Below are 129058 nucleotides of genomic sequence, written 5' to 3' on the forward strand. Positions count from 1 at the left end.
AAAGTGTAATTATAAAGTGTAATTTTAAAGTGTAATTATAAAGTGTAATTCTAAAGTGAAATTATAAAGTGTAATTCTAAAGGGTAATTCTAAAGGGTAATTCTAAAGTGTAATTCTAAAGGGTAATTCTAAAGGGTAATTCTAAAGTGTAATTCTAAAGGGTAATTCTAAAGGGTAATTCTAAAGGGTAATTTTAAAGGGTAATTCTAAAGGGTAATTATAAACGGTAATTCTAAAGTGTAATTATAAAGTGTAATTCTAAAGTGTAATTATAAAGTGTAATTATAAAGTGCAATTCTAAAGGGTAATTCTAAAGGGTAATTCTAAAGGGTAATTCTAAAGTGTAATTATAAAGTGTAATTCAAAAGTGTAATTCTAAAGTGTAATTATAAAGTGTAATTCTAAAGTGTAATTCTAAAGTGTAATTCTAAAGGGTAATTCTAAAGGGTAATTCTAAAGGATAATTATAAAGTGTAATTAGAAAGGGTAATTCTAAAGGGTAATTATAAAGGGTAATTCTAAAGGGTAATTCTAAAGTGTAATTATAAAGTGTAATTCTAAAGTGTAATTCTAAAGGGTAATTCTAAAGGGTAATTCTAAAGGGTAATTATAAAGGGTAATTCTAAAGTGTAATTATAAAGTGTAATTATAAAGTGTAATTATAAAGTGTAATTCGAAAGGGTAATTCTAAAGGGTAATTCTAAAGGGTAATTATAAAGTGTAATTATAAAGTGTAATTCTAAAGGGTAATTCTAAAGGGTAATTCTAAAGGGTAATTCTAAAGTGTAATTATAAAGTGTAATTATAAAGTGTAATTATAAAGTGTAATTATAAAGGGTAATTATAAAGTGTAATTATAAAGTGTAATTCTAAAGGGTAATTCTAAAGGGTAATTCTAAAGGGTAATTCTAAAGTGTAATTATAAAGTGTAATTATAAAGTGTAATTATAAAGTGTAATTCTAAAGGGTAATTCTAAAGGGTAATTCTAAAGGGTAATTCTAAAGGGTAATTCTAAAGGGTAATTCTAAAGGGCAATTCTAAAGTGTAATTATAAAGTGTAATTCTAAAGTGTAATTCTAAAGGGTAATTATAAAGTGTAATTATAAAGTGTAATTATAAAGTGTAATTATAAAGTGTAATTCTAAAGGGTAATTCTAAAGGGTAATTCTAAAGGGTAATTCTAAAGGGTAATTCTAAAGGGTAATTCTAAAGTGTAATTATAAAGTGTAATTCTAAAGTGTAATTCTAAAGGGTAATTCTAAAGTGTAATTATAAAGTGTAATTATAAAGTGTAATTATAAAGTGTAATTCTAAAGGGTAATTCTAAAGGGTAATTCTAAAGGGTAATTCTAAAGGGTAATTCTAAAGTGTAATTATAAAGTGTAATTATAAAGTGTAATTCTAAAGGGTAATTCTAAAGGGTAATTCTAAAGTGTAATTATAAAGTGTAATTCTAAAGGGTAATTCTAAAGGGTAATTCTAAAGGGTAATTCTAAAGTGTAATTATAAAGTGTAATTCTAAAGTGTAATTCTAAAGGGTAATTCTAAAGGATAATTATAAAGTGTAATTAGAAAGTGTAATTCTAAAGGGTAATTCTTAAGGGTAATTCTAAAGTGTAATTATAAAGTGTAATTCTAAAGTGTAATTCTAAAGGGTAATTAGAAAGTGTAATTAGAAAGTGTAATTCTAAAGTGTAATTCTAAAGGGTAATTCTAAAGGGTAATTCTAAATTGTAATTATAAAGTGTAATTCTAAAGTGTAATTCTAAAGGGTAATTCTAAAGTGTAATTCTAAAGGGTAATTCTAAAGGATAATTATAAAGTGTAATTAGAAAGGGTAATTCTAAAGGGTAATTCTAAAGGATAATTATAAAGTGTAATTAGAAAGTGTAATTCTAAAGGGTAATTCTAAAGGGTAATTATAAAGTGTAATTCTAAAGTGTAATTCTAAAGGGTAATTAGAAAGTGTAATTAGAAAGTGTAATTCTAAAGTGTAATTCTAAAGGGTAATTCTAAAGGGTAATTCTAAATTGTAATTATAAAGTGTAATTCTAAAGTGTAATTCTAAAGGGTAATTCTAAAGTGTAATTCTAAAGGGTAATTCTAAAGGATAATTATAAAGTGTAATTAGAAAGGGTAATTCTAAAGTGTAATTCTAAAGTGTAATTAAAGGGTAATTCTAAAGTGTAATTATAAAGTGTAATTCTAAAGGGTAATTCTAAAGTGTAATTATAAAGTGTAATTCTAAAGTGTAATTCTAAAGGGTAATTCTAAAGGGTAATTCTAAAGGGTAATTCTAAAGTATAATTATAAAGTGTAATTAGAAAGGGTAATTCTAAAGGGTAATTCTAAAGGGTAATTCTAAAGGGTAATTCTAAAGGGTAATTCTAAAGGGTAATTCTAAAGGGTAATTCTAAAGGGAAATTCTAATGGGTAATTCTGAAGGGTAATTCTAAAGGGTAATTCTAAAGTGTAATTTTAAAGGGTAATTCAAAAGGGTAATTTTAAAGGGTAATTCTAAAGGGTAATTATAAACGGTAATTCTAAAGGGTAATTCTAAAGGGAAATTCTAATGGGTAATTCTAAAGGGTAATTCTAAAGTGTAATTTTAAAGGGTAATTCAAAAGGGTAATTCTAAAGGGTAATTCTAAAGGATAATTATAAAGTGTAATTATAAAGGGTAATTCTAAAGGGTAATTCTAAAGCGCAATTCTAAAGTGTAATTCTAAAGGGTAATTCTAAAGGATAATTATAAAGTGCAATTATAAAGGGTAATTCTAAAGGATAATTATAAAGGGTAATTCTAAAGGATAATTATAAAGTGTAATTCTAAAGGGTAATTCTAAAGGGTAATTCTAAAGCGCAATTCTAAAGTGTAATTCTAAAGGGTAATTCTAAAGGATAATTATAAAGTGCAATTATAAAGGGTAATTCTAAAGGGTAATTCTAAAGGGTAATTCTAAAGGGTAATTCTAAAGGATAATTATAAAGTGTAATTATAAAGGGTAATTCTAAAGGGTAATTCTAAAGTGTAATTCTAAAGGGTAATTCTAAAGGATAATTATAAAGTGTAATTCTAAAGTGTAATTCTAAAGGGTAATTCTAAAGGATAATTATAGTGTAATTATAAAGGGTAATTCTAAAGGGTATTTCTAAAGGGTAATTCTAAAGGGTAATTCTAAAGGATAATTATATAGTGTAATTATAAAGGGTAATTCTAAAGGGTAATTCTGAAGGGTAATTCTAAAGGATAATTATAAAGTGTAATTATAAAGGGTAATTCTAAAGGGTAATTCTGAAGGGTAATTCTAAAGTGTAATTTTAAAGGGTAATTCTAAAGGGTAATTCTAAAGGATAATTCTAAAGCATAATTCTAAAGTGTAATTCTAAAGGGTAATTCTAAAGGGTAATTCTAAAGGGTAATTCTAAAGTGTAATTATAAAGTGTAATTCTAAAGTGTAATTCTAAAGTGTAATTCTAAAGGGTAATTCTAAAGGGTAATTCTAAAGGATAATTATAAAGTGTAATTAGAAAGGGTAATTCTAAAGTGTAATTCTAAAGGGTAATTCTAAAGGATATTTCTAAAGGGTAATTCTAAAGGGTAATTCTAAAGGATAATTATAAAGTGTAATTATAAAGGGTAATTCTAAAGGGTAATTCTGAAGGGTAATTCTAAAGGATAATTATAAAGTGTAATTATAAAGGGTAATTCTAAAGGGTAATTCTGAAGGGTAATTCTAAAGTGTAATTTTAAAGGGTAATTCTAAAGGGTAATTCTAAAGGGTAATTCTAAAGGATAATTCGAAAGTGTAATTCTAAAGGGTAATTCTAAAGGGTAATTCTAAAGTGTAATTCTAAAGTGTAATTATAAAGTGTAATTCTAAAGTGTAATTCTAAAGGGTAATTCTAAAGGATAATTATAAAGTGTAATTAGAAAGGGTAATTCTAAAGTGTAATTCTAAAGGGTAATTCTAAAGGGTAATTCTAAAGTGTAATTATAAAGTGTAATTCTAAAGGGTAATTCTAAAGGATAATTATAAAGTGTAATTAGAAAGGGTAATTCTAAAGTGTAATTATAAAGTGTAATTCTAAAGGGTAATTCTAAAGGATAATTATAAAGTGTAATTATAAAGTGTAATTCTAAAGGGTAATTCTAAAGTGTAATTATAAAGTGTAATTCTAAAGGGTAATTCTAAAGGGGAATTCTAAAGGATAATTCTAAAGTGTAATTAGAAAGGGTAATTCTAAAGGGTAATTCTAAAGGGTAATTCTAAAGGGTAATTCTAAAGGGTAATTCTAAAGGGTAATTCTAAAGGGTAATTCTAAAGGGAAATTCTAATGGGTAATTCTGAAGGGTAATTCCAAAGGGTAATTCAAAAGGGTAATTTTAAAGGGTAATTCTAAAGGGTAATTTTAAAGGGTAATTCTAAAGGGTAATTTTAAAGGGTAATTCTAAAGGGTAATTATAAACGGTAATTCTAAAGGGTAATTCTAAAGGGAAATTCTAATGGGTAATTCTAAAGGGTAATTCTAAAGGGTAATTCTTAAGTGTAATTTTAAAGGGTAATTCAAAAGGGTAATTCTAAAGGGTAATTCTAAAGGATAATTATAAAGTGTAATTATAAAGGGTAATTCTAAAGTGTAATTCCAAAGGGTAATTCTAAAGGATAATTATAAAGGGTAATTCTAAAGGATAATTATAAAGTGTAATTCTAAAGGGTAATTCTAAAGGGTAATTCTAAAGCGCAATTCTAAAGGGTAATTCTAAAGTATAATTATAAAGTGCAATTATAAAGGGTAATTCTAAAGGGTAATTCTAAAGGGTAATTCTAAAGGGTAATTCTAAAGGGAAATTCTAAAGGATAATTATAAAGTGTAATTATAAAGGGTAATTCTAAAGGGTAATTCTAAAGTGTAATTCTAAAGGGTAATTCTAAAGGATAATTATAAAGTGTAATTCTAAAGTGTAATTCTAAAGGGTAATTCTAAAGGATAATTATAAAGTGTAATTATAAAGGGTAATTCTAAAGGGTATTTCTAAAGGGTAATTCTAAAGGGTAATTCTAAAGGATAATTATAAAGTGTAATTATAAAGGGTAATTCTAAAGGGTAATTCTGAAGGGTAATTCTAAAGGATAATTATAAAGTGTAATTATAAAGGGTAATTCTAAAGGGTAATTCTGAAGGGTAATTCTAAAGTGTAATTTTAAAGGGTAATTCTAAAGGGTAATTCGAAAAGGTAATTCTAGAGGGTTCCAGAGGGTAATTCTAGAGGGTTCTAAAGCACAATTATAAAGGGTAGTTCTAAAGGGTAATTCTAAGGGGTTCTAAAGGGTCATAACCCTTTAAAACCCTCAATAATTACCTTTTACAATAACACATTAGAATTACTCTTTATAATTATACTTTAGAACCCTCTAGACTTACCCTTTAGAATTACCCTTTAGAACCCTTTAGAATTACCATTGAGAATTACCCTTTAGAATTACCCTTTAGAACCCTTTAGAATTACCCTTTAGAATTACCCTTTAGAATTACCCTTTAGAACCCTTGAGAATTACCCTTTAGAATTAACCTTTAGAACTACCCTTTAGAACCCTTTACAATAACCCTTTAGAGTTACAGTAACCCTTTAAAACTCTCTAGAATTACACTTTGGAACTCTTTAGAATTAAACGCAGTGGTTTAAAAACATTCTCCTTAATTTTTCACAGCCGGATGGAAGGAAGGGCAAAGCCAAATACTAAAGCGGCTTCACTGCTTAACAAGACCGAACGTTTAACAGCGGTGTAGCAGGGCTTGTTTGATATTTTAGTTGAAGAGGATATGACCTGGGTGGAGATTATAGTTTTACATATACATAAAGATATAGCATATACATATTACATATTGCATATAAATATTACATATAGCATATAAATATTACATACAGCATATACATATTACATATGGCATATACATATTACATATACATTTTACATATACATTTTACATATAGCATATAAATATTACGTGTAGCATATTAATATTACATATGGCATATACATATTACATATACATTTTACATACAGCATATAAATATTACATATAGCATATACATATTACATATACATTTTACATATAGCATATAAATATTACATGTAGCATATTAATATTACATATGGCATATACATATTACATATACATTTTACATATAGCATATAAATATTACATATAGCATATACATATTACATATAGCATATACATATTACATATACATTTTACATATAGCATATACATATTACATATACATTTTACAAATAGCATATAAATATTACATGTAGCATATTAATATTACATATGGCATATACATATTACATATACATTTTACATATGGCATATAAATATTACATATAGCATATACATATTACATATAGCATATACATATTACATATACATTTTAGATATAGCATATACATATTACATATACATTTTACATCTAGCATATAAATATTACATATATCATATACATATTACATATAGCATATACATATTACATATAGCATATAAATATTACATATAGCAAATACATATTACATATAGCATACACATATTACATATACATTTTACAAAGAGCATATACATATTACATATACAATTTACATATAGCATATAAATATTACATGTAGCATATTAATATTACATATGGCATATACATATTACTTATATATTTTACATCTAGCATATAAATATTACATATATCATATACATATTACATATAGCATATACATATTACATATAGCATATAAATATTACATATAGCATATACATATTACATATAGCATATACATATTACATATAAATTTTACATCTAGCATATAAATATTACATATATCATATACATATTACATATAGCATATAAATATTGCATATTACATATAGCATATACATATTACATATACATTTTACATATAGCATATATATATTACATATACATTTTACATAGAGCATATAACTATTACATGTAGCATATTAATATTACATATGGCATATAAATATGACATATACATTTTACATCTTGCATATAAATATTACATATATCATATACATATTACATATAGCATATACATATTACATATAGCATATAAATATTACATATAGCATATAAATATTACATATAGCATATACATATTACATATAGCATATACATATTACATATACATTTTATACATAGCATATACATATTACATATACATTTTACATCTAGCATATAAATATTACATATATCATATACATATTACATATAGCATATAAATTTTACATATAGCATATACATATTACATCTAGCATATACATATTCCATATACATTTTACATACAGCATATACATATTAAATATACATTTTACATATAGCATATAAATATTACATGTAGCATATTAATATTACATATGGCATATACATATTACATATACATTTTACATCTAGCATATAAATATTACATATATCATATACATATTACATATAGCATATACATATTACATATAGCACATAAATATTACATATAGCATATACATATTACATATAGCATATACATATTACATATACATTTCACATATCGCATATACATATTACATATACATTTTACATATAGCATATAAATATTACATGTAGCATATTAATATTACATATGGCATAAACATATTACATATTTTTTTTTTTTTTTTTTTTTTTGTATACAAGGTCGAGGCTCGTGAAAGAGCGAACATTAATCACACAGAAAGACAAACCGACACAAAAAACATATAACATAGGGAGCGGTAGACAAGATGGGGAGAGAGGGGGAAGGACACAAACACAACATTTGAGAGCAGGGACCGAGAGACATGGAGACATCGAGAGATCTGAGAGAGGGCGAGGGCTTTGGGGGGGGGGGGCGTGGGAAGGGGGCGGTGGGAGAGGTATAAAACATATGGACACTGCCAGGACTTCCAGGAAAGAAGTTGGAATTTCAAACAAGGTGGATCTGGGGTGAATTAGCGGGGGTAGAAAAGATCAAGGTTTTGGATGGGGGAAGATAAGAGATGGTGGTGAACAGCTGTTTTAAAGACCTGGAGGGAGGAGTGGGATTGAAGGGAGTGAGGGAGTTTGTTCCAGAGGCGGGAGAAAAGAGGAATGAAAGAGTGAAGGTGAGCAGAGAGCCGAGATTTCGGCAGTTTAACCATCAGAGGGTTGCTGGCAGATCTTGTGCGACCTGTAGGAATATTTGGGGGACAGAGCACAGAGAGAGCTGGGGGTGCAAGGCCGGAGAGGAGTCGGTAGAAGACAGAAAGACCACCTACCTGCCTGCGGTGAGTGAGTGAAAGGCCCTCAGAGATAGCTTCATCGCGGGAGATTCCAATAATTCTGAAAGCTTTGGTTTCAACAGCGTGAAGCCGAGCTAGGTGTGAGGCAGGAGCACCGGCCCATAGGGGAGAACAGTATTCCATTGAGCTGCGGATGAAAGCCTTGTATGTGGTGAGGAGCTCAGGTGTGCCGAGGAAGGACTTCGCACGACGGAGGATGCCCAGTCGGCGACTGGCTTTAGAGGCCAGCTTGGAAATGTGGTTTTCCCAAGAAAGATCATGGCAGATAGTGAGACCCAAAATCTTGAGCGACAGAACTTCTTGGAGAGGATTGTTGAGAAAGTAGATGGGAGGGTTGTCCTGTCGATCTTTTCGGAGAGACATAGTAAGAGTGTGAGATTTGTCAGGATTGAAAGACATGTTCCACTTGTTTGACCAGTCTGTGATTTTGTCCAGGTCTTCAGAGAGTGAGGAGGCAGCAGACTGCCGATCTGAGGGAAGAGGAATGGAGCGGCAGAGAGTGGAGTCATCAGCAAAGAGATAGAGAGGATTTTCGAGAGAGTCAGAGAGATCATTGATGAAGACCAGAAAAAGCACGGGGCCCAGAACACTGCCTTGGGGAACTCCAGCCTGAACAGGAAGAGGAGATGAGAGAAACCCATTCAGGGCCACACGTTGACGACGACTAGAGAGGAAGTCCGCCAGCCATGCGTGGAGATTTCCATGGATACCAAAGGAGGAGAGTTTGGTGAGCAGAGCGGGGTGCCAGACCGTGTCGAAGGCACGTGATATGTCGAGGGAGACAGCTCTAATTTCCTGTTTGGCATTGAGGACCTCCATCCATTGTTGAGACAGCAGAAGCAGCATGTCCAGAGTAGAGTGACCTGGTCTGAAACCAAATTGATGATCAGAGATCAAGCCATTGGAGAAGAGGAAAGAATTATATGTGATACATAATCATACATTTTACATCTCGCATATAAATATTACATATACATTTTACATATTGCACATACATATTACATATACATTTTACATAAAGCATATACATATTGCATATAGCATATTCATATTACATAGAACAAATATGTATTACATGTGGCATATACATATTACATATAGCATTAAGCATATACATATTACATATATCATATTCATATTACATGTAGCACATACATATTACATATTACATATACAAATTACATATAGCATATTTATATTACATATAGCATATAAATATTACATGTAGCATATACATATTACATATAGCATAATCATATTACATATACATTTTACATATGGCATATAAATATTACATATACATTTTACATATAGCATATAAATATTACATGTAGCATATTAATATTACATATGGCATATACATATTTCATATACATTTTACATCTAGCATATAAATATTACATATATCATATACATATTACATATATCATATACATATTACATATAGCATATACATATTACATATAGCATATAAATATTACATATAGCATATACATATTACATATACATTTTACATATGGCATATACATATTACATGTAGCATATTAATATTACATATGGCATAAACATATTACATATACATTTTACATCTTGCATATAAATATTACATATATCATATACATATTACATATAGCAAATTCATATTACATATAGCAAATACATATTACATATAGCATATTAATATTACATATAGCACATACATATTACAAATAGCATATACATATTACATATAGCATGTACATATTACAAATAGCATGTACATTGTACATATTACATACAGCATATCAATATTACATATAGCATATACATATTACATATACATTTTGCATCTAGCATATAAATATTACATATATCATATACATATTACATATAGCATATAAATATTACATACAGCATATACATATTAGAAATAGCATATACATATTACCTATACAGGCGAGATACCCTTGCTATGCACGGGTGGGAGGCCAGAAGCAAACAGGCAATGCAGATACGGCGAATGCTAAAGCATGAAACCAATAAATTCCACATTCCTGTAGCACCTTCAGTCGCTCATCATGGACGGCAAGTCGCACATCATAGACATCAGACATGGACAGCAAGTTCGTCAATGACTTCCATGAAAAACGTACCCGTTCACAAACAAACGGGTACGTTCACGCATAGAAACATAGATCGTGGGTCCGTGGCGAATCTGCCTATGGCAATCCACGAAGTTCACGTTTAGAAAGTAGAAACCATCATGGCATGTCGTCATTCACTTAAACTCGATATCTTTTTTCATTCCCAACAACATATCTCCAATCACAAATTAATCACAAAATAAACTTTTAACAACATTGTTAATGTTTCCTTCATTGTAAAAAGTACCAAATCAACAGTTAAAAGGATTTTGAGCCGATAGCTGTTACGGCCTTGGCAAGATCGATGGAGACAGCGATCTGTTAGCGTATACACCGCCCAAATAGGTATGTGGAATTCTCTCATGTCGAGATTCAACCCGTGTCCTTATAAACTACATATGGATATCCATGTCCTTATAAACTACCCGTGTCCTATATAAACTGTCCTACGTTTGAACTTTCGCTGAGGTCATTATTTACTTTTAATGACGTTTATATACGAATCGAAAAGAAGATAATTGGTTTTGGGTCATCCTTTCCGCATATCGTGGGATTGTGAGTTGGAGAAACGGCCATGATGGCGGGGAGGGGGATGGAATTCTCTCAAGCAGGGATTCAACCCGTGTCCTTATAAAAGGTCTTTATCCAAGGTCACCGAGTCCGATTGAGTCCGTGCATCATCACAATGAGAACAATGAACATTATACGAACGCGAATGTTATGCAGGAGTCCAAACCTGAGAATGCTGGAGACTAAAGCTGAAATTGGGAAAACGAAATAGCCTATTTTACTCCTGGAGATCCCAAGATCTTACTTTTTCCACATGCGAAATTTGCTTTTATGTTTATTTAAATTATACAATGGACTACAAAATGTAAATGTTTCATGATATTTGTTATATTATATCACCTTTATCTATCAATATTGTTGAAATGAAGATCAAATATCTGTATGTTGATATATTTTGAAAAAGTCAAAACTTTACATGGGGTGTACTTACTTTTTCATGTGACTGTACAATAGTGTACATACATACATACATACATACATACATACATACATACATACATACATACATACATACAAACACTTGCTCCATTATATATAGATTACGAAAACGATACTACTGAAACGAAACTACTGTATTAAGAAACCTGGGCTTAATTTGTCCGAAATGGCCTGAAGGTGAGGCATGAAGGCATGAAGCCTAAGGCCTATACATACTGTATACGGTATGTACAAAAGGTAAATGGAAGCGTTAATTTAACCTCCTTGTGATTCCCAGAATTACTTGTTCTGTGTACAGCAGTGTGAGTAAGCAGCTCCAATATCACCGAGGGTACAATTCCCAGTATTCTGTTGCTAAGTAAATACTTTACCACTTTCCAACACCTGTTGTTCTCCCATCACCCCATTTCCCCAACCACCGACAGCACACGGTTGCAGTGCATCCACGAGTGCATAGGTGTGCGGACGTACTCACGTGGTGGCGTTTATCATTTGTTGTGAGACTTCGGTGAAACTCGAGGCACAATAAACATCAGACTCATCTCCAACGTAATGAGCAATATTTCTGATGGAAGACAGTGTCGACGTCATGCAATCAGTCACAAATGTTAAAAAAAAACTGAGTACATTTCACTGAATGGCTGAATGTAGGTGAAGGTCGTAGTGAAGACAGTATGGGTTTGATGTAAGTACGGGTTTGGTGAATATGTAGGGTTTGGCGGATTTGTTACGGGATTGGCTGATTTGTATGGGCTTGGCTGATTTGTAGTGTTTGGCGGATTTGTAGTGTTTGGCGGATTTGTATGGGATTGGCTGATTTGTAGTGTTTGGCGGATTTGTAGTGTTTGGCGGATTTGTAGTGTTTGGCGGATTTGTAAGGGATTGGCTGATTTGTAGTCTTTGGCGGATTTGTATGGGATTGGCTGATTTGTAGTGTTTGGCGGATTTGTAGGGCTTGGCGGATTTGTAGGGCTTGGCGGATTTGTAGTGTTTGGCGGATTTGTATGGGATTGGCGGATTTGTAGTGTTTGGCGGATTTGTAGGGCTTGGCTGATTTGTAGTGTTTGTCGGATTTGTAGGGCTTGGCGGATTTGTCGGAGTGGTGGATTTGTAGGGTTTGGCGGATTTGTATGGGTTTGGCAAATTTGTTCAGGTTTGGCAGATTTATATGGTTTTGGCAGATTTGTATGGGTTTGGCAGATTCATGCGGGTTTGGCGGATTTGTACGGGTTTGATGGATTTGTATTGGGTTGGCGGATTTGTACGGGTTTGATGGATTTGTAGAGTTTGGCGGATGTATGTGTTTGGTGGAAGGAAGGGTTTGGTGTATGTATGGGGTTGGTGGATGTAAACGTTTGGTGGATGTAAAGGTTTGGTGGATATAAAGGTTTGGTGGATATAAACGTTTGGTGGATGTAAAGTTTTGGTGGATGTAATTAAAGGTTCGGTGGATGCATGTGTTTGGTGACTTACTTCAGGAGTCTGCGATGGGACTGCACGTCCATTTTGGTAGAATCTGCAATAGAATGGTTTAATGTTATCAAAGGTAGAATCTGCAGTAGAATGGTTTAATGTTACAAATATATAATTTTTGATCATCATTGACAGCTTATCCATGGATCATGGCCAAATGGGAGGCCATTTGGCTCATCAATCCTGTGTGCATCTTCACCACTTTAGTTCAATCTTAATGTCGGCACGCTTTATTGAATGAAGAATGAATTTGCAATAGAAGGATGAATGATAAAAAAAATTTTTATGAGATTAAAAAGTGAGTTGGATTTATTTCTTTTTTAAAACATTTTTTTGCATTCCTTCAAATCTGATGTTTTGAATTTTTCTGTTACGGTTTCAATCACTAATTGTTCAACCATCTTGGTGAATATATGAAACGTTTTCGCATCATTGTGGTAGCATGTGGCTCTCTACTCTGGGTTCGATTCCCACCCCGACTATATAAATTAACATTGATCGACACTTTACCGGCATCATCTCTCGGATGGACGTTAAGTTGGGTATCCCATCTGTTAGCATTATCTGGTGGACGTAACTCTGAACAAACTAGAGTTCATAGAACACGTTACCCCACGCATTGTTGAATTATTTAAATTTAAATAAAATAATGATTTGAACATCGAAAAAAAACATTCCGGAAGTTTAGCGCTATAGAATGTCATATATTCATCACCATTATACACCTCCATAATTAACATGCCTAAGTTCTGCTAAACAGAAGGATTTTTGAAAAGGGCAAAGAAGGTGATTTGTGTCCTACGGTGTTCAAATAAATAATTTAATTGTATAATCAAAAGAAAATTAAGGATTGTAAAAGTCGTATAAATAAATAAATTCCTGAAGTGCACTGCCGTTGATGCAGTGGCTGTTACATCACCAAATGAAACACATTACGTGAGATATTTGTGCCTGTTGTTTATGTCCTTCACAACATCCTTAAAGTTTCCTGTTTGGAAAGTTAAAGTAAGTTTCCTGTTTGGAAAGTTAAGGTAGGTTTCCTGTTTGGAAAGTTAAAGTAGGTTTCCTGTTTGGAAAGTTAAAGTAAGTTTCCTGTTTGGAAAGTTAAAGTAAGTTTCCTGTTTGGAAAGTTAAAGTAAGTTTCCTGTTTGGAAAGTTAAAGTAAGTTTCCTGTTTGGAAAGTTAAAGTAAGTTTCCTGTTTGGAAAGTTAAAGTAAGTTTCCTGTTTGGAAAGATAAAGTAGATTTCCTGTTTGGAAAGTTTCCTGTTTGGAAAGTTAAAGTAGATTTCCTGTTTGGAAAGTTTCCTGTTTGGAAAGTTAAAGTAGATTTCCTGTTTGGAAAGTTAAAGTAAGTTTCCTGTTTGGAAAGGTAAAGTAAGTTTCTTGTTTGGAAAGTTAAAGTAGATTTCCTGTTTGGAAAGTTTCCTGTTTGGAAAGTTAAAGTAAGTTTCCTGTTTGGAAAGTTTCCTGTTTGGAAAGTTAAAGTAAGTTTCCTGTTTGGAAAGGTAAAGTAAGTTTCTTGTTTGGAAAGTTAAAGTAGGTTTCCTGTTTGGAAAGTTAAAGAAGGTTTCCTGTTTGGAAAGTTAAAGTAAGTTTCCTGTTTGGAAAGTTAAAGTAGGTTTCCTGTTTGGAAAGTTAAAGTAGGTTTCCTGTTTGGAAAGTTAAAGTAGGTTTCCTGTTTGGAAAGTTAAAGTAAGTTTCCTGTTTGGAAAGTTAAAGTACGTTTCCTGTTTGGAAAGTTAAAGTAAGTTTCCTGTTTGGAAAGTTAAAGTAGATTTCCTGTTTGGAAAGTTTCCTGTTTGGAAAGTTAAAGTAAGTTTCCTGTTTGGAAAGTTAAAGTAGGTTTCCTGTTTGGAAAGTTAAAGTAAGTTTCCTGTTTGGAAAGTTAAAGTACGTTTCCTGTTTGGAAAGTTTCCTGTTTGGAAAGTTTCCTGTTTGGAAAGTTAAAGTAGATTTCCTGTTTGGAAAGGTAAAGTAGATTTCCTGTTTGGAAAGTTTCCTGTTTGGAAAGTTAAAGTAAGTTTCCTGTTTGGAAAGTTAAAGTAGGTTTCCTGTTTGGAAAGTTAAAGTAAGTTTCCTGTTTGGAAAGTTAAAGTACGTTTCCTGTTTGGAAAGTTAAAGTAAGTTTCCTGTTTGGAAAGATAAAGTAGATTTCCTGTTTGGAAAGTTTCCTGTTTGGAAAGTTAAAGTAGATTTCCTGTTTGGAAAGGTAAAGTAGATTTCCTGTTTGGAAAGTTTCCTGTTTGGAAAGTTAAAGTAAGTTTCCTGTTTGGAAAGTTAAAGTAGCTTTCCTGTTTGGAAAGTTTCCTGTTTGGAAAGTTAAAGTAAGTTTCCTGTTTGGAAAGTCAAAGTAGCTTTCCTGTTTGGAAAGGTAAAGTAGATTTCCTGTTTGGAAAGTTTCCTGTTTGGAAAGTTTCCTGTTTGGAAAGTTAAAGTAAGTTTCCTGTTTGGAAAGGTAAAGTAAGTTTCTTGTTTGGAAAGTTAAAGTAGGTTTCCTGTTTGGAAAGTTAAAGTAGGTTTCCTGTTTGGAAAGGTAAAGTAAGTTTCCTGTTTGGAAAGTTAAAGTAGATTTCCTGTTTGGAAAGTTAAAGTCGATTTCCTGTTTGGAAAGTTAAAGTAGATTTCCTGTTTGGAAAGTTAAAGTAGGTTTCCTGTTTGGAAAGTTAAAGTAAGTTTCCTGTTTTTGGAAAGTTAAAGTAGGTTTCCTGTTTGGAAAGGTAAAGTAGGTTTCCTGTTTGGAAAGTTAAAGTAAGTTTCTTGTTTGGAAAGTTAAAGTAGATTTCAGGTTTGGAAAGTTAAAGTAAGTTTCCTGTTTGGAAAGTTAAAGTAAGTTTCCTGTTTGGAAAGTTAAAGTAAGTTTCCTGTTTGGAAAGTTAAAGTAGATTTCCTGTTTGGAAAGTTAAAGTAGATTTCCTGTTTGGAAAGTTAAAGTAGATTTCCTGTTTGGAAAGTTAAAGGAGGTTTCCTGTTTGGAAAGTTAAAGTAGGTTTCCTGTTTGGAAAGTTAAAGTAAGTTTCCTGTTTGGAAAGTTAAAGTAAGTTTCCTGTTTGGAAAGTTAAAGTAAGTTTCCTGTTTGGAAAATTAAAGTAGGTTTCCTGTTTGGAAAGTTAAGGTAGATTTCCTGTTTGGAAAGTTAAAGTAAGTTTCCTGTTTGGAAAGTTAAAGTAGATTTCCTGTTTGGAAAGTTAAAGTAGATTTCCTGTTTCGAAGGTTAAAGTAGGTTTCCTGTTTGGAAAGTTAAAGTAAGTTTCCTGTTTGGAAAGTTAAAGCAAGTTTCTTGTTTGGAAAGTTAAAGTAGATTTCAGGTTTGGAAAGTTAAAGTAAGTTTCCTGTTTGGAAAGTTAAAGTAAGTTTCCTGTTTGGAAAGTTAAAGTAAGTTTCTTGTTTGGAAAGTTAAAGTAGATTTCAGGTTTGGAAAGTTAAAGTAGATTTCCTGTTTGGAAAGTTAAAGTAGATTTCCTGTTTGGAAAGTTAAAGTAGGTTTCCTGTTTGGAAAGTTAAAGTAAGTTTCTTGTTTGGAAAGTTAAAGTAGATTTCAGGTTTGGAAAGTTAAAGTAGGTTTCCTGTTTGGAAAGTTAAAGTAAGTTTCCTGTTTGGAAAGTTAAAGTAAGTTTCCTGTTTGGAAAGTTAAAGTAGATTTCCTGTTTGGAAAGTTAAAGTACATTTCCTGTTTGGAAAGTTAAAGAAGATTTCCTGTTTGGAAAGTTAAAGTAGGTTTCCTGTTTGGAAAGTTAAAGTAAGTTTCCTGTTTGGAAAGTTAAAGTAAGTTTCCTGTTTGGAAAGTTAAAGTAAGTTTCCTGTTTGGAAAGTTAAAGTAGATTTCCTGTTTGGAAAGTTAAAGTAAGTTTCCTGTTTGGAAAGTTAAAGTAAGTTTACTGTTTGGAAAGTTAAAGTAGATTTCCTGTTTGGAAAGTTAAAGTAGCTTTCCTGTTTGGAAAGTTAAAGTAGGTTTCCTGTTTGGAAAGTTAAAGTAAGTTTCTTGTTTGGAAAGTTAAAGTAGATTTCAGGTTTGGAAAGTTAAAGTAGGTTTCTTGTTTGGAAAGTTAAAGTAGATTTCAGGTTTGGAAAGTTAAAGTAAGTTTCTTGTTTGGAAAGTTAAAGTAAGTTTCCTGTTTGGAAAGTTAAAGCAAGTTTCCTGTTTGGAAAGTTAAAGTAAGTTTCTTGTTTGGAAAGTTAAAGTAGATTTCAGGTTTGGAAAGTTAAAGTAGGTTTCCTGTTTGGAAAGTTAAAGTAAGTTTCTTGTTTGGAAAGTTAAAGTAGATTTCAGGTTTGGAAAGTTAAAATAGGTTTCCTGTTTGGAAAGTTAAAGTAAGTTTCCTGTTTGGAAAGTTAAAGTAGATTTCAGGTTTGGAAAGTTAAAGTAAGTTTATTGTTTGGATTGTTAAAGTAAATTTCAGGTTTGGAAAGTTAAAGTAAGTTTCTTGTTTGGAAAGTTAAAGTAGATTTCAGGTTTGGAAAGTTAAAGTAGGTTTCCTGTTTCGAAAGTTAAAGTAAGTTTCCTGTTTGGAAAGTTAAAGTAGATTTCCTGTTTGGAAAGTTAAAGTAGATTTCCTGTTTGGAAAGTTAAAGTAGATTTCCTGTTTGGAAAGTTAAAGTAGGTTTCCTGTTTGGAAAGTTAAAGTAAGTTTCCTGTTTGGAAAGTTAAAGTAAGTTTCCTGTTTGGAAAGTTAAAGTAAGTTTCCTGTTTGGAAAGTTAAAGTAGATTTCCTGTTTGGAAAGTTAAAGTAAGTTTCCTGTTTGGAAAGTTAAAGTAAGTTTCCTGTTTGGAAAGTTAAAGTAGATTTCCTGTTTGGAAAGTTAAAGTAGCTTTCCTGTTTGGAAAGTTAAAGTAGGTTTCCTGTTTGGAAAGTTAAAGTAGGTTTCCTGTTTGGAAAGTTAAAGTAAGTTTCTTGTTTGGAAAGTTAAAGTATATTTCAGGTTTGGAAAGTTAAAGTAGGTTTCTTGTTTGGAAAGTTAAAGTAGATTTCATGTTTGGAAAGTTAAAGTAAGTTTCTTGTTTGGAAAGTTAAAGTAAGTTTCCTGTTTGGAAAGTTAAAGCAAGTTTCCTGTTTGGAAAGTTAAAGGAAGGTTCTTGTTTGGAAAGTTAAAGTAGATTTCAGGTTTGGAAAGTTAAAGTAGGTTTCCTGTTTGGAAAGTTAAAGTAAGTTTCTTGTTTGGAAAGTTAAAGTAGATTTCAGGTTTGGAAAGTTAAAGTAAGTTTCTTGTTTGGAAAGTTAAAGTAGATTTCAGGTTTGGAAAGTTAAAGTAGGTTTCCTGTTTGGAAAGTTAAAGTAAGTTTCCTGTTTGGAAAGTTAAAGTAGATTTCAGGTTTGGAAAGTTAAAGTAAGTTTATTGTTTGGATTGTTAAAGTAAATTTCAGGTTTGGAAAGTTAAAGTAAGTTTCTTGTTTGGAAAGTTAAAGTAGATTTCAGGTTTGGAAAGTTAAAGTAAGTTTCTTGTTTGGAAAGTTAAAGTAGATTTCAGGTTTGGAAAGTTAAAGTAGATTTCCTGTTTGGAAAGTAAAAGTAGGTTTCCTGTTTGGAAAGTTAAAGTAAGTTTCCTGTTTGGAAAGTTAAAGTAGATTTCCTGTTTGGAAAGTTAAAGTAGGTTTCCTGTTTGGAAAGTTAAAGTAGGTTTCTTGTTTGGAAAGTTAAAGTAAGTTTCTTGTTTGGAAAGTTAAAGTAGGTTTCCTGATTGGAAAGTGAAAGTAAGTTTCCTCTTTGGAAAGTTAAAGTAAGTTTCTTGTTTGGAAAGTTAAAGTAGGTTTCCTGTTTGGAAAGTTAAAGTACGTTTCCTGTTTGGAAAGTTAAAGTAAGTTTCCTGTTTGGAAAGTTAAAGTAAGTTTCCTGTTTGGAAAGTTAAAGTAGGTTTCCTGTTTGGAAAGTTAAAGTAGGTTTCCTGTTTGGAAAGTTAAAGTAGATTTCCTGTTTGGAAAGTTAAAGTAGGTTTCCTGTTTGAAAAGTTAAAGTAAGTTTCCTGTTTGGAAAGTTAAAGTAAGTTTCCTGTTTGGAAAGTTAAAGTAGATTTCCTGTTTGGAAAGTTAAAGTAGGTTTCCTGTTTGGAAAGTTAAAGTCGGTTTCCTGTTTGGAAAGTTAAAGTACGTTTCCTGTTTGGAAAGTTAAAGTAAGTTTCCTGTTTGGAAAGTTAAAGTAGATTTCCTGTTTGGAAAGTTAAAGTAGATTTCCTGTTTGGAAAGTTAAAGTAAGTTTCCTGTTTGGAAAGATAAAGTAGATTTCCTGTTTGGAAAGTTAAAGTATATTTCCTGTTTGGAAAGTTAAAGTAAGTTTCCTGTTTGGAAAGTTAAAGTAGATTTCCTGTTTGGAAAGTTAAAGTAGATTTCCTGTTTGGAAAGTTAAAGTAGCTTTCCTGTTTGGAAAGTTAAAGTAGGTTTCCTGTTTGGAAAGTTAAAGTAGGTTTCCTGTTTGGAAAGTTAAAGTAGATTTCCTGTTTGGAAAGTTAAAGTAGGTTTCCTGTTTGCAAAGTTAAAGTAAGTTTCCTGTTTGGAAAGTTAAAGTAAGTTTCCTGTTTGGAAAGTTAAAGTAAGTTTCCTGTTTGGAAAGTTAAAGTAGATTTCCTGTTTGGAAAGTTAAAGTAGATTTCCTGTTTGGAAAGTTAAAGTAGCTTTCCTGTTTGGAAAGTTAAAGTAGGTTTCCTGTTTGGAAAGTTAAAGTAGGTTTCCTGTTTGGAAAGTTAAAGTAGATTTCCTGTTTGGAAAGTTAAAGTAGATTTCCTGTTTGGAAAGTTAAAGTAGATTTCCTGTTTGGAAAGTTAAAGTAAGTTTCCTGTTTGGAAAGTTAAAGTAGGTTTCCTGTTTGGAAAGTTAAAGTAGGTTTCCTGTTTGGAAAGTTAAAGTAGATTTCCTGTTTGGAAAGTTAAAGTAGGTTTCCTGTTTGGAAAGTTAAAGTAAGTTTCCTGTTTGGAAAGTTAAAGTAGATTTCCTGTTTGGAAAGTTAAAGTAGGTTTCCTGTTTGGAAAGTTAAAGTAGGTTTCCTGTTTGGCAAGTTAAAGTAGATTTCCTGTTTGGAAAGTTAAAGTAGATTTCCTGTTTGGAAAGTTAAAGTAGATTTCCTGTTTGGAAAGTTAAAGTAGGTTTCCTGTTTGGAAAGTTAAAGTAGATTTCCTGTTTGGAAAGTTAAAGTAGATTTCCTGTTTGGAAAGTTAAAGTAGATTTCCTGTTTGGAAAGTTAAAGTAGGTTTCCTGTTTGGAAAGTTAAATTAGATTTCAGGTTTGGAAAGTTAAAGTAGGTTTCCTGTTTGGAAAGTTAAAGTAAGTTTCCTGTTTGGAAAGTTAAAGTAAGTTTCCTGTTTGGAAAGTTCAAGTAGGTTTCCTGTTTGGAAAGTTAAAGTAAGTTTCTTGTTTGGAAAGTTAAAGTAGATTTCCTGTTTGGAAAGTTAAAGTAGATTTCCTGTTTGGAAAGTTAAAGTAGGTTTCCTGTTTGGAAAGTTAAAGTAGATTTCCTGTTTGGAAAGTTAAAGTAGATTTCCTGTTTGGAAAGTTAAAGTAGATTTCCTGTTTGGAAAGTTAAAGTAGGTTTCCTGTTTGGAAAGTTAAATTAGATTTCAGGTTTGGAAAGTTAAAGTAGGTTTCCTGTTTGGAAAGTTAAAGTAAGTTTCCTGTTTGGAAAGTTAAAGTAAGTTTCCTGTTTGGAAAGTTAAAGTAGATCTCCTGTTTGGAAAGGTAAAGTAGATTTCCTGTTTGGAAAGTTAAAGTAGGTTTCCTGTTTGGAAAGTTAAAGTAGATTTCCTGTTTCGAAGGTTAAAGTAGGTTTCCTGTTTGGAAAGTTAAAGTAAGTTTCCTGTTTGGAAAGTTAAAGCAAGTTTCTTGTTTGGAAAGTTAAAGTAGATTTCAGGTTTGGAAAGTTAAAGTAAGTTTCCTGTTTGGAAAGTTAAAGTAAGTTTCCTGTTTGGAAAGTTAAAGTAAGTTTCTTGTTTGGAAAGTTAAAGTAGATTTCAGGTTTGGAAAGTTAAAGTAGATTTCCTGTTTGGAAAGTTAAAGTAGATTTCCTGTTTGGAAAGTTAAAGTAGGTTTCCTGTTTGGAAAGTTAAAGTAAGTTTCTTGTTTGGAAAGTTAAAGTAGATTTCAGGTTTGGAAAGTTAAAGTAGGTTTCCTGTTTGGAAAGTTAAAGTAAGTTTCCTGTTTGGAAAGTTAAAGTAAGTTTCCTGTTTGGAAAGTTAAAGTAGATTTCCTGTTTGGAAAGTTAAAGTACATTTCCTGTTTGGAAAGTTAAAGTAGATTTCCTGTTTGGAAAGTTAAAGTAGGTTTCCTGTTTGGAAAGTTAAAGTAAGTTTCCTGTTTGGAAAGTTAAAGTAAGTTTCCTGTTTGGAAAGTTAAAGTAAGTTTCCTGTTTGGAAAGTTAAAGTAGATTTCCTGTTTGGAAAGTTAAAGTAAGTTTCCTGTTTGGAAAGTTAAAGTAAGTTTCCTGTTTGGAAAGTTAAAGTAGATTTCCTGTTTGGAAAGTTAAAGTAGCTTTCCTGTTTGGAAAGTTAAAGTAGGTTTCCTGTTTGGAAAGTTAAAGTAGGTTTCCTGTTTGGAAAGTTAAAGTAAGTTTCTTGTTTGGAAAGTTAAAGTAGATTTCAGGTTTGGAAAGTTAAAGTAGGTTTCTTGTTTGGAAAGTTAAAGTAGATTTCAGGTTTGGAAAGTTAAAGTAAGTTTCTTGTTTGGAAAGTTAAAGTAAGTTTCCTGTTTGGAAAGTTAAAGCAAGTTTCCTGTTTGGAAAGTTAAAGTAAGTTTCTTGTTTGGAAAGTTAAAGTAGATTTCAGGTTTGGAAAGTTAAAGTAGGTTTCCTGTTTGGAAAGTTAAAGTAAGTTTCTTGTTTGGAAAGTTAAAGTAGATTTCAGGTTTGGAAAGTTAAAATAGGTTTCCTGTTTGGAAAGTTAAAGTAAGTTTCCTGTTTGGAAAGTTAAAGTAGATTTCAGGTTTGGAAAGTTAAAGTAAGTTTATTGTTTGGATTGTTAAAGTAAATTTCAGGTTTGGAAAGTTAAAGTAAGTTTCTTGTTTGGAAAGTTAAAGTAGATTTCAGGTTTGGAAAGTTAAAGTAGGTTTCCTGTTTCGAAAGTTAAAGTAAGTTTCCTGTTTGGAAAGTTAAAGTAGATTTCCTGTTTGGAAAGTTAAAGTAGATTTCCTGTTTGGAAAGTTAAAGTAGATTTCCTGTTTGGAAAGTTAAAGTAGGTTTCCTGTTTGGAAAGTTAAAGTAAGTTTCCTGTTTGGAAAGTTAAAGTAAGTTTCCTGTTTGGAAAGTTAAAGTAAGTTTCCTGTTTGGAAAGTTAAAGTAGATTTCCTGTTTGGAAAGTTAAAGTAAGTTTCCTGTTTGGAAAGTTAAAGTAAGTTTCCTGTTTGGAAAGTTAAAGTAGATTTCCTGTTTGGAAAGTTAAAGTAGCTTTCCTGTTTGGAAAGTTAAAGTAGGTTTCCTGTTTGGAAAGTTAAAGTAGGTTTCCTGTTTGGAAAGTTAAAGTAAGTTTCTTGTTTGGAAAGTTAAAGTATATTTCAGGTTTGGAAAGTTAAAGTAGGTTTCTTGTTTGGAAGTTAAAGTAGATTTCATGTTTGGAAAGTTAAAGTAAGTTTCCTGTTTGGAAAGTTAAAGTAGATTTCTTGTTTGGAAAGTTAAAGTAAGTTTCCTGTTTGGAAAGTTAAAGCAAGTTTCCTGTTTGGAAAGTTAAAGTAAGTTTCTTGTTTGGAAAGTTAAAGTAGATTTCAGGTTTGGAAAGTTAAAGTAGGTTTCCTGTTTGGAAAGTTAAAGTAAGTTTCTTGTTTGGAAAGTTAAAGTAAGTTTCCTGTTTGGAAAGTTAAAGTAGATTTCCTGTTTGGAAAGTTAAAGTAGCTTTCCTGTTTGGAAAGTTAAAGTAGGTTTCCTGTTTGGAAAGTTAAAGTAGGTTTCCTGTTTGGAAAGTTAAAGTAAGTTTCTTGTTTGGAAAGTTAAAGTATATTTCAGGTTTGGAAAGTTAAAGTAGGTTTCTTGTTTGGAAAGTTAAAGTAGATTTCATGTTTGGAAAGTTAAAGTAAGTTTCCTGTTTGGAAAGTTAAAGTAGATTTCTTGTTTGGAAAGTTAAAGTAGATTTCAGGTTTGGAAAGTTAAAGTAGATTTCCTGTTTGGAAAGTAAAAGTAGGTTTCCTGTTTGGAAAGTTAAAGTAAGTTTCCTGTTTGGAAAGTTAAAGTAGATTTCCTGTTTGGAAAGTTAAAGTAGGTTTCCTGTTTGGAAAGTTAAAGTAGGTTTCTTGTTTGGAAAGTTAAAGTAAGTTTCTTGTTTGGAAAGTTAAAGTAGGTTTCCTGATTGGAAAGTGAAAGTAAGTTTCCTCTTTGGAAAGTTAAAGTAAGTTTCTTGTTTGGAAAGTTAAAGTAGGTTTCCTGTTTGGAAAGTTAAAGTAGGTTTCCTGATTGGAAAGTTAAAGTAAGTTTCCTGTTTGGAAAGTTAAAGTAAGTTTCCTGTTTGGAAAGTTAAAGTAGGTTTCCTGTTTGGAAAGTTAAAGTAGGTTTCCTGTTTGGAAAGTTAAAGTAGATTTCCTGTTTGGAAAGTTAAAGTAGGTTTCCTGTTTGAAAAGTTAAAGTAAGTTTCCTGTTTGGAAAGTTAAAGTAAGTTTCCTGTTTGGAAAGTTAAAGTAGATTTCCTGTTTGGAAAGTTAAAGTAGGTTTCCTGTTTGGAAAGTTAAAGTCGGTTTCCTGTTTGGAAAGTTAAAGTACGTTTCCTGTTTGGAAAGTTAAAGTAAGTTTCCTGTTTGGAAAGTTAAAGTAGATTTCCTGTTTGGAAAGTTAAAGTAGATTTCCTGTTTGGAAAGTTAAAGTAAGTTTCCTGTTTGGAAAGATAAAGTAGATTTCCTGTTTGGAAAGTTAAAGTATATTTCCTGTTTGGAAAGTTAAAGTAAGTTTCCTGTTTGGAAAGTTAAAGTAGATTTCCTGTTTGGAAAGTTAAAGTAGATTTCCTGTTTGGAAAGTTAAAGTAGGTTTCCTGTTTGGAAAGTTAAAGTAGATTTCCTGTTTGGAAAGTTAAAGTAGGTTTCCTGTTTGCAAAGTTAAAGTAAGTTTCCTGTTTGGAAAGTTAAAGTAAGTTTCCTGTTTGGAAAGTTAAAGTAAGTTTCCTGTTTGGAAAGTTAAAGTAGATTTCCTGTTTGGAAAGTTAAAGTAGATTTCCTGTTTGGAAAGTTAAAGTAGCTTTCCTGTTTGGAAAGTTAAAGTAGGTTTCCTGTTTGGAAAGTTAAAGTAGATTTCCTGTTTGGAAAGTTAAAGTAGATTTCCTGTTTGGAAAGTTAAAGTAGATTTCCTGTTTGGAAAGTTAAAGTAAGTTTCCTGTTTGGAAAGTTAAAGTAGGTTTCCTGTTTGGAAAGTTAAAGTAGGTTTCCTGTTTGGAAAGTTAAAGTAGATTTCCTGTTTGGAAAGTTAAAGTAGGTTTCCTGTTTGGAAAGTTAAAGTAAGTTTCCTGTTTGGAAAGTTAAAGTAGATTTCCTGTTTGGAAAGTTAAAGTAGGTTTCCTGTTTGGAAAGTTAAAGTAGGTTTCCTGTTTGGAAAGTTAAAGTAGATTTCCTGTTTGGAAAGTTAAAGTAGATTTCCTGTTTGGAAAGTTAAAGTAGATTTCCTGTTTGGAAAGTTAAAGTAGGTTTCCTGTTTGGAAAGTTAAAGTAGATTTCCTGTTTGGAAAGTTAAAGTAGATTTCCTGTTTGGAAAGTTAAAGTAGATTTCCTGTTTGGAAAGTTAAAGTAGGTTTCCTGTTTGGAAAGTTAAATTAGATTTCAGGTTTGGAAAGTTAAAGTAGGTTTCCTGTTTGGAAAGTTAAAGTAAGTTTCCTGTTTGGAAAGTTAAAGTAAGTTTCCTGTTTGGAAAGTTCAAGTAGGTTTCCTGTTTGGAAAGTTAAAGTAAGTTTCTTGTTTGGAAAGTTAAAGTAGATTTCCTGTTTGGAAAGTTAAAGTAGATTTCCTGTTTGGAAAGTTAAAGTAGGTTTCCTGTTTGGAAAGTTAAAGTAGATTTCCTGTTTGGAAAGTTAAAGTAGATTTCCTGTTTGGAAAGTTAAAGTAGATTTCCTGTTTGGAAAGTTAAAGTAGGTTTCCTGTTTGGAAAGTTAAATTAGATTTCAGGTTTGGAAAGTTAAAGTAGGTTTCCTGTTTGGAAAGTTAAAGTAAGTTTCCTGTTTGGAAAGTTAAAGTAAGTTTCCTGTTTGGAAAGTTAAAGTAGATCTCCTGTTTGGAAAGGTAAAGTAGATTTCCTGTTTGGAAAGTTAAAGTAGGTTTCCTGTTTGGAAACTTAAAGTAAGTTTCCCGTTTGGAAAGTTAAAGTAAGTTTCCTGTTTGGAAAGTTAAAGTAGATTTCCTGTTTGGAAAGTTAAAGTAGATTTCCTGTTTGGAAAGTTAAAGTAGATTTCCTGTTTGGAAAGTTAAAGTAGGTTTCCTGTTTGGAAAGTTAAAGTCGGTTTCCTGTTTGGAAAGTTAAAGTAGGTTTCCTGATTGGAAAGTTAAAGTAGGTTTCCTGTTTGGAAAGTTAAATTAGATTTCCTGTTTGGAAAGTTAAAGTAGGTTTCCTGTTTGGAAAGTTAAAGTAGATTTCCTGTTTGGAAAGTTAAAGTAGGTTTCCTGTTTGGAAAGTTAAAGTAAGTTTCCTGTTTGGAAAGTTAAAGTAAGTTTCCTGTTTGGAAAGTTAAAGTAGATTTCCTGTTTGGAAAGTTAAAGTAGATTTCCTGTTTTGGAAAGTAAAAGTTGGTTTCCTGTTTGGAAAGTTAAAGTAGGTTTCCTGTTTGGAAAGTTAAAGTAGATTTCCTGTTTGGAAAGTTAAAGTAGATTTCCTGTTTGGAAAGTTAAAGTAGATTTCCTGTTTGGAAAGTTAAAGTAGGTTTCCTGTTTGGAAAGTTAAAGTCGGTTTCCTGTTTGGAAAGTTAAAGTAGATTTCCTGTTTGGAAAGTTAAAGTAGATTTCCTGTTTGGAAAGTTAAAGTAGATTTCCTGTTTGGAAAGTGAAAGTAAGTTTCCTGTTTGGAAAGTTAAAGTAGGTTTCCTGTTTGGAAAGTTAAAGTAGGTTTCCTGTTTGGAAAGTTAAAGTAGATTTCCTGTTTGGAAAGTTAAAGTAGGTTTCCTGTTTGGAAAGTTAAAGTAAGTTTCCTGTTTGGAAAGTTAAAGTAAGTTTCCTGTTTGGAAAGTTAAAGTAGATTTCCTGTTTGGAAAGTTAAAGTAGATTTCCTGTTTGGAAAGTTAAAGTAGGTTTCCTGTTTGGAAAGTTAAATTAGATTTCAGGTTTGGAAAGTTAAAGTAGGTTTCCTGTTTGGAAAGTTAAAGTAAGTTTCCTGTTTGGAAAGTTAAAGTAGGTTTCCTGTTTGGAAAGTTAAAGTAAGTTTCCTGTTTGGAAAGTTAAAGTAGATTTCCTGTTTGGAAAGTTAAAGTAGATTTCCTGTTTTGGAAAGTAAAAGTTGGTTTCCTGTTTGGGATGTTTCCTGTTTGGAAAGTTAAAGTAGGTTTCTTGTTTGGAAAGTTAAAGTAGGTTTCCTGTTTGGAATGTTTCCTGTTTGGAAAGTTGAAGTAGGTTTCCTGTTTGGAAAGTTAAAGTAAGTTTCTTATTTGGAAAGTCAAAGTAGGTTTCCTGTTTGGAAAGTTAAAGTAAGTTTATTGTTTGGAAAGTTAAAGTAAGTTTCCTGATTGGAAAGTTAAAGTAAGTTTCCTGTTTGGAAAGTTCAAGTAGGTTTCCTGTTTGGAAAGTTAAAGTAAGTTTCTTGTTTGGAAAGTTAAAGTAAGTTTCTTGTTTGGAAAGTTAAAGTAAGTTTCTTGTTTGGAAAGTTAAAGTAAGTTTCTTGTTTGGAAAGTTAAAGCACGTTTCTTGTTTGGAAAGTTAAAGTACGTTTCCTGTTTGGAAAGTTAAAGTAAGTTTCCTGTTTGGAAAGTTAAAGTACGTTTCCTGTTTGGAAAGTTAAAGTAAGTTTCCTGTTTGGAAAGTTAAAGTACGTTTCTTGATTGGAAAGTTAAAGTAAGTTTCTTGTTTGGAAAGTTAAAGTACGTTTCTTGTTTGGAAAGTTAAAGTACGTTTCTTGATTGGAAAGTTAAAGTAAGTTTCTTGTTTGGAAAGTTAAAGTACGTTTCTTGTTTGGAAAGTTAAAGTACGTTTACTGTTTGGAAAGTTAAAGTAAGTTTCTTGTTTGGAAAGTTAAAGTACGTTTCTTGATTGTAAAGTTAAAGTAAGTTTCCTGTTTGGAAAGTTAAAGTAAGTTTCCTGATTGGAAAGTTAAAGTAAGTTTCTTGTTTGGAAAGTTAAAGTACGTTTCCTGTTTGGAAAGTTAAAGTAAGTTTCTTGTTTGGAAAGTTAAAGTAAGTTTCTTGTTTGGAAAGTTAAAGTAAGTTTCCTGATTGGAAAGTTAAAGTAAGTTTCTTGTTTGGAAAGTTAAAGTAAGTTTCTTGTTTGGAAAGTTCAAGTAGGTTTCCTGTTTGGAAAGTTAAAGTAAGTTTCTTGTTTGGAAAGTTAAAGTAGATTTCCTGTTTGGAAAGTAAAAGTAAGTTTCTAGTTTGGAAAGTTAAAGTAGATTTCCTGTTTGGAAAGTTAAAGTAGGTTTCCTGATTGGAAAGTTAAAGTAGGTTTCCTGATTGGAAAGTTAAAGTAAGTTTCTTGTTTGGAAAGTTAAAGTAAGTTTCTTGTTTGGAAAGTTAAAGTAAGTTTCTTGTTTGGAAAGTTAAAGTAAGTTTCTTGTTTGGAAAGTTAAAGTAAGTTTCTTGTTTGGAAAGTTAAAGTAAGTTTCTTGTTTGGAAAGTTAAAGTAAGTTTCTTGTTTGGAAAGTTAAAGTAAGTTTCTTGTTTGGAAAGTTAAAGTAAGTTTCTTGTTTGGAAAGTTAAAGTAAGTTTCTTGTTTGGAAAGTTAAAGTAAGTTTCCTGTTTGGAAAGTTAAAGTAAGTTTCTTGTTTGGAAAGTTAAAGTAGATTTCCTGATTGGAAAGTTAAAGTAAGTTTCCTGATTGGAAATTTAAAGTAAGTTTCCTGTTTGGAAAGTTAAAGCAAGTTTCTTGTTTGGAAAGTTAAAGTAAGTTTCTAGTTTGGAAAGTTAAAGTAGATTTCCTGTTTGGAAAGTTAAAGTAGGTTTCCTGATTGGAAAGTTAAAGTAGGTTTCCTGATTGGAAAGTTAAAGTAAGTTTCTTGTTTGGAAAGTTAAAGTAGGTTTCCTGATTGGAAAGTTAAAGTAAGTTTCTTGTTTGGAAAGTTAAAGTAAGTTTCTTGTTTGGAAAGTTAAAGTAAGTTTCTTGTTTGGAAAGTTAAAGTAAGTTTCTTGTTTGGAAAGTTAAAGTAAGTTTCTTGTTTGGAAAGTTAAAGTAAGTTTCTTGTTTGGAAAGTTAAAGTAAGTTTCTTGTTTGGAAAGTTAAAGTAAGTTTCTTGTTTGGAAAGTTAAAGTAAGTTTCCTGTTTGGAAAGTTAAAGTAAGTTTCTTGTTTGGAAAGTTAAAGTAGATTTCCTGATTGGAAAGTTAAAGTAAGTTTCCTGATTGGAAATTTAAAGTAAGTTTCCTGTTTGGAAAGTTAAAGCAAGTTTCTTGTTTGGAAAGTTAAAGTAAGTTTCTTGTTTGGAAAGTTAAAGTAAGTTTCCTGATTGGAAAGTTAAAGTAAGTTTCCTGTTTGGAAAGTGAAAGTAAGTTTCTTGTTTGGAAAGGTAAAGTACGTTTCTTGTTTGGAAAGTTAAAGTAGGTTTCCTGTTTGGAAAGTTAAAGTACGTTTCCTGTTTGGAATGTTTCCTGTTTGGAAAGTTAAAGTAAGTTTCTTGTTTGGAAAGTTAAAGTAAGTTTCTTGTTTGGAAAGTTAAAGTAAGTTTCCTGTTTGGAATGTTTCCTGTTTGGAAAGTTAAAGTACGTTTCTTGTTTGGAAAGTTAAAGTAGGTTTCCTGTTTGGAAAGTTAAAGTACGTTTCCTGTTTGGAATGTTTCCTGTTTGGAAAGTTAAAGTAAGTTTCTTGTTTGGAAAGTTAAAGTAAGTTTCTTGTTTGGAAAGTTAAAGTAAGTTTCCTGTTTGGAATGTTTCCTGTTTGGAAAGTTAAAGTAAGTTTCTTGTTTGGAAAGTTAAAGTAAGTTTCCTGTTTGGAATGTTTGCTGTTTGTAAAGTTAAAGTGAGTTTCTTGTTTGGAAAGTTAAAGTACGTTTCTTGTTTGGAAAGTTAAAGTAGGTTTCCTGTTTGGAAAGTTAAAGTATGTTTCCTGTTTGGAATGTTTCCTGTTTGGAAAGTTAAAGTAAGTTGTAAGTTTCTTGTTTGAAAGTTAAAATAAGTTTCCTGTTTGGAAAGTTCAAGTAAGTATCCTGTTTGAAATGATTTTCCATTTATTTTTATGGACTGCCAGGCAGATAGAGCTAGTAAAATAACTATTTCTCTCCACTGTGCGCATGTGTGATCGGGACGAATTCAGAGCCAAAATACAGTAAAACAGCAAACTTCCCACTCGTGTTCCGATTCGTGTTCAATATTGTTGCGGATATGGGACTTGGCCTCAATATCCGCTTGTAAATACTCCCCTATTTCCCCAATACTCCCCAACTATCCCCAATCCCCCATTCCCTAGTCCCATTGCCTGTAAATAACACTCTGTAGAACCGACCTTCCCTTTTTTCCCCCATTAAATGTCGTGCCCAGGTCCACCGCATCTCACGTAGACAACTTTCGGACATCTTGCTAGTTATTCTTAGTCTATGTCAGTTAAGGACTCGTTTCCATTAATTCTGACTCTTCGTTGCACCAGAATGTGATTATATGGCACCAGTAGTGAGTTTAGGACCTTCCCATACCTCCTCCCATCTTCTTCCCCAAACAACAACTACAACAACAACTACAACAACAACAACTACAACAACGGCGCGGCGCGGGGGGAGTGTGCGTCCTCACACCGGCTCGGTTAGCCGCCATTGACCATGCGCTCCGACGGGGTTACCACGAAGGGGCTCCCTGTCAGCCCCTCGTCAAGGGCGGAGCCGGTAACCCCCCCGCACGCACCCAATGAGAAGCAACGGGCCGATTCCATCTGGGGCGGAGCTAACGAGCCGAGGGCGTGTCACTCCCCGCCGGATATACGCAGCGACTTACCGGACGTGACATCAGATGCGCCCCCAGCTTGGAGAAAGAACGTGACCTTCCAGTGCTGAGTGAGACCTCCCGTATCTTTGGACTGGACCGGGTCGATTCTGTCCTTGAGCCAAGAGTGCACCTTGAGCCATCGACTACCCGCTTTCCTTGCCATCAATCCCCGTGTGAGTCAGTTTTTGTCCCGTTTATCTGTGGTCTGTCGGGAATAAGATAAGTGTGTCTAAGTGCCTGTCTTTCTATGCTGTCCCTCTTGTCGTTGTAATCTGACCTTCCGCCCTAATATAACCTCCTCCGGAGGTCTTGAGAACTGAACCCTTGGTGTCGTGTCATTTTAATCCCAGCCGTTGTGTCCTTTTCCTCAATTGATCTAGCGTAGCGCAATTAGTCAACGTTCGGGTGGAATCGGGTAAACTGTGCAGACGCTCTTTCGTTTCGCTCTTTTTTTTTCGCTCTTTCACGAGCCTCGATCTTGTATACAAAAAAAAAAGAAAAAAAAAAAAAAAAAAAAAAAAAAGACGTGGTCATACCAAACCGCTCGGTAAACCAACATCCACAACCGCGTCTGTAACATTTGGTGTCGAGGAGTGAGATTGGACCCGGAGCGCGTTTACGCGCTCGAAATTATAACGGCGAAATTTGAATTTGTTTTACGAAAATAAAAACCCGAATTTTGAAAGTCGCGCTATGGCAGACCAAGTCGGCTGGGGTCCGGTAGTGGAGAGTGAGGCAGGGTCGGTCCAGGACCAAATTGAGGGACGCGAGGAGAGCGAAGCAGCGAGGGTAGCAGACGCACAAATTAGCGTCGTTGCGCCCGACATGGCGGGCGCGCGAAATGGCGCCTCGCACATGGCCACAGCGCCCACGCCCGCGACCGTAGTAGCGCCGCTGGTAAATTTGGACCTTTTTTTCATACAAATGAAGGCCCTTATGGCCCAGAATAGCGAGCAAATGAGGGAGGAAATGAGAGCTGATAGAAAGCGATTGGGTGAGCGATTGAGTGAGCGATTGGAGGGCCAAATAGGGGTAATAAGGGACGAAGCGAGGGGTACCGGTGAGAAGTTAGACAATAATTTTGAGGGGTTAGACAACGGGATAAAAGAAGTGAGAAATGGGTTAATGGGGGTAGAAAACAGAATGGCCGCTCAAGAGAATCAAATGGAAGGGATGCAAAAGGGGTTAGAGGGGGTAGAAAATAGAATGGCTGCCCAGGAGAATCAGATAGAGGGAGTGAAAAATGGGTTAGAGGGGTTAGAAAACAGGATGGAAGGCAAATTGAGGGACATGAGGGACCAAGCGGAAAGGGAAGTTAACCAAATGGGGCAGCAGATAGAGGGGGTCAGAATGGGGGTAGAAACCAAACTGGATGCTCACAGGGAGGAAATGGAGCAGATGAGGGTGGCATCTGGGCAGGAGATGCAAGTGATGGGAGAGGAGATCAGAAGAGGTGTGAGTGAGGAGGTCGGAGGAGTGCGCGAGGAGGTGAGGCACTGTAAGGAGCGCATGGAGAAGGAGGTGAGAAAGGGGACTGTAAAATTGCAAGGGGGTATTGAGGAGTTGACGCTGGGAGTAGAACAACTGACAGTGGGACAAAAGGAGTTGGGGGAGCAGGTTCAAAGGAACACTGCGGTATTAGGAGGGTTGAAAGCGACACAGAAAGAACTAAAAGATGACTTGATAGCGACGAAGAGGGAATGTCAGATGGTACGTGAGGGACTGACAACGAGGCTGGACGAGGTGATAGAGGTAATGGAGACGAAGGACCGGCAGGTGAGGACGCACATGGAAACGGTCAAGGTAGCCTTGGAGGACGAGCTTGAGGAGACGTACCGGGGAATAAAAGAGGTGAAGCAGAAATTAGAAGAAGTGGAAGAAGGGGTGAGCGAAATTAAGAAGCGACGGAGAGGGGATAAGAAAGAGATAAAAGAGGAGATAAAAGAATTGGTCCAAAGTCTGTGTTTGGATCGTGATGATGTGCTCATTAACCGGATGAGGGATTCGCAGGTGATGGAGGAGAAGCGAAGAGGAAGAGGACCCGGTGTAAGTGGTGACCAATATGGTCGTGCGTATGATGCGCCAGGTGATTTAAGAAGCTTGGGGGTCGAGATGGACCCGGGTGTTCGTGAGAGGCCGTTGGTGAAGTGTGCGACGGGTCTGGTGTGCGAAAGAGGAGGTGTGCGAGAAAGTCCGACTCTGGGGTGTGTGAGGAAAAAGTGCGTGCCAAGGAGTGAGGGTGCTGGCGAGAGTGAGTCGGTCGTAGCGCGTGTGCGAGGGAGCACATGGAAGCGTGGTGTGGTGAGTATTACAGAGGGTGTGACGGGAGAGTGTGCGCAGGAGTGGGCGCGAGAAAGGTGTGTGACGGACAGGTGCATGGGGAAAGAGTGCGCTGTCAAAGGCAAGGAAGAATGCACACCTGTGGTGAGTGTTACAGAGGGTGTAACGGGAGAGTGTGCACGAGAAAGGTGTGTGACGGACAGGTGCATGAGGAAAGAGTGCGCTGTCAAGAGTAAGGGTGAGTGCGCTGTCAAGAATGGAGGTGAGAGTAGTGAGAGTGACAAGGAGAGTGAGTTGGTTGTGACAGGTGAGCGAGGATGTACACCTGGGATGGAAGGATGCACACCTGGAATGGTAGAGCGTGAGTGGGAATGCACGCTGGAGTTGGTGGTGAGGCACGTGGTTGGGTGTGCGAATGAGAGCACACCTGTGATTGTCACAGAGGAGGTGACCGAGGAGGGGGCGCGAAGAGGTGTGTTGGTGAGGTGTGCGACCAACGAATGTGTGCCAAAGTGTTCGGTGGTCAGGTGTGTGACCAAGGCTGTGAGTGGAATGAGGGTACCTGGGTGTGTAAGGAAAGGTACGAGGAGCATGGGAACGGCTGGATGTGTGAGCAAGGAACGGGCTGCAGGGTGTAAGCATGCAGGTGAAGCATCGACGTTAAACGGGGTAGAGTTTAGAACGACTTATAGCCGAATCGGGCCCTCGGTGCGTGCCGGGCTTCGCGTGCCGCGAGAACCAGCGGGGATCCGAGCCACGGCGGGTTCGAAAGGACCGCCGTGCGCGATCCACGCTGGGGCTCGCGTGGGACGGCCACGTCCGGGCTCCACTAGGCGGAGCGGGCGGCTGGATAGGAAGGGTCGTCATGGCGACCACTTTTTGTTGAGGCATTCCGGCAGGTCGAGATCGGGCCATGGGATGGCTCCGTGCCGAGATGGTGCGTGGGATCTCGGCCCGGGTAAACCTCCTTCCCTGCACCGAATGCCGGACGTATCCAGCCGCTGGCACCAAACAACCCGCATTCATGGCTTGGTTGTACGAAGCCGGGCTTTGGACAGGAATTGGCGCACCGAGAGGCATTAGTGAGTAGACTGGGTGATGAGGTTAGTGTTTTGGACCCAAAATTAGAGAAAAACAAAATTTGATGATTGGCAAGGGATTGTCAGTAGTGATCGGCAGATGATGAGTAGGATTGGCAAATTTTTAATTTGTTGAAATTTGATGTGCCAAATTGGTAGTGAGCGATGGGCCCGGTGGGTAAGGGGGGCATCCCTGCCGCCCTTCCCATGGGGGGCAAATGCGCAATAGATTATGGGGTGTATGGCAGTGAAAACTAGCCCGGGTGGGTTAGGTTATATTGATAGGGCCCTAGAAGATGACATTAGGTAACGTTAAGTTTAGTTAGTGACTGATACCTGTAGTGGGGACGCAGGTAGATTAGTATGGATGATAATGACGTGGGAGCGCAATAGTTTAAAGGGACGACTGGGAAGCGCAAGTTTCAGAAGGGAGTAGTTAGCTGAGATGATGCCGTGTGTGTGAGAATTGAACAGGTGTGATTGCACAGGTGTGCAACTGGACAGGTGTGTGGAGCAGTGTATGAGTAGTGAGTGTGTGGATCAGCGCGAATGCGCTTGGGGAGAGAAGGGTGCAGGTGGCACCAGGTGTGAGAGCACAGGTGTGCAAGTACAGGTGTGTGGAGAGAGTTGGAGTAAGTGGTACGGAGTGGTGTGCATGGTGCGAAGGTGTGGATGGGGGAAGAGTGGACCCCTTTCACGAGTACCCGGGGCGGGTAGTGTAAGTGTTAGGTAGAGGGTATAGGTAAATTGTGGTTGGATATTGGCATTTGTGGTGCGGTTGCAGAATGGTATTGTGGATGGGTGCATTAGTGTTGTGGAAATGGCTGGGCGTGTAGCCTGTTAGTGTCTGTAGTTGGTTGGGCACTCCACCACTGTGAGGATGTCGGCCAGGTGAGGCCGCAGGTGGGCTCTGGGAGCCGTTAGTTGTGGATGGGGCCCGAGGATCCGGAGGACGGACCCGGGTAGCCCAGTGCCAGAGAGGGCACCGAGCGGGGAGAGCGCCAGAGGGCCTTCCCCAGGTAGTTAGGTTAGGGTAAGGAGCAGGTAAGCTCGGAGGCAACTGCAGTGGTGGAGGTGTGCAGGTGGGTAGACCCGCTGGGAGAGGTACACGCCACAGCCCAGAAATTGTGCGAGGGCACCGGGAGATGAATCGGGGGAGTGAGACCCCAAATTGAAAAGCACCACAGTTTGGCCAATGGGAATTGGTTTTTAGAACCCATAGTGTAAGAGGGCCAATGGTTTGGCCGGAGAAAGACCCCGGGTAGTGTAAAGTTGTTAAAGTCATTTAGGAAATAGTTAGGATTGATGAACCTGTCGCACCATACGCAGCCACTTACCTGTGGTGATGATGATGACTCCACACCTGTGTTTTCTTGTTTTGGTGCAGGAAATGAGAATTGCTGTGAGGATTTGTGAGACGCATCACGACGTGGATGAGACATTGGGGTGATTCCATCTCTCCCTCCTTAGGAGGGACTGATGATGAATTGGTAATGGCAAATTTTGATGTTCAGTTGGAGATGGCAAATTTTGATGAGAGTTGAAAATGGCAAATTTGATTGGTTAGGAGGGAGAGAAGACGAATTTGGTTTATGGGAGGAACGGGGAAGACAGTAGGGATGTTTGTTGATTTGTAAAGTAGATGTTTATGGGTAGTGTTGTGTTTTGTGGATACAGTAAGGGGTAAGGGAGGGGCCATGTAGGTTACCTGGTGGGGGGGGGAGCGTACGGTAGGAACGTACCTGTCTCACCTGGTTCCCATGTGCCCCCAGTGTGCATTACCTTATATTGCGTGCACTTTTGCGCCCTTACCACCTTACTCACTTGTCTGCTTCTTTTGTCTCCCACCTCCGAGGATCTGGCATTGGAGTAGAGAGAGAGGAGAGAGAGGTGCTGGCTACGCAGTTGTGGGCCTGCACTTTCGCTGCTTGCTGCCTGGATCGATACACCATATGGACCGCAATGTTTGTGGCCACCCACAATGGACCGCAGTTCTTTTGCGGCCAAGCACCACCCATGGATGGACCTATGGGTCAACGTGGCACCTATGCCATACAGGTGAACCACTAATAGTTGGCCCCCTGACGGCCACAAATACAGAAATGGACGCGGTTGGCGCCTTTCTTTATTTCGAAAGAAGCAAGAAGGCCAAGTGCACCACACGAAGGCAAGACCAGCGGCAGAACATCGGCCGGCTGCGACACCACCGGTGACTATAAACACTTTATTGGTGCACCGGATGGTGCTGACTGTACATGATGGGGTGGTGCTTCTGGTGCTTGGAAGGGGTGCTCTGCACATTATTAAAGGCCGTAAGGCCACAGAGCACTCGTGGGTTGGTGTATCGATGCTGGCATGCGTGCTCTCTCTATGCATAACATCTGCATGTGTTCCTCCAAAAACAGGTCCTGGATCGTAGTGTAAATATCAGCGTAGTCTTGTGTAAATAATGCTCCCTACCGGCTGTATGTTTAGTTTGCGAATTCTTTCCGGATTCGGTTATCCTGTGGGTGTGTTTCTGTGAGGAGAAGGGTGCAACGTCGCAGGGGGACATATTTACTCATTTGTGAATATCTGTAAAACTGTCGCACTCAGGGTAGAGTTAATAGTAGAGGGAACTACATCTGAGTGCCACACTAAAATAGGTAAAAATTTATCGGGTCGGGACGCCCCGAGGGTAGAGAAGGGTGCAATGTTGCGGATATGGGACTTGGCCTCAATATCCGCTTGTAAATACTCCCCTATTTCCCCAATACTCCCCAACTATCCCCAATCCCCCATTCCCTAGTCCCATTGCCTGTAAATAACACTCTGTAGAACCGACCTTCCCTTTTTTCCCCCATTAAATGTCGTGCCCAGGTCCACCGCATCTCACGTAGACAACTTTCGGACATCTTGCTAGTTATTCTTAGTCTATGTCAGTTAAGGACTCGTTTCCATTAATTCTGACTCTTCGTTGCACCAGAATGTGATTATATGGCACCAGTAGTGAGTTTAGGACCTTCCCATACCTCCTCCCATCTTCTTCCCCAAACAACAACTACAACAACAACTACAACAACAACTACAACAACAACAACTACAACAACAACAACTACAACAACGGCGCGGCGCGGGGGGAGTGTGCGTCCTCACACCGGCTCGGTTAGCCGCCATTGACCATGCGCTCCGACGGGGTTACCACGAAGGGGCTCCCTGTCAGCCCCTCGTCAAGGGCGGAGCCGGTAACCCCCCCGCACGCACCCAATGAGAAGCAACGGGCCGATTCCATCTGGGGCGGAGCTAACGAGCCGAGGGCGTGTCACTCCCCGCCGGATATACGCAGCGACTTACCGGACGTGACATCAGATGCGCCCCCAGCTTGGAGAAAGAACGTGACCTTCCAGCGCTGAGTGAGACCTCCCGTATCTTTGGACTGGACCGGGTCGATTCTGTCCTTGAGCCAAGAGTGCACCTTGAGCCATCGACTACCCGCTTTCCTTGCCATCAATCCCCGTGTGAGTCAGTTTTTGTCCCGTTTATCTGTGGTCTGTCGGGAATAAGATAAGTGTGTCTAAGTGCCTGTCTTTCTATGCTGTCCCTCTTGTCGTTGTAATCTGACCTTCCGCCCTAATATAACCTCCTCCGGAGGTCTTGAGAACTGAACCCTTGGTGTCGTGTCATTTTAATCCCAGCCGTTGTGTCCTTTTCCTCAATTGATCTAGCGTAGCGCAATTAGTCAACGTTCGGGTGGAATCGGGTAAACTGTGCAGACGTGGTCATACCAAACCGCTCGGTAAACCAACATCCACAACCGCGTCTGTAACAAATTCAGAGCCAAAATTCCTATTTGGAAAGTTCAAGTAAGTATCCTGTTTGGAATGATTTTCCATTTATTTTTTTGGACTGCCAGGCAGATAGAGCTAGTAAAATAACTATTTCTCTCCACTGTGCGCATGTGTGATCGGGACGAATTCAGAGCCAAAATACAGTAAAACAGCAAACTTCCCACTCGTGTTCCGATTCGTGTTCAATATATAACATTTGATTTAAATAAGTTGTTCCTCGATCATGTAAACTGATCACAGTCAGACGAACGGACATGAAGCGATTGCTAAACCCCACTTTTAGCTTCGCGTTTGCAGGGTAACTATAGTATACTAATTAAATTAGTACAGTAGATAATTATTGTCAAATCACATAGTAAGGTGTAGCAGAAGAACGGTAAGTAGTAGTTTTTCAGTCATTGATCATGCACAAATGGTTTGGAATGACCATTGATAAACGCATTATATTGCCAATGCAACAGGTTTAAGTACATTTGTAAAGTTCCACCATTTGTCATTTTCATTTCGAAATCCTCTTTGTGTCTTTATCATCTCATGTGTCTGCAAATAAGCTTTCAATACTGTCAGACATCATAAGAGATGGCGGAGCGGGTTTTTTCTCAGAACGTACGAATACATAAGTGAAATACAAAATGAATTGTACATTTGTTGATTTGTCAGTGTCACGTGATTAATGATTGATTCCTCACCAGAGAGAGTGCCATCATCCAGCTCTGCTCCTTTGGTGTCAACCCCGTTGCATTCTGGGATGTCAGATGCCTCAGCATAATCTACCTTCGCCTGCTTCGCCTGCGGCTCCTCAGTTGAAATGGACCCAAAAGCCATCCAGGTCTTTTCACTGCAGGATTTGGATTTTCCTTGTTTCTTGCCCTTTTGTATAGGCAGCGGGGCTCCATGTTTTATGGTGGGTCCCTCTAAGGAATGCCAGCTAAGGCCTTGCTGCTGCAGGGTCTCCATCACACTAGTTGTTGTGTTCTGTTCCAGGTTGAATCCGTTCACTACAGGGTGTACAAATATGCAAAACACAGAATTACTTTTGAGGTACTCCATCAAAAAGACGCAAAACAGTCAAATATGCTTTTTACACATCAACAGGAAAACGAAAAATAACTTGTAGAGCGACACTTTTTTTTTTTTTTTTTTTTTTTTTGTATACAAGATCGAGGCTCGTGAAAGAGCGAACATTAATCACACAGAAAGACAAACCGACACATAAAACATATAACATCGGGAGCGGTAGACAAGATGGGGAGAGAGGGGGAAGGACACAAACACAACATTTGAGAGCAGGGACCGAGAGACATGGAGACATCGAGAGATCTGAGAGAGGGCGAGGGCTTTGGGGGGGGGGGGGGGGGGTGGCATGGGAAGGGGGCGGTGGGAGAGGTATAAAACATATGGACACTGCCAGGACTTCCAGGAAAGAAGTTGGAATTTCAAACAAGGTGGATCTGGGGTGAATTAGCGGGGGTAGAAAAGATCAAGGTTTTGGATGGGGGAAGATAAGAGATGGTGGTGAACAGCTGTTTTAAAGTCACAGAACTTGGCTTGGCAACACAGAACAAAGTAGAACCGCACTCCGTAGAGGGCATACCTTTGCCAGGTGGAACCGCACTCGGTGGAGGGCATACCTTTGCCAGGCGGAACAGTTTACATTTTGTATCCCACTTATAGGCCGGATTTGAACCAAAATCGAATTGGTTTGTTCTTGCCACCTTACCAACTCAAATCTACCTAGTTTTGTCATAACTCGTCCACAACTGTTTGAGAGAGAGATATATATATATATATATATATATATATATATATATATATATATATATATATATATATATATATATATCTATAATTCCATTAATCTCTGTGTGTATGTGTGTTTGTATGTGTGTATGTGTGTATGTGTGTATGTGTGTATGTTTGTCTGTGACCGCTGTTTCTCGACAACTACCGGTCCGATATACTTTAAACTTGCCAGGTATATTGCTGGGGACCCGAGGATGTGCCTTTTCAAGGTTTGAAATTAATCGGACAAGTACTTACCGAGCTATGGCGATTTCTTTACCAAACACTGCAAGCCGTTCGCTTTGGACCAAACCATTGCATGTAAATAGAGGGGGGGGGGGGGGTTCTGTGGTCGTTGCGAATGGACCAAACCATTCATGTAAATAGAGGGGGGGGGGTTCTTTGGTCGTTACTGCCACGTGGTTTCAAAGTTTTTTTTTGTTGTTGTTGTTTGCACGCATGTTTTTTTGCACCCACGTACGGGCACGCCCTAGGATGTTTACACACACACACCCCTACACAAATTTTTTTTTTTTTTTTTTTTTGGCAAGGAACGGGCACCCACGTACGGGCACGTCCTAGCTTATATATAGTACGGGCATGCCCTAGTATCTATAATTCCATTAATCTCTGTGTGTATGTGTGTATGTGTGTTTGTATGTGTGTTTGTATGTGTGTTTGTATGTGTGTATGTTTGTCTGTGACCGCTGTTTCTCGACAACTACCGGTCCGATATACTTGAAACTTGCCAGGTATATTGCTGGGGACCCGAGGATGTGCCTTTTCAAGGTTTCATATTAATCGGACAAGTAGTTACCGAGCTATGGCGATTTCTTTACCAAACACTGCAAGCCGTTCGCTTTGGACCAAACCATTGCATGTAAATAGAGGGGGGGGGTTCTGTGGTCGTTGCGAATGGACCAAACCATTCATGTAAATAGAGGGGGGGGGGGTTCTGTGGTCGTTACTGCCACGTGGTTTCAAAGTTTTTTTTTGTTGTTGTTGTTTGCACGCATGTTTTTTTGCACCCACGTACGGGCACGCCCTAGGATGTTTACACACACACACCCCTACACAAATTTTTTTTTTTTTTTTTTTTTGGCAAGGAACGGGCACCCACGTACGGGCACGTCCTAGCTTATATATAGTACGGGCATGCCCTAGTATATATAATGTTTGGCCCTATTTCTCAGTTTCAGAAACGAGGTCAATGTTGACCCTGCAAGAAGGACTTCAAAAGCTAGGACTTCAAAAAGTGGTTGACCTTTGGCCTATGTTGATCTTTTGACCTATGGTTGACCTATGGTATGGTTTTGACCTATGATTTTGATGTATGACTCAACAATAATTGGTGGTTGAATTCAGTGACCTGATAATCAAATCCTCTTCAAATTTCAACTCAATCAGATGAAAATTGAAGATTTTAGAAATTTGGCCTATAGTGATCCCAAAAATAAATAGGGATTGAATTCAGTGACCAAATATGTAAATCCTCTTCAAATTTCAAGTCAATCAGAAGTCAATCAGATGAAAATTGAAGATTTTAGAAATTTGAAAAGGTTGTTGACCTTTTGGCCTATGTTTACCTTATGGTCTATGTTGATCTCAATATTAGTTGGTGGTTGAATTCAGTTAGCTGATATGTAAATCATATTCAAATATTCAAAGAGCAGGTTTGTTGACCTTTGGCCTAAGTTGACCTTTTAACCTTTTGACGTCAAAATCAATAGGCTTCTTCCTTATGACCAACTCTACCCTTTGGTGATGTTTCGTAAAGATCAGTTTGAAATTGTGACCTGCAGGTCCTGCAGACAGACTGACAGACAGACAGACAGACATACAAACAGACTGACAGACAGACAGACAGACATACAGACAGACATACAAACAGACTGACAGACAGACAGACTACAAACAGACTGACAGACAGACATACAAACAGACTGACAGACATACAAACAGACTGACAGACAGACATACAAACAGACAGAAAGAAAAATCACTCACAGAGTGACACTTGGCAAAAGCGAACAAAGTATAATGGTACTCAGTAGAGCAACCTTTTGATCTCACAAATAATTGGTGGCTGAATTCAGTGACGTGATATGCAAATCGTCTTCAAATTTTAAGTTAATCGGATGAAAATTGACAATTTTAGAAATTTGAAAAGGTTGTTGACTTTTTGGCCTATGTTTACCTTTTTGTCTATGTTGATCTCAATATTAGTTGGTGGTTGAATTCAGTTAGCTGATATGTAAATCATATTCAAATTTCAAGTCAATCGGATGAAAATTGAGGATTTTACAAATGAGAAAAAAGTGGTTGACCTTTGGCCTATGTTGACCTTTTGACCTTTTGACCTCAAAAATATGTAGGATTTTGTCGGACCACGAACGCTACTGAAGTTTCATGAAGATCGGTTAAAAACTGTAACTTGTAGGCAAGTATAAGTGAGCATACAGATACACACAAACACACAAGCACACAAACACACAAACAGACACACACACACTCACACAAACAGACAAACACACACACACACACACAAACACACAAGCACACAAACAGACAAACACACACACACACAAACAGACAAACACACACACACACACACAAACACACACACACACACACAAACACACAAGAACACACACACACACACAAACACACACACACACACACAAACACACACACACCCACAAACCCACAAACACACACACACACACACACACACACAAACACACACACACACCGGAGTGATCAACATACTTGTCAAACAACAATATTGAAACCCAGGGTGTGAGCATCAGAAAGGTCACATCCCAGCAACATGAAGCAGGTGTTTCATAAACCAAGAAAGTTCCTTTCAAATCCCCGTACATACTACATTATGGATCTTGTTTCTGTGCAATACCTGTGCGAACTGGAAGAGAATTGTACGAGACCACAAGTACCTTGGCACCATGGCACCGGTTCCGCATACAAGGTAACTGTTAACGCACCATAGGTGTTCCTCACCATTCCAAAGGCTCACCTGTCGTCTGCTTGCGCCTCCGTTGGGGAAGTTTACGGGTATAAATGACCAGAGGACTTTCATACACGAACACACAGGTGGTTCTCAGGTGTATCTTATCTGGCCTTCTCTGTATCGAAGACGGCCACCAGATGACAAAGACAGGTAAAGTGAATCTCTGGAGGCATTTGTGCGGTGACTGAGCCAGATAAACCGGTTTGAAAAGGTTATTCATAGTCACAAAGAAAGCACAGAGTATTCCACGTATAAATAAATGAATAAACACATTCACATTCATCTTAGATTACTGTACAAATACGACCTGCTGCACAATGTAAACGTTTTCACATCATTTAAAACTTTTATAAACTGGAACCCAGACCCAGGTGGGAGAGTCTGATGAGGTAGACACATGTGATTTGTCAATAATTATCTGCCGTACAATATGAACGTTTGAACATCATTTAAAACTTTTATAAACTCAAACCCAGACAATTAAACAAACAAACAATTTACAAACAAACAATTAGACAGACAATAAAAAAGGAAAAATTGAAATAAGATAAAATCCGATCATTGGCTTTTAGGCCTCGATCGGATCTTGTGCAAATACCTGCGTGCATTTTTCCCCTGAAGTTATCGAGTAATAATTATGTTTTGTGAAGATCGTATGTTGAGCTTGTATATTGTGATTTGTTGTCAATGACACAATTTTAACTAGAAACCTGCAGAGCCAGTCTGTGTCCACTTTGTATTCAGGGTTCTTCTCCTTCGTCTTCTGTATGCTAAACGTGATGAAAACAGGTAAAACTAGATCAGCAGTAGGTAGAGCACATACCTCCACCAGATGAACAGTTTACATTTTGTATCTCGCTGATAGGCCGGATCTGGATCCGGACCTGAACCAAAATCTAATCGACTTGTTCTTATCTTACTATAATTCACCAAATGTCCGTCCGTCTGTCCGTTCAAAGGTACCGCAAAAACGGCTGAACCGATCGCAACGATATTTTGGGTCAGTAATCCTGGGACACCTTGGAGTAAAATAGGCTATATTGTTTTTCCAATTTTTTCCCAATTTTCCAATTTTCCAGTTTTTCCAAACAGGATGGAATAATATTTATCGATATGAACAGTGATGTGGCTTTTATTGAAATTCTACAAAAATACTGTTTAGATTTTGATGACAATTATGAACCTGCCGCGAATGCGGAAGTGGACAGATGATGGCAATGTGTGGGTTTGATAATGTCCAAATACAACCGTCATTCAATCGTAATGTTAAATCGTTAAACGTTAATCATGTTAATCGTTTTGTTAAAGTATCAATTGATGATTGGAATTGAGTGAATACAATTACGATTTTGAATTCGTAATTGTATTCACCCAACCGTACGGAACTTCACATCAGGATTTAAATATTTGTTTATGTCACGAATGTTGTTAAAAGTTTATTTTTTATATTAATGCTATTTAATTTGTGATTGGAGTTATGCTGTTTGGAATGAAAAAAGAGATATCGAGTTCAAGTGAATGACGACATGCCGTGATGGTTTCTACTTTCTAAACGTGAAATTCGCGGATCGCAATGTGCAGATTCACCACGGTCCCACGATCGATGTTTCCATACGTGAACGTACCCGTTTGTTTGCGAACGGGTACGTTTATCATTGAAGTCCTTCACGAACTTGCTGTCCATGTCTGACATGCGACTGAAGGTGCTACAGAAATGTGGAATTTATTGGTTTCATGCTTTAGCATTCGCCGTATCTGCATTGTCTGTTTGCTTCTGGCCTCCCACCCGGGCGTAGCACGGGTACCTCACTCGTATTTGATAAATAGATTTTGATAAAAATTATGTTGATTTTGGCCCCTGCACTCAATTGTGAAGATTCACTTTTTAAAAAATGCTCACAGACAAGTGGAGAATACATATCCTTGGCTCAAGGTTGCTTATGTAGGTAACTGGTTAAAGTCCTTCAATGTCTCAGATTATCCTGCAGCAACCAATGGAATTCCATGGGTCTTGTGACTTTTTTGAACGAATAAGCACCGAAAAGCAGAAATCACTGCCCACTTATATCTTGAAAATGGTAAACAAGTGGTTGGGGCAGAATGGGACAGCAGCGTTATCCGCCAGACCAGGAAGATTTCATCCATGGCTTCGGAGACACAGTCACGCAGGTGAGAGAGTCTTCACAGTAACGGGAGACACAGTAACCCACCCTCTTCCCCACGGGTGTAGTTTTGTGGTTGCCATTGGCTAATTTTAGCTCATCCGCCTATTGATGGCATTTGCTCCATCAAAGGTTCCACTACCCATCTTGGCCTCCGAGTTGTGCCACAAACCAGTCCAACCGGATGGGTGTTTCATCTTCGGAGAAACGACTCATTGCTCGACATGGTCGTTGGCTCCCAATTGGAGCTCATCCACCCTTTGTCGAGTGTTGTTTTAGTCCTGGCATCACCATCCCCATTGGCAAGCCAATGAGGGGAGTCGGTTTACTTGCCGACAACACCAACCCAACCCTCAGCAGGTAGTACTGGGTTACATATTGCCAGTGGCAGAATCCAGAGACTTTAATTGATCCAAACAGCCTCAACCCCTGGGAGGCCTTATTAAGAATCCTCGTTGAATGGGAAAATGGTGGACTTCATCCTTCATCTTTTGACTGTGACATGTCGCAGGTGCGAGTTCTTCAAAAACCTGTTTTGTTCAAAAACCTAAATAACAAAGGGAAGAGAATAGACAATTTAAGGATAAGGTGTCGTCATCGTGCACCATCAGTCCGTCCGTCTGTCCGTAAACTATCTAGACTTCTCCGGCCAAACCGCTGGGCCGATATGGCTGAAATTTGGCAACAAGGGACCGCTCCTGACTGGTAATGGGGATTGCAAAGCACGTTCCGATCACGTGAATTAAAGTATGTCAAAATGGCGGACTTAGTAAATTCCTTCAATAATCTTCTTCTCCAGACCAACCAGACCATCAGGACATGATCCTAATGTTAAATTGCGGAGGCCATGCCGATCCACGTGACAGGAGGTGTGTCAAAATGGCCAACTTCGTCACTTTTTGGGAAAATCACATAAATTACTTGAGAAATCCTCTTCTCCAGACCCACCAGTCAGAATGCTACTAAATATGTGCTACAACATTATACCAGCCCAGGGTAGGGATGTTAAATTGTGGAGGCCTTGCCAATCACGTGAGTGTGTCAAAATGGCCGACTTAGGGACACCATGTTTTAACTTCCTCCATCCAAAACCTTGATCTTTTCTACCACCGTTAATACACCCCAAATCTACCTCTTTCAATCTCTGACTTCATTCTTAGTACTGTCCATTTGTTTTATGGTACCGTGTACCCATTCCCCACCCCCCCCCCCCCCCACCTCGGCCCTCTCCCTTCCACAGATCTACCGATGTCCCTGTACTCCACTGTTGTTGTGCTTGTGTGCTTCCCTCTTTACGCTCCCCCCCCCCCCCCACCCCCCACATCTTGTCTCCCGCTCCCTTTATTATATGTTTTATGTGTCCGTTTATGTTTTTTGTGTTTCATGTGTGAGCTCTTACACGAGCCTCGACTTTCTACATAAATACTCTTTTTTTGTGCAAAATCGCATAAATTCCTTCAAAAATCTTCTTCTCCAGAACTACCAGTCAGAATACTACCAAGTTTAGGCTACAACATTGGGCCAGGGCCCAGATAAGCTGCAGGTCCAGTGGTCCTATTTTTCCGAGTACAGTGCCATATATTGGTTGGTCACGTGTGTTATTCTGTCTGTCTGTTTGCATGTCAATTGCCGACAGGTCACAATTTTCAACCGATATTCACAATAACTTCACCAAATGGTGCAGTTGGTCACAAGCAAGAAGCCTATTGTTGTTTGAGGATAAAATATCAACATAGGCCAAAGGTCAACTTCGGTCAAATTTCTAAAATCCTCAATTTTCATCCAATTGATTTGAAATTTGAAGTGGATTTGCATATCCCGTCACTGAAATCAACCACCAATTATTTTTGAGGTCAACATTAGCCAAAGCTCAACGACCTAGGTGAAATATTTAAATCCTCAATTTTCATCTCATTCACTTGAAATTTGAACTGGATTTGCATATCCCGTCACCGAATTCAACCACCAATGATTTTTAAGGTCAAATTTGTTTCAGGGATTTTGCAAATATCGTGCTCTGCATGATGTCTTTCTTGTTTGTTTCGCTGTGAAAATGTTATCTCAAAAGGTTATGGATCGATTCGGACGAAACTTGGTGGACAGGTCGGGTGTGTGACAAGGACGAATCGATTCGATTTTGGTGAAGATTCGGATTCGGATCCGGCTAGTAGAATTTTTTAAGTGACTCTTCACCATTGAGTGATATGGCCAACCAGGTGGAGGTATGCTCTCTACTGAGTGCCGTTCTAGTTTATCCCTGTGTCTGTTTCATGAGTCCGTATGGAGACGTCTCAATTTAGGAATTTTAGTTACCAGTCAGTTCTGTCATCCTGGCATGAATTTGATTAAACCCATTATTCATTGAATTTTAATTTATCGTCTGTCTTGTTAAATTGTCGTGGGTTCGAGGACACCAAGTGAAACCCGTGCAGGTAAGCCTTGTGACCCTCCACCCTCGCGCGTGTAAAAGGCGCCGCCATAGTTTGGATACGCCTCAGGGTTAAAGCTCAATAATTGGTCATCCGTCACCCAGGATTGTTAATCCCGGTGAACGCGACATCTGGTTTCAGGAGTTTGGGATTCGAACCCGGCGGACACTCGGTGTCCTAGGGTTGCGAGTCGACACCGGCTGGGTGCAAATTGCGCTCAGGATTTGGACTCTAAATTTAATAATCGCCGATCTCTCTCTCGGAGGGAGGTTTGATTGTAATACCGGGGTGTCAAATTTTTTTTAGTCGATTGGTGTCGGGAAGAGTGCAAGACACTGCATCACAAAATTTAAATTGGTTTTCTTTCCTGAGGTTAAGTACGCACAAGCGAGAACCGCTGGCCAGCACGTAAGTGGAGTGAATGACATGGCCGAGCAGAGGGAGGGTCCCGAAGAGCACAGAAGCGAGCCGGGGGTAGAGTTTGATGAGGTAGTATTGGAACTTCCACCATCCCAAGCATCAGTCCACCCCCTCTCCTGTGAGGGAGCCGGGGACAATGCAACCCTCTTCTGGTGAAACTGACAAAATCTAGGCTCTCTGCTCACCTTCACTCTTTCATTCCTCTTTTCTCCAACCTCTGGAACAAACTCCCCCACTCCCTTCAATCCCTCTCCTCCCTCCAGGTCTTTAAAACAGCTGTTCACCACCATCTCTTATCTTCCTCCATCCAAAATCTTGATCTTTTCTACCCCTGTTAATTCACTCCAGATCCATTTTTCTGAAATACCGACTTCTAACTTGGAAGTCGTAGCAGTGTCCATGTGTTTTTTTTTTCCTCTCCCCCGCCCACACCCCCCCATTCCCACACCTCCTCCCCCCAAGCCCTCTACCTCCCACAGATCTCCCGATGTCCCTGCTCTCAAATGTTGTACTTGTGTGCTTCCCCCTCTCTCCCCATCTTGTCTCCCGCTCCCTTTATTTCGTCTTATGTGTCCGTTTGTTTTATGTTTTTGTTTTTTTTGTTATTAATGTTAGCTCTTACACGAGCCTCGATCTTGTATCCAATTTTTCTTAAAATAAATAAATAAATAAACTTACTATATACTTTAAAGTTAAGACTCACTTCCTCCTCATCCCGGTGTGTACCCCGGTTTAGAATAGGTACACCGTTTCCCTGCGCATCGTAAGAGGCGACTAAGGGTTGGCGTCAGGAAGGGCATCCGGCCATAAAAAACATTGCTTCAAAAAGGGAACCATGATTGTCGTGGGGCCCGCAAGGCTAACCCCCGTTCTAGTGGGGAAAATGGCCTTAAAACGATCATTCATTCATTCATATTCACTCACTTCCTCCTCAGTGCACCTTTTACAATATGACTTAACTCTATAGTTTATGCAAATACTGTAGCTATTAAAATAGGAATCTACATGACGTGATCACACTCTCCATACTATTCTTAATACAATCTATCTATGGACCCCCAGACCCCTTTTACGTAACAATATTGTCTAATGTCTAATGAAAGTGAGCAAATTTACTGCAGGTGTTTGCTGTTTTCCTCTCCATCTCGTTCTAATGCATGCCATTGCATTTCACCTCTTGGCGTTAGATTAACCACATGATGTAGGGTCAAAGTGACACAGCAAGCAGTTAATCGTCACTGTCATTTTCACTGCAAGTATTAATTATTTTGACGATCAGTTACATTTGGGTTTAATGTAGTTAAACCACCAATCTAAACACTTTGGCTGACTTAGTGGACTGTTTGCGCCCCCTTGTGAACAAACACAAAGGAAGCAGGTTGTAAAATGATTAAAAGTTCCGAAGAGAGCGGGATAATTGATATTAATGAAGATATCACACCAGCATCTGATGTTGATTCTGCCTGGGTATATTTTTGCAAAAGGCTGATCTTGTGGGGAGATTATGGTTGCAGTCCAGTAGTTTGCTTTCTCAATACAGAAGGCTAACCCTAATCAGGGTAATTTTATGTCAAAACTCTCTGTGTTTTGTCCAGGTCTTCACTCTCTGCAGACCTGGATAAAATCACAAACAGGTCAAACAAGTGGAACGTGTCTTTCAATCCTGACAAATCTCACACTCTTACGATGTCTCTCCGAAAAGACCGACTGGACAACCCTCCCATCCACTTTCTGAATAATCCTCTCCAAGAAATTCTGTCACTCAAGCTTTTGGGTCTCACTATCTGCCATGATCTTTCCTGGGAAAACCACATTTGAAATCTGGCCTCCAAAGCCAGTCACCGACTGGGCATCCTCCGTCGTGCGAAGTTCTTCCTTGGCACACCTGAGCTCCTCACCATATACAAGGCTTTCATCCGCACCTCAATGGAATACTGCTCTCCCCTCTGGGCTGGTGCTCCTGCATCACACCTAGCTCGGCTTCACGCTGTTGGAACCAAGGCTTTTAGAATCATTGGTATCTCCTGCGATGAAGCTGATTATGAGGGCCTTTCACTCACTCATTGCAGGCAGGTAGGTGGTCTTTCTATCTTCTACCGACTCCTCTCTGGCCTTGTTCCCCATTCTCTGTCTGTGCTATGTCCCCCAAATAGTCCGTGGGCTGAGTAGGGTTTACATGCACCCCCCCCCACAACTTAACTTCCCGGGTATGTCCATGTACCCCCCACCCTAGGGGTTAGGAAAAACCATGTTAACAGAAAAAAAACTCATTCCCAAGGTACCTCCCGCGCATCTTTTGATGTTACCCCACCTGTGTCAGTGATTTCCGAAAATTAGGGGTAGGCGAAATTCAAATGGCCATAACTTTTTACCTAGTCATCCTATGGTTGCATATGACCCCTCAAAATGTTTGTCCTGGGACACTCTTTACAATGATATGTGTTATATGCAAATGAGGTCACTAATGAGGTGACCAGAGGTCAAACTAGGAGGGAATGAGCTTTTTTTCTGTTAACATGGTTTTTCCTAACCCCTAGGGTGGGGGGTACATGGACATACCCGGGAAGTTAAGTTGTGGGGGGGGGGGGGGTGCATGTAAACCCTTCTCAGCCCACGGACTAAAATATTCCTCCAAAACGCACAAGATCCACCAGCAACCTTCTTCTGGTGAAACTGCCAAAATCAAGACTCAGTGCTCACCTTCACTCTTTCTTTCCTCTTTTCTTCCGCCTCTGGAACAAATTCCCACAATCTCTTCAATCTCACTCCGCCCTCCAGATCTTCAAAACAGCTGTTCACCTCCATCTCTCATTCGGATCTTTTCCCATCCGAAACCTTGATCTTTTCTACCCCTATTAATACACCCCATATTCACCTCCTTCAAATTCCGTTGTATTTCCTGAAAATCATTGTAGTGTCCATCCTGTTTATTCCGTGTACTCCGCCCCAGCCTACTCCATTCCACAGATGTCCCTGTTCTCCACGGATGTTGTGCTTCCTTCCCTCTCTCTCCCCCTCTTGTCTCCCACTCCCATTAGGATATATTCTATGTGCTAGCTCTTACACAAGCCTTGCCTTAGTATTCAAAAATAAAAAAAACAGCAACAAATACAGCCCCAACAATTGCAAAAAAGAAAAATACAAGATGAAATATCAGTAGATATACGAGTAAAATGACAACTGGGAGAAAGACAAAAGAGCAGGAAAATAGAAAAGAGAGTTGCACACATTGGGGATAAACAAAGAAGAATCACAGGAATGGCTCGGAATAGGTCAGCTCACCTGGGAAGGAGAACAAATCATTATTAATGCCCAAGACCAAGGACAGCACACCAATGGCTTCAAAAAGATGACAGGACTGAGTGAATGGGACAAGTGTAGGTTATGCAAGGTAGAAACAGAAAGCGCGAGTCGCCTCCTATCAGGATGTGAAACAAACTCATGTCAGAACAGCTGTTCACGCAAAGGCACAACAAGGTATGTGGAGTAATTCACTGGCATATCTGCAAAAATTTAAATATCCCAGTAACAGAAGACTCATGGAAACACGAACCATGGGCAATCATCGAAAATGAGGACGTCAAGCTCATGCATGACCTGATGATCCCATCCAGTGTGAACATAGAAAACAAAGCACTGTGTCCGGACATAGTACTCAGGAACAAAAAGCAAAAGACAGCATTGATGATTGAGATATCAGTACCCAGCGATTTTGGCATAAATAATGCAGAAATCAAGAGAATGACCACATACCAAGACCTCAAGAATGAAGTTAAAAGATCCTGGAGGCTGAAGAGCGCCAAAATTGTACCAGTGACAATTGGGGCAACTTGAATGATAAAGAAGAACTTCACACAGATCTTTAAAAAAACTTTCATGGGAACATTACCCCAAACGAACTGCAGTTGGAGGCGGTCCGAACCTCAGTGATGATCCTGAAAAGAGCCCTTGGAACAAAACTCTGAGAACAACAAAACTTCATAACTTAGCCCATGAATCCCAATCATTTACCGAAAAGGAGGTGGATACTTCGACTCCTCACAGGACTTCGTACCACCTTCTGAACCCCCAGTTATGGAGATAACAACCAACGACACCCCCACACAAACATACAGTCACACACACACATAAACACACCAACCTCCCCAACCCCCTCCCCCCCCCCCCCCCCCCCCACACACACACATGATGTTTGGTACACACACATGTTATATGTGACATGTTGTATACACGCAACTTGTGCGTGAAATATTGCGCATCATTCTTTCATTCATAAAGATCATTATGATCATAATGATCCATTGATTGATTCATTCATAATGATCACGGTGTGTACCCCGGTTTAGAATAGGTACACCGTATCCCTGCGCATCGTAAGAGGCGACTAAGGGTTGGCGTCAGGAAGAGCATCCGGCCATAAAAACATTGCCTCAAACAGGGAACCATGATTGTCATGGGGCCCGCAAGGCTAACCCCCGCTCTAGCGGGGAAACATGGCCTTAAAAACGATCATTCTTTCTATATATATTCTCATTGTTCATCACCAGGCCATCAGCACTTGGCCTTATCATTCTTACTCTCATTGTTGATTATCAAGCCTTCAGCACTGGGCTTTATCATTCTAACACTTTGTTGATTACCAGGCCATCATAACAGGGCTTTATCATTCTAACACTCATTGTTGATTACCAGGCCATCATAACAGGGCTTTGTCATTCCAACACTCATTGTTGATTACCAGGCCATCAGCACTGGGCTTGATCATTCCAACACTCATTGTTGATTACCAGGCCATCTTAACAGGGCTTTATCATTCTAACACTCATTGTTGATTACCAGGCCATCATAACAGGGCTTTGTCATTCGAACACTCATTGTTGATTATCAGGCCATCAGAACAGGGTTTTTATCATTCCAAACCTCATTGTTGATTACCAGGCCACCATAACAGGGCTTTGTCATTCGAACACTCATTGTTGATTACCAGGCCATCATAACAGGGCTTTATCATTCTAACACTCATTGTTGATTACCAGGCCATCATAATAGGGCTTTATCATTCTAACTCTCATTGTTGATTACCAGGCCATCATAATAGGGCTTTATCATTCTAACACTCATTGTTGATTACCAGGCCATCATAACAGGGCTTTATCATTCTAACACTCATTGTTGATTACCAGGCCATCATAACAGGGTTTTTATCATTCCAAACCTCATTGTTGATTACCAGGCCATCATAACAGGGCTTTGTCATTCCAACTCTAATTGTTGATTACCAGGCCATCAGAACAGGGCTTTATCATTCTCATTGTTGATTACCAGGCCATCATAACAGGGCTTTATCATTCTAACACTCATTGTTGATTATCAGGCCATCATAACAGGGCTTTATAATTCTAACTCTCATTATTGATTATCAGGACATCAGAACAGGGCTTTATCATTCTAACTCTCATTATTGATAATAAGGCCATCAGAACAGGGCTTTATCATTCTAACTCTCATTGTTGATTACCAGGCCATCAGAACAGGGCTTTATAATTCTAACTCTCATTATTGATTATCAGGCCATCAGAACAGGGCTTTATAATTCTAACTCTCATTATTGATTATCAGGCCATCAGAACAGGGCTTTATAATTCTAACTCTCATTATTGATTATCAGGCCATCAGAACAGGGCTTTTTCATTCTAACTCTCATTATTGATTATCAGGCCATCAGAACAGGGCTTTATCATTCGAACTCTCATTATTGATTATCAGGACATCAGAACAGGGCTTTATCATTCTAACTCTCATTATTGATTATCAGGACATCAGAACAGGGCTTTATCATTCTAACTCTCATTATTGATTATCAGGCTATCAGAACAGGGCTTTATCATTCTAACTCTCATTGTTGATTATCAGGACATCAGAACAGGGCTTTATCATTCTAACTCTCATTATTGATTAATCAGGCTATCAGAACAGGGCTTTGTCATTCTCTCATTATTGATTAAAAGGCCATCAGAACAGGGCTTTATCATTCTAACTCTCATTATTGATAATTATCAGGCCATCAGAACAGGGCTTTATCATTATAACTCTCATTATTGATTATCAGGCCATCAGAACAGGGCTTTATCATTCTAACTCTCGTTATTGATAATTATCAGGCCATCAGAACAGGGCTTTATCATTCTAACTCTCATTATTGATTATCAGGCCACCAGAACAGGGCTTTATCATTCTAACTCTCATTATTGATTATAAGGCCATCAGAACAGGGCTTTATCATTATAACTCTCATTATTGATAATTATCAGGCCATCAGAACAGGGCTTTATCATTATAACTCTCATTATTGATTATAAGGCCATCAGAACAGGGCTATATCATTCTAACTCTTTGATCATCAGGCCATGGTAATGCAGCAATGGAATGACCAGGAAAAGACGAGGAAATAGGGGGGAGGAAGCAGTCAGTCATCTGCAAGAACAGGATTGGGTTAGGTGGAGTTAAAGGGGTAAAAAAAAAACAAGACCGAAAGTCCAACAGCGGCGAAGCCGGGCTTGTTTGATACTTTAGTTGAAGAGGATAGTATGACCTGGGTGGAGATACCAGTTAGCAAATAATGTAAGTATTAAATTATTTTGAAGTACTCCAAGTCTCTAAGCTGTCTGTCACCATGGAAGTGAAGAGATTGCATTGAGACACCATATGGTTTATTCTCTATGTTGGTCAGTTAGTCAACACTATCAAAGTGACCTCAGCGCCATCCCGACACACACCACTGTGTGTGTTACGGAATGAGATGTTTTACGGCAGGAGTGCAAATCCTGCCACCAACCTCCTTGAGAGAGGACCCAGCGAGTTGGTACTCATTTTGCCGACCTAGGAAGGATGACAGGCTGATTCAACCCCACATGGTGTTAATTCAACAGCTGACCGGGATTCCAGCTCAGGAATCCCAGAAACCAGAAAACATAGGATTAGCATATTTAATTAAGTTTCGAGGTTGACTCGAAGCCGAGATAGCGCAAAATATGTATTTAATGGCGGCCATTTTGAAAATCCAAAATGGCGGCCATGCAGGTGTCTGTGCAAATGCCAACATTGATTTTCGGATTCTCCATGCTCTGATGATTCCAAAAATGTACAGGTTTGCTAATCTCCCAAAATTTTGAACGAAATTATATTTGATAACATAGTGAACCTGACTATCAGGTGGTAAAACTGAATAGTTGTTTTATGATGTCCATTTCACATATATAATCTTTTCCAGGATGGGTTTTTGTGATTTCAGAACACTTACATATTCATGGCAACCTTCTTGCAGACAAAGAAGGCCATTTGGCCACCATGCCTATGCTTAATCCACACCTAACTGACTAAATCTATCAGTTTTCACTTCTATCGCACAAACCCCATTATTATCATACATCTAATCGTAGTATTGTCCGAGAAAATGTGCTTGAGTAGAATAAAGACAACACAAAGCATCGACCATTATTAATGTATTCAAAATTAAAAACAAAGCCATATTCACTGAGGTTTCAGGTCTTAAGAGAAGAAAACAAAATCGAGATTTCAAAAATACAGTGGATGAAATTTCTCGTGTGGAACCCACACTAAACACAGCCCATGTTATCAGCACCACTCACCCAAATGGTATCTACCGAGTGGTTCACATGGTCTTGACGTGAGTCGTTACCAGTGCGTCCGTAACTGGAGGCGGAAGATGGTCGGAGAGCCCGCCAGGCTCCTCACGCCCCGCACAGAGGCGATGCAGAGCACGATGGACGGCGAGATGCGGTGGCACGCACAAAGTGTTCCCATCAAGGATGGGTGCCGAGATGGACATAAACCGTACTGCACAAATTGAGGAACTGTTTGCTAACATTTTCTGGCCCATTGAGAACTTACAGGTTCCAAAAGTGACATCGTAATTGCTTACATCTTCAAGAGTCCTGGTGAAAAAGAAAAATAAAGAAAAAAAAAAGGCACACAATCCAGCAAACACTGCACATGCTATGTACGTAAGCACACAGAGATCGGTGAACCTGTTTTACATTACCAATGTATCAAAAAGGGATGCGACAACAAACCCAAAACAAGCAGGGGTTCACATCCAGCGACTCGTATAAAAAACAGTCAAACCTAGCAGCAATATACATTCCTGATTTTGTACAAACGTAGCCGAAATCAGACAGTGTTTGAATGCGCAAAGTAGTCTGTACATAAATAATTGTTCTGTCTGCTCGTAAGGTGAGGAAGCGGTTTCCAGTGCAAGCAGGATGTCGGGTTCACTGGAAAGTGCGATCTGTACGAGGAGAAAAACAAAAGTGCAGACTCAGCAAACGATGGAAGACACCTTATTAGGGCTCACCATGTGAGCAACATGAATGGGCCATTTCCATTACAATTCGACTGGCTGGGTTGCGTTTGCTGGGCAGATTTTGTATATTTAATTGTTTGTTTTTTTTAATCCAATCAAAGATCAAGAAAACTGGCAAACCACACACCAAGACGCATGAATGGAGGGAGCCATTCTTTCTACATAATCCTCAGTGTTGAGGAATCAGCCCAGAGTTTGCACAACCAATGGCAAACAAGAGAGTTTGCCGAACACGGGACGATTGCACTTTGTAATAACTTAATGTTTTGTCAAAAGTTATTTTACCATTTAACAAGGAAGCAAGATGAAGGTGCCAAAAACATGTAAACGAACAATGTCTTCATGTGGGTTTACATAGCTCTGCAAGTTTCTCTTCAGAAGGCTGCGCAGTTCAAGGTAAGTTGCAGTGGATCGCAGGAAATGACATACCGCCACGTTGCACAACAAACCCAGGAGCCAAAGAGGGCTTAACAGCACAAAGCTATCACAAGGACCTTCATATAAAAGATTAACAATCGGCTGTTACTGCCTGGTAAATACATGTGAAGTTAACGTGAGATATTCCCATTTTTCATCAAGTCTGTCAACATCTCCGAATTGACGACCACACGCACGACTGAAGGGAGAATGGAAGGTCATGCCACACACAAAACCCGGAGAGGTGGCATGGTTAGACGAGCGTTAACAAAGCAAAGGACCATACCTTGTGATTGTAAGGTTTTTCTTTGTCTTTGCTATTTAATTATTTTGGCAAGTCAAGATCTTTTCAATTTGAAAAGCACGCAAGGAAGCACCGTGCACAACACAGGACATTTTGCTGCTGCTGTTGATCTTGGTAGTGCCTTTTGCTCATTAACTTATGCCTCCTCACCCATCTTCGTTCGCCTCACTCTTAATTCGTAGAGGGCAGGGATAACCCCTCTGGACGTACAAGTTCACCATGGAATCACAGTTCCCATTTCAGAAGAGTTCGTTGGAAAGCTCTCGAATGATTAGTCTGGAGGGATTACAATTCCTTCTTCGTCGTCAAAGTCTCCAAGAATGTCGCGTTCAACGTACGGGTTCAGGGCAGTGGGTGGTGGTGGTTTCCAGGGAGTCTCGGTGAGACAAGAGGGGTACAGTTTTGCCACGGTGCACTTGAAATCGCGCCCAAGGTCCCAGAGAACCCGCTCGTGGATCTGCTGCAACAACTCCCAGCGGTCAGCGGTGGAGTCGTAGCGGTAAATTGCATAGCGTGGGCGCTCCGCCAGGTGGCTCTCTCGCAGAAACACGCATAACGAGCTGAGGAGCACGAACGCACGAACGCATGGGTCCGAGAAGCGGCGAGCAGGAATACTGGCTCGCTCCTCCCATATATCCGTGTCCAAGTTGTACGCCTCCACCATTATGGACGAACCGTCGAGCGTGCCCGATGGCATTCGAAGGGATCCGCAGTGGCCGCTGCTGATGTGGAGTCCACCGATGTAGTATATGTGTTGCAGAAGGGAGACGGCAGAAGCAAAGCAGCGGCTTGAACGCCGTGGAGCAACTTCAAGCCACGAGTCAGCAGCAGGGTCATATGAGAAGGTGCAATCATGGGCCATGGCATAGATGCGCCCACGGGCCTCCACGGTGGCACACCACTGCCAGCCGAAGGGAGCCGAGGCTACGGTCGTCCACTCATCTCGCCGCACGTCGTAACGCTCCACCGAGCGCCGATGGGACTCCAAGTCATTCATGTCACCTCCGATTGCATACAGCTGTGGGAAAGCAGGATTTAAATGAAGTCAATAAGCCTGATATAGATATTTGAAAGAGATGATAAAATTATGAACAAGAGTTGTTAAAGGAGCATACAATGAAATCAGAGAGGTAGATGGTAAACAAACCAGAGTCAATGCGTGAAGTAAGGGAAAGCCAAAACCAAAAACAAAAGGTGCACAACTGTTACTTAAAGAAAAGAAGGGGGAGATGGAAGAAAAAAAAAATAAGGAAGTTGGACAAGGACAGGATAAGCATTATTTGAGACCGAAAAAGTTAAAGGTTTTAAAAAAAAAGGTGGGGGAAGTGAGACCGAGTTGGATGCAGGTAGTTTGAGTAACAATGCAGAATCACAGTCAAAGTCGGAAGCATTTCAAGAGAAAGGAAGGAAACTGCGATGTGTTTGGATTAGGAAGCAGGTTTGCAGGAAGCACGGAGTGATGGATGACAGGGAAGGTAAACAACATCCGTTCGAAAACAAGATGGAATACTGGGGGTCGTTATTGAGTCAATAAAATAAGTACAGCATATACAGTGCATTCAGAAAGTATTCAGACCCCTTCACTTTTTTCACATTTTGTTATGTTGCAGCCTTATGCTGAAATCGATTAAATTCATTTTTTCCCTCATCAATCTACACTCAATACCCCATAATGACAAAGAGGAAACAGGATTTTAGAAAGTTTTGCAAATTTATTAGAAAGAAAAAACTGAAATATCACATTGACATAAGTATTCATACCCTTTGCTATGACACTTGAAATTTAGCTCAGGTGCCCGCTTGGAGTTTGCAAAAAAGCACATGTAGGACTCTCAGACTGTGAAAAACAAGATTCTGTGGGCTTTCATGTGTCTTTCACTGAGGAGAGGCTTCCGTTCTGCCACTCTGCCATGAAGCCCAGATCGGTGGAGTGTTTCAGTGATGGTTGTCCTTCTGGAAGTTTCTCACATCTCCACACAGGATCTCTGGAGCTCAGCCAGAGTGACCATCGGGTTCTTGGTCACCTCTATTACCAAGACCCTTCTTCCCCGATTGCTCAGTTTGGCCGGGCGGCTCCAGCTCGAGGAAGAGTCCTGGTTGTTCCAAACTTCTTCCATTTAAGAATTATGGAGGCCACTGTGCTCTTGGGAACCTTCAATGCAGCAGAGAATTTTTTTTGTAGGCTTCCCCAGATCTGTGCCTCGACACAATCCTGTCTCTGAGCTCTGCAGGCAGTTCCTTCGACCTCATGGCTTGGTTTTTGCTCTGATATGCATTGTCAGCTGTGAGACCTTATATAGACAGGTGTGTGCCTTTCCAAATCATGTCCAATCAATTGAATTTACCACAGGTGGACGTCAATCAAGGTGTAGAAACATGTCAAAGATGATCAAGAGAAATGGGAGGCACCTGAGCTAAATTTCAAGCGTCATAGCGAAGGGTCTGAATACTTATGTCAATGTGATATTTCCGTTTTTTCTTTCTAATAAATTTGCAAAACTTTCTAAAATCCTGTTTCCTCTTTGTCATTATGGGGTATTGAGTGTAGATTGATGAGGGGAAAAAATGAATTTAAACGATTTCAGCACAAGGCTGCAACATAACAAAATGTGAAAAAAGTGAAGGTCTGAATACTTTCTGAATGAACTGTAAATTGGAGCCACGTTTGCAAAGAGAAGTTGAAAAAAAATGCAACCGGTTAGGAAAGGTCATGGGGGTGAAAAACAAGAAACAAACTGCACCTGGGATCGACACGATGGGCAGTAGAAAGAAAATAATTCAGAGACAACTAATAATATTATTGTACAACCCAGTTACGATGAATGATCAATTCATTATGAATAACAGCTTGCTACATAACGAGCTAGGCATCGAGATGAAGTCACCTGTCCACAGCAATGCACGAGGGAAGGTTGGATGCGCGTCTGCACCATTCCTGCTCTGGCCACCCACGTATTCTGTTGTGCATCTAACCAGTACAGCGACGTTACGGCACTGCGCAGGCCGAGCGGAGACAGCGACACGCGGCCAGCAGGGTTGCGTGTAGGTGTGGTTCCACCTGCGACGTAGACATCATTATCCGGCGTCACCAGAACACCCAGTTTGCGCAGCCCGGCCGGCAGTCCACTAAGCTTGTAAACCTTGCCCGCTTGTGGACTGTAGCAGATGGACACCTGAGAAGCGAGTGCCACCGGCCCCGGTGTGTCCTCTCCCGACGGCACCTCCATGAATACCAGCATCTCCTCCTTGGTCATTCCAAGGCGGGGCTTGAAAAATCGTGGCATGGATTTGTACAATCCTTGTACCACGACCGATTTGTCATTGGGTGGTAAACCCTGGAACCACGCTCGCTGCGTGACCTGCAGAGGGGAAAGAGGGAGAGTTACACCAAGTGTACGCGAAGAAACTGGAAACATTTCAATACAAAAAAACAAAAAAAAAACACCTTTAGAGGCCATTTTTCCCCGCAAGCGGGGGTTGGCCTTTTTCAGGGACCGTGGTTGTTGTTGTTTTTTTGGTCCCCTTTTTGAAGCAATGTTTTACGGCCGGATGCCCTTCCTGCCGCCAACCCTTTTTGTCGCCTTTTTACGACAAACAGGGCATTACCAGTGAACTGGTACTCAATTTGCCGACCTCGGAAGGATGACAGGCTGAGTCAACCCCCCTGGCGTTAATTCAGCGATCGACCGGGATTCGAACCCAGGATCCTAGGATCCTAAGCTGGCACCCTAGCCGCTAGCCCAACACCAGGGTTAGGATGGTTCGAATTTGGTTTGGAGTTTCAAAAAAATGATCAACACTCAGAACGGTCCTTTTTATTATCAAACAAGTACAAAACGTTTTAATTAAAACAAAAGCCGCGTCGATGTTACACAATGCCTAGATGCAGCTGTGCCTATAACGTCGAGGCTATAGGCACAGGACATTCCTATTGATTCGATTACTTGATGTTATTTTTGTGCAAAGTGAAAATATATCTCGGCAATTTCCCGTGTGTGGTGACGAATTTTTAATATATCTCGGCATTTTCCCGTCTGTTATTTCAGGCGGTGTATGACTGACCATGCCGCGATTTAAAAAATATATATCTCGGCAATTTCCCATATGTGGCGACACGTGAACGAAGCTATGCTCCTCTCTCCACATTATTGTGACGACGTATAAATTAAATATTTCATCGTGACGATTGTCATCAAATGGACGAATTTTTAATATATCTCGGCATTTTCCCGTCTGTTATTTCAGGCGGTGTATGACTGACCATGCCGCGATTTAAAAAATATATATCTCGGCAATTTCCCATATGTGGCGACACGTGAACGAAGCTATGCTCCTCTCTCCACATTATTGTGACGACGTATAAATTAAATATATCATCGTGACGATTGTCATCAAATGGACGAATTTTTAATATATCTCGGCATTTTCCCGTCTGTTATTTCGGGCGGTGTATGACTGACCATGCCGCGATTTAAAAAAAAAAAATCTCAATGGACTTGAAGTTACAGGCCTTTGAGAATTCATTTCGTTCTATAAAGGGCAAATTTCATCGGATTTTCTTCCCGTTTTTTTTCAACCGAGTCTAAAACTATGTTAGCGACTGTGAAAAATGAAATGATATATCGAATTTGATTTGAAATAAAACTGTGTGAGAGAGGAAGACACCACGGGCCTACAAAACAGGCCTCAAAGCTATGGTGGATATTTGTTCAAAGCTATTATTCAAAGTTCAAAGCTATTTGTTCAAAGCAAAGGTGGATATCAAAGCTATGGTGGATATGCGAGTTAATAAAATGGTGGATATTTGTTTATATGAAGCCTCTCCCAGAATGGGTGGAGCTATGGTTCCCAGAATGGGTGGAGCTTTGAGGTTTTGTCTTCTCTGCAAGAACAAGAAGAAGAACAAGAAGAACAACAACAACAGCAGAGGGCACTCTATGACCAGCGTCTGCGACGCGGCTAAAAATAGCAGAGTAATGCATGGAGAACTTTTGAGGGAATTTTTCTCCATAGTGTTTGTAACCAACATCCATAATCATGGCTTTCCTGTTTGAACAAGTACATTAGAACGTAGTATTGGAATACTTTGAAGAGTACGTGTTTGAAAGTTCATGAGATGTGTTCTAATGATGGACAAATCAGACATTATGACAATAACATGTCATAAAAGATCCATTTTGCATACTCATTGGGACTCACAGATACTTATAGACATGCAATATGTTAGCGAAGTGCAACTTGCTGTCATTTGATTAAGCACGTCACCAAAGTGGCCGGTAGGCCATGCTAGTTTGATAGAATTGACATCTGTAGCGATTATTATTCTTTTACCAAAAAGTATTCTTAAAGTCAATATATAAATAAATAAATAACTACATGGTATTCATAGAATACTCACCCTGCGCAGCCAACTTACTGTGAGCCAACTCTTCTGTTGTTGAAGGGTTTTTTCCTTTGATCAAATATGGATGCCAGACCACGTGAGCGATTTCCTCATAAATTTATATTCTCTAATATAATTGTTGTGTAGATTACGCTCAATAAATTTCAAACTGATCAGACCAAGCGTTGTCCCTGTCGAACTATGATGTCATAATTAAGGTACCAATGAAGTAACCATTACAACACTAATTCCCCATGCAGAGTTCCTTACAATGGGCCACGTTTTAAAAAATTTCCATTTTCCATGGAGCTGTTTCGGAGATATAGAGGTGCGAAGTTTTTCCAAGAAGGCGCCCATAACCACGTGACCTATGACGTCATAATTATCACTAACATTGTACAGGCAAGAGGCTCCTATGGTGAAAATTTAAGGTCAAACGGACCAATAATTGCAGAGAATTTTTTTTTATACTGATCAAATCAAGCGTTATACTTGTCGAATTATAAGGTCATAATTAAGGTACCAATGACATCATTAACATATCTTGTTCCCCATGGGGAGTACTTGACAATGCACCATGCTTAATTTTTTCCCATGGAGCGGTTTCGGAGATACAGGTGTAACATTTTTCCAAGATGGTGTCTGTACCACGTGATCTATGACGTCATAATTATGAATAAAAAATTATACAGGTGGAGACGCACTTACGGTAAAACGTTGCGTCAATCGGACCAACAGTTGCGAAAGAATGAATTTTTAAAATGCAGACACGCACGCCATACGTACGCATGCCACACATACGTACAGTCACGTGAAAAAGTAAGTACACCAACCACATGTAAAGTTTTGACTTTTTCAACATATCTCAACATACAGCTATTTGATCTTCATTTCAACAATATTGATAGATAAAGGTGATATAATATAACAAATATCATGAAACATTTACATTTTGTAGTCCATTGTATAATTTAAATAAACATAAATGCAAATTTCGCATGTGGAAAAAGTAAGTACACCCCTACATTTATCACCACTTCAAATACCTAAAATTAGAATCAGGTGCACCAGCTCAGGTGCAAATGATTAGAACATCGTTAGAGAGGATCTTGGAGGAACCTGTCTTATTTAAACCTCAGACATTTAGTTTGGTTTGCTCTTTGTTGTTGAAGTGTGCGGCGTCACCATGCCTAGATCAAAAGAGCTCTCTGAGGCCTTCTGAAAGAAGGTTATAGATGCCTACGAGTCTGGGAAGGGATTTAAAAAGATCTGCAAACAATTGGAAATCAATCATTCGACTGTCCGGAAGATCATCTACAAGTGGAGAAGATTCCAAACAACTGCCAACTTGTTCAGGCCAGGCCGCCCCAGCAAGTTCAGCCGGAGAGCAGACCGCAAGATGCTGAAAGAAGTCTCGAAGAACCCCAGAATGTCATCACGGGACCTACAGGTAGCTCTTGCCACGGTTGATGTCAAAGTGCACGAGTCTACCATTAGAAAGAGGCTGCACAAATTTGATCTACATGGGAGGTGTGCCAGGAGGAAACCTTTGCTGTCCAGAAAGAACATCAGGACAAGACTAAAGTTTGCCAATGAACACCTAGGCAAAGACCAGCACTTCAGAAACAATGTGCTCTGGACAGATGAGTCAAAGGTAGAGCTATTTGGCCACAGTACCAGAAGACATGTTTGGCAAAAACCAAAGACAGCATTTGACCACAAGAACCTGATACCAACTGCAAAGCATGGTGGTGGAAATATTATGGTTTGGGGCAGCTTTGCTGCATCAGGGCCTGGACAGCTCACCATCTTAGAATCCACGATGAATTCTTCATTGTAGCAGAGGGTGCTTGAGAATAATGTGAGGCCATCTGTCGGAGAGTTGAAGCTCAACCGAAGGTGGACTCTGCAACATGACAATGACCCTAAACATACCAGTAAATCCACCAAGGAATGGCTGAAAAGAAAGAAATGGAGGGTTCTGGAATGGCCAAGTCAAAGCCCGGATCTAAATCCCATTGAGATGTTGTGGGGGGATTTGAAACGAGCTGTGCATGCAAGAAACCCCTCAAACATCGCACAGCTGAAATAATTCTGCATGGAGGAGTGGGCAATAATTTCTCCCAGTCGATGTCAGAGACTGGTAGACAGTTATAAGAAATGCCTACTTGAGGTTGTCTCTGCCAAAGGGGGCAATACCACCTATTAGAGCCAAGGGTGTACTTACTTTTTCCACATGCGAAATTTGCATTTATGTTTATTTAAATTATACAATGGACTACAAAATGTAAATGTTTCATGATATTTGTTATATTGTATCACCTTTATCTATCAATATTGTTGAAATGAAGATCAAATAGTTGTATGTTGAAATATGTTGAAAAAGTCAAAACATTACATGGGGTGTACTACTGTACTTACTTTTTCACGTGACTGTACACACCCGAATGCCTAACCCTGCTTTTCGATTCGTGAGCGCAGGGTAACTAGAGAATTGAGAGAATACCTTACCCTATGCATTCTTGAGAAAAGGATGTGGGAAGGGACTTCAACTCTTGCTTTGAATTTTCCAGCACAATCTGTATTTCCTGGGAGCTGACATTTTGTCTGAATCTCAATATTCCCCAACACTGAGAGCGCGACTGCACATTTTATTGGTAGAGATGGCATAATATTTTGTCAAAGTACTGCAAACTGAGGGTTTTTGGAAGTAATAACAAGGTGATTTGTATTTCAGTGTTCAAGTATATAATTCAACTGAAATAAAATAAAGGTTTTAAATTCTGTGGAAAAAACCCCGCTTTTTTTGGAAGTTTTCTGCCGTTGATGCAGCGTCTTTTACACCACCTCATTTAACAAGCTATATTAGTTTTTTATTAATGTCATTTTTGTCCTTTGCAAAGTCCTTAAAAACAGTACGTTTTCTGTTTGGAATAATTTTCAATTTCGTTTGCGTGCCAGACAGATATACAGCGTAAAATAATTATCTCACCCCTCTGTGCGCATGTATGATCACAACGAATTCAGAGCCACGGTACTGTTAAACTACAAGTTTGTTTACCGATTTAAGTTCCGATTCGTGTTCAAAATAAAACATTCAATTGAAATCAAGTTGTTCCTGAATCATAAACTGACAGACAGACAAGACACGACAGACACACAAAGTGAACCAATTTCCTAACCTCGCGTTTCACATTGTATGCATGGGATAATGAAGGGGAGAGGAATTTAACCCATTCAGGCTGTGGAAGTAGAAACTACCACTAGACCATGCTATTGTGGGAATAATTGAATGTCTCCAAATCCAAAATATGCAACAAAGTGTGAACATGGTGCGACAGGGAGATTAGGGAAACCATCCCGATTAATATTGCTGACGAAGAGTTGGATGTCTCAGGAATAAGTGCACTAACCTCTGAGAGCGCATCGATACGTATATGTCCCAGAACTGCTGACAGATATTGAGAGCGAGAGCTCGGACTGTACTCGAGCCAGAGCATGGCAGCCTCCCGCACAGTCTCCTCCTTTTCCACGTTGAGGTTGTCGCTGCCCAATACCTCCATTAGCAACTGTGGCTGGAGCTGCAGAAACTGCTCTTGGCGGCAGAGCGCCGGAAAGCGATGCTCCACCATACGTCGTGCAACCTGCTTCAGCTCCAAGCAGGAGTATGTGTCGGCAAATGCCAGAAGATGCAAACAGCTTTCGGCGCTCACTTTTTTCAGCAAATATGCACAGCACTGTTGTACCACCTCTTCAACCTGAAAGGTGAACGGTAAAGACTGTCAATATCCAGAACAAATGCCATCATTCACTTTTTTGTTCAAATGCATAAAGCTGACATATATGATATGCAAGGTCCTCCAGCATAATTTGCAAAGACAATCACGTTACATCATAAAAACCACGTTAAATCTTCAACAAAAAAGATTATACAGTCATTTTAGGTAATCTCATCTCGATTCTTGAAGAGATGTACTTATAAAATGGGTCGTGATGTCTGGATGTCTGTCCGTCCGTCCATTAACTTTTTGATATTTTTGCTACTCCCTTATCCCCTGGCTGATTGTTCTGAAACTTGACACATGAATACAAGACAGTAGCCCACAAAATTGCTCAAGCTTCGATTTTTCCATTTCAGATCATCAGGCTCTCAGCTCCCAGGAGGGGGTGGGGGTTACCCCCTGAAATTTTGGATCCGTCCTCGTCCCTTATTTACCAAGTGGCTGCTCTGAAACCTGATACAGCCATTCAACTCGATTGCCTGCAGGATCGCTTGGTCTTGATTTTTCAATTTTGTATTTTTCTAATTTTGATAACGGGAGCTCCTGGGGGTGGGGGGGGGGGCGAGGTGAAGGGGGTATAGCCCCTGAAACTTTGAATCCGTACTTATCCTTTATTTATCAACCGATTGCTCTGGAACCCGATTCAGCCCTTTTACTCGATGGTCCGCAGGATTGCCTGGTCTCAGATGTTTTGATTTCCTATCAGGAGGGCTCACAGGGGTTCCCCCCAAATCAGCAGTGGTCTGAGCGAGGCCTGGGCAATAATGGAAAAACCTATATCACGATAATGGACCTCATTATCACGATTATAGCGATATTATGATCATATAGAAAAGAAGAAACAGACATTAAATGTCATTGCTCCTGCTGTGGTTTTAGTAATTTTGCTGTACAGAGTTAAAGGCCATCATTCAGCCATCTTTGGCCGAATTACAAAACAAAATCTTCTGCATATGTATACTCGTGTATCGTATTTGTGCCAAGTTTGAAGAAAATCTGACCATGCATGTATAGGCCATGAGCAGGTCAGAGCTTTCATTCAGTTTAATTCCGTTAAAAGGGTGCAACTTATCTTCGCTTGAATAAATTTCAGAAACATATTTTTTCATCAATATAAAAAGTTTGCATCATGAATTTTGTCCAACACTAAGTATTTGCCATTAATAATTAGCACTATTTTCTTATAGCGTATCCGCTTGCGGGACAGTGAGTTGGTCGCGCTGTGTTGACGCGCGGCGCACGGTACTGACGCCCAGCCAATCAGCCAGTATTCTCACAAAAAACACTATATTTATCCAGCAATGGCGTCCTCCATGGAAAGGGTGAATTGCGACCATGTCTGTAGAAAAGGTGTCAAAAATCGGAACAACTGTGTGTCATGCACATATCATCTGTCAAGAAACGAGACATTTGTACCTTCACACAGATTCGATGGGGGAAAGTATCGTGAATATATAATATAATCGGATGGATGACGTGTGCGTGTGTGTGTGTGTGTGTGTGTGTGTGTGTGTGTGTACTACTCACAATAAGTTAGGGATATTGTGGGAGTGAGTTTATTTTTTTTATAGGGGTTAGGGTTATGGTATTGAAATCGAGAATGCTGTGTTTTTTCACACTCATTAATAACCATAGAATTAGGACCAACAACCTTTTTCAACATAATTAATACACAAAATCAACCATAATGAAGAACGTGCCAATATCCCGAACTTATTGTGAGTAGTGTATGTGTGTGTGTATATGTATGTGTGTGTGTATATATTGTTATGTTTGTAGGGGTTAGGCAGCGAATACCTTCATGCAGGTAGAATTGCATAGGTAGTGTGCTCCGACTGCAGTGAAGAAGAAGAAACCCCATGTAATAGGTAGGAAATTTGTGTAGACCGTATGTCGTAGAAGAGCGTGTCTTCGTTCCCATCACGAGGGGTGGGGCACGTTAGTTAGCAAGGGATTATGGGTAATTAATCCTCTGTATGTAATGGCCTCTGTTCCTCATGACACCAGCAGCACACACACCGAGACAGAAATCGCCCATTAACCACACTAAATAAAAACCAACCGGAAGCAGGACATTGAGCACCACCGCGGATAACATCGACCTGGTGAGCAGACAGGCACAGAAGGTCCGTGAGGCCACGCCTCAAAGAGCAGTTATTGGTCCGGGTTTTGATTGGCGCAAGGACTGGTAAGATGGAACTCGCTGATAGGAGTGGACACGGAGAAGTCGTGGGATGACATCAGAGCCCCGCATACAAAACAAATAAAATGGCGGACATTTTGTCTCTCGGGTTGTGGATCTGGTGGTGAACGGTCATGTCCTGACATAGCTCTTTTTCTTTCATTCTCGAGTCCTGGCTATTGACAACGAACGGTCGAGGCTCTGGACTTCCTTGCATCGTCTGGCTGTGGTGTTGGTGAACGAGGTCGTGTGGACAGGCACGGATGGAAGAGCGAGCTGTACATCAAGGCCGGCAATGAGCGCGTCTTCGCGCACAAGGACGTAAAGGCCTCAGATGATCTTTGACGATTCCTGACGAGATTCAAGAGCAGCTTAGAGCTAAGTGCCCACAAAATAACACATTTATTTTCCAGTTTTTTTTTTTTCCTTGTGTTGTAATCAAGTCTGTCTGGGGGCGCTCCAATTAGGAATTTAGTGTTGCCGTGTTTTATTTTGTTACCGGCATTTTCTGAAATGAAGCCGGTATTTTTGTACATTTAAATTCTGTGTCGGGTTTGAGTTAATTTATCCAGGTGCAAAGAGGTCGGGTGGAAGCCGTCCAGGTAAGTTTGTCATCCTCCTTTCCCTCACATGTTAAGAATAGTCATTTTTGAATTGAAAGCCTCTGAGTTAAAGCTCGTTTGGTCATCTGTGTCGCCCTGCGGTGTTCACCACAGGGTAGTCACACGACAATATGTGTATATATTATATATATATATATATATATATATATATATATATATATATATATATATATATATATATATATATATATATTGTTGTGGATTTGAGAAATTGTTGTGTAAATTGTTGTGTAAATATCACCCTCTGTAAAATGTAATGAATTGTTGTAAATACCTCCAAGTGTAAAAGATCAAAGGGCGTCCTCCTAGTTATTTCATATACCACACGTAGCCAATCATATATCCTTCTTTTACAGTTATCTCCTTATTCTATGGAGGTTAAGGCTCTGTTCCCACTAGTTGACATTCTCCATTGCACCACATGAAATAAGGTAGATCCCCTTTCATTCCCAAAGCCCCATTCCCAAAGCCTCGATTGCCAACTGCATTCGCCGCCATTGCCATGTGCTCCGGCTCGGAGAAGAAAGGCGTGTCTCCACCTCGTCATAGAAAGGAGGAGTGAGTCGGCCCCGCTCAACCAACCCAGCCAAAGGGGTTTGGCTTGAGCGGGCGGAGAAAGAACGATCGGGGAGGTTCAAAAAGGTTAGAGGGAGGGGCATATATAACCCGCACCACGAGGCCCCCACCTGAGACGAGCTTCAGAGAGAGACGGGAGACGCGTCCTGAGATGAGCCAGAGAAGCAGCAGATGAGCATCAGCCTTGAAATCCACCACCACCAGCTTGGAGCCACGCAGCTTTGACTCCACCAGGGTGCCCGTATCGCGGCAGCCCGCACGACCGCAGCTAGGGCATTGATGGCGGCTGCTGAACATGCCGATCGAGGAAGGGCGGCGGCTGCTGACGCCCGGGCCGTCCGTGTTCCGGTTCGAGCAGAGCGTTTCTCTCCTTCCAGTCCTTCCATTCCTGCCTGCAATTTCCCCATTCGTGTGAGTTTGCTCGTAGTCTGTTTTGTGTGTCTTGTCCTGGGGTATTAATTAAGATTGCAGAGGTAAGCTAAGGTGCACTGTGTCCGCTTCTTCTTCTTCTTCTTCTTCTTCTTCTTCTGTTTTTACTTTATTATCCTTCCTTCTCCTTGGTTCCTTTCATTGTGTAAATAATAGTATAAATATAGTAGCATTTCCAACCCTTTTGCCTTCGTCTTCATCTTCTTCACATCCTTGTCGTTTTGGTGATTTCCCAATTGAATATCGGTGGCACGATTTGGCCAACGTTTAAGGAATCGGGTCTAGTCTTGGTAAACGGCTCACGCCGCAGTTCGCTTCGCTCGGCGCAACATCCATTACGCTGCGGCCGTGAGCAGGGGGTGTTCCTTCGCGTACCGGGAAGCGCTGGTATTTAGGTCATAGGACTTGTGGGCCTAAAATCCTACCCAGCGCCGACCGGGTGTGGCGTCATACCCCCGGGACCACGTCGGTCAGTAACAGATGAGGGGCTTAATCCCCCCTCGATAACGGGAACCGAGGCTGACGTCGGGTTCCGTAACAATATATATGTATGTTTGTATGTATGTATGTGTATATATATATATATACAACAACAACAACATGCATTTTAAGGCAATTTTCCCTGCGAGAGCAGGGGTTAGCCTTGCGGTCCCCATGACAATCTTCTCCATTTTGCCCTATTTTCTGCATCTCTCCTTGTTAACCCCCTTGCCCGCATTTCTTCTTCCACCATCTTTAGCCAAGTCTTTCTCGGTCTTCCCCGTCCTTTACTTCCTTCTACATTAACTTCCATCACTCTTCTCAACCAGTCACTTTCATCCTTCCTCAATACATGACCAAACCATCTCAACCTGTTCCTCTTCACAGCATCAATCACAGGCAATATTCCCATCATCTTTCGCAATTCATCATTTGTCCTCCTCTCTCTCAACGATACTCCGCACATCCATCGAACCATTCGCATTTCCACCCTTTCCAGCCTTCGTTGCTGCTCTACGTTCATTACCCATGTCTCGCTCCCATAAATCATAACACTTCTCACACATGCAGCATACACCTTTCCCTTCAGCTTCAGCGACACTCTCCTCCTCATCAGCACGCCACTCATATATATATATATATATATATATATATATATATATATATATATATATATATATATATATATATATATATATATATGTATGTATGTATGTATGTATATATATATATATATATATATATATATATATATATATATATGTATGTATGTATGTATATATATATATATATATATATATATATATATATATATATATATATATATATATATATATGTGTGTGTGTGTGTAAATATATATTGTTATGGTCAGGGGTTCTGGTTTACTACGAGGGGGTTAACTTCCGTTCCCTCCCGAACTGACCGGACCTGCGGCTGCCGCGCACGAATAACTTCATACTTAGCAGGTTGCGAATCAGCAACTACAGACGCAAATTGGTCCGTCAGGCGATAGCTTACCTATACAACGTGACGGTCCCAATCGGGGAACGTACCATACGTACCCTCTGGCGGTTTCCTTTGTTTCTTGATGGAAATTTAGACGGCCGAGCAAAAACCGTTGGTCACCACCTGGGTAATGCTAAAGCTGTTACGGTCAATGCCAGACTGGATACGAAGAATGGGGGATCAATGAACAAGAGACATTCATGGACAGAGAGAAAGGAAAACGTTTAACAATTTGATTTATTACAGATATTTAAAATGTGATTATTTCAATACTAAAGAAAAATAGATTTTTATTTTTTTATTTTTTTTTGTATACTGGATCGAGGGCTCGTGAAAGAGCTAACATTTATTTCACAAACAAATCAACCAGACAAACAAAACACACAAAAAGAGGGAGCAGAAGACAAGATGGGGAGAGAAGGGGAAGCACACAACCACAACATTTGAGAGCATGGAGAAGTGTGGGAGGGAGAGGGCTTGGGGGCAGGAGGCGTGGGAGGGGGAGGGCGGGGGGGAGAGGTATAAAACACAAGGGGACCGAAATTAGCGGGGGTAGAAAAGATCAAGGTTTTGGATGGGGAAGGATAAGAGATTGTGGTGAACAGCTGTTTTAAAGACCTGGAGGGTGCAGTGGGATTGAAGAGAGTGAGGGAGTTTGTTCCAGAGGCGGGAGAAAAGAGGAATGAAGGAGTGAAGGTGAGCAGAAAGTCTTGATTTTGGCAGTTTAGCCATAAGAGGGTTGCAGGCAGATCTTGTGCGACCTGTAGGAATATTTGGGGGACAGAGCCCAGAGAGGGCTTGGGGGGGCAAGGCCAGAGAGGAGTCGGTAGAAGACGGAAAGACCACCAACCTGCCTGCGGTGAGTGAGTGAAAGGCCCTTGGAGTTAGCTTCATCGCGGGAGATTCCAATGATTCTGAACGCTTTGGTTTCAACAGCGTGAAGACGGGCTAGGTGTGAGGCAGGAGCACCAGACCAGAGGGGAGATCAGTATTCCATAGAGCTGCGGATGAAAGCCTTGTATGTGGTGAGGAGCTCAGGTGTGCCAAGGAAGGACTTCGCACGACGGAGGATGCCCAGTCGGCGACTGGCTTTGGAGGCCAGATTTGAAATGTGGTTTTCCCAGGAAAGAACATGGCAAATAGTGAGACCCAAAAGCTTGAGTGACAGAACTTCTTGGAGAGGATTATTCAGAAAGTGGATGGGAGGGTTTTCCAGTCGGTCTTTTCGGAGAGACATCGTAAGAGTGTGAGATTTATCAGGATTGAAATACATGTTCCATTTGTTTGCCCAGTCTGTGATTTTGTCCAGGTCTGCAGAGAGTGAGGAGGCTGCAGACTGCCGATCTGAGGGATGAGGAATGGAGCGACAGAGAGTAGAGTCGTCAGCAAAGAGATAGAGAGGATTTTCAAGAGAGTCAGAGAGATCATTGATGAAGACCAGAAAAAGCACAGGGCCCACAACACTACCTTGGGGAACTCCAGCCTGAACAGGAAGAGGAGATGAGAGAAACCCATTCAGGGCCACACGTTGACTACGACCAGAGAGGAAGTCCACCAGCCATGCGTGGAGATTTCCATGGATACCAAAGGAGGAGAGTTTGGTGAGCAGAGCAGGGTGCCAGACCGTATCGAAGGCACGTGAAATGTCAAGGGAGACAGCTCTAATTTCCTGTTTGGCGTTGAGGACCTCCATCCATTGTTGAGAAAGCAGAAGCAGCATGTCCAGAGTAGAGTGACCAGGTCTGAAACCAAATTGATGATCAGAGATCAAGCCATTGGAGAAGAGGAAAGATTTCATATCTGAAGCAATGATGGATTCCATGACTTTGCTGATAATTGGGAGAAGGCTGATTGGTCTGTAGTTGCTGGGATCTGTTTTTGCACCTTTTTTGTGCAAAGCGGTGATGTTGGCTGATTTCCAAGCAGATGGCAGATGACCTTGAGCAAAAGAGAGGGTGAAGAGAACAGAAAGAGGGAGTGAAAGAGCGGAAGAACATGATTTTAGGACCCGTGGGCTGATGCCGTCAGGACCAGTTGCAGAATCAGAGTCGAGGGTTGACAGAAACTTTTCCACCTTGTCAGGAGGAAAGGACACAGAGTCCAGGAGCAGCTGGGTACGACTGGGTACGGTGGGTACAGAGAGGGATGGGTTTGGGACACAAGATTTAGAGGCAAACACAGAGTTGAGGCATTCAGCTTTTTCACGTGCGGAGTCAGCCGTTAAGCCGTTTGAGGTGAGGGAGAGGATGGAGGGGGAACAAACACCAGAAACAGATTTGACCAGACGCCACCAGGATTTGGAAGAGGGAGACAGATAAGAGAGTTCGGTCTTGAGAACGGTGAGATATTGTTTCCTGGCTCTCCTGAGGGTGGACACACACTTGTTTCGGGCTTTGTGAAAGGAAATGAGATTTCCTTCCGTTGGATTTGCTTTCCAGGAGACGAAAGCAAGTTGTTTCAGGGGATGAGAAGCAGAAACTTAGCTTATTCTATGCCTTATTACGATTACTACGGATATACATCACATGGGCGCCCAGCACACTTTCATGGGGGAGGGGAGGGGAACGAACAATTAAGGAAACCTGCTAGCACAAAGGCTACGATGCTCCCAAATTCCTCTCCTCGCGACGCCAACCGTCCCATTGTCGTCACTGAGAAGCACGAGCAGGTAACGACGATCCCAACGCGGACTGGCAGAGTGATGTCGATCGTCAGCACGGCAGAGTGAGCCATGCCAAGAGAGGAGCACACGTGCCAGGCCAAAAATCCAGGCCCCAGGAGTGGAGCACACGTGCCCAGCGAATCCAGCAGAGTCAGACAGGCCCGGAGCCGACAAAGAGACAGGCTCAGAGTGTAGCAATGCAAGTGTAGAGGCCTGCGAGAGGGAGACCAACCAAGAGCACTAATGTCCACGTGCTCAGTGGGGCGAGAGAGACCAGGCAGAGAGAGAAGTGTCCATGCGCTGAGTCGGCCGAGAGAGAGAGAGAGAGAGTCAATGTAGGCACGTGTTAGGTCCACATTGTCAAAGAACCAAGAGCCAGCACAACTGCGACCACCTGTGACCAAGAGCCCGGACGGACCAAGGCAGATAATCAATCTCTTCAAAATCCTCCAAGGGGGAGGGGGTATCTTGGAGGTGTCCTGGCTCCCGATTGGTGGAGCCCGTTACTCCGCCCATAAGCTCACCTCAGTAACTTTCACCCTGATTCGTCGGTTTCTGAACCTGGACACCATGGTGTCCCTTGGAGCCTGGTGCAATACCTGGTAAATTATCCCTTATGAATGGATGATCAATCTTTCCTTTTCCCAAAGACATACTAACCCGAAATAAGGGGAAGGGGCTAAGATAATGGTCTGCTACGAAATAACTATTCTAAGGGACCTGTATGTTGGTTGCCATTACTTTTTGGTGGCTTCTCAAAACCGCAACAATATATATGGGCGATGGTGGAGATGGGCGCTACGATGGGGGAGAGGTGTGGTTTGTCAAAGAGGGCCAAGTGGTAAGAGGTGGAAATAGGAGGAGGTGGAAAGCAAGAGGGCTGTCAGATGCTTGTGATTGGCAGGTGGTGGCAGACCTAAAGCCACAATTGGTATTCCCAGAGGAGATCTGTGTGACAAGGTTGCGGCCTGACATTTTCATTTGGTCAGGTGCAACAAGACAGCTCATCTTAGGGGAATTGTCGGTACCTTGGGAAGAGAACATGGAGGAGGTGCACGAGAAGAAGAGAGGAAAGTACAGTGAGCTGGAGGCAGAGTGCCGGGAGAAGGGTTGGTGAGTTTCGTGTCAGCCATTTGAGGTGGGGTGTGGAGGGTATATTGGTAATTCCTTTTCTGCATTTCTTGCTCGGCTGGGAGTGTGTGGGACAGAAAGAAGGAGGATGTGTGACAAGGTGGCCCAGGTTGCCTTCAAAGGCTCATTTTGGATATGGAGGAAGTTTATTGAGGCACGTCGAACGGTGTAGGTTGGTTGTGTGGGTTTTTTTTGTTTTTTTTGTAACTATTATCATTTCTTATTTTGTGTATATGAGTGAGTCAGTGGGTGAGGGTGTGTGTTTTTGCATGAATGAATTTTTGCATGAGTGTGTTTTTGTATGTTGAGTGGTGTATGTTGTCAGGGTAGGTGGTTGGTTGGTGGGGTGTGTGTGTGTGTGTGTGTGTGTGTGTGTGTGTGTGTGTGTGTGTGTGTGTACCCCGCCCACTTTGCATATAACGGGATGTTGAGATGATTTTATCACTCTTGAGGAAGATTAACGGAGGCGTGTGGCTTTGTCGCATGTTGTTAATCGAAACGTTGTCATTGTTTGTTCAATTAAAGGTTGGAGATCTTACCATGGAGTCATATATATATATATACACAAACATATATTTTAAAATATATATATATATTTCAAATATATATGTACCATGAAATGGGGTGAATAGGGACAGCAAGGTGAATAGGGACACAAACTGAAAAAAAAGTTCCGAAACTTTTTTCGCTGAAAATTGATAACCATACTGATTTGTTGATATTTGGTTGAAAGTGCTCTCTTGTTTTTTTTAAAAAGCAACTTATAGTCCCTATTAACCCCATATATGGGTTAAATAGGAATAAATACGATTTTTATGGCTGTCCCTATTCACCCCGTTTTACGGGTGAATAGGGACAGTCACTAATATAAAAAAATTATAATCAAGAAACAATCCTGAGTTTCCAACTTATTGCTAAATTGATAGCTCAGATGGATGCACATAATATGCACCCATAATATAAACCACGGTGCCAATGAAAACATATATGGGATAAAAAGTTTCTCCAAACTGTCCCTATTTCTTGATTATTATTTTTAGTGACTGTCCCTATTCACCCATAAAACGGAGTGAATAGGGACAGCCATAAAAATCCTATTTATTCCTATTTAACCCATATATGGGGTTAATAGGGACTATAAGTTGCTTTTTTTTTAAAACAAGAGAACACTTTCAACCCAAATATCAACAAATCAGTATAGTTATCAATTTTCAGCGAAAAAAGTTTCAGAACTTTTTTTCAGTTTGTGTCCCTATTCACCTTGCTGTCCCTATTCACCCCATTTCATGGTGTGTGTATAGTGTGTGTGTGTGTGTGTGTATATATATATATATATATATGTGAATGTGTGTGTTTGTGTGTGTGTGTGTGCGTGTGCGTGTGCGTGTATCTGTGTGTATACAGTCACGTGAAAAGGTAAGGACACCCCATGTAAAGTTTTGACTTTTTCAACATATTTCAACATACAGCTATTTGATCTTCATTTCAACAATATTGATAGATAAAGGTGATATAATATAACAAATATCATGAAACATTTACATTTTGTAGTCCATTGTATAATTTAAATAAACATAAATGCAAATTTGGCATGTGGAACAAGTAAGTACACCCTTGGCTCTAATAGGTGGTATTGCCCCCTTTGGCAGAAACAACCTCAAGTAGGCGTTTCTTATAACTGTCTACCAGTCTCTGACATCGACTGGGATAAATTTTTGCGCACTCCTCCATGCAGAATTCTTTCAGCTGTGCGATGTTTGAGGGGTTTCTTGCATGCACAGCTCGTTTCAAATCCCCCCCACAACATCTCAATGGGATTTAGATATAGGCTTTGACTTAGCCATTCCAGAACCCTCCATTTCTTTCTTTTCAGCCATTCCTTGGTGGATTTACTGGTATTTTTAGGGTCATTGTCATGTTGCAAGGTCCACCTTCGGTTGACCTTCAACTTTCCGACAGATGGCCTCACATTATCCTAAAGCACCCTCTGGTACAATGAAGAATTCATAGTGGATTCTATGATGGTGAGCTGCCCAGGCCCTGATGCAGCAAAGCTGCCCCAAACCATAATATTTCCACCACCATGCTTTACAGTTGGTATCAGGTTCTCGTGGTCAAATGCTGTCTTTGGTTTTCGCCAAACATGTCTTCTGGTACTGTGGCCAAATAGCTCTACCTTTGACTCATCTGTCCAGAGCACATTGTTCCAGAAGTGCTGGTCTTTGCCTAGGTGTTCATTGGCAAACTTTAGTCTTTCCCTGATGTTCTTTCTGGACAGCAAAGGTTTCCTCCTGGCACATGTCCCATGTAGATCAAATTTGTGCAGCCTCTTTCTAATGGTAGACTCGTGCACTTTGACATCAACAGTGGCAAGAGCTACCTGTAGGTCCCATGATGACATTCTGAGGTTCTTGGAGACTTCTTTCAGCATCTTGTGGTCTGCTCTCGGGATGAACTTGCTGGGGCGGCCTGGCCTGAACAAGTTGGCAGTTGTTTGGAATCTTTGCCACTTGTAGATGATCTTCCGGACAGTCGAATGATTGATTTAAAATAGTTTGGAGATCTTTTTAAACCCCTTCCCAGACTCGTAAGCATCTATAACCTTCTTTCTGAAGGCCTCAGAAAGCTCTTTTGATCTTGGCATTGTGACGCCGCACACTTCAACAACAAAGAGCAAACCAAACTAAATGTCTGAGGTTTAAATAAGACAGATTCCTCCAAGATCCTCTCTAACGATGTTCTAATCATTTGCATCTGAGCGGGTGCACCTGATTCTAATTTTAGCTATTTGAAATAGTGATAAATGTAGGGGTGTACTTACTTTTTCCACATGCGAAATTTGCATTTATGTTTATTTAAGTTATACAATGGATTACAAAATGTAAATGTTTCATGATATTTGTTATATTATATCACCTTTATCTATCAATATTGTTGAAATGAAGATCAAATAGTTGTATGTTAAAATATGTTGAAAAAGTCAAAACTTTACATGGGGTGTACTTAGTTTTTCACGTGACTGTATGTCTCTGCAAACGTATACCAATCAGAGCTGAGAATCTGGTCACATGACCGGGTGGTGTGATTACGTCTGATGTCATTATTCTGATGTATTACAGCAGTGCTGCAGCTGACTTTACACGCACCGCCATTTTGATTTATATGCCGTTCATGCCGAACATATCGTCGAACCTGTCATATATCACAATCGCCATGCTCTACCTTTACGTTTTTCATTCAGTGTGAAACACAAACAAACCAATTGTTAAAATGACCATCAAATATCGAAAGCATCGGCGTTACGTCTCTTCCAACAATACGGCACGTATAGGCATGAGACGTTATGACTCACTGTCCGCTTCGGACAAATTCAACCCAGGTTTCTTAATACAGTGGTATCGTTTCAGTAGTATCGTTTTCGTAGTAATAATAATATTACTAGCCGAAACCCGTGGAACATCCACAGAAGGGAGGATGTGGTGTATGGATAGAGTGTACCATTATGGATGGCATAGGGATTTGCTTGTCCGAGTAAGAGTTACGAAGAAAGATGAGAATGAAGAGTGCGTATATGAACAACGATCGCCGACACCGGCACAAATGCATGCTCTGGATTGTCCACTCAGTGGACGGCTTGCTTTCGCCTTCGCCTGTCCAATCAGCGGACGGCTTGCTTCGCCTTCGCCCAGCAGACGCCAATACGATGGCGTCATAAGATGGCGTCGTATCGGCAGTTAATCGGATGCTTTTGGGCCCCAACGTCGGCTAATTCAGATTTTTCGAGTATGGCTGTACGTGATAAACAAAGAGTGCGGTTCGTAGATCGTAAATCCATTAGTGCCGTGGGCATCGGGTCACTGGGTGCGGCGTAAAAGGGATAACAAAGTCGAGTCCTTACGCTATTATTATATAGACTAGCCGAAACCCATGGAACATCCACGGAAGGGAGGATGTGGTGTATGGATAGTGTACCATTATGGATGGCATAGGGGATTTCCTTGTCCGAGTAAGAGTTAGGAAGAAAGATGAGAATGAAGAGTGCGTATATGAACAACGTATTTATTGCAATCTACTTAAATGACAACGCTACGATATACTTTTGAAAATATCACGTACCGTCTCGAAGTCAATGCCATCCTTTTATCTCTTCGTATACAACTCACTGATTTCTACCTTATCGTGAACAGGGTAAATCCTACTTTGATAATCATGAATGGTGGCAGATGCAGGAGTTGGTGAAACGAAAGAGGGGGGGGGGGGCTGATCATGACCTAACCTACACCACATGGCCTACGCCATTTGTTGAGATCATGGCCACAATGGAAACACAACAACTGGATAGGTAGGGCCTAGGCCTACGCCTACCTTTCGTCACTCGGCGAAGTACACTTTGTTTTAAGCTTTCAGAAGCTGAAGCCTTGTTATTTATTGCTTTATATGATACTGATGGGCTGCTGATCGGTTTCACTTCGTTGTAATCACAGTATATGGAAGAAATTATGGTAAACCCACCTGATGAGGTTAGCGTACACCGCGATCGATGACACCGGCACAAATGCATGCTCAGGATTGTCCACTCAGTGGACGGCTTGCTTTGCCTTCACCCAGCAGACGCCAATACGATGGCGTCAAAAGATGGCGTCGTATCGGCCGTTAATCGGATGCTTTTGGGCCCCAACGTCGGCTAATTCAGATTTTTCGAGTGTGGCTGTACGTGATAAACAAAGAGCGCGGTTCGTAGATCGTAAATCCATTAGTGCCGTGGGCATCGGGTCACTGGGTGCGGCGTAAAAGGGATAACAAAGTCGAGTCCTTACGCTATTATTATATAGATAGTAAATATAACCATAACACTTTAATTCCACTCTTTTGTCATTCTCCCAGTTGTTGGTGAATCTTTCTTGATTTTTTTTTTTTATACATTTATTTTGTCTTTTTCTGCAATTGTTGAGGCTGTATTTGTTGCTGTTTCAATGTGGTGAGTGAGTTAGGGATATTTTGCAAGGTGGGTTAGGGATACTTTTAACCCCTCAGCCCAAATTGGGCTTAGCGGTATTGTCGGCACGGGCAACGTCCGGGCGTCCGTCAAATTTTGGTTTCCGTCAATTTCAAGCAGAACGGCTTTTCCGATTAAATCCATTTTTGCAGTGTGTGTTGGGGTTGAGTAGAGGAAGGTTCCTTTCGAAAATGGGCGCGCTGCGATTTTCAATATGGCCACGACGGCAGCCATCTTGAAATTGGTTTCCGTCAATTTCGAGCAGAAAGGCTTGGCCGATTAAATTAATTTTTGCAGTGTTTGTTGGGGTTGGGTTGAGGAAGGATCCTTTCGAAAATGGGCACGCTACGATTTTCAATATGGCCGCCACGGTAGCCATCTTTAAATTGGTTTCCGTCAATTTCGAGCAGAATGGCTTGTCCGATTAAATCCATGTTTGCAGTGTGTGTTGGGGTTGAGTAGAGGAAGGTGCCTTTCGAAAATGGGCGCGCTGCGATTTTCAATATGGCCGCCACGGCAGCCATCTTGAAATTGGTTTCCGTCAATTTCGAGCAGAATGGCTTGTCCGATTAAATCCATTTTTGCAGTGTGTGTTGGGGTTGAGTAGAGGAAGGTTCATGGGTGCGCTGCGATTTTCAATATGGCCGCCACGGCAGCCATCTTGAAATTGGTTTCCGTCAATTTCAAGCAGAACGGCTTGTCCGATTAAATCCATTTTTGCAGTGTGTGTTGGGGTTGAGTAGAGGAAGGCTCCTTTCGAAAATGGGTGCGCTGCGATGTTCAATTTGGCTGCCACAGCAGCCATCTTGAAATTGGTTTCCACTATGCATGGGCGGAGGGTTTACGCCCGCTTTGCGGTGCTATTTATTGAGGTTTGTTGTGTTCATGTTTGCTTTCAAATTGCATCTGATAGTCTGTTGAGCATTTCACATACTCAGCTAATCCTACACTCGTCGCTCTGTGTAACTGGTTGAGTTCCATCAGGCCGCTCCCTCCCTCTCGTCTTGGCAGGTACATTCTCGGGATGCACTGGTTTTTATAATACATTTTGTGGATAGTGAGGAGTTTTCTTGTTTGGATGTCTAACTTGTTGATTTCTGATTGGGCCCAGTTTATTATTCTGCAGCTATATTGGAACACCGGTACTGCAAGCTGGTTTATGGCTTTGGTTTTGTTTCTTGGGGAGAGGTATGTTTTCAGGATCAGCTTCGTTCTATGTTGATATTCTTTAGCGATTGTTTAGCTCATTTGTTTGTGTCATCTTTGGTGTCGCTCTTCTACTCCGAGGGATTTGTATGATGCTTCGTTTTCCAACTATCGTATTGTTGTTGCAAGGTCAATTTTTATGTTGTCTGTTTTTGTTGGTTTACCTTGTACCAATGTGCACCTGGCGCACTTGTCTAGTCCAATTCCAAATGTCCTTGGAAAACCGTTTTACTAGTTTTAGTTGTTCTGTCGATTTTTTTGTCATTTGGTGAGAAGAAGCTTTAAATTATCCATGTAGAGTAGATGTGTCACCTTTCCTATTTCTTTGGATGTTCGTCTATTGGTTGTTAGGGTGTATCCATGTTCTTGTACATTGATGAGGTTACTTAGTGGGTCCAGAGGAAGACAAAACAGAAGGGGGGAAAGACCATCTCCCTGGAAGATTCTACACTTTATCTTCACATCTGGTATGTGTGTGTGAGGCATGCTTTTAACGTCTATTAATTAATTACACACTGCTGTAAAGTACCTTTTAGCCCTTTAAACTGCTGAGATCGCTTTGACTTTGGAAGACCCATTCAGCCTCCCAAGATCCTTAAGACCCAAAAAACCCTAAAGACCACGAAGATCCAAATGACCCAGGATGACCCAAAAGTTCCCAAAGTCACAAAAGATCCCCCCCCCCCCCCACCCCCAGTACACCAGGCAGGTATGGTACATGGTGAGGACCAATGAAAATGTGGTCCAACATAAAATGTGGCCAGCACATAAAAATGTGGCAGATAATGATACTTTGGATAAATCACAATACTCCAGGCATGATTATTCCCTCCATAATTGACAGTCAGCGTTGTTGCTTCCTCTTTGAAAACCCTGTTCTGATAACTCTCAGAAACTGCAGGTTAGACTGTTTGACTGTCTAGTCTTGAAGCAATGGGTGCATGGAAAAGGCCGAAAATACCAAATGCCACTCCTCAAATCCTTATTTAATGAAGTACCTGATTATGATAACTACAGCAGAACCATTATTGATTACAAGACCTTTAGTGCTCAACTTCAGCACAGACAAAGCGAACTCAAACGGATCAGCAATTTCGACATCGGCAGCGCTTTGATTAATTGGTTGTCTGTTTTCATGTTTAATGATATACCATTTAAATTACATCTTGGAGGATATACCTTCCATATTATATCACCTGCTTTATTTTATAGAGCTGCATTTAATACGGGTATATATTTTGAGAGCAACTAAACACACTAACCGTTCAAAGCAGTCAATACACCTTCAATATCCCGGTTCAAGGTGTGTTCCACCGAATGCGTATGCTCAGCACCTATCGTGATAATAAATATGGATTATCGTTATCGCGATAGTAAATGTAAAGCACGATTATCGCCCAATCGCGATTATCACCCAGCGCTAGTCTAAACAACAACCTCCTTAGATGACCATCAGCACACGCGTGGCTATTTCTTACAAATGCTATGAATACTAAATGGCAAACAACGAGGAAGTGCCATTCACACTGGCAAACAGTGTCAGGCTACTGACAAGGAATTGCAAAAAAATTCAATGGAGAATTTTAAATTTTATTATTATATCTAATTTAATTATCTAATTTCAATTATGATTATTATTATTATTCTCCAAGCGGAAGACTTCCTGAAGAGACAGAATGTGAAGTTGCAATTTTGCAAGCAGCTGTAACCCACAAACCTGCAGGAAGCTTGCCGTCTCAAACAGCTGTTCCACATTGTACTCATCGAGCTGCAGCTGCCCCGTGTACGCGTATTGCACGATGGGACGCAGTGTGGCCGCTTCGACACCTTGGAGGCTTACGTGAGACTGCTTGCTCTCACTCAGGCCACTGGTAAACATGGCCCTAAGATCAGGGATCACAGTGGGAGAGAATGAGTAACTCAAATAGCAATTACAATTGCAACAGAACAAAGCAGTGAAAACAATTGGTCAGGCTTCACAAAGAGATATGCCAACAATGAACTAAGCCACAAAAATATCTTAATCCCCACCCAAGATAAACTTAGGTAGCCTAAAAAGAGAAGATTTTACACGTCTTTAGCAATACAGTAAAATGACAAAGGGATATGATATTTTAGCAGGAAATGGAAGCTGCATTTTCAAATGAAAAGACAGGTAAGGCCTTTTCTGATCTATTCCGTGAATGAGATTTTTGGGTGGTGCTACCTTCTCATCGATACATTTGGTGCTCTGAAAGCATTCATCTAAGAGTCGGCTATGATGTTCAGACTGGCATCACACGTAGACCAGGTACATTACAACTACCACCTCTCTAAAGGACATCAATGAGCAAACTGAGTTTTTACTCACGATTCGAGACATGATCTTGGTTTCCAGAATCTTAAGAGTCCAAATCCTTAATACTGCTGCCTTCAACTGTAATTTTACCTGAAACCTCTGGAATGCCATTCCCAGCATCCACAGAAGAATACGGCATCACCGAACTTTCACCAATTGTGATCACAAGCTCCTCAAATGTGTTTTGTCATATAAATTTACACCAAGATATTCAGACATTATATTTAATTAGTTTATTAATTTAACATTATATTTAATTTATTTATATGCTGAGTGGGTTCATCAAAAATGTCGTGGTCTGAGAGGGTCATTAACCAGGGTGGCAGCTACATTCAGGTGTAAGGTGTGCACAGAGGGAGCTGCAGATGGAGGAAATGTTGAGTTGGATCTTGGAGACGGCTTGAAGTTGGAAGGTGTGAAAACATTTTGCTACCTCGGAGACATGCTGAATGGAGAAGGTGGATCAACTCAACAACGAGTGAGATGCTGATGTACAAACTCAGAAACGGTTGCTAGAGTGAGATGTGCATGGAAGAAGTTTCGGGAACTGAGTGGCATGCTGATGAGGAGGGGAGTGTCGTTGAAGCTGAAGGGAAAGGTGTATGCTGCATGTGTGAGAAGTGTTATGATTTATGGGAGCGAGACATGGGTAATGAACGTAGAGCAGCAACGAAGGTTGGAAAGGGTGGAAATGTGAATGGTTCGATGGATGTGCGGAGTATCGTTGATAGAGAGGAAGACAAATGATGAATTGCGAAAAATGATGGGAATAGAGCCTGTGATTGATGCTGTGAAGAGGAACAGGTTGAGATGGTTTGGTCATGTGTTGAGGAAGGATGAAAGTGACTGGTTGAGAAGAGTGATGGAAATGAATGCAGAAGGAAGTAGAGGACGGGGAAGACCGAGAAAGACTTGGCGAAAGATGGTGGAAGAAGAAATGCGGGCAAGGGGGTTAACAAGGAGAGATGCAGAAAATAGGGCAAGATGGAGAAGATTGTCATGGGGCCTGCAAGGCTAACCCCACTCTAGCAGGGAAAATGGCCTTAAAATGCCTGTTGTTGTTGTTTGTTTTATTACCTCCGCCACCAGAGGTGGATGGAGGTTACGTTTTCACGCGTCTGTCTGTCTGTCTGTTTGTTTGTGAACAAGATATCTCAAAAAGTTGTGGATGGATTCGGACGAAATTTGGCAGAGAGGTAGCGCATGTAACAAGGACAAAATGATTAGATTTCGGTGAAGATCTGGATTTGGATCCGGCTACTAGAATTTTTAAAAGTGATTCTTCACTGGTGTTAGCTGGTGTTCGCTGGCTGTGAGCCTGGTGTTAGCTTAGTGGTTAGGGTGCCGGCTTGGGATCCTAGGCTCCTGGGTTCGAATCCCGGTCGATCGCTGAATTAAAGCCAGGGGGGTTGACTCAGCCTGTCATCCTTCCGAGGTCGGCAAATTGAGTACCAGTTCACTGGTAATTCCCTGTGTGTCGCAAGGGGTGACTAACAGGGTTGGCGGCAGGAAGGGCATCTGGCTATAAAACATTGCTTCAAAAAGGGGCCATGGTGCCCAAAAAAGGCCAACCCCTGCTCTGCAGGGGAAAATGGCCACGAAAGGTGAAAGGTGAACCAGTCACTTCACCATTGGGACAACAACAACATGCATTTTAAGGCCATTTTCCCTGCTAGAGCGGGGGTTAGCCTTGCGGTCCCCATGACAATCTTCTCCATCTTGCCCTATTTTCGGCATCTCTCCTTGTTAACCCCCTTGCCCGCATTTCTTCTTCCACCATCTTTCGCCAAGTCTTTCTCGGTCTTCCCCGTCCTCTACTTCCTTCTACATTCATTTCCATCACTCTTCTCAACCAGTCACTTTCATCCTTCCTCAACACATGACCAAACCATCTCAACCTGTTCCTCTTCACAGCATCAATCACAGGCTCTATTCCCATCATTTTTCGCAATTCATCATTTGTCTTCCTCTCTCTCAACGATACTCCGCACATCCATCGAACCATTCACATTTCCACCCTTTCCAACCTTCGTTGCTGCTCTACGTTCATTACCCATGTCTCGCTCCCATAAATCATAACACTTCTCACACATGCAGCATACACCTTTCCCTTCAGCTTCAACGACACTCCCCTCCTCATCAGCACACCACTCAGTTCCCGAAACTTCTTCCATGCACATCTCACTCCAGCAACCGTTGCCGAGTCTGATCCACCTTCTCCATTCAGCATGTCTCCGAGGTAGCAAAATGTTTTCACACCTTCCAGCTTCACGCCGTCTCCAAGATCCAACTCAACATTTCCTCCATGTGCAGCTCCTTCTGTGCACACCTTACATTTGAATGTAGCTGCCACACTGGTTAATGACCCTCTCAGACCACTACATTTTTGATGAACCCACTCAGCGCACATTGTACATTGAATGGAGTTCACTCCGACACCATTCCTGCACACAGCACAGGGCCACTTCCCAGTTCTTTCCACCTCACCACATGCTTTACCACTTGCCATCACCTTCGTCTTTCCGATATTCACCTTCAGACCTTTTTTCTCCATACATTCCTTCCACTTGTTCATCTTTTCCTTCAGTCCATCCATACTTTCTGCAATCAACACCAGATCATCTGCATACAACAACTGCCATGGTAAACCCTCCTTTACGTTCTGAGCCAGCACCTCCATCACAGCTACAAATAGTAGTGGACTTAGGACCGACCCCTGATGCACTCCCACCTTCACCTCAAACTCACCACTGTTCCCGTTCTTCATCCTTACAGCTGTGCGCGCTCTTTTGTACATTGCCATCACTACTCTGATCAACCATTCCTCCACTCCTAACCTCCTCATTGCCCATGTCAATACTTTGCGTGGAACCCTATCGAATGCTTTCTCCAGATCAACAAACCCAAGAAACAACTTCTTCCTCTTCTCCATGTACTTCTCCTGCAATTGCCTGACAATAAAAAGCGCGTCTGTCGTTCCTCTTCCTGGCATAAATCCAAACTGCATTTCGTCGATCTTCACTTTCTTCCTTATCCTCCTCTCCAACACCCTTTCCAATACCTTCATTCCATGCTCCAATAACTTTATCGCTCGGTACGAGCCACACTCTAGAGGGTCACCTTTCCCCTTGTATAGAGGGACGAGGGTACTCAGTTCCCAATCCACTGGTATGCGGCCTTCTTTCACCGCCAGATTACAGATCTCTGTCATTCTCTTCACACCCCAACTTCCTGCTGCCTTCAACATCTCTCCCACAACTCCCGTCGGCCCTCCCGCTTTTCTACTCTTCATTGCTTTTATCGCTTCCTCAATTTCCTTCTCAGTTATCTGCTCTGCCGGTCCTAAAACTGGGTTACTCTCTATGTTGCCATCCCATTCATTTTCTGTATTCAACAGCATTTCCATATATCTTTTCCATCTTCCTTTAATTCTATCTGGGTCCACAACGATTTGTCCCACTTCATCCTTCAAGCAACTCACCCCCATCACATCACACCTCTCTTTCGCTATCTGCTTTGCAATCCTGAATACTGCTCTCTGACCCTCTTCCAAATCTTTCACCATTGGGAGATAGGGCAAAAACGATACATAACAGGAAATCTCAAAAAGGTTTGGACGTATTTGGCCTTAAAATGGGTGGGTGTGACAAGGACGATTCGATTCGCTTTTGGTGAAGATCTGAATATGGATTCGGATATGAGAGTTATTTAATTTTTAAGTGATTCTTCACCATTGAGTGATAGGGCTAAAACCAACCTGTAGCAGGATATCTCAAAAAATTGTGGACGGATGATTTTGATTAAATGTGATCCTGTATTGTGATTTTATGGTCTACCCTGGGATACAAAATGTAAACTGTTCACCTGGCAGAGGTAGAATTTTGCATGGCCTGCTCTACAAGGGGATGTGGATCTACAAGGGGATGTGCAACGCACCTCCTGAGAAAGGGCAAGATAGCTATAACAAACACCTATTTTCAGCTTTGACTACAGCTTCTCAGAATTATGTTCATGGCTGCCATTTCTGGAATAAAAGAAAGTGTATTATTGTTTCATCAACATTTAGCATTGCTTTGTATGTATAACACTGTGCAACACTCGTACAGTCAGTCATGCTAATTACCACCCGATAATCGTTCTCCGATTTGACGGCAATCTTACTGTAATTCACCAAATGTCTGTCCGTCCGTTCGAAGGTACTGCAAAAACGGCTGAACCGATCGCAACGATATTTTGGGTGGGTATTCCTGGGACCCCTGGGAGTAAAATAGGCTATATTGTTTTTCCAAGTTTTCCAATTTTCCAGTTTTTCCAAATATGATGGAATAATATTTACCGATATGAACAGTGATGTGGCTTTTGTTGAAATTCTACGTACCAGGCGAGAGTAGATCGACTCCTGATGAAATCTTCCTATAGAAACGTGCGGCTCCGAAGTAACACGGCAGCATGTGCAAAGTGACTGAGAAACAGGTGTAGCGGCCGCTTCCGTGTTCGATTCGGCACGCACTCTTCACACATAAATGTGCGACTCAGAAAGACGTGTAGCGACCGTTTCCGTGTTACAGATTCGGCGCGCACTCTTCACACATAAACGTACAACTGAGAAAGACGTATAGCGGCCGCTTCCGTTTTACAGAAATCAATCTTTTTTTTAAATGGGCGCCATGTACTGTTTAGATTTTGATGATTTGCGTGTGATATGATTCAACGGATGTTTATATGAATCGTTTTTTTTTTTAAAGCCTTCTGATATTTTGCCTTTTCATTTGGGCCTCCCAATTGAAGCCCCGCCCATAGGGCGGGTACCGTTGCTCGTGTAACAAACATAGTCATGGACTGTCTTTAGCTATAACCAATCTCAATAATTGCACATCAGAACATTTATGTTCATTCAAATCTTTTCTTCTCCCACTGAGACCCACAATGCCCTCCTCACTGCGATAAATTTGGAATTTAAATACTTCTCCCACTGGACGAAAGGTAAGCCTGGTGTTGGCCGAACGGTTAAGGTGGCTGGCTTGAGATCTTAGGGTCTCGAGTTCAAGCCCTTGTCGTGCCGTTGAAATACCACCAGGTGGGTTGACTCAGCCTGTCATCCTTCCGAGGTCGGCAAAATGAGCACCAGCTGAATGGAAGCAGAGGGCACTGCATCAGCAGCACAGCCACGCTTCCAGAAACAATGCAACTGCAGCCACAGGCTGCATACGAAACAACAACTGGATACAAGGTAAAAAAAAAAATTGGCATTTTATTTACAGAAAAAAAAAATTACATGTTGGTTAGCAATTCCAAAACTACCTTTAAAGTTTAAAGGGTATATTATGATCAATAATATAAATATAAACAAAGTTTCTTCTAACAAGTTCCTCGATCTGATAACTTAGGATAAATCATCATGGCTGATGGATAAACCATCTGACTTAGGATAGATCATCAAACCCATAATGACAACGTGTGCAAGATCGTTTCAAAAAAAAAACTTGAGCTCTTGTCATAAATTTGCTTTATACTTTTCTTCATCTGTGTTTATTATTCCACATCGATTTTGTCTTAGTTGAACTGTGGTACTCTTAAATGGGGCAGGAAGGTCATGAAAAAAACTAATGGCTAGAATGTTATTAATCCAAAAAACAGGCAATGAGAATTATTCACAACTGGAATACATTCGTATTCCGATATTCAATCTCAATAAAATATTGTAAGAATGACTCATTGATACCTGTTTCATTTAGGCCTATTGATGTTTGAGCTGATAGGAAATGAGTTGCCACATGTGCTGACTAGATGTTTACGAGGAATAATGAATATCACAATTACTCCACAAGACAGGACAATTTTTATCATCCAACATTTAGAAAACCCCTTCGCAAATAGAATGTTTATTTTTCACGGCTCTAAGTCCTGGAATTCTTTGGAATTACATGTTAAATAAATGAACAGCTCGAACAGATTTCAACGCAAATTGATCTCTTGAGTTCACACAATTTAATTAATCAATGAGTTACAATTGCAATTGAAATGGTAATAGTTCACTTTACACCTCATATTGCACATGATGCATATTTATAATACACGACAACTACATTGTGTCAATTCATATACCTCGTACATAATCTAATAGGTATGTAGACCTTTTTAACCCCTTCTCTTTATTTTCCTTTCCTTCTCATCAGTCTCATTTCTATCTGTGTGTCTTTAATGATGGAGTTAAGATTTGTACCGGTGACCTAAATTCTACAAGGTTGCTTTTTATTAGGTTCCTGCACGTCATAATGTATGAAATGATCTGTTAAAATTATCTGTCTTTGTGTACCATTTGTTTGCATTTATACTGTTCTTTCCTCTATCACAGAAGGTGGACGGAGGTTATGTTTTCACCCCCATCTGTTAGTTTGTCTGTCAGTCTATATGAGCAGGATATCTCAAAAGGTTATGGACGGATTCGAACGAAGTTTGGTTGAGTTTGTGACAAGGACGAATTGATTCGATTTTGGTGAAGATCCAGATCCGGATGCAAGAATTTTTAAATTTCACTTGAAGTGATTCTTCACCATTGGGACATAGGGCCAAACACAATATACTGTATATCATGGCGTCTCAAAAAGTTGTGGACGAGTTATGACAAATCTAGGTGGATGAGTTTGGTTAGGTAACAGGAACAAGCCGATTAGATTTTGGTTTAGAACCGGATGTAGATCCGACCTATCAGTGCGATACAAAACACAAACTGTTCAGCCTGGTGGAGGGATACCCACTACCAAGTGCCGTTCTGGTTATTTATTTATTTTTTTGTTTTGTATACTGAATCGAGGCTCGTGAAAGAGCTAACATTTATTTCACAAACAAATCAACCAGACAAACAAAATATATAAAAAGAGGGAGCGGAAGACAAGATGGGGGGGAGAAGGGGAAGCACACAAACATAACATTTGAGAGCGGGGAGATGAGTGGGAGGGAGAGAGCTTGGGGGGAGGAGGCGTGGGAAGGGGGGGGGGGGGGGGAGAAGTATAAAACAAAAGGACACCAAGGACTTCCAGGACAGAAGTTGGTATTTCTAAAAAGTGGCTTTGGGGTGAAATTAGCGGGGGTAGAAAAGATCAAGGTTTTGGATGGGGGAAGATAAGAGATGGTGGTGAACAGTTGTTTTAAAGACCTGGAGGGATTGAAGAGAGTGAGGGAGTTTGTTCCAGAGGCGGGAGAAAAGAGGAATGAAGGAGTGAAGGTGAGCAGAGAGTCTTGATTTTGGCAGTTTAACCATAAGAGGGTTGCAGGCAGATCTTGTGCGACCTGTAGGAATATTTGGGGGACAGAGCCCAGAGAGAGCTGGGGGGGGGGGCAAGGCCAGAGAGGAGTCGATAGAAGATGGAAAGATCACCAACCTGCCTGCGGTGAGTGAGTGAAAGGCCCTTGGAGTTAGCTTCATCGCGGGAGATTCCAATGATTCTGAACGCTTTGGTTTCAACAGCGTGAAGACGAGCTAGGTGTGAGGCAGGAGCACCAGCCCAGAGGGGAGAGCAGTATTCCATTGAGCTGCGGATGAAAGCCTTGTATATGGTGAGGAGCTCAGGTGTGCCGAGGAAGGACTTCGCACGACGGAGGATGCCCAGTCGGCGACTGGCTTTGGAGGCCAGATTTGAAATGTGGTTTTCCGAGGAAAGATCATGGCAGATAGTGAGACCCAAAAGCTTGAGTGACAGAACTTCTTGGAGAAGATTATTCAGAAAGTGGATGGGAGGGTTGTCCAGTCGGTCTTTTCGGAGAGACATCGTAAGAGTGTGAGATTTGTCAGGATTGAAAGACATGTTCCACTTGTTTGCCCAGTCTGTGATTTTGTCCAGGTCTGCAGAGAGTGAGGAGGCTGCAGACTGCCGATCTGAGGGATGAGGAATGGAGCGACAGAGAGTAGAGTCATCAGCAAAGAGATAGAGAGGATTTTCAAGAGAGTCAGAGAGATCATTGATGAAGACCAGAAAAAGCATAGGGCCCAGAATACTGCCTTGGGGAACTCCAGCCTGAACAGGAAGAGGAGATGAGAGAAACCCATTCAGGGCCACACGTTGACTACAACTAGAGAGGAAGTCCGCCAGCCATGCGTGGAGATTTCCATGGATACCAAAGGAGGAGAGTTTGGTGAGCAGAGCGGGGTGCCAGACCGTATCGAATGCACGTGATATGTCAAGGGAGACAGCTCTAATTTCCTGTTTGGCATTGAGGACCTCCATCCATTGTTGAGAAAGCAGAAGCAGCATGTCCAGAGTCGAGTGACCAGGTCTGAAACCAAATTGATGATCAGAGATCAAGCCATTGGAGAAGAGGAAAGATTTCATATCTAATTTCATTTCATTTCATTCCATTTCATTGCATTTCATATCATATCTATTGGTTTCAATTCTGCAATATGAAAACATAGTGTCGCGTCAAGTTCCAGCTAATGCAGATGCTTTTGGCAAGAGCTCTTTGATCTCCATGAATGACCCAACAATCTCCTAATTCAATGTGTTTGGAACTTACAATACGATTTACCGATTTACAATCCCACAAGGATCGCTCAAATACAAAAAACAAAATTTGAAGGTTGACTACGTATGCGAAAGTAGAAGGTGGAAACAATGTCTCTTGGAAATAAAATGGTTTATTTAAAATGTATACGTGCATAAGGATGGATGAGACACTATATATATATATTGTTACGGACTGCGGATAAGGTGTTGATTTGCCGAGCGGATGGCGGCCACGGCCCGAACGATTAACAATTACTAAGACCCGATTCCTTAAACGTGGGCCAAATCGTGCCACAGGTTTTCAATGGGGAAAAGACAAAGGCGACACGGATGTGAAGAAGAGGAAGACAGAAGTAGGAAATACGAATATAATTTATTACTATTTACAGGACCAAAATAACCAAGGAAGAAGGAAAGATAATAAAATAAAGACAGAAGGAATCAAGGAGACACAGTGCAATGCTAGCTTACCTACTGTCTTAATTAACCCAGGACAGAACAAACAAAAGACAGACTCACACGGGGAATTGCAGAGTGGATTGGCTGGAAGGAGGCATGGGAAGGCCCAGGCCACTACAGGCGTCGAGGTCCCGCTCCAGGAGTCCACCCGCGTTCTTGGCGGGAAAGCCTTGGTGTGCAGCGGCGCGTCTCGTTCACCGCGAGCGGATGGGCGCGTCGCGCTGGACTCCGGGCTCTTCAGCTCCACTTTAATGCCACTTAACGCCACACTCAACTCGTCCTCCTCCAACGCCACTCTCTTTCTGCATCAACCCTTCCTCCTTCAGCAGCAACGGTACTTTCAGCCACCAACCACCAACCCCTCTCTCAAAAAGCTTGCTGTCTCTTCTTTCAGCCACCAACAAAACCAACTACTAACTACCGTCCTGACGCATGCGCACGCACCTTTTATCGCCCCCCCCCCCGGCGATCAAGCCGCCGGCCGCTAGGACACGCCCATCGGTGAGCTCGCCTCGGCCCTGATTGGTCGCGAGGGCTCACCGACCCCACCCTTAGAGGGGGCGTTGGCTAGACCACGCCTTGTCCCCGGCGCTGGGCCGACTCCTCCCACCTTTGGCTCCGAGACGACCTCGTGGCTAATGGAGTCTTGCAGCGAAAACAACAACCCACAGCTGCAGCAGAATTCAGCGAACCGCTCAATGCAGTTGGCAATTGAGGAAAGGGGAATGTGCAGGGAATCTACCTTGTCTGAATTCGGTGCAATGGAGTATTAATTAATGGAAGACAAATCCTTAGCCTAATACACAGAATAGGGAAATAACTACCAACAAGGAGGAAATCTATGATTGGCTAAATGTGATTGTTTATGACCTAATTACGGGACGCACTTTGACCTTTATACACAACTGGAGGAAGGAGGGCGATATTTTTACAATGTACTATACAATAAAAACACAATAAAAAAAACACCATTCTCATATCCACAACAATATATAACGGACCAGGTTAGGTGGGTTGACAACACAAACTTGTAAGCAAAAATGAAACTAAACTCTGCTAAGGCTCCAACAATACCAGACTCAAATGAGGCAAAAAACAAAGGGAGCAGGTGAGAACTTCATGCAAGCACGAGCTGGTATCAGGTCCACCCCGACCCATGCATGCTGGTGTTGTTCAGGACGAAGGCGAAAGGAAGCCAATAGATGAAGAGAGGAGGCTTCACTGTTCTCATCCCAACTCAACTGTGATCTAAAATTCTCTTCTCATGTGCAGATGTGGCATCTAAGCCCCAAGGATCACCCTCTGATATGTGGCTGGTCCATTGTTGCCCGTCCCTGCCCGTGAGTGGCATTGCCTTTTGGGCAGTCCCACCCCGCAGGGCGGACCTTTATACACAACTAGGGTTAGGGAGCCCCCGTACGGAGCCCCCGTAAAATTGTTCGCTTCCATAAAGGGCTCCACAACTCACTGCACTAGCTAAGGATCTTCTGGATGGCCTAATCTCTGGTTTACTTCATCTTTGGACTCACTTTGTCACTGGCTCTCATCATTTCACTACTGGCTTTCAAAGCAGACTGCATCAAGTCCTGTTGCTACACAATGCATTGACAAAGGAAAGTCCCCACCTGAACTCTTATCTTGTTTGTAAAAGTGTGTTCTGTCGCACCTAGCGTGGTTTATGTTTCGCTCTTTATTTATCATGTTGGTTGTTATCTCCATATGCGGATTATAGTAGGCGGGAGGAAGTTCTCCCAGAACTCAAAATCTCTACCTCCTTTTTCAGTGAAGGATCATTATTCATGAACCAGATTGTGAAACTTCATTCTCAAGGCTTTGTTCCATGTGCTCTTTTGGAATCCTCAGTGAACCTCTGACAGCCTCCACTTGAAGCTCACTGGTAGTGATATTCGCCGGAAAGCTTTTTAATTTGTAGGGATATTCCCCAGAATGATTTTTAAGTGCTCAATTAGGGTTTTCTTGATCATCCATGTTGTTCCGACTATCACTGGCACTATTTCAGCTTTCTTCAATTTCAAAGACCTCTGGACCTCATTTTTCAGATCCTGGTACTTGAGCGTTTTCTTCGTTTCTGAAGCATTTAGTCTAAAGTCATTGGGAAACGAAACCTCAATCAACTATGCCGTCTTTTCCTTTTTTTTGTTTGAGCACTATGTCCAGTCTCAATGCTCCACCTGCAATGTCCACACTTGATGGGATCATCTTATCATGCGTGAGCACTGTGTGTTCATTTTCAAGGATCGAATTTGATTTGTGTTTCCATGATTGTTCTGGGACCGGAAAATGGAAATGTTTACAGATGTGCCAGTGAATTACTCTGCAGACGCTGTCATGTCTTTCTGTGTACAACTGTTCTGACATGAGTGTTTTACATCCCGAAAGGTGGTGACTGGTACTTTCTGTTTCTACCGCACAAAACCTACATTTGTCCGATTGGCTCAATCCCACCATTTTCTTAAAGCCATTAGTGTAGTGTCCCTGGTCTTGTGCATTCATGATGACTCATTCGCCATCCCAATTAATTTAACCTCTTCTTAACCATTCCAATGAGACTTTCTTGTTGATCCCTGTTCTGTCAAGCTCTTTTTTGAATCATCCTGCTCTTTTGTCATTTCCCCATTTGTCAGAGTATATCTGCTGACATTTATTTTTGTAGTTTTCCTTTTTCTTCTTTGTGATCATCGGGACTGTATTTGTTTCTGTTTCATTTTCCGGTGTAGTATCCTGTACTTGCACCTGTTTTTGGAAGTTTGTTGATAAATGGATTAAGGATTCCTTTTCTGATTTGTTGTTTTCTTGCTCGTGTACAAATCTCATTGGATACTTTGTTGAGCTTTTCACATACTCCCTTAGTCCTACACATAGTCTGTTGAGCTTTTCACATACTCCACTAGATCTACACATAATCTGTTGAGCTTTTCACATACTCCCCTAGTCCTACACACGCTGTTCTGTGCACCTGGTTCAGCTCCATCAGATCGCCTCCTCTTTCTCGTCACGGCAAATAAAACCTCAGAATGCAATGGTTTTTGTAGAACAGTTTTTGAATAGTTTGAAGTTTCCTTGTTTTGGTGTCTAAGTTGTTGATCTCCGATCGTGGCCTGTTTATAATTGCACAGATATACTGGAATACTGGTACAGCAAGTTCATTTATAGCTTTGATTTTGTTCATTGGAGAGAGGGATGTCTTCAGAATTAGTCTTATTCTGCATAGGTACTCTTTGCTGATTATTTTACACATATTTTGTGTTTATCATTCTTCTATTCCGAGGTATTTGCAGGATGCTTCGTTTTCTAGTTTCTGTATTGTTGAATTTTCATCGATTGAGATTGTATTTCTCATCATGAGATTTCTCATCATTGTTGACAAGTTTGCGTATCCTCATTTCCCTCGTGTCTTTTGATTCACTTGGTTTGTTCCAAACTGCTTGTCTCGTCCCCTTTTTCCCCCCATATATATATATATATATTTTTTGTAATATTCAAATTTCAAATAAATCGATATAAATAAAACACAGTGTGTGTGTGTGTGTGTGTGTGTGTGTGTGTGTGTGTGTGTGTGTGTGTGTGCATGTGTGTGTGTGTATATGTTACCGATAGACTCCTAAACGGAGAGCCTCACGTGCTTGATATTTGGCATAGACATGGCCATTGAGCCTGGGAAGGACATGGCCTACCTAAAAATATTTGACGAGATCCATATTTTTTATTCATATTTACCTCAGTGCATTTCAGCGAGGAACATTATGGACGGAATCTCAGCCTGTGCCAGAGCAGCTTGCTGATTCGCTCAGAGTGATCACATGATGTTCCTTCCTCGCCACCAGACCATTGAACTGAAAATATATAGAATGACCATTGCCATTCACACCACATAGGTGGAGATGCAGATACCGGGCGCCATCTTGGTTGGCACTCGATGCTGGGCGATGGTGATTTCCGTCATGCGTTTGCACGTAATTCAGAGCGAAAAGCGATTGCGTTTTTTCACCTTTTGTGCGATCGTGTTGTGTGTCGATTTTTGTCGATTTTGTGCGATATGAATTAAACGTCTTTGAAACAGCTGTGAAACGTCTTTCCACAACCCTTCCGTAACCGATTGGAGCAGTTTATTGCCGCACAAAATGGCATTTTAACAGTTGTCTGGCTTTTAAAATCTGGGACACGTTCAAAACAAACGAGATCCGCGAAGCGATTTGATCGAGTCGTGCTAACCAAGATGGCGACACGGCAGCTACACTTTTCACGGAGTATGAGCGTTCTATATATTTTTAATTCAGTGCGCCAGACTCGCTCACGTACTTGATTTGTGGCATAGACATGGCCATTGGGCCTTCAAGGTGTAATTTGTGCGAGGCTTTTGTCCAGTGTGAGCTTGAGTCGAGAGGGCGAATGTACGGGTTGGGAATGTATGGGTCTCCCTTCCCCCACCCGGCAACGCCGGTACTGGAGGGCGTCACAGGATCGGTGAGTCTCCAAAATCCGCTTCGTGCTGTTGTTGCAAAGATGCAGGACGATATCGCGATTGTTGTGCTGCTCTCCTCCCATGAGAACTGCAACGTCATTATTGACTGGCCCTCCCCTTCCTCCCCTCCCCCCTCTCCCTCCCTCCCCTCCCCCCTCTCCCTCCCTCCCCCTTCCCCCTCCGTCCTCCCCTTCCCCTCCCCACTACCCCCTCCGTCCTCCCCTTCCCCCTCCACCGTACCCCCTCCCCTTCCCCCTCTCCCTCCCCTTCCCACCTCCCCCTCCCTTTCCCCCATCCCCTTCCCCCATCCCCCTCCCCCTCCCCTTCCCCCACCATAATTGTATCTAGCTTGGTACTCGGTTTTTAAAAAGGTTATAATGGTACTTTGTAATCGATAATCAGATTTAAAAGGCTTGGTACAAGCTTGGTACTGGGTGTAGTTTAAAAGTCTTGGTACTCAGTTTAAAAGGCAGAATGGTACCAAGATTGGACTCGGTTTAAAAAGGTGTAATGGCACCAAGATTGGACTCGGTTTAAAAAGGTGTAATGGCACCGAGATTGGACTCTGTTTAAAATGTATAATGGAACTGAGATTGGACTTGGTTTAAAAGATATAATGGTACCGAGATTGGGCAGGGTTTAAAAGATATGATGGTACTGAGATTGAACTCGGTTTAGAAGATATAATGGTACCTAGATTGGACTCGGTTTAGAAGATATAATGGTACCGAGATTGGACTCGGTTTAGAAGATATAATGGTACCGAGATTGGACTCAGTTTAAAAGATATAATGGTACCGAGATTGGACTCAGTTTAGAAAATATAATGGAACCGAGATTGGACTCGGTTTAAAAATATATAATGGTACCTAGATTGGACTCGGTTTAGAAAATATAATGGTACCCAGATTGGACTCGGTTTAAAAGATATAATGGCACCGAGATTGGACTCGGTATAAGAGATATAATGGTACCGAGATTGGACTCGGTTTAAAAGATACAATGGTACCAAGATTGGACTCGGCATAAAAGATATAATGGCACCGAAATTGGACTCGGTATAAGAGATATAATGGTACCGAGATTGGACTCGGTTTAAAAGATACAATGGTACCGAGATTGGACTCGGTATAAAAGATATAATGGCACCGAGATTGGACTCGGTATAAAAGATATAATGGTACCGAGATTGGACTAGGTTTAAAAGACAAAATGGTACCGAGATTGGACTACGTTAAAAAGATATAATGGTACCGAGATTGGACTCGGTATAAGAGATATAATGGCACCGAGATTGGACTCGGTTTAAAAGATAAAATGGTACCGAGATTGGACTACGTTTAAAAGATATAATGGCACCGAGATTGGACTCGGTATAAAAGATATAATGGCACCGAGATTGGACTCGGCTTAAAAGATACAATGGTACCGAGATTGGACTCGGTATAAAAGATATAATGGCACCGAGATTGGACTCGGTATAAAAGATATAATGGTACCGAGATTGGACTAGGTTTAAAAGACAAAATGGTACCGAGATTGGACTACGTTTAAAAGATATAATGGTACCGAGATTGGACTCGGTATAAAAGATATAATGGCACCGAGATTGGACTCGGTTTAAAAGATAAAATGGTACCGAGATTGGACTACGTTTAAAAGATATAATGGCATCGAGATTGGACTCGGTATAAAAGATATAATGGTACCGAGATTGGACTCGGTATAAGAGATATAATGGTACCGAGATTGGACTCGGTTTAAAAGATAAAATGGTACCGAGATTGGACTCGGCTTAAAAGATAAAATGGTACCGAGATTGGACTACGTTTAAAAGATATAATGGCACCGAGATTGGACTCGGTTTAAAAGATAAAATGGTACCGAGATTGGACTCGGCTTAAAAGATAAAATGGTACCGAGATTGGACAACGTTTAAAAGATATAATGGTACCGAGATTGGACTCGGTATAAGAGATATAATGGCACCGAGATTGGACTCGGTTTAAAAGATAAAATGGTACCGAGATTGGACTACGTTTAAAAGATATAATGGTACCGAGATTGGACTCGGTATAAAAGATATAATGGCACCGAGATTGGACTCGGCTTAAAAGACAAAATGGTACCGAGATTGGACTACGTTTAAAAGATGTAATGGTACCGAGATTGGACTCGGTATAAGAGATATAATGGCACCGAGATTGGACTCGGTTTAAAAGATAAAATGGTACCGAGATTGGACTACGTTTAAAAGATATAATGGCACCGAGATTGGACTCGGTATAAGAGATATAATGGTACCGAGATTGGACTCGGTTTAAAAGATAAAATGGTACCGAGATTGGACTACGTTTAAAAGATATAATGGTACAGAGATTGGACTCAGTATAAGAGATATAATGGTACCGAGATTGGACTCGGTATAAAAGATAAAATGGTACCGAGATTGGACTCGGTTTAAAAGATAAAATGGTACCGAGATTGGACCAGGTTTAAAAGATAAAATGGTACCGAGATTGGACTCGGCTTAAAAGATAAAATGGTACCGAGATTGGACTCGGTTTAAAAGATAAAATGGTACCGAGATTGGACTACGTTTAAAAGATACAATGGTACAGAGATTGGACTCGGTATAAGAGATATAATGGCACCGAGATTGGACTCGGTTTAAAAGATAAAATGGTACCGAGATTGGACTACGTTTAAAAGATATAATGGCACCGAGATTGGACTCGGTTTAAAAGATAAAATGGTACCGAGATTGGACTCGGCTTAAAAGATAAAATGGTACCGAGATTGGACTACGTTTAAAAGATATAATGGTACCGAGATTGGACTCGGTTTAAAAGATATAATGGTACCGAGATTGGACTCGGTTTAAAAGATAAAATGGTACCGAGATTGGACAACGTTTAAAAGATATAATGGCACCGAGATTGGACTCGGTTTAAAAGATATAATGGTACCGAGATTGGACTCGGTTTAAAAGATACAATGGTACCGAAATTGGACTCGGTATAAAAGATATAATGGTACCGAGATTGGACTTGGTTTAAAAGATATAATGGTACCGAGATTGGACTCGGTTTAAAAGATACAATGGTACAGAGATTGGACTCGGTATAAAAGATATAATGGCACCGAGATTGGACTCGGTACAAAAGATATAATGGTACCGAGATTGGACTCGGTATAAGAGATATAATGGTACCGAGATTGGACTCGGTTTAAAAGATATAATGGTACCGAGATTGGACTCGGTTTAAAAGGCATTATCGTACCTACATTGTTGGGCTCTACAATTCTTCATTATGGTACCTAACTTGAAATGGTTTAAAACGTATAATGGTCCCGGGATTGGACTCGGTATAAAAGATATAATGGTACCGAAATTGGACTCGGTATAAAAGATATAATGGTACCGAGATTGGACTCGGTTTAAAAGATATAATGGTACCGAGATTGGACTCGGTTTAAAAGATATAATGGCACCGAGATTGGACTCGGTATAAAAGATATAATGGCACCGAGATTGGACTCGGTACAAAAGATATAATGGTACCGAGATTGGACTCGGTATAAGAGATATAATGGTACCGAGATTGGACTCGGTTTAAAAGATATAATGGTACCGAGATTGGACTCGGTTTAAAAGGCATTATCGTACCTACATTGTTGGGCTCTACAATTCTTCATTATGGTACCTAACTTGAAATGGTTTAAAACGTATAATGGTCCCGGGATTGGACTCTGTTTAAAATGTATAATCGTACCTAGATTGGACTCGATTTAAAAGGACATTTCTATGGGTCTCTTGGCAATCTCTGTTTCTATTGATTTCTACAAGAACCAGTAGAGTTTCCAGGAGAAACCGAACCAGATTCGGTTGAAACCAATATAAATCATTAGATGTAACTGGTCTGAAACCCATAAAACCAATAGGAACCTTTAAGTTCAACTGGTCATGTATAAACCATTGGAGGTAAATGGTCTGAAAAGCCATAGACCAATCAAATGCATTAATTATATTTTGGTATAAATGAATGCAAAACACACAGTTAAATATTGAATTGAGTTATAGCCATGTTCTTTATAAGAGGGTGTCCCTGTAGAGTCTTTGTTGTGTATGTGAATGCAAGTTGCGGTGTTGTTTTTCTTCAAGTTATTTGAAAAACGGCACATTTATGGCAGTCAATTAACTGGTTCCATATCTGGAGCTGGTCTCATAGGATTTTCATATCAGCTCACTGAAATCAACCAACAACTATGTTTGAGATCAGCATTGGCCAAAAGGTCAACATAGGCCAACAGGTCAACAACCTTTTCAAATGTTTAAAATCTTCAATTTTCATCCGATTGCCTTGAAATTTAAATCGGATTTCATATCAGCTAACTCAAATCAACCAACAACTATTTATGAGATCAACATAGGCCAAAGGTCAATAACCTTTTTTAATTTCCAAAATCCATAATTTTCATCCAAATTACTTGAAATTTGAATAGGATTTTCGTGTCATTTTACTGAAATCAACCAACAACTAATTTTGAGGTCAACATAGGCCAAAAGGTTAACAACGTTTTCGAATTTCTAAAATCCTCAATTTTCCTCATTGTTTTGCCTTCACATTTTGCCTTCGTTTATGCATGAAACATTTTCATAAACACACCTCTCTATCTCTTTGTGTATTGCACACCTGTAAAACCGAATCTTATTTCTGGATTGTCAACAATGAAAACAAGGCGTCCATTTACAAAAATTTCATTCGAATTCAATTTTTTTTTTTATCCATTTACAAATTTTATGTCAAGGATGAGATGCCTCAGGGCTGACATCACATGACTAACAGGAAGACTATTGGGTCTTGATGTGTATGCTAGCATAGGCAACGTGGCATGCAGGACACAGGACAAGGAGCTGAGAGAAGTGGTAGCCGCAAGGCATGTGACTCAAGCATTGAGAATGCAGCACGGGCAGTCCTGAGTGGGAGGGAAGGCTCTTCCAATTCATCCCCAATCACTTATGAGAGGCCCAACGTCCACAGACCTCAAAGCACACTTTCCTGCATTTTTTCCACAAATTGCATTTCAAATATTTTGCATGCATTTCCATCTTTAACCACAACGGCAGGTTATAATTTCAGGAACCACAGGCTCACTGACAAAAAAGCGATGTACTAGCACCTGTCACATCACGACGGTTGGAGTGTCGGGGTCAAACAAAGCCACACATCCCATCCGCCATTTCATGCGTGGACATTTCTGATCCCACAGTAACTTTCTTTAAATGAGTAGCCTAATGTGTGTCGGTACTTTAACCAAATTCTAGTCTTGCTCAACCAGGAGCTGCTTTAGCAATGCACTTCCAGAGTGGTGACCTGACCAGGGTTAGGAAACACAGCTCGTCCTCATGGGCATGCAATGCACCAGCTGCTTCTGTTCTACAATACAGAAAGAGATCGACTCAATCCACTCAAACTCCTACTCGTACCCCAAAACGTTTCCTGCTTTTGACTTTATTTGTCCCCAGATATTTAACCTGTCTGAACGTCGCTCTTAGGACCCTGGTACATTCTGCTTGAACCTGTATCTATTTGCAAACCTTTCATAGTCCGTAATGTTATACACAATAAATATTGTTGATAATTACCAACAGTGGATGCGTCTAGTCTTGGGCAAATTGATCATACCTGAAGATGCTTTTAGCAGTGTAGCATTATTGTTAAGAAAAACAATGCATAGAAGGTGGTTTGCATTACCCAACTGCTTGAAATTGTGAATCGGTTTAATATCACGTTGATTAACTTTACAACATGAAAATAAATCAACACAAATGGAAAAATGAGGACCGGTGACAGCGCTACACACCTGAAGTAAGCGCTGGAAGCTGCAAGCACCGTACGATGGCAAGGAAACTCGGCACCTTCAGCCACGAGCACCACATCCGTGAGGACGCTCCGTTCGTAGAAGCCGTGCAGCTTCTCAAGCAGTGACACGGCGTACTGGGTACTTACTTGCACCACCGACGGCTCTTCCTCTTCGGACATTGCGTGCTCAGGCATACACCCTGACCTACTGCACCGAAAGGAAGAACAGCCCACAAAACGGTGGGAAAGCCTAGGTTCGGTATGGCAAGCAAGTGGGGGTAAATCAGGCAGCAAGAAGAGTCAGGGAGAACTTTAAGAGGGAGGAACGTCTGTCTTCAATGCCAGTGACGACACCCACAATCTTCACACAGCAGAGCTGATCCGATCATTACTCCGTACAAGACATGCGAACCCAACGCACGGAGAAAGTGAAGTGCTCGCCTGCCAGTTGGCAGAATAACCGGGAGATCCCACAGCACAAACGATGGCGGAAGTGAAACGGAGAGCAGTTTATCTGTGGAGATAGAGAGAAGCTTAATTGAAGAGGCATTGTGAATGCCAAAGGTTTGGGTGATTCATTCAGCGTTTGCTGAATGTCAATGAAAAGCAGATGTCATTCATACAGTTGAGCTAAATGTAAATACATGATGACATGTAATGCATGCATACAGGAGAAAAGTGCATGCTGGTGAGTGTTTTGGGAACTAAGATCCAGAAAAGCACAAAAAACAATGAGAAATATTTATGGTGGCTTTTTCTGAACAGAATCGGAATGAAACACAGATGGTTGTCAACACGTCGATTGACACAAATGTGGAGACAATCCATGTGAATTATAATCTTATTACCTCTCCCACCTAAGGTGAATAAAGGTTACGTTTTCACACCTGTCTGGCATGATATGTCAAGAAGTTCTGGACAGATTTGGACGAAACGTGGTGGCCAGGTTGGGTGTGTAACAAGGACGAATTGGTTTGATTTTGGGGAAGATTGGATCTGGATCAGGAGACGATAATTTTTTAAGTGGTTCTTCACCATTAAGAGATGGGGCCAAACATGATATACAGCACGATATATTGAGATTTCAAAACGTTGTTGGACAGATTATGACAAAACTTGGTGGATGAATTGGGTAGGTGACAAGAACAGGCCGATTAGACTTTGGTTCACGTCTATCAGTGGGATACAAAACGTAAACTGTTCAGCTTGATGGAGGTATGCGCTCTAGTATGAACAGCTTTATCTCAACAATATTTCACTTTTGAAATTTCAAAATTTGTTGTGAGTGAATCATGGAAATGGACGTGTGTATATATATATATATATATATATATATATATATATATATATATATATATATATATATATATATATATATATACAGTGGAACCTTGACTTACGAGTTTAATCCGTTCCGTGACCGAGCTCGTAACTCAAATTGCTCGTATCTCAAATCAAATTTCCCCATTGAAATGCATTGAAATGCTATTAATCCGTTCCAGCCCGCCAAAAACCACACCAATTTTTTTTTAAATATACAGTATATATAAAAAATATCTCGCGCTTTATATTTCACCTGTATGCAGCATACAAGTTGGCAGGATGGCCTGGACTGGAGGTACGCACACTTGACTCTAAAGTCTAAACTGTCCAGCCTGGGTTTGAATCCCGACCCAGCTATAACCTGTCATGGGTGAATCACAGGCAGGGTGATTCATCAATGGGTGTACCGCTAAACTGGGCGCCCCGTTTGCGTCCCATTAGTTGTTGGATGTTAAGGATCTCACCGTGTTTTCCACAAAGAGAAGGCGAGCTATCGCCGGCACTCTGAACAAGTTGACGGCAGAGATACTGTACTTGCACGGCATGATAACCACGTGTCGCACGATCTCTTGTCATGGTCCACAAGATTATCACAGAGAGGTGCAGCTTCCAGCGTTTCGAGATCTGATCCAGGCCTATCCAACGAGACCGGTCCCAGCGTTCTAGGCCCGGTGGTTGTCTCAGACGGACCCGACAACGGCAGTGTTCGTTTTAACTCGATTCGATTCGAGCGCCGACGTGCCGGCGAACAAAACCGGTCATATCTTTTGAACGCGTGGCTCGATTTTTACAAAATAAACTTTTTCTTGAAGGTCTGAACCGTGCGCTCAAAACGATACCGAGTTTGACCCTGAGAGAGCCGTTTTGCGCCGGCAAAGGCGCCTTGTGTGACGTGAGGACCACGTCGTGCTGCATAGATTATCATAAATTATCATATCATTATCGGCGGCGTTATATATCATTAGCGCTATACGACAGAGATACTGTACGTGCACGTCAAGATAACCACGTGACCGGAGCCCACCTGGCGGCGGAAACTCAAAATAACCGAAATGCGAAAACTAAAATGCAGCGCTATACTACGACAGAGATACTGTACGTGCACGGCAAGATAACCACGTGACCGGAGCCCACCTGGCGGCGTAAACTCAAAATAACCGAAATGCGAAAACTAAAATGCAGCGCTATACTACGACAGAGATACTGTACGTGCACGGCAAGATAACCACGTGACCGGGTGGCGAAAGCTCGTAACTCGGATCTCGGCTCGCATCTCAAAGCAATAAACTGCCAGAGTGACGGCTCGTATCTCGAAAAACTCGTAAGTTGGGGCACTCGTAAGTCGAGGTTCCACTGTATATATATATATATATATATATATATATATATATATATATATATATATATATATACGTATATATATATATATATATATATATATATATATATATATATATACATATATATATATACGTATATATATATACGTATATATATATATATATATATATATATATATATATATATATATATATATATATATATATATATATATATATATAGTGCCTATAAAAGTCTACAACCCCTTTCAAAATTTTCACCTTTTGTTACCTTATAGCCTGCAATTAAATTGCATTACATCAGACCTTTCCACCTGTATTTACACATCATAACCCACAACTTCCAAGTGAAAAACAAATTCTACAAAATTCAGAAAATTAATGAAAAATACAAAACTAGATAATCTTGGTTGGATAAGTGTCCACTCCCCCGCCCCCTCCACCCTACTTATAATAGCAATTGTAAGTTAGCTCAGGTATAACCAATCACCTTCAAAATCACACACCAAATGAATTGGCCTACACCATTTCAGAATAAAATCAGCTGTTCCTGTAGGTTTGTTCTGCTAGGTAGTGAAATTCACAGCAAAGACTCAACCCTGAGCACCAAGGAGCTTTCAAAAGATCTCCGGGATAAACTTGTGGAAAGGCACACTTCAGGAGAGGGTAATAAAATATTTTAAAGGCCTTGAATATTCCTTGAAGCAAGACAGTCAAGACAATCATTAAGAAGTGGAAGGTGTATGGTACCACCAATACTCTGCCTAGATGAGGTCATCCCTCCAAACTGGATGAGACCAAGAAAGGAGGAGACTGATCAGAGGCCAATAAAAACTTTGAAAGAGCAACAGGCCTTTATAGCAAAGTAAAGGCCGAGTTACTGTGTGCATGTCACAACAATATTCCAAGCACTCCACAAGTCTGGCCTGTATGTTACGGTGGCAAGAAGGAAGCCATTACTCAAAAAGCCCACCTTGAGTCCCGTTTCAGGTATGCAAAAAAACATTCCGGAGATTCTGAAGCTATGTGGCAAAAGGTTTTATGGTCTGTTGAAACTTTTTGGCCTAAACGCAAACCGTTACGTTTGGCGCAAAGCCAACAAATTACATCACCCAAAGAACACCATACCTACTGTGGAGCATGGTGGTGGTAGCATCATGTTATGGGGATGTTTCTCTTCAGCAGGGACTGGGGCATTTGTCAAGACAGAAGGGAAAATGGATGGAGCAAAATACAGAAAAATCCGAGAGGAAAACCTGCTGCGCTCTGCAAGAGAGCTGAAATTGGGATGTAAGTTCACCATTCAGCATGACAATGACCCGAAGCACACAGCCAATGGAGTGGCAAAGGAACAAAAAGGTAAATGTCGTTGAGTGGCCCAGTCAAAGTCCTGATCTAAATTCAATCGAAAATCTGTTGTAGGATTTGAAGAATGCTGTCCATCAATGCTCCGCACGCAACTTGACAGCTTGAACAGTTTTGAAAAGAATGGGCAAATATTTTCCAATCAAGGTGTGCAAAGTTCGCAGAGACCTATCCCAACAGATTCACAGCTGCAATTGTTGTCGCATGTGCTTCAATCAAGAAATAACTCATGGGAGTGGACACTTATCCAACCAAGATATTCTAGTTTTGTATATTTAATTAACTTTCTGAAATTTGTAGAATTTTTTTTTCACTTGGAAGTTGTGGATTACGATGTGTAAATAAAGGTGAAAAACGACTGATTGAATGCAATTTAATTCCAGGTTATCAGGTAACAAAAGGTGAAAATTTTGAAAGGGGGTGTAGACTTTCCATAAACAATGTATGTATACTACAACAACAACATGCATTTTAAGGCTATTTTCCCTGCTAGAGCGGGGGTTAGCCTTGCGGTCCCCATGACAATCTTCTCCATTTTGCCATATTTTCTGCATCTCCCCTTGTTAACCCCCTTGCCCACATTTCTTCTTCCACCATCTTTAGCCAAGTATTTCTCGGTCTTCCCCGTCCTCTACTTCCTTCTACATTCATTTCCATCACTCTTCTCAACCAGTCACTTTCATCCTTCCTCAACACATGACCAAACCATCTCAAACTGTTTCTCTTCACAGCATCAATCACAGGCTCTATTCCCATCATCTTTTGCAATTCATCATTTGTTTTCCTATCTCTCAACGACACTCCACACATCCACCGAACCATTCGCATTTCCACCCTTTCCAGCCTTCGTTGCTGCTCTACGTTCATTACCCATGTCTCGCTCCCATAAATCATAACACTTCTCACACATGCAGCATACACCTTTCCCTTCAGCTTCAACGACACTCCCCTCCTCGTCAGCATGCCACCCAGTTCCCGAAACTTCTTCCATGCACATCTCACTCGAGCAACCGTTGCCGAGTCTGATCCACCTTCTCCATTCAGCATGTCTCCGAAGTAGCAAAATGTTTTCACACCTTCCAGCTTCACGCCGTCTCTAAGATCCAACTCAACATTTCCTCCATCTGCAGCTCCCTCTGTGCACACCTTACATTTGAATGTAGCTGCCACACTGGTTAATGACCCTCTCAGACCACTACATTTTTGAAGAACCCACTCAGCGCACATTCTACATTGAATGGAGTTCACTCCGACACCCTTCCTGCACACAGCACACGGCCACTTCCCAGTTCTTTCCACCTCACCACATGCTTTACCACTTGCCATCACCTTCGTCTTTCTGATATTCACCTTCAGACCTTTTGTCTCCATACATTCCTTCCACTTGTTCATCTTTTCCTTCAGTCCATCCATGCTTTCCGCAATCAACACCAGATCATCTGCATACAACAACTCCCATGGTAAACCCTCCTTTACGTTCTGAGCCACCACCTCAATCACAGCTACAAATAGTAGTGGACTTAGTACCGACGCCTGATGCACTCCCACCTTCACCTCAAACTCACCACTGTTCCCGTCCATCGTCCTTACAGCTGTGCGCGCTCTTTTGTACATTGCCATCACTACTCTGATCAACCATTCCTCCACTCCTAACTTCTTCAATGCCCATGTCACGACTTCACGTGGAACCCTATCAAATGCTTTCTCAAGATCAACAAACCCAAGAAACAACTTCTTCCTCTTCTCCATGCACTCCTGCAACTGCCTCACAATGAAAGGCGCGTCTGTCGTTCCTCTTCCTGGCATAAATCCAAACTGCATTTCGTCAATCTTCACTTTCTTCCTTATCCTCCTCTCTAATACCCTTTCCAATACCTTCATTCCATGCTCCAATAACTTTATCACTCTGTACAAGCCACAGTCCAGAGGGTCACCTTTCCCCTTGTATAGAGGGACGAGGGTACTCAGTTCCCAATCCACTGGAATGCGGCCTTCTTTCACCACCAGATTACAGATCTCTGTCATTCTCTTCACACCCCAACTTCCTGCTGCCTTCAACATATCTCCCACAACTCCCGTCGGCCCTCCCGCTTTTCTACTCTTCAATGCTTTTATCGCTTCCTCAACTTCCTTCTCAGTTACCTTCTCTGCCGGTCCTAAAACTGGGTTACTCTCCATGTTGCCATCCCATTCATTCTCTGCATTCAACAGCATTTCCATATATCTCTTCCATCTTCCTTTAATTCCATCTGGGTCCACAACGATTTGTCCCATTTCATCCTTCAAGCAACTCACCCCCATCACATCACACCTCTCTTTCGCTTTCTGCTTTGCAATCCTGAATACCGCTCTCCGACACTCTTCCGAATCCAAGCGTTCTCCGAACATTATCCTACATGCCTCCTGCGCCTTTGCTACCTCTTTCTTTGCAGCCTTCTTGGCTGCCTTATAACTTTCATGCTCTGCTTTTTCTGCCCCCGTACACTTCGCCTTCTGCCACTCCTCGAACTTCTTCCTCTTCTCGGCAATCCTCTTTCCACCTTCATCATCCCACCACCATGTTTCCGAGTACCTCGATGGTCCTTTTGTCCATCCACATACCTCACCAACAGCTCCCAACAGACTATCTTTCATTGACATCCAACCATGTTCAAGCTCAACCACATCATCCTCTGCCCGACTCAGCCTCTCTTTTAATGCCTCCCTTACTGTCACCTCTTTCAACCTCCACACCTTCATTCTTGGTTGGTACTTGACCTGCTGAGCTCTCCTCGCACCTTTCACCCTTATGTCGCAGACAACCAAGTGGTGCTGTGAAACAGCCTCCTCCCCCGGGATCACCTTTGTGTCCTGGAGGTTCCCCCTATCTCGCCTACACACCATCAGGTAGTCAACGGTTGAGATACACCAAACCAAATACACATACACCAAACCAAAATACATATTACATACACCAAACATACATACATACAAACAATGTATATATATATATATATATATATATATATATATATATATATATTTATATACACATACACACACACACACACACACACACACACACACACACACACACACACACACACACACACACACACACAGAGTCAAAAATATTGGCACCCTTGCACTTTTTTCAAATAATGCACCATTTCTTCCAGAAAATTGTTGAATTAAAAAATATTTTGGTATCCACATATGTATTTCTTTGGTTTACAGTGAAACAAAAAAAAAAGGTGAAAAATTACTAAATCTTAGCTTATCCCACACGGAAATCCTACAATGACCTGGACAATATTATTGGCACCTTTTGGAAGTTGTTAGAAATAATTAGATTTCAAGCAGGTGATTCTCCTTTACTTTGGAATTGAATTCACCTATGGTGAGTTGCAGGTGCCTGCAATATTTAAAAAAAACACTCATTCAACCAGTTTGATTGGAGAAAATGAGTCATTCTGCTGTTTTGTGTCACTGTGTGTTCTGCAATGAGCATGGACAAAATAAATAAAACCAGAGAATTGTTTGAGGAGGTCAGACACAACATTGTAGCCAAGCATGGACAATCTCAAGGCTATAAGTCCATCTCCAGAGACATTGATGTTCCTGTGTCCACCATATGCAATGTTATCAGGAAGTTTAAGGCCCATGGCAGTGTAGCCAACCTCCCTGGGCGTAGCCGCAAGAGAAACTTTGATCGAAGATTGCAGCGAAGAATTGTTCGAATGGTGGAGAAAGCACCTCGATCAACTGCCAAACAGATTCAAGTTGACCTTCAGACACATGGTACGACAGTTACAACTCGCACCATCCGTCTCCAACTCAATGAAAGGGGGTTCTATGGTAGGAGACACAGGAAGACCCCCTGCTGAGAGATACAAGAAAGCCCGACTGGAGTTTGCCAAAAGACACCTGAACAAGCCAAAATCATTCTGGGTGAATATCCTGTGGACAGATGAGACCAAATTAGAGCTTTTTGGTAAAGCACATCATCTCTATGTTCACAGAAAACAAAATGAAGCCTTCAAAGAAAAGAACACCTTCCCTACAATCAAACATGGAGGAGGTTCAGTGATGTTTTGGGATTGCTGTGCTGCATCTGGCACTGGGTGCCTTGATTGTGTGCATGGCATCATGAAATCAGGAGATTACCCAGGCATTTTGGAGCGCAATGTTCAACCCAGTATCAGAAAGTTATGTTTCCCTCGAAGGTCATGGGTCTTGCAGCAGGACAATGACCCCAAACACACTTCAAAAAGCAACCAGGAATGGTTCAAGACAAAACGCTGGACTGTTCTGAAGTGGCCAGCAATGGGTCCAGATCTAAATCCCATTGAACACATGTGGGGAGATCTGAAAACAGCAGTTTGGAGAAGGCACCCTTCAAATCTGGGAGAACTGGAGCAGTTTGCACAAGATGAGTGGACCAAACTGCCATTAGAGGGGTGTATGAAGCTCATTCATGGCTATAGGAAGTGCTTGACTGCAGTTTTTTTGTCCAAAGGCCATGATACCAAATATTAAGTCTAGGGTGTCAATAATTTTGTAAATGCCATTTCTTTATATTTTCTGATTTAAAAGGGTTTATTAAGTTCTGAATCAAAAGCAAAGGTTCTGTAATATTAGCAGTGAATTAAAGAATTGTGGAGACCAAATACTTTTGTCAATTTCAACTTATTTTGAGAGAAAATTGTGAGTCAATTGAAAAAAGTGCAAGGGTGCCAATATTTTTCACGACTGTATATACAATATACATATTACCTGCATAAGTACAAAGCAACTCTAACCGACCATCTATCACCAGTAACATTACACAATACTAAAGCCATCTTCAGGCAGCAGCACATAAGTACAAAGCATCTCCAACCAACTACAAGCCGCAAAATTAACACTTCCAAAAGCATCTTCCACATGGCATGCAAAAAAACATTTAGGGGCACACATAAACCATTTCCCACCAGCGACACACATAACAGTTCTAAAAGCATCTTCACACATCATGCATAAAGCAGCTGTATGTGTGCAAAAACCATTCCCCACCAGCATCCCCAACAAACAATGGTCACACTACCACCCATCCTCCATCTACCCACAGCCCCTGCATGAGTACTTATTTGCAGCATGTCCTGGGTTTCATTCTTTTTTCTTGTCGCGCTGCCTTGACCTTCTGATTTCTCATGCTTGTGAACTCATGCAGATATCGTTTGTCCGCTGCCTTGCTCTGCTGTGATTCCTCGCACTCATGACCTTTTGAGCACCACCGAAGAGAGTTCGTCCCGCTGCCTTGACCTGCTGTGATAACTTGTGCTTGTGAACTTTTGCGCACATTGTGCGATCATCAGTCCTAAGCGTACGAGTAGTGCAGGAGATGTGTCTGCTCCCCAGAAGAAGAAAGTGGGGCTGCTTGACAAACTATCAAGAGGTGAGAGTGTAGCCTCGGTGGGCAGGCACAATGACTTGAATGAGTTGACTTTGCGCTACATAAAGAAAAACCATAAAACAATTTGGGAAAGTGTTGCGACGAGTGCAGTACCCAGCACCAAAGTGGTAACCCAAGTCAGGGATGTTCACATCAAAGCAATGGAAAAGGCAGTAAATGTGTGGATCGAGGACAATGCCGAGAGGAACATGCCTTTAGACGGACCTCTCGATTCGCGAAAAGGCAAAGCAAATGTACGATCGTCTGGCTGGCGTGGGTGGTGCTGCAAACACAAGTGATGTGGGTATGAGTGGTCCCAGTTCCTTCCAAGCCAGCATAGGTTGATGTGGGTGCTTCAAGCAGCACGGTCTCTGCAAAGTAAAGCTCACAGGCGAACGTGTCTCAGCGGACCACAAGACAGCTCAAAGTTTCCATGCTCAACTTGCGCATCTCATCGAGAAGAAGGAGTATCTACAGGAGCAGGTCTTCAATGCAGATGAGACCGGCCTGTTCTGGAAGAAAAATCCCATGAAGACTTTCCTCTCAAAGCAAGAGAGGAAAGCATCAGACTTCAAGGCTGTGAAGGACCAGCATCACTACTCCTCTGCGCCAATGCCCAAAGGGACTGCATGATTAAGCCGATGATGTTGTATCGCTCCCTAAACCCACGTGCTCTCAAGGGCCAAAACAAGCTAACTCTGCCCGTATTTTGGAGGACCAACAAACAGAAAGGCGTGGGTAATAGCTACCATATTTAAGAATTGGTTACATAACTGTTTTGTCCCTCAAGCGGAGAGGTACCTGCCAGACAAGAATCTTTCCTTCAAGGTTCTTCTGCTGGTGGATAACGCTCTTGACCGCACGAAGTCGCTGCTGAAGGTGACCCATGCCAATGTCAAGGTTAGCTTCCTGCCACCAAATACCACCTCCCTGATCCAACTACTCGACCAAGGTGTGATTTCAACGTTTAAAACACATTACACCCTCCGCACCTTCTGTCACATCTTGGATGCTATTGAGCTCACCCCAAACGTAGCGTCAGGAAATGTTGGAAGGACTTCAACATCGCGCACTATATCAATGCCATCAACGTTTCTCTTGACCAAGTTCCTGATGAGGTCAAAGTCCTCACCATCAATGCTTTCGACTACTTCAGAAGCTTTCCCAAAACCATGGAAGAGAAGTAGACAATTGTCGGTTTGGCAGCTTCAACAACATGCAGCCTAAGGAATTGGAGGAGCTAATCGCCTCGCTTGTTGAGGAGCTCACTGAGGGGAAGTTGGATGCTATCATAAAGACTTCCGAGGAGGAGGGAGGTGAAAAGAAGGACAAGGTGGTGAGGCTCAATCTGACCATCAAGTTCCAGGCTGAGGTGCTACAGAATATGAGGTCAGTGGCTGACAGATTACAAGATGCTGACCAAGTGGTGGAGCGGTACCTCCGGTTCACGATGGGGCTGGATGATGTTTTCCTGCCATACAAAGAGCTGCACAGAAACCTGCAACACTCAGTGAAGCAGCTTGCTATCACCCATTTTTTCTCCCTGCCCTCTTCACCTCAACACCTTCAAGCTCGCTCGCCTGTATCCCCTTCGGTGCACAACTCATAAGCACTCTCACCTGCCTCCTCATCTACATTCCTTTTGGTGCACAATTCATAAGCACTCTCACCTCCGTCCTCTTCAGAGGAGTTAATTGAGTTTACTAGATTCTAAATCATCATCATCATCAAAATCATCAAAGTTACTTTGTACTGCATGTACCGTATCTTAAATAAAAATTGGAAACAGTACCTGTTGTTGTTGTTCTATTATTTGTAAGCATTTCACATAAAACTGCATTCATCTTCATAAACTAAAAAATAAAAATTATCTTATGAATCACGAACTGCCAGGAACCTATACCCCTTTTTCCCATTGAAACGATGCACTGACATTCACGGATTCCAAATTCATCGCATTTTTCAGGAACTTTTCCTCTGCTAATGCTGAGGTTCCACAGAAACAGTGTATGTAGCATGATATCTCAAAAAGTTGTGGATGGATTCAGAAAAAACTTAGTGTACGAGTTGGGTAGGTGGCAAGAACAAGCCGATTAGATTTTGGAGGTCCAGGTCCAGATCAGTGGGATGGATTATTATCAGTGGGATACAAAAGGTAAACTGCTCAGCCTGGTGGAGGTATGCGCTCTACCGAGTGCCGCTCTAGTTCCAAACATTCCACCAATTCAAAATTTCTTGCTTGTTTAAATAAACAAAAAATCCCTACACGAATTAGTCTTTACACCACATGACTGCCCAAACCACCACTAACACCCCATTACACAACCTACCCTAACCATTATGGAGAACAGTGCAACTCCCTTCAGATCACCTACCTATCATCTTTACCATAAACACAAATATAGACCTCAACACAAACAAAACATTCACAGATTACAAGAAACCAATGTGGGACAATTTTGAGCATGACACTGAACAACTAGGGTGCCGGCTAGGACTAGCCGGCTAGGAACAACTAGGAACAACTAGGGTGAACAAGATCCCTGGTGTTGGGCTAGCGGCTAGGGTGCCGGCTTAGGATCCTAGGATCCTGGGTTCGAATCCCGGTCGATCGCTGAATTAACGCCAGGGGGGTTGACTCAGCCTGTCATCCTTCTGAGGTCGGCAAATTGAGTACCATTTCACTGGTAATTCCCTGTTTGTCGTTAAAGGCGGCAAAAAGGGTTGGCGTCAGGAAGGGCATCCGGCCGTAAAACATTGCTTCAAAAAGGGGACCGAAAAACAACAACAACCACGGTTCCCAAAAAAGGCCAACCCCCCGCTTTGCGGGGAAACATGGCCTCTAAAGGTGGTTTTTTTTTTTTTTTTACACTGAACAACTAGAACGCCACTCAGTAGAGCGCATACTCCCGCCGTGGGTCGTTGGAATAGTACGATTTCACAAAAGTTTGAGGGAGTAGTTCAGTGACAACACAAGACAAGACAACACAAGACAGACACTGCACAGATATATATTTAGAATATATAGAAGATAATGTAAAAAAAACAAGGCAATTTCACTTACATTTTCGGATTCAGTGTTCAATTCTATATAAGTGACGGTATTTGGAGGCATGTGTGACTTCAAATAAAATTGTAAGCCAGGAAACGTTCGTTTCATTCCTTAGGGATACAACATGTAAAACTGGCCCAAACGTCAAAACAAAACTCGCTCATTTTAAGTCGTACAAGCTAATGCGACCACTCATTCTTCTGGGAAGAATCTCGTGCACATGCTTGTCACAATTATAACTCACCTAAGTCTTTATAAGTTCATCAAATACTGACACCGCAATTGACATTCGCTGAGGTAAATGTTGATATCTCTTCTGAGGTAAAAAAAGAAAAAAAGGGAAAAAAACAGTTTTAAAGCATTATACGTATCAAACGATACATTTTATGAAATGGGGAAACCTAATACACACTTTGGTGGTTTTAAAATGGCAGAATATGTCTTTATTAGAAAAAAATAAGAACCTTGAAGACGCTGCCAAAAAAATACACCGCTCTAACACATAACCACGAGTTTAAACTACATTTACAACAAATATGAAAACTATTTTCATATCACAATGTTAAAGATAGAATATATAGAAGATAATGTTTTTTTTAAAATGAGCCCCGTCTTCCAATGGTAAAAAAAATCCTTCAAAAAATTCCTGGATCCAGAATAATATCCTGAGCTTCACCATAAACTAATCAATTCTTCCTTATCCCAAGGGAAATCATCCCACTAACTTTCATCCAAATCCGTTCAGAACTTTTCCAGATATCTTGTTCACAAACACACGAACACGCACGCACGCACGTACACACACACACGATCGAATGCATTACTCCCTGGCGGGAGTAAAAATTCCAACAACTTAACAACAACATCACGACCAATGACATCTACCTCAAACAGTTCAATAATGATCATCACAACCGCAGCTACCAAATACATGCCAAAGGGCAATATCAAAACAATACAACCCCAAATACTCGCCAGAAATCACACACCTCATTAAACAATGCGACAATCTAAAACACAACACAACAACACCCAAAGCACCAGATATAGTAGAAAATATTCAAACACTAAACACAGAAATACTCGTGAAAAAAAACCACAAAACTGGCACTCCTTTCTACAAACACTAAACCGCTCAACCAACACCGGACACTCGTACAAAACCATCAACAGCATCAATAACTCCAACGGTGGCAGCACACCCTCACGTGCAGACATAACGACCACAGAAAGCATACCATCAGAAAAACAACAAGCTAACATCCTCTGTGACCATTACACAAACCCACGTCACAAGGGACCCAGAAAAGAGGAAGGATGTATTACAAGATGCAAACTCAGCGACCAATGCTGCACTACAATCAACCCATTCACTCTTACACAAACAATGACAATCATCAAAAACATCAAAATCTCGCAGGCTAACTGCCAACACCAACAACAACACAAAAACTCAAAAACCCTGCCAACACCTCAAATTTACATTTCAAACATTTTGGACCACACTGCATATCAGTCCACACAAATATAAAAATAATTCCTACAAATACTCAATAAATGGCCATATTTGGAAACTATGCACAATCATTATACTCTCCTTAAACCAAATATCCCACCAAAGCAGCCTCTTACACACCTATCACATTACTTTGCACACCCTCCAAAGTTACAGAACGTCTTATACTTACACTCACACTCACAACCTCACAACCCTCTCTCACACACCCAATAAGGATTCAGACCAAACCACTCCACCACCACCACTCTCCTCACAAACCCCACACAAAACACATTTGGAGGCTTCAACGATAGAAACCATCAAAACACACTATTCTCACGACAGTAGACGTCAGAAAAGTGTTTGACACACTCCCAAAGCTCTTACTCACAAACAAAAGCACTCAACACAAAAATGCACAACAACACCAAGCGCTGGCCGGCCAACTACCTATCATGCAGTCATTCGTAATTTTAAACGGTAGGTCGTCACGCACACAATACTTTCCGAATGGAGTCCCTCACGGCTCAGCCCTCTCCCCCACACTCGAATCTGTTCATGCACGACATTCCACAACCACCCAAGAACATCCAATTAGCCTCATATGCGGACGATATAACCATCACCTCTACTCATAGCAACATCAACACCACTACAGCACAACTTCAACCCTTCCTCAGCACCCTACAAACCTGGCTCACCATCAACACACTTAAGGTAGCCCCCTCAAAATCAACAGTCCCTCCTCTAACAAATTACACTGAGGAACCTAGCACTAACCCTAACAACCCACACATCACACTGAACGACATACCTATTCCACACACACAAAACAAAAATACTCGGCGTCACTTTTAACTCATCAATGTCATTCTCAGATCATATCACAAAAAAAAACAAAAAAAAAAACTTGCACACCCAGGCTGAACACACTTAGTGTGTTCCCCACCCATCGATGACACAGAGAAACTACTCCCCAGGTCTGATAGTGTTCACCTTTCAGCCTTCGCTGTGGACACCACCCACAACTTTTACACTACCATCATAGACTCGGCAACAACACATACGACACCTGCAACCACTGCCAGGTCGCTCCACAAACAATAAAACAAATCATGGAAGACACGCTATCCTGGCTTCACGTAGGCAAGAGCACATCTTGGATGTGAGGGATCTCCGGGTCACTCCTGTGAGATGATCGGCGACCTCCGTGCCGCTGATCTATTCAACCAGAACTGACTGGGGCAACACAACAACAACCTAGCTGCCACAATAAAACAAATGTAACCACGCCTGTAACACAACCAAACCACCCCCAAAACACAACCAAACCACACCTGTAACACAACCAAACTACCCCCACAACACAACCAAACCACCGCCACAACACAACCAAACCACCCCCACAACATAACCAAACCACCCCCAAAACATCAAACCACCACCAAAACACAACCTAGCCAACCCCATAACACAACCACAATAACACAACCACAATAACACAACCACAATAACACAACCACAATAACACAACCACAATAACACAACCACAATAACACAACGTAACCACCCCCTCCCCCCTTGTGGACCACCTAATCATTCATAGTACAGTATTCTCATATAAACAAAACAAACTCCAATGAAAAACACAATCTTTATAAAACAAACTCCAATGAACTCGACCCGGCCGATATGAATGAACTATGAGGTAACTGGGGCCACCACACGGACCGATGACCCTACACGAGTCTGGGGCCACGACACCGACCGATGACCCTACACGAGTCCGGGGCCACCACACGGACCGATGACCCTACACAAGTCCATGGCCACCAAATGGACTGATGACCCTACACGAGTCCGGGGCCACCACACGGACCGATGACCCTACACGAGTCTGGGGCCACGACACCGACCGATGACCCTACACGAGTCCGGGGCCACCACACGGACCGATGACCCTACACAAGTCCATGGCCACCAAACGGACCGATGACCCTACACGAGTCCGGGGCCACCACACGGACCGATGACCCTCAACGAGTCCGGGGCCACTAAACGGACCGATGACCCCACACGAGTCTGGGGCCACTAAACGGACCGATGACCCTACACGAGTCCGGGGCCACCACACGGACCGATGACCCCACACGACTCTGTGGCCACTAAACGGACCGATGACCCCACACGAGTCCGAGGCCACCAAACGGACCGATGACCCTACACGAGTCCGGGGCCACCACACGGACCGATGACCCTACACGAGTCCGGGGCCACCACACGGACCCGACCGATGACCCTACACGAGTCCGGGGCCACCAAACGGACCGATGACCCTACACGAGTCCGGGGCCACCACACGGACCAATGAACCTACACGAGTCCGGGGCCACCACACGGACCGATAAACCCACACGAGTCCGGGGCCACGACAGTCCACACAGACCGATGACCCCACACGAGTCCGGGGCCACCACACGGACCGATGACCTGACACTCGGCGGTTTTCGAACGGAACGGGTGCATCAAACACGGAATTTAACTCAATCCCATCCAGTACCGTCAAGGTCTCAGCCGGTAGTCGGCGAGGAGCAGCGGTATTCTCGAGGCTTACTATGCGGACCCATGCAACGGGTCGCCTGTCCCCCAAACCAGCCAAGTCTCCTCAGCTCACTAGGCCCAAACGTTCCGTTCCCCTCGACCCGACTCCCTCTCCTCCCGCGGCCTCGTCCATTTTCTGTCCTTCGTCCCTTTTCTGTCCCACGTCCGTTACATTCACTGTTTCCTCCCCTCTCTTCCTACCTCTCGTTCTTACCTTACTTTCTTACTTTTCCCTCCTTTTCCACACGAGCATCACCGGCGTCGCAGCCACGGCGAGATCAGCAGCAGGAAGGGGCGGGAAGGCCCGATGGTAGGAAGGAAGTCGGGAGGCTGGAGGGAGGAGGGAAAAAGGGAGGTGAAAGAGGTAGGAGGAAGGTGAAAGCGGTATGAGGGAGGTGAAAGAGGTATGAGGGAGAGGAAAGAGGTATGAGGGAGGGGAAAGACGTAGGAGGGAGGGGAAGAGGTATGAGGGAGGGGAAAGAGGTATGAGGGAGGCGAAAGAGGTATGAGGGAGGGGAAAGAGGTATGAGGGAGGGGAAAGAGGTATGAGGGAGGGGAAAGAGGTATGAGGGAGGGGAAAGAGGTATGAGAGAGGGGAAAGAGTTATTAGGGAGGGGAAAGAGGTATGAGGGAGGTGAAAGAGGTATGAGGGAGGGGAAAGAGGTATGAGAGAGGGGAAAGAGGTATGAGGGAGTGGAAAGAGGTATGAGGGAATGGAAAGAGGTATGAGAGAGGGGAAAGAGGTATGAGGGAGGGGAAAGAGGTATGAGGGAGGGGAAAGAGGTATGAGGGAGGGGAAAGAGGTATGAGGGAGGGGAAAGACGTAGGAGGGAGGGGAAGAGGTATGAGGGAGGGGAAAGAGGTATGAGGGAGGGGAAAGAGGTATGAGAGAGGGGAAAGAGGTATGAGGGAGGGGAAAGAGGTATGAGGGAGGGGAAAGAGGTATGAGGGAGGGGAAAGAGGTATGAGGGAGGGGAAAGAGGTATGAGGGAGGGGAAAGAGGTATGAGAGAGGGGAAAGAGGTATGAGGGAGGGGAAAGAGGTATGAGGGAGTGGAAAGAGGTATGAGGGATTGGAAAGAGGTATGAGGGAGGTGAAAGCGGTATGAGGGAGGTGAAAGAGGTAGGAGGAAGGGGAAAGAGGTAGGAGGAAGGGGAAAGAGGTATGAGGGAGGGGAAAGAGGTATGAGGGAGGGGAAAGAGGTATGAGGGAGGGGAAAGAGGTATGAGAGAGGGGAAAGAGGTATGAGAGAGGGGAAAGAGGTATGAGGGAGTGGAAAGAGGTATGAGGGAATGGAAAGAGGTATGAGGGAGGTGAAAGAGGTATGAGAGAGGGGAAAGAGGTATGAGAGAGGGGAAAGAGGTATGAGGGAGTGGAAAGAGGTATGAGGGAATGGAAAGAGGTATGAGGGAGGTGAAAGAGGTATGAGGGAGGTGAAAGAGGTATGAGGCAGGTGAAAGAGGTATGAGGCAGGTGAAACTGAAAGACGTAGGAGGGAGGGGAAAGAGGAATGAGGGAGGGGAAAGAGGTATGAGGGAGGGGAAAGAGGTATGAGGGAGGGGAAAGAGGTATGAGAGAGGGGAAAGAGGTATGAGGGAGGGGAAAGAGGTATGAGGGAGGGGAAAGAGGTATGAGGGAGGGGAAAGAGGTATGAGGGAGGGGAAAGAGGTATGAGGGAGGGGAAAGAGGTATGAGAGAGGGGAAAGAGGTATGAGGGAGGGGAAAGAGGTATGAGGGAGTGGAAAGAGGTATGAGGGATTGGAAAGAGGTATGAGGGAGGTGAAAGCGGTATGAGGGAGGTGAAAGAGGTAGGAGGAAGGGGAAAGAGGTAGGAGGAAGGGGAAAGAGGTATGAGGGAGGGGAAAGAGGTATGAGGGAGGGGAAAGAGGTATGCGGGAGGGGAAAATGGTATGAGGGAGGGGAAAGAGGTATGAGAGAGGATAAAGAGGTAGGAGGGAGGGGAAAGAGGTATGAGAGAGGGGAAAGATGTATGAGGGAGGGGAAAGAGGTATGAGGGAGGGGAAAGAGGTATGAGGGAGTGGAAAGAGGTATGAGGGATTGGAAAGAGGTATGAGGGAGGTGAAAGCGGTATGAGGGAGGTGAAAGAGGTAGGAGGAAGGGGGAAGAGGTAGGAGGAAGGGGAAAGAGGTAGGAGGGAGGGGAAAGAGGTAGGAGGGAGGGGAAAGAGGTTGGAGGGAGGGGAAAGAGGTAGGAGGGAGGGGGAAAGAGATATGAGGGAGGGGAAAGACGTAGGAGGGAGGATAAAGAGGTAGGAGGGAGGGGAAAGACGTATGAGGGAGGAGAAAGAGGTAGGGGGAGGGGAAGAAGGTAGGAGGGAGGGAGGGGGAAAGAGGTAGGAGGGAGGGAGGGGGAAAGAGGTAGGAGGGAGGGAGGGGGAAAGAGGTAGGAGGGAGGGAGGGGGAAAGAGGTAGGAGGGAGGGAGGGGGAAAGAGGTAGGAGGGAGGGAGGGGGAAAGAGGTAGGAGGGAGGGAGGGAGGGGGAAAGAGGTAGGAGGGAGGGAGGAGGAAAGAGGTAGGAGGGGGAAAGAGGTAGGAGGGAGGGAGGAGGAAAGAGGTAGGAGGGAGGGAGGGGGAAAGAGGTAGGAGGAAGGGAGGGAGGGGGAAAGAGGTAGGAGGGAGGGAGGGGGAAAGAGGTAGGAGGGAGGGAGGAGGAAAGGTAGGAGGAGGGGAAAGAGGTAGGAGGGAGGGAGGAGGAGGAAAGAGGAAGGATGGAGAGGGGGAGGAAAGAGGTAGGAGCAGAAAAGAGGAGGAAGGGAGGAGGAAAGAGGAGGGAGGGAGGGGAGGAAAGAGGAGGGAGGGAGGGGAGGAAAGAGGAGGGAGGGAGGGGAGGAAATAGGAGGGAGGGGAGGAAAGAGGAGGGAGGGGAGGAAAGAGGAGGGAGGGAGGGGAGGAAAGAGAAGGGAGGGAGGAGGCGGAAGGAGGGAAAGAGGAGGGATGGAGGGGAAGTAGAGGGAGGAGGAGGAGAGGAGGAGGAGAGGAGGGAGGTAGGGGGAAGAGGAGGGAGGGAGGAGGCGAGGAGGGGGAGGCGGGAGGGAGGGGGAGAGAGGGGACGAGGAGGGAGAGAGGGGATGAGGAGGGAGAGAGGGGACGAGGCAGGAAAGGGGGAGGAGGGAAAGAGGGAGGAGGAGGAAAGAGGAGGGAGGGAGGGGGTGAAAGAGGTATGAGGGAGGTGAAAGAGGTATGAGGGAAGTGAAAGAGGTATAAGGGAGGTGAAAGAGGTATGAGGGAAGTGAAAGAGGTATGAGAGAGGTGAAAGAGGTATGAGGGAAGTGAAAGAGGTATAAGGGAGGTGAAAGAGGTATGAGGGAAGTGAAAGAGGTATGAGAGAGGTGAAAGAGGTATGAGGGAGGTGAAAGAGGTATGAGGGAGGTGAAAGAGGTATGAGGGATGGAGGGAGGAGGGAAGAGGTAGGAGGGAGGGAAGAGAAGAAAGAGGTAGGAGGGAGGCGGGAAAGAGGTAGGAGGAAGGGAGGGAGCGGAAAGAGGTAGGAGGGAGGGGAAGTGGTAGGAGGGAGGGAGGGAAAGAGGTAGGAGGGAGGGGAAAGAGGTACGAGGGAGGGAGGGAGGAGAAAGATGTAGGATGGAGGGTGGGGAAAGAGGTAGGAGGGAGGGAGGGGAAAGAGGTAGGAGGGAGGGAGGGGAAAGGGGTAGGAGGGAGGGAGGGGGGGAAGGAGGTAGGAGGGAGGAAGGGGAAAGAGGTAGGAGAAGAGGGACGGGAGGAGGAAAAGGGAGGGGAGGAGGGAAAAGGGAGGGGAGGAGGGAAAAGGGAGAGGAGGAGGAAAAGGGAGGGGAGGGGGAAAAGGGAGGGGAGGGGGGGAAAGGGAGGGGCGGAGGAAAAGGGAGGGGAGGGGAGGTGGCAGAGGGAGGGGAGGGGAGGAGGCAGAGGGAGGGGAGGGGGAAGAGGAAGGAGAGGAGGAAGAGGGAGGGGAGGAGGAAGAGGGAGGAGGTGGGGAAGAGGGAGGAGGATTGGAGGTGTTCGAGGAGGGGCAGGGGAAAAGGGAGGAGGAGGAGGGAGGGGAGGCAAAGAGGGAGGGGGATTGGAGGTGTTCGAGGAGGGGCAGGGAAGAGGGAGGAGGAGGAGGGAGCAGAGGCAAAAAGGGAGGAGCGGGTGAGGGGAGGAGGAGGGGGTAGAGGGAGGAGGAAGAGGATGGAGGAGAGAGGATGGAGGATTGGAGGAGGGTAGAGGATGGAGGATGGAGGAGGGAGGGTGGAGGATGGTAGAGGAAACAAAGTGGAGGGAACAGTGGAGGAAAAACAGAGTGGAGGGGTGGGTGAAGGAGGGAGGGTAGAGGTTGGAGAACGGAGGAGGTAGGGCAGAGGTTGGAGAACGGAGGAGGAAGGGCAGAGGTTGGAGGAGGGAGGGAGAACGGAGGAGGGAGGGAAAACGGAGGAGCACATGAAAAGGTAGAGGCGACTCGAGTAGTCATAAATAGGTAAAAGGGAGAGTGGGATGTCCGCGATTGTTTTCTCCACACTGTTTATGTGAAAGAGAAAAAGGAAAGGGTTGGTCCAAAGGATTCCTGAAGGTTTGGAGCGAGTGGATAAAAGGAAAGTGGGAAACTATGGAATATAATGAAGAGAAAATGTTTATTACGTACGCAATATGGCGGGGTCCTCAATCCCAATGTGCTCCATAAACGCTTCTGCCCACTCCTACCCCCACCACCACAACCACCACTCTCACGACCTCAACTTCACCACCACAACTCTCACCACCACCACCACAACTCCTCCACTCCAACCACCATCCACACTCCCCAATCCCACCACAGCCCCTAACCCAGACTCCTCCCACCCCCCATTCCCACCACGACCTCTCCTACCCCCGATTCCCACCAGGACCTCATCCACCCCCAACTCCCACAAAGACCCCACCCACCACTACTCCCCATCCTCATTTCCACTACATCCACCCCCTATCCACACTCCCACAGCGACCCCCACTCCCAGTCTCACCACCACCCCCTCCACCTTTTTTCTCCCTAACCTCCCCACTCCCACAATGACTTCCACTTCCACCATTACCTCCACCTCCACCACCGCTCTCACCATCATCCCTCCCCCCAACCCGGCGTTGCCCGGGTTCTTTTTAAATGAATTTACTACTATAATTCAGCTTTTACCCCGCGGCCGTAGAAGATTGACTACTATAATTCAGCTCAGCTTTTAATTGTGAAATGGGCCCAGCCCGGCCGAGGTGGGCCTCGACCGGCCTCGCCACCTAGCCTGTAACCTTCCCTGGGCCCGTCCCAACATTTTAAATTATTTTTGAATGAATTTACTACTATAATTCAGCTTTTACTCATGGCCGTAGACGATTGACTACTATAATTCAGCTCAGATTCTAATTGCGAAATGGGCCCAGCCCGGCCGAGGTGGGCCTTGACTGGCCTCGCCACCTAGCCTATAACCTTACGGGGCCCATCCCCACATTTTTGGTTCTTTTTGAATGCATTTACTACTATAATTCAGCTTTTACTCGTGGCCGTAGAAGATTGACTACTTTCATTCAGCTCAGCTTTTAATTCCGAAATGGGCCCAGCCCGGCCGAAGCGGCCTCGCCACCTCGACTATAACTTTCCTGGGCCTCGTCCCAACATTTTTAGTTCTTTTTGAATGAATTTACTACTATAATTCAGCTTTTACTCATGGCCGTAGAAGATTGACTACTTTCATTCAGCTCAGCTTTTAATTGCGAAATAGGCCCGGCCTGGCCGAAGCGGCCTCGACCGGCCTCGCTACCTAGCCTATAACCTTCCCGGAGCCCGTCCCGTCATTTTTGGTTCTTTTTGAATGAATCTACTACTATAATTCAGCTTTTACTCACGGCCGAACAAGATTGACTACTTTCATTCAACTCAGCTTTTAATTGCGAAATGGGCCCAGCCCGGCCGAGGTGGGCCTCGACCGGTCTCGCCACCTAGCCTAAAACCTTCCCGGGGCCCGTCCCGACATTTTTTCGATTAGAGGTTTCCTCCTATCTTCACCGTTCAGGAGATTAGCTTGCGCAAACAAACAAACAAACAAAAACTTTCTTTTATATATATAGATAATTATAGTCTATAAAATACGTACTATTTAGAATGTTACATAGTCTATAAAATACGTACTATTTAGAATGTTACATAGTCTATAAAATACGTACTATTTAGAATGTTACATAGTCTATAAAATACGTACTATTTAGAATGTTAGATTGTCTATAAAATACGTACTCCTTTAGAACGTTACATCGTCAATAAAATATGTACTCCTTTAGAATGTTACATCATCAATAAAATACTGTCGTGTTCCGGGGGTGGGGGATGAGAGATTAAGAGGGGACGAATAGCCGGTCGAGCTTACCTCCGAGGCGGTCAGTCAAACAATGGCGGATCTTCTATAAACGCGCGAGCAGTGGCGTAGTGATGGGGGATGGAGGGAGCGACCGCACCAGGCACGAAGTGGACGGGGCGCCAAATTACACCTTCAAAAAAACGTTTTCATGCTCCATTTGGTTGTATTATATTCCCCCAGTGTGTACCCCGGTTTAGAATAGGTACACCGTGTCCCTGCCTGTCGTAAGAGGCGACTAAAAGGGTTGGCGTCAGGAAGGGCATCCGGCCAGAAAAACATTGCCTCAAAAAGAGAACCATGACAATTACAACTACATATGGGCAGGGTACAGCCCGAAGTACCCCGTGGGGGACCCCACTCCCTCTCGTCAAAATTCAATGTGGGGAAACCGATGGAAGCAAGGGTGGAAATCACTCCATTTATGACGACAAAACGTCTGATGCCCGAAGTGGAGATCGGTTTCTGAGGTTTGGGACATGGAATGTAGGGACAATGACAGGGAGATCAGGAGAAGTGGTGGAAGTATTGGTCAGAAGAAGAGTGGACATATGTTGTGTGCAAGAGACGAGATGGAAGGGAAGTGGTTTGAGAATGGTGAAGGGTAGGCAGGGACAGAAATACAAGTTCGTGTTGCAAGGGTGCCCAGAGGGCGTGAATGATGTTGGTGTCCTGTTTTCTGAGGAGTTTGTAGACAGTGTGGTGAGTGTGACGAGAGTGAGTGATAGGTTGATGATGGTGAAAATGATGTTTGGAAAGCTCTTGGTGAACGTCATCTCGGGATATGCTCCGCAGGTTGGTCGGAGCGATGAAGAGAAGGACAAGTTCTGGTGTGCAATAGAGAAGCTGATGGAAAACGTGAAAGATAAAGAAGTTGTTGTGGTAGGAGGAGACCTAAATGTACATGTGGGAAGGAGTCTGGATGGTTTTCAGGAAGTTCATGGGGGTTACGGATATGGTGTGAGAAATGGAGAAGGTGAAAGGATTTTGGAGTTTGCTGATGGAGCTGATGTGTTGATTTGCAATACTCCGTTCCAGAAAGAGCATAATAAGCTTGTTACATACATGTCAGGTGGGTTGACGACAACCGTTGACTACCTGATGGTGCGTAGGTGAGATAGGGGGCACCTCCGGGACACAAAGGTGATCCCGGGGGAGGAGGCTGTTTCACAGCACCACTTGGTTGTCTGCGACATAAGGGTGAAAAGTGTGAGGAGAGCTCGGCGGGTGAAGTACCAACCGAGAATGAAGGTGTGGAGGTTGAAAGAGGTGACAGTAAGGGAGGCATTAAAAGAGAGGCTGAGTAGGGTAGAGGACGATGTGGTTGAGCTTGAAAGTGTTTGGATGTCAATGAAAGATAGTCTGTTGGGAGCCGTTGGTGAGGTATGTGGATGGACAAAAGGACCACCGAGGCACTCGGAAACATGGTGGTGGGATGATGAAGTTGGAAAGAGGATTGACGAGAAGAGGAAGAGGTTCAATGAGTGGCAGAGGCGAAGGGTACGGGGGCAGAAAAAGCAGAGCATGAAAGTTATAAGGCAGCCAAGAAGGCTGCAAAGAAAGAGGTAGCAAAGGCGCAGGAGGCATGTAGGAAAATGTTCGGAGAACGCTTGGATTCGGAAGAGAGTCAGAGAGCGGTATTCAGGATTGCAAAGCGGATAGCGAAAGAGAGGTGTGATGTGATGGGGGTGAGTTGCTTCAAGGATCAAGTGGGGGCAAATCGTTGTGGACCCAGATGGAATTAAAGGAAGATGGAAGAGATATTTGGAAATGCCATTGAATACAGAGTATGAATGGGATGGCAACATAGAGAGTAACCCAGTTTTCGGACCGGCAGAGAAGATAACTGAGAAGGAAGTTGAGGAAGCGATAAAAGCAATGAAGAGTAGAAAAGCGGGAGGGCCGACGGGAGTTGTGGGAGATATGTTGAAGGCAGCAGGAAGTTGGGGTGTGAAGAGAATGACAGAGATCTGTAATCTGGTGGTGAAAGAAGGCCGCATTCCAGTGGTTTGTGAACTGAGTACCCTCGTCCTTCTATACAAGGGGAAAGGTGACCCTCTGGAGTGTGGCTCGTACCGAGCGATAAAGTTATTGGAGCATGGAATGAAGGTATTGGAAAGGTGTTGGAGAGGAGGATAAGGAAGAAAGTGAAGATCGACGAAAAGCAGTTTGGATTTATGCCAGGAAGAGGAATGACAGACACGCTTTTCATTGTGAGGCAGTTGCAGGAGAAGTACATGGGAGAAGAGGAAGAAGTTGTTTCTTGGGTTTGTTGATCTGTAGAAAGCATTCGATAGGGTTCCAGGTGAAGTATTGACATGGGCATTGAGGAAGTTAGGAGTGGAGGAATGGTTGATCAGAGTAGTGATGGCAATGTACAAAAGAGTGCTCACAGCTGTAAGGACGAAGGAACGGGGAACAATGGTGAGTTTGAGGTGAAGGTGGGAGTGCATCAGGGGTCGGTACTAGTGAAAAAGTAAGTACACCCCATGTAAAGTTTTGACTTTTTCAACATATTTCAACATTGTAGCGGCTGCCGCTGAGTTTTCACAATCGCCTTGCACCTATCAAGGACGCGGAGCGATCACCATGCCGGGCTCGTCCAGGACGCCCAGGCCCGCGCTCAACTTGCCAGGCCTCAGTCGGGACGCCCGGGCATGCCCGGGCATGCCCGGGCAGGCTCGCCCTCAACTTGCCAGGCCGCAGCCAGGACGCTGGGCCACGCCCCCTGGCGCCGGGCCTGGGCAAACCCCCTGGCGGAATAGATATATATTGCTGACTGATAAACCGTTTTTCAGAGTGCCTGAGTGTTTGATTTCATTAAAGCAACTCAGATGAATTCTAGCTTTTTGTCGCGTCCATTCTTCCGATCGACGTGGGAGCCCCGGCTCCTTCATTGGTGACCTATCGACATGGACACGGCAGTCGCCCTTAAACTGCCTACCTTCTGGGAGGCTCACGCGGCGGTTTGGTTCGCACAGGCGGAGTCCCTGTTCGCCCTGCGAGGCATCACGGCCGACGACACCCGCTTCCACCATGTGGTAGCTGCGCTCGGGTCGGTTACCGCGACCCGCGCCCTGAGCCTCCTCGAAAGCCCGCCAGCCGCTGACAAATACGGCGCGATTAAGAAGCTGCTCCTCGATGCTTTCGCCCTCCCATCGGCGGAACGCGCACGGCGCCTGCTCGATCTGCCTGAGCTCGGCGACACGCGCCCTTCCGAGCGCATGGACTACATGCTTTCACTGCTCGGCGAGCACTCTCCGGCATTCCTGTTCCGGGAGCTGTTCTTCCGTCAGCTGCCTAACCCGGTACGCCTCGCCCTGGCAAGCACGACGATCACAGATCCCCGGGCCCTTGCCAGAGAAGCCGACAAGATCTCGGCCGCAGGACAGCGCATCGTAGCGGCAACATGGGACCCACCGCCGTCCGACGCAACACCCAGGGCGCCCGAGCACCCGGCACGGTCGACGGCCGAACTGCCGACGCCATTGGCGGCCGCTCTACCGAGCCGACCACCTCCGGCACGACGACCGAGGCCTCCACCTGACCAAGCGTGGTGTTACTATCATGCCAGGTTCGGACAGAAGGCCCGGACATGCCGACCCCCGTGCACCTTCGGCAGGCCGGGAAACGGCCGGGCCGGCGTTCATTACCAGCCATGAGCGCCGGCCACACGGGCAACTTACTGTTCATCATGGATAAAGCGTCCGGACGGCGCTTCCTGTGCGACACCGGCGCCCAACTGAGCGTCATACCCGCCTCTGACCAGGACAGGCAATCCGCGGTTTGCGGCCCCTCCTTAGTTGCGGCCAACGGATCGACTATCCGCACCTTCGGCCCGCGCAACGTCACCCTCTGCTTCGGCGGCCAACGCTTTGCTTGGACGTTTGTAACCGCCAACGTGCCCGTGGCTCTGCTAGGCGCCGACTTCCTCTGCGCACACGGACTGCTGGTGGACGTCCAACGGCGTCGTT

The 129058-nt window shown here is 41.9% G+C and overlaps 2 protein-coding genes across 8 annotated transcripts; both read right to left on the reverse strand.

The window, feature by feature from the left end:
* Positions 1–11946: 11946 nt before the first annotated feature.
* On the reverse strand, positions 11947–42526 carry LOC144892704 (uncharacterized). The gene is made up of 6 exons (XM_078780996.1): positions 42517–42526; positions 42212–42225; positions 41925–42102; positions 37798–38106; positions 12949–12991; positions 11947–12040 (listed from the first exon to the last, which is right to left on the reverse strand). Exons 1-6 carry the CDS (start codon positions 42524–42526, stop codon positions 11947–11949), a joined length of 648 nt encoding a protein of 215 aa, XP_078637122.1.
* An 11892-nt stretch (positions 42527–54418) lies between these two features.
* On the reverse strand, positions 54419–119043 carry KBTBD2 (kelch repeat and BTB domain containing 2). Of its 7 annotated transcripts, XM_078779586.1 has the most exons (7): positions 118947–119025; positions 114878–114949; positions 102142–102654; positions 82207–82372; positions 64830–65174; positions 58919–59392; positions 54419–57051 (listed from the first exon to the last, which is right to left on the reverse strand). In XM_078779586.1, exons 3-7 carry the CDS (start codon positions 102333–102335, stop codon positions 56305–56307), a joined length of 1926 nt encoding a protein of 641 aa, XP_078635712.1. In that variant the 5' UTR covers positions 102336–102654; positions 114878–114949; positions 118947–119025; the 3' UTR covers positions 54419–56304. The 7 variants fall into 7 exon arrangements, with proteins under 7 accessions (XP_078635712.1, XP_067975688.1, XP_078635713.1 ...); XM_068119587.2 differs by lacking the exon at positions 114878–114949 and having other exon boundaries at positions 118947–119043; XM_078779587.1 differs by lacking the exon at positions 114878–114949 and having other exon boundaries at positions 118952–119030.
* Between the last annotated feature and the right edge of the window lie 10015 nt (positions 119044–129058).

The sequence above is a fragment of the Myxine glutinosa genome, chromosome 6 (assembly GCF_964187855.1).
Source record: "Myxine glutinosa chromosome 6, kmMyxGlut1.1, whole genome shotgun sequence".
Classification (NCBI taxonomy): Eukaryota; Metazoa; Chordata; class Myxini; order Myxiniformes; family Myxinidae; genus Myxine; species Myxine glutinosa.

What these genes read in the sequence shown, in the direction of transcription:
- LOC144892704 (XM_078780996.1), bottom strand. An exon ending in GAGGCGCAAGCAGACGACAG is followed by an intron (nt 38,107 to 41,924) that starts GTGAGCCTTTGG and finishes TACACCCTGTAG; the next exon opens with TGAACGGATTCAACCTGGAA. An exon ending in TCCCATCGCAGACTCCTGAA is followed by an intron (nt 12,041 to 12,948) that starts GTAAGTCACCAA and finishes GTCTTCCATCAG; the next exon opens with AAATATTGCTCATTACGTTG.
- KBTBD2 (XM_068119587.2), bottom strand. Translation starts at nt 102,335, where the DNA reads ATGCCTGAGCACGCAATGTCCGAAGAGGAAGAGCCGTCGGTGGTGCAA. An exon ending in GTATCGATGCGCTCTCAGAG is followed by an intron (nt 59,393 to 64,829) that starts GTTAGTGCACTT and finishes TCCCCTCTGCAG; the next exon opens with GTCACGCAGCGAGCGTGGTT. An exon ending in TCGTGCATTGCTGTGGACAG is followed by an intron (nt 57,052 to 58,918) that starts GTGACTTCATCT and finishes GCTTTCCCACAG; the next exon opens with CTGTATGCAATCGGAGGTGA.